Below are 109,449 nucleotides of genomic sequence, written 5' to 3' on the forward strand. Positions count from 1 at the left end.
TGGTTGTGTGTGTCTGGTTGTGTGAATGGATAGGTGAAGAGAGCGTACACATTCTAAAATACGGTAGAACCAACACAGTCTACCTATAAAGTGTTGGGACGATCCGTTGTACATAGTAGCCATGTAAGGGGTGCTGTACGACAATAATGTAGATGCCTTACTAGTATTGTAAGATGTTTATAAGTGTTGTGCAACTTTACAATGGGATGGATGAATGTGGACCCAGGGCAGTTAAAACGACAGATATCTTTTCGCTTGTCGTTACAATTTTTTTTTTTTTTTTTTTTTATAAAATTAGAGCTCCTCATGTCTGTTGAAGCTAGCAGTTTATGTAGATCGGCCAGAGATGATTTGTAAATCTGAAAATGATGTTTACTTCCATAGTCACCATGGTCGATCTGAAGTGGAAGAGAACACAGCGCATTGAAATAACAATAAAACTTGCAGCTTAAGCAATTTTAGTTCTCTGCGCATTTCTTTAAGAAACAATAATCGTGTCGAGGTGTAATCATTGCATCTGTTAAATATTCCTGTCGTTCGAAAAATTGTTCGGTACAATGGATTGACCTTCATTTCGTTATCGAACGTTTATTTTAGTATGTACGCAAGAGTATAATATTAATCACAAGTCATCGACTCCTTTGGTTAATGTAAAGCGTTTCGGTTTCTGTAAAAGTGTTGTGATTTAAGAGAAAGAAATCTTCACGATTTCATCATCGAAGCACAATATGGAAATAATCCTGGAAATAATATTTCAAACAGACGGATGAAAACAAACCGGAAATTAGTTTGTTGATTCCTTTAGGACAATCTACACAATTTTCATTCATGAGCTTTAATCTCGCACCATTTTCTAATCAATTTACAACTGTACGGATCAGTAAAACTTCATTGAATCTGTTCATGGATACAAACTCTTTCACTTCAATATTTTCATCTTCATTCCGCCATTAAAAAGCCAGAGTAGCACTGCTTCTAGCATGAACATAAGGAATATTTGGAGGCCTTGCATTTTCTCGTTAAGATGGGAGTAACTACTTCTTTGTGCGAATAAAAGCACACAGCATATACAACTGTAGACGTATACATCTTTGAAAATTTAGAGACTTTTCGACGTTGGAAAAATGCGTGTTTGTGCTAGAAGCAGTTCTATGCCAGTGCTCATTTTTGTTTAGACTATCACGGCCACTAACCACTATACTTACCGATTCATCTGTTGGTATTCTGGTTGGTGCGGCATTAACAGAAAAATCCATGATTTTCAAGTTGAGTCACTGCTCTTATTGAACATTAGTTGTGGAAAACGTTCACTGTACATCACACAACCGCACCCATGTAATGCAAAACAGGGACTAAAATTTTCTTCTCTACTTTTACAGGCTTCGAGAGGTAAATGGGGTTTCGTTTCATCCCCTCATTCATACATTTCGTACACATCTGCGCGTTTTGATGAACAAACAAGTTGATCTTGAAAAGACTTTTGATCTTTTTTTGCTACGGAGGGGAATGGATGTGTTTTGTCTGAACATTTTCAAATGAGGGATGAGAAAAAAAACTCGGAAAAGAACCGAAAACGATTAATTTCAGATTGACAAAACCATTTTGCTGTTTCTTTTATTGCAACCAATTCCATATGCCATATATCCGTCGTTCACCAGGTGTAACAAACGACAAAGAAAAGGTCGACATAATTGAATGCGACATATACGATATTGATACTATAATTGAATGAGTATACAATTCGTACAAAACACACGTACCGACTCAGGTACCTACCCAATTAAATTTCGATATTCCTACGGATGATGTCTCCTTATAAGAATTTCATACATGGATACACACACAATGCATACACTTACACACACACAGTCCGCATAACTACTACAAAATTTAATTCGAAACATCATTTTTCGACGAAATTTGGTTTTAAAATTTACTCTTGGGGCGCAATGGACCAGGGCCTACTTTTTGGAAACAAATTTCTTCAATTTCTTGAAATTTCTCGAATTTTCTCGAATTTCTTAAAATTTCTCGAATTCGAGAAATTCGAGAAACTTCAAGAAACTCGAGAAATTTGTTTCTTGAAATTTCTTGAATTTCTCGAAGTTTCCCGAATTTCTTGAATTTTCTGGAATTTCTTGAAATTTCTCGAATTCGAGAAATTCAAGAAACTTTGAGAAATTCAAGAAATATTTCTCGAAATTTCTTGAATTTCTCGAAGTTTCTTGAATTTCTCGATTTTCTCTAAAAGTTTCTAAAAAGTAGGCCCTGCAATGGACTGCAGTGATTCATTTCTAAGCCAATTTAGATTTTATACGATATGTACCGGCCGAGGTATATACTGGGCCTACTCTCGTTAGGGTTGTTCTAGGGTCAAGGCTAGAAGCTCTAACCAATGTCTATCGTATAGGGTATTATGGCCTAAATTCACATTCGTGCTCTTCTACGTTCTGCATGTAAAACCGTTGAGCGAAACCACACCCCTCTTTTGTTTTGTTTAAAGAGTAAACGGAGAACAAACGGAGCGTAAACGGAGTGGACATCAAGCATTAGAGTGACAAAATCAAATAAGATAAACCACTGAATCTAATCCCAATCCGCAAAAATCAGTTCAAGTGCAACTAAGGCCTAATAAAAAATATAGAAATTGAGAACGGATTTACAAAGATTCCATGAAATTCTAAAACATTCACAAAATTTTCTGTCATTTTTCGAGATTCATTTATCAGATATCACTTTGTTCGCCTACAATTTAGATGAGTACACAGTTCGTGAAAGAAATGCATGCTAAATGATGTTCGTACCAAGTTGCAAAATGCGTGAAAAATGTGTTTAATCACAGTCCAAAGTTAATTATTTACATTTAATTTTATACAAACTATGCGCTATTGGTACCTTTAGCGAAAATAATTACCAATAGCGCTGACTTTGGACTTTGATTAAACACATTTTCACGCATTTTGCATGCATTTTTCACCAACTGTGTATTAGCCTTTTCCTCAGAATTTTTGCTGACAACAATGTTACTTGTGCAACATTTATGCTGTCGCATTCAACACATTCCATCTATAGAAATCTTTAACACAACACCGAACGAAATGTGACATTTGCCTTAAATTCCATGTTTATATGGCCGAACGCACACGCGCAGTTCTGCGTTGATGGGATCGACAATTATGTTGCGTTTTCCATTGTTAAGCCTGTGGTGAATATAGAATTACAATGGAAAACTCAGCATAATTGTCGATTCCATCAATGCAAAATTGCTCGTGTGTTTTGAGCCTATACTTTGCACAAAACAACCAAGCTACGAAGCTTCACAAGAGAGAATCTGTACTAGATGTACGGTCGAGTACACAGCTGTTCTTGAAAAATGGTTGAAAAATGACTGAAAAAAGCAAACGGTTTACTGACTGAAAAATGTGTGGAAATACCTTCCACAGATACCAATTTATAGTCTAATGGTTGCGCTATTGGTTACTTTGGTGACCAACAGCACAATATACCATTCAAATACAAATTGGTAACTTTGGACTGTAATAGACCGTGTGCTATTTTGACAAAAAAGTTTCGAATCTCAATAAAAAACAGATTTACCATGATAATCATAAGAAAAAATAATTATATTTATTTTTAAAAAATTATTTAAAATATACATTGCCATCCCGATGCCATCCGCATGGTCATATTTTTCGTAGCAGAAACTCTAAAAAATATAAATATGGGATATTATTCCACAGCTGATAGGGATATTTTCTTTGTTATTGTTTCTATGTCAACAGATTTGATGAACGGTAAAGTGCTAGCGGAAGTTAGAATTCACATCGAACGTGTAATTGGCAGAGTTTTTAACAAAAATATAGACTATAATGCACAACAAAAAAGCACTTCTGTTTGTATTAAACAAAAAAAAAAGACGCAAATTGATGCAACATCAACAAATTTATTTCAAAATTGGAAACACAGTGCTTTCTAAACACCTTTAGCATCGCCTTTGCTGATTTATTTCAATTTCGAACAAAACGTTCCACTCAGTAGTTTTCTACTTTTTTTCCAAATTATGGACCTTTTACCCGTTAACACATAAACATTTAATAAAACATTTTGCTTTTAAGAACTCTATTGTCGACATAAGTAGTCTATCGTTTTTGTTTTTGACTGACATTTTATCAACAACGATTAAAATATCCCATTCAACGCCATTTTGGTTTTACGGTATAACTCTGGCAATTCAGAATGTGGTACTTCTTTTTAAGCGCTTAAATTTTCAAAATTTTTGTGAATCATTAATACTCAAATTAAAAATACTAACTAATATTTTTTCAGCTATTTATACATATTCGGAGTGTTTTTTCGATGTGTTCATTTGATAAAAAATAAATTAAGTCATATGAACACGGTCTATTCCACACATTTTTCAAACATTTTTCAGCTTGTGGACCGTATGCTATTTTTGAATCATTTTTCAATCATTTTTCAGGAACTGTGCACTCATCTTAACGTTTAGCTTCAAAATCAAACTCCATACAAATTGTATATGGAACATAGTTGATGTATTTCGATGTTACAATTCTTCACTTGTTCGAATTAATAATATTTTCTTGTTAACATATTTTCAATATTAGTTTATGATAAAAAGCGTGGCTTACGGCAACAATATAATAATCTGTAATTTCAATGATTAATTGTGGAGAAAAAAAATGTTTGTCCATTTCGCCAACGAGAAAAAAAGGTTACAAATAAAAACCGAAAATTCATAAATTCAAAATGTTTCTGCTTTGAGCAGATAATAGTTCATTTCATATTTTTATATAGACAAAAAAAACGATTTATCGATCAAATCTGATTAAAATGTACAAAAGAAATATTTGTTTTTTTGAAGTTAATTTCAAGTGTGAGACATAATTTGCACAATTGGGGGTAAATAAGTAATTAACAAAAAAAAAGTAAAGAAATTCATTCGTAAAAATTACTATCTATATGTATAACTTACTTGGGTGTAATTATTTATAAATCTAAGAAAGTTTTTCGTTTGGCGCAAATTATTTCCATCTTTCATTTTAACAAACATAATTTGAAATTACAATTAATTCCCAATATTCTTCATCATCATAATCATAATCATAACTTAAATTCTTTTCACAACCGACATAAATTTTTCTTCTTTTCTTTTCATTTTGTTGAGAAAAACGGATCGACATCCAACTACTTCCCCGTAATCGGACTCGATTCTTGTATTACACAATTTTTGTTGTTTCATTTCTAAACTCATGCTATTACGTACGACACTGTTGGTGTATTCGGTCAAATCGATGGTACGGCCGACATTGCATCCTTGCTGATATGCATCTCAATGTCAACGCGACAAATCGGACAGTGTTTGTTTGTGATCAACCAGCGGTCCACACAGTCCATGTGAAAGAGATGCATGCATGGCAGACGACTGTGGATATGAAGGCGTTCAATTAATCATAATGTTTTGGAGAGATTCTTTTAACAGATCATTTTACATTAACTATGGATTGGATTACAAATTTAAAAATGTGTAGCGCGGAGTGAGTTGCAGGAATTGGTAACATGGTCAACGCATTCATAAATCGTAAAACACAATAGCAATTTTGCGTTGATGGGATCGCCAATTATGCTGCGTTTTCCATTGTATTTCGATATTCATCACAGGCTAAGCGATAGAAAACGCAGTATAAAGGCGAGTACACAGTTCCTGAAAATGGCTGTAAAATAGCATACACTGGCTGAAAAATGTTTGAAAAATGTGTGGAATTTTATCATATAAAGTTACCAATTTACATTCTAATGGTATTTGTATATCCACACATTTTTCAGCCAGTGGACCGTATGCTATTGTTCAGTCAATTTTCAACCATTTTTTACGACCTGTGAACTCATCTTAATTATCGATCTCATCAACGCAAAATTACTGGTGTAAACCACTTAACAGTATAAACTGGAATTGGACCTGGAAGGTATATACTGGAAACAGTATAAAGGCGAGTACACAGTTCGTAAAAAATGACTGAAAATGACTGAAAAAATAGCATACGGTCCACTATCTGAAAAATGTTTGAAAAATTTGTGGAATTACAGTACACAGTTATCAACTTATACTTTAATGTGTTACAAATACTGCGCTATTGGTAACTTTGGTGAAATATAATTACCAATAGCATTAAATTATAAATAACTGTGGACTGTGTAATTCCACACATTTTTCAAACCCCTTTTGCAACCTGTGGACTGTAGCTATTTTTCAGTCATTTATCAACCACTTTTCAGTAACTGTGTACTAGGTGTAGCTCAATTTCACTTCAGTGTAACACTAATTGCATATTTCAGTACAATTATTGTAAGTAGCAAATAAATTCCAAAATTCATGCTGTCATATTCATCATATTCCATCAACTCTATCAAAATCGTTAGCGCTACACCAAATGAAATGAGATCATTGCACTTAAATTCAACCGAAACATGTGTTCCACATTTTCCGTATCTGAACGATAGAAGTACTAGATTTAATTTCCTTTATGCAAAATTTGAAGTGTAGAAGATTTGGGGATCCGGCCATAGTAAATGGTCTCAAAAGAATATTTTTATTGGAAATATTTGCCTTTTACTTTATTCATTCGTTATCGACAACGACGAAAAGAATATAAGACAAGCTCAAAGTACAGCAAAGTACATGTTAAAAGTAATAAAGTAAAAGATTTTGTCTTGAAAATTGTTCTTATGAAAATTCACGGGTGACACTACATTTCAAGGCTCACTTTCAAGAAAATTTTGGAGATAATCAGGAAACTTGAAAAAAATCAAGGAATTTAAGAAAATCGAGAAATTCAAGAAAATCACGAAATATTTCGTGAATTTTCTTGCTTTTCTCGAACAGGCCTTCCACATTGAATGATAATATGGCTGAAAATCCGCCAAAAATTCACCGAACATTATCGTCGCCGTGATGATTGGGTCATTTTTATGTATAAAATCATCAAATGTGGTTTGTTCTAATTGAATGGAGGTCCATGTAATAGTTTGCACTTAATACATCCTTGAAATGGTTAATTAGCCCAGAGATTTTTCAGAAATAATGCTTGGAACCGGTTCAGCTTGCCTTGATTCAGTTCTTGACCTGAGCCTGAATCTAAGGTTTTAGTTTCAACTTGATTGAACCAGAACCCGTCATTTACAATCTGTGATTGGTTAAATAAATGTCTGGCTCGAGTCAGCTGGAATTTTCATAGAAAACATCTCTAAGGTTGACCTAAACCTGATGTGAACCCGAATTGTGTTTTAACTGGACCTGATGTGATCAATTTGGGGTTCAGGTTAATTAGGTTGAATTAATCATCGAACTCGAACTTCAAAACCGTTGGATAAATGTACAGATTGAAAATGAGGACGAAGTGATGAAAGCAAGCGAGAAAATGTTGTCAGAATCAGTCTAGCCAATTTTTAAATTTTTGTGCTGCGTCGTGCAGTGGTACAACGGACTCATAAGGAAAGTGAATTTTTGGAAAAGTTTTCTTTTTCAATTAAAGGCTTGTAGAAATAGAAATGAATCGCTGGAGTAACTTAGGACTCCTAGACTGATGAGTGATGAAAGTAGCAATTCTTTAGCCTAGGAGTGAGAATCATCCAAAAGTCTTCATGGATATGATTTATGATGCCCTTCCACAAAACGCTTCAAAAATTCAACAACAACAACACTTACCGAACATCGTTCTCGATTTCGAATAGAGATAGGCAAATCGTACATTTCTCCCCTTCATCGTCGTCGATTTCGCTGGACCGTCGAACTCTTTTATACTTATGAGGCAAAGTGTTACGTTCAATCACCTCCTAAAAGTAGGAAAAAACAAAGACAACTTTAAAGTCTGAACAAATGACAAAACCCGATTTTATCTTCATTACCTGGGTGGCACCTTGTGGTGGCCGTCCATACACCAAACCGCCTTGTTCCTCGATGACGCGAACAAATTGATGCAAACGAGATAGCCGGGACACTAGATGAGTGTGCACATTCGGATTTGGTGGATGATTTTCTGGGCGAAGCTGTGAGGAAACAACAGCACTGTCAATCCGATTCAATTTCTGTCTTTACTGTTTTAGGAAACACTTACCCCAATGCTAAGATGAACGTGTGGGCCAGCATGTGATCCGTAATGGTGGTACATATGATGGTAGACGTGATGTGGTTCACTGCAATTGAATAGGAAAATGAAATTAAAATTCCGGAAAATGATTTCTTTACGGCGAAAACCTACCGTGTACGAAGTAGTGGGTCACCAACGGGATGAGAATGGACAGCGTTCTGTGAGCTAGACGGTCTATTGAAAGTAGATTTTAGAGTGAATTTCTTTTGTCAATTTTACATTGGACTTACGGAGCCATATAGTACACCGAACCATTGCCCGACGATTGTGGCTGTTGTTGAAATTCGGGTCGTCTACGACCACGTGAATTGTAATCGCACGCACTACAATGATATGTGTCTGCTATTGGATGGCCAACAATTGGGGCATCTCTACTCATCGGCGTCATGTGACGACGGTGCAATTCCTAGGAAATTGATCGTTAGGAACTGCAAAAAGCAGGAACAAATTCATGTCCTGAACATACCTGATTGGTTTGTTGTCGATGCCATAAATTCTCATGTGGAGCATAGGCTGGTCGATATAGCGATGACAGTCGTGCCGTATTGTTAGTAGTCGGTACAAGACGACTCGCTCCTAAATGGGATAAAGGATACCGCATCAAACGTACTGAACGTCTGTTCAGAAATTCTGGTAAATTATCGTGGCGCATATCTGGAACGGGAATTTGGTTAGCAAAAAAGAACAGCCAGACGATCAAACGGCACTTGCAATTTTGTGGTCTAATTGGTGTAGTTGAAACTACTTCATCATCTGGATCAATCACCTCCGGAGGAATATGCGGTTCTACTAGAGGTTGCGGTTGAACTATTGGTATGCGATCGTATTGAGGTACGTTCAAATTTGGAGTTAACATCGCGCTGGGCAAATGTGCTGGATTCGATGGTGGTCGATTTGTGACGCGATTCGTTTCCAAGCGAGATCTGGAGAGAAATTCCGCTGTTTCATAGAGAAAAGTTTAGTCGAAAATGAAAACCACAGTTACCGTTGGCTCAGCATTGGATCGTTATCGCTCATAAGTTGATGTAACACTTGCTGCTGCAGTGTTAATGGCGGCTGTGGTGGTGGTGTTTCCGGTTGAATGGGATAAAATCCGTGTGCTCGTCGACTACCTTGTCGTATATTATTGTCGAATTCTGAGTCACTGGATTCGGTGGTTAAATCGATTGCTGGCGGTGAAGGCACATAAATAACGTCGTCATTCGTTTCGGTACTATCAGATAGCCAATCTAATTGCAAATCGGGTGCGGTCAATAATTGCATCGATGTTCCGTTATTGTTGGTCGGATTGAATGATGCACTGGAACCACCATCATCACTGTCATAACTCGGTGCTAGACTCGATGTTGACGGTAGTGGTTTCTGTTCAGTCTTAATTGAGGATTTATTTTGATTGAGGCCACTAGGTCCTGGCTGTTGATTGTCACTGAAATGAAAAAAGAAAAATTGAAACAGACAGCTCATCGGTCGAATGGACCCGAGAATATTTACCGATCGTAAATGGCCTCTGGTTTAACAACTGAACTGGTGCACGGTTGTTGTGCCTGACCAGTGAAGCTACTACCACTTGCTTGATCCGCAGAACTATTACTGCTTGCATCGGACAACACCTCGTGTTTGCATTTCTTGATCTTTCGCTTTTTGTCGACTGACCGATCTGCGATGGATGGAAAGCACGAGTAGCAATTACAAGGATTCTCATAACCTGTCGGCTTATTGTCAACTGGCTCCGGCGGAATGCACAATTTTCTGAAACAATTGAAACGTATAGGTCAAAGCCGTTCAGTGCCATTACCGCCATCCATCCTCGTTCCTCACTTTATTTTGAATTTACTCAAAGGTAAATTGTCTTCATCGTCGTCCTGCTGCTCTTCTTTGACGGTATTTACATTCGACGGTTCGGCCTCACTACGATTGTTGCCCCGTCGATCGAATTGTGCTGCAAGACCATTTTGTGCGGCTTGAAACGGACTATTCGCATAGTTTGACGATGTGGGTGTTGACGAATCATGATTTCGACTGTACAACGGCTTCTTCGAACGAGCTCTCGTATTCTGTAAGCAGAAAAATGCAAAACTAGAATCTTCACGCCAACATTGAAATTGTCGTGAACGGACTACCGTCGCTGCATCGCGAAGCATTCGCTTTCTACTCAAGTTGATTGGCATTGCTTGTGAATCCTCATCGGATGAGCTGATATTGATGACATTGTGTATCGGTGACCGAGTGGACATCGATGCGTATTGTCGATAATTGTTGCGTGTAATGCGTCCCGCTCCGGTCGGCATGGACAGTGGCATGGAAAGCGGTATGGTTGGATTCATATCCCGGGAGACAACGTTTGGCATATTGTCGTTGAAGAGAACGTACGGAAAAGCGTTGCCCGCAACGACTGAACGGTGCTGCAGAATAGTAAATGGGGCAGTTTAGACAGAATTAGAAGGTGGAAAAACAACAAAATACTCACCGAATGGTTGTGATTGTAATCACGGAATCCTAATTGATTTCTGCGCCTGTTAATTTCCATTTCCGGACCATAGTATCCGCTAGTATCAGGCTCGGGACTGTCTCCATCTTTAAATTGTTCGTTCATGTTTGTTAATGTTTTCAAAATTTTGTATTTCGATGAAGAGAGTGACATAGAGAAAAGACTTACGTGGATCAGTTATTGGCACCAGATCGTCACCCTGATGTTGAAATGCTGTATCAAAAATATCCCTCAGACGAACGTGTGGATTATTATCGAAGATTACCCTTTGTGAGTTGTCCATTTTCCGTATGTATTTACTTGTCAAAGCACACACATTCACTAATTTCAAATAAAGTTTATTTTACTGCTTCGTCGATAACGAATCAATTCCACATCGGAAGTGAAATCATTTCAAATCAGGATTCCGTGGAATCACAGCGAATTTCCGTGAATTCGCTTTTTTCCCTTCTTTTTTTGTTAGATCATAAAGGGAGAACAATAAGAAGTCTTCGATAAACGTAGGAAGAAATTTGTAAAGTTTTTCGATTGATTAAAACGGCTTGTATTTACTGGACATTAATTTTAAATTTACAAAATTAAAAGTTCTGATAGGTCGTGACACTGATTTCGATTATTTTACGTACATTTTAATCAATTTCTATCAAAAAAGTATGATAAGCAATCCTACATTTCTATTTATTTGCTGTCACAATTGTTGTTTTGTCAGCCGCCAGGTGTCTCCTAAGTCGTTATTTACGTACGGCCTCTAACGACGGTAACGGGAAATTTATTCAAAAAACCTTTCACAGAGATGTTACAAAAATTTAATGATATCAAAATTCAAATCATGTTGATTTTAATTAAAAGTTGGATATCTGGTCCTTACTTTGGACCAAATATCTAACTTTTAATTTTTATATACAGTGGTTAAGGAGAGCGAAAACCAGTTAAATTTAATTGGTCTCGGGGTCAGCTGTCAAATATTCATCAATGAGACCAGTTTAAACAAAGTGGTCAAAAATCGATCTCCTTAAACACTGTATAAACACTGAAGGCGCAGTTACGCAGTTGAATTTAGTTTAGTTATGATGCATATATATTGAATTCGTTTGCGTCAAGGTGAAGGTAGTGATTAGGTGAATATGATTCCATCAGAGAAATTATAAGTTGGTACGCCTGTGGTATACAAATTCTCTCACATTATCCCATTCTCTCTCAATAACTGTCATTCCAATGTTCCTTCTATCTCGCCACAGGCGTACAAACTTATCATTTCTCTGGATTCAATACAAAATTAGTAGCAGGTGCAACAATATTAGGCACAAGAAAATACGATGATGCCAACATTACAAAATTAATTCACGTGAAAGGCCTGAAAGGTCCAAAGTATATAAAGATACTGAAGGTCATGCAAATACACAAAAACTCACTGAACCCTACTTTCGGGTGAATATAATTTTTACAATGTTGGCCACTAGTTAAAATCACTTTGTTAGGTTACATCTTTATACTTAACACAAAAAATTATATGCAGAACAACACATTTATACCAAAAACGCCAAACAGAAGCAACATAACAAGTCTTATATTCATCCGAAACTTGGGTTCCGTAAAATTTGTGATCCGCTGAGCATCTGCATTACCTACAGAATGTTTATATACTTTGGTCAGGTCAGGTTTCAGGTAATTTGAATTCAGGTCAACCTGTCACGTGTTATGTCACGTCAGGCCTGTCAGGTCAAACCTTACCACTATAATCAGGTTTCAGGTTGAGGTATTTTCAGTTCAGGATCAGGCGAACCTGACCTTTTCCGAGCCTTAAACTTAGAGGCTAAAAAATATCGACGATTATCATACACGTTCACTGAGGTAAATTCATTGTTTCAAGGACACACAGAGACCTATTCTAAAATGATCTTTGACTGTAGATACTATGGTGACATTACTTTTCTGTTTTATCAGTTAGGGTTCCCAGAATAGCAAAATTTGAGTTATAGAAGCGACATAGATTCTACCGTTCTAACAGTAAATGGGTCAAAAAGCTTAAAAAAAAAATCAAGAAGAAAAATTAGACGGGAAAGTTGAATCAATGAATTATATCGACTGGGATTTCAAACGGCTGACAGCACTGACAGTTAAAAAACTCTCGCCGATGACACTACAGGATTTTCATAAATATTTTTTTTGTTTTGTTTTGTTAATGAGACAGTAGAGACGCATTAGAAATTTTAAGTTTTTAATTTTAAAAAGCAATGGCCTGGACACATTATCAATTTGCCTTAGCCGTCACCCTAGTTGTTACTGGTTCGATCAACACTTTAAGCACAAAGTATAAATTCAGAAAATTAATATTTCTTCGTCACAGCCGCATTTCTAATGGAATTTTTCTTTTTGTGTGATTGCTAATACAGGTGGGCCGACAATCTGTCAGCCGCCGGATCCGATGGTCAAGTTCGCCAATTCGAGCATCCCTTTGTGCAGGCATGTTTTATGTTTCTGGGTGAAATGCTCTGTTTGCTTGCATTCAAGGCATTTTACTACTACTATCGGTCGAAGAGGGTGAGTAAGCTTCCAACAACAATTTTTGTTTTGTTAAATTTGTTAACGCCAATCATTCGCAAAAAATTTGCTGCAGCTGCAGAATATTTTGTGAAACATTGTTCGATCATGAATATTGTAATGTAACGAGCAACTCTATCCGTGAGTCATTCCTTGTTCAGTTAAATTAACAGATTGTTCGCTGTGTATTATAATAGCCTTGTTATCGCTGTGGTTCGTATAACGAAATGAACTGAAATTATTATCTCGAATGTAATATTGTTGCGAAGAAAGAATGTTTGCTATACCAATTGTTGAATAGATTAGCTGCTTCAAAATATCACTCGAGTTTATACGACGACACTATATAGTGCATAGTGCATTTCTGCTATTAATGAAACCAAAAGAGTTTAGGTAGGTCAATGTTGCATTGCTAAAATTGGGTATGGACATGGACATATTCGATCGATTGAGTCAATATTTCCAAAAGAAAAAAACTTGGTATGGACTCAGAGCAGGGCATATTTTCTTGAATTTTCGCGGCTATCTTGATTGTCTCGGAAATACGGTAAATACAGGAATATTTTAGTAACTTCTTCGATTTCTCACAAAACCGAGTTTAATTGAACGGATTAACCGAGTCCCTAAATAGTACAGTGGTAGTCAGTCCTTCAAGGACGCGATGGCTGTTTTGTGATCAATTAATGAATCGTAGAAGATGTCGTTTCGAATAATCATTCGATTCGAAATAATTGGTTCGCAAAAGATGGCATTGTACCTCCTGTTAAAAAAACAAAGTCCGCACTCAATACTTCCGGTTCAGATAAGTAATAGGGTGGGTCGTATTTTCATTTTGTTTTTATTTTAAAAGGCCTGGCCCCAGGCTGTAGTCAGAATTGACCAAGGAATCCGAAACAGCAAAAAAAAAATTTAAAATTCATTTTTCCCTTGCCTCTAGGCTGATTTTTGATTTTTGGGGTAGTAGCATGAAATTGCACACAATGTTGACAGATATCTCGGGCAGTTGGGAACAGAAGACATTGCTGCTAACTGTAGTGAATAGCTGAGGAGTCCAGTTATGAAATACCATAAGAACGTTGTTCTTCAGCTTCACTCGGGCAGGATAACTCTGTCAGTGTTCCCGAATAAGACTTTTCGACAAAAAATTTCAACTTTATTTGCAAATAAAATCGGCAAATCACGACATAATACATCGTGTGAGGTATGTCTGAACAGGTAATCTCATAGAGAATCCATTACAGAGAAGTTCTTTGATAACAAGTTGAAAAAACTCACAGGAGCTTTGTTTTTGAAGCCAAAAGTTGGCAATTTTTTGGTAGAATGAAAAAGTCAAATGAACAAAGATCGACGAATTTAGGTTTATTTGCTCAGAAAATTGTTATTTAGGGTGAATAGGTATAAAACTATCAATTTCACCAGATTAGAACCTTTTAATTTGCATTTTTTGTTCATTTAACTTTTTCATTCTAACAAAAAATTGCCAACTTTTGGCTTCAAAAACAAAGCTCCTATGAGTTTTTTCAACTTGTTATCAAAAAACTTCTCTGCAATGGATTCTCTATTAGATTACCTGTTCAGACATACCTCACACGATGTATTATGTCGTGATTTGTCGATTTTGTTTGCAAATAAAGTTGAAATTTTTGGTCGAAAAGTCTTAGTTGGGAACACTGACAGAGTTACCCTGCCCGATTGAAGGCGAAGAGAAACAACGTTCTTATGGTATTTCATAGCTGGACTCCTCAGCTATTCACTACAGTTAGCAGCAATGTCTTCTGTTCCCGACTGCCCGAGATATCTGTCAACATTGTGTGCAATTTCATGCTACTACCCCAAAAATCAAAAATCAGCCTGAGGCAAGGGAAAAATGAATAAAAAAAAAATTTGCTGTTTCGGATTCCTTGGTCAATTCTGAGTACAGCCTGGGGCCAGGCCTTTTAAAATAAAAACAAAATGAAAATACGACCCACCCTAATAAGTAATCTGACTCTTCCAAAATGTAATTTTTCAGGTTTTTTAATCGGTACAGCAATGCGCAGCGTAAAAATTCGGTAAATTTTTTTATTAAAAGTCGTGTTCTTGTGTGATAACTGACTTTCACTTCAGATCCAGATCCACAAACTCCACATGAAAATTATTCGTTTCCTCTAATTCTAAAGAGTTCATTTGTGTCACTCTTGACTTGACTTGACTTGAGTAACCAAAACGTGCTCCTGTGAGCGATCCCATGAGAACATTGGACGTGAGGACTTTGGCTTGATTGTCAGTCAGGCCCGAATCCCCCCCTTTTCGTTCTCCTTGATTACATTCAAAGCATACATCATTAAAGCGTCTTCACTCTCTCGGCTACCATCATGTGTGTTCTGAATGATATCAGTGTAGGGCACACCACTCTGGTCTACTATTTCTCGTGCTGATTATTCACTTATTTGGTCATGACAACGCACTTCAAGCATGAGTGATGCAGTGGTCATCCATTATTTAGCTCACTCATTTTTAGGTCTTTTTTCTTCTGTCCAGGTGTCTGTGTCACAAATCACAGATTATTATATTTAGAAATCGAAAATTTGATAGTTGGTAGTTGCACAGCTGGATTGACATTCAAAATTTCAAAGCCACTATGAGCAAATCAACACCAGGCAAATAATAATTATAGAAAATTTTGTAGTTGGTAGCTGACTACCAATATTAAAATTGACTACCAAACTTAATTTTCGGCAGAGATGTTTGCTATTCGACAACTGCTCACCAACTGACGAAATTATTTTGCCTGCTTGCCTATTTAGAGCTTGAAACTGGTAGTTGACTACCAAATTGGTAGTTGACTACCAAACTGTTAGTTGACTACCAAACTGGTAGTTGACTACCAAACTGGTAGTTGACTACCAAACTGTTAGTTGACTACCAAACTGGTAGTTGACTACCAAAGTGGTAGTTGACTATCAAACTGGTAGTTGACTATCAAACTGGTAGTTCACTATCAAACTGGTAGTTGACTACCAAACTGGATAGGAATGTGGTATATATGTTAACTGGATGAGAGCTGCACACCGACTAATGACCGATTACCTATTTATAATTCGATAATTTGGTAGTTGACTGCCAAACTGGTAGTTGAATGCTAAATTGGTAGTTGACTACCAAACTGATAGAAATTTGGTGGAGATGTTTACTGTTCAACAGCTGGAGATCAACTGATGAGACTATTTTTCGTGCTTGCCTATTTATAACTCACGTATTTGGTAGTTGGTAGCTCCAGAATTGAGAAAATTTAGAGAAAAAAAAGACATCACTAGGCTTAAAGCCAGTCTATTCTTGTTAGCATTTCACTCGATTATTGGATGAATTGGTTTGCCAAGAAGACGTAAATAACTTTTCCCTTCCAATTCTTTCTAGGATGGATCTGAGGATGTCAATCAACTGGTCAAAGGCAATAGAACATTCAACCCGTTCATTCTATTCGTTCCGGCAATGTGTGATATGATAGCTACATCGATTATGTATGTAGGACTGAATCTAACGTACGCGTCCAGTTTCCAAATGTTCAGAGGTATGAGACCGTCATGATTGCTCTAATTCAAACTCATTTTAATCAACTTTGCTTTCACAGGTTCCGTCATTATATTTGTCGGTATTTTAAGCGTAGCTTTCCTGAACCGAACCCTTGTGCCCCGTGAATGGGCCGGTATTATTTTCGTCATTATTGGATTGGGCATAGTCGGAGCAGCCGATTTTATGTCGAACGATGGTGGTACGGATCATTCGAGAAATAACATCATCACCGGTGATCTACTGATTATTTTGGCACAAATTATAACTTCGGTGCAGATGGTGTACGAAGAACGATATGTGGCCGGTATGGATATACCGGCGTTGCAAGCAGTCGGATGGGAAGGTTTCTTCGGTTTCACGACACTGGGTTTATTGCTAGTTCCAATGTACTACATCAAAGTTGGTGCGCCATTCAATCACAACGCTCACGGTTCGTTGGAAGATTTAATCGATGCGATGTATCAGCTGTCGCACAATTGGCAATTGCAAATGGCCATCTCCGGCACAGTCATTTCGATAGCGTTTTTCAATTTTGCTGGTATCAGTGTCACCAAAGAAATTTCTGCGACAACGCGTATGGTCTTGGATTCGGTTAGAACATTAGTGATTTGGGTGACAGCATTGCTGGTAGGATGGCAACAATTCCATTGGCTTCAGATTATCGGATTCAGTGGTCTTCTGTTCGGAATGTGTCTGTATAACAATGTGTTCGTTTATCAGGCGTACAGTGGCATACGTCGTGCTTATATTCGCCGAAGATACGGCGAACTTCCGAATGCCGATGTGATCAGTCGTCCAGCCGACGATCCAACTTCAGACTGATTTTTTGCTTAAACATTGTTATAGAATTGGTATGTGAGCGTAATGGGAATTTTATGTCGAAAAAGTGGAACAGATGAGCAATTGTAATAGTCCAGCTGTATCCGGGGGTGAAATTTTTAAATGTTAGTGGCTAAGACTTTAATCAATCGACACGGAAGACCTAATTTCAAAATTTTAATCGTTTGTTGCGGAAGCATCAACTTTTCTATATTTTATTTTTTATACTCATTCTTGTTTCGTCGTCGGTAGTTTGAATATTGAATTGGTTGTAACGCGTCGCCGCCGTGTAAAATGTATCAAACAACCAATCAATTTATAATATGAAATATATGGTCAAATGTCCTAGAGATACTTGTGTTTCAATTACGCTAACGGATCGGATGCACAGGTCGTTCATCCATGAAAACAAGAACGTAGGGAAAAAAGGTAAGACCTGAACTGACTGAATAAGAGTAAGTTCGGTAAATTTAAGTAAATTCGTTAAATAAATTTACAAATAATAGTCTCTGGATACACTCGCTCTCCAAATTAGTTCCATTTTCAACACAATTGTTGTTGCTGCCAGACAACGTTCGTCCCCTTTTTTTTTAAATAATACTTTAGTATAAAACCCCAACCAAACGTTTCTCGTCAGCAAAACTAACATCCAGATGGTCTCTATTGTCAGGTCACAACGATCTGCATTTATCGGCTTCGGTGCACTTTAGATGTTGCACTTGTCGAATTAATAACCGGTGTTTGTAATGACACGTTGAATAGTAAAAGTTTTTCAATTTTCAAGATTTCAATCAACCTCAAATCATAAATAAAATAAGATCGTGTAGATTACGACCCTCGCTTCGCTCTGGCCGTAAACTTCCCACTCGTATGAGCTGTCTATTATTCTGTTTGATTGTCTTTTTGTTACATCAGAGTAGATGCGAAACTTGTTTCGTGAATGTAAAACGAGGACTTTTTCACAAAATAAAAAAGTGCGATAGATGTTCTTCTCTTACACTTTTGCGTAAAAAAAGGAAGTTCCCCGGTACTTAATATACCTTCACATGGTGACATGATAATAAATGAACTTAATTAGTTTTTGGTTCATCGTTAAAAATAACTCAGTTTACTAATATTTTCGGTAAATTGGTACCACTCTATAATGGTAAAGGGATTAAAAATATTTGTAAAAGGAGAAATTTATTGGTAGACCGAGAAAAAATAATTTCTCGATTTCCCATTCACAAAACCTTTAATCATGAATAAAATGTCACGACTCGTGTGACTTCACACTCGTAAAATTTTTACAATGTTCTCTTTGATTCATTTAATTCCATGAATTTAAAAAAAATCTTCAGAAATTAATTGAGATAATTATTAATCTTATATTGCCTGCAATAGTATTTTACATGACAAGGGATAAAAAGATGAAAAGTAGAGTTTTCGTGTGATTTTTGTTGATTCGAGGCGAAGCCGAGGTCAATAAACACATGAAAACGAGACTTTTCATTTTTATCCCGAGTTATGTAATGGATTTTACATGCTGAGGGCGTCGAAAGAAGTGCTTAAAACATGAAAAGAACGGTTTTCGACGCATGTAGCATGTAAAAATTTATTACACTTTTTAATCAAAGTGTGCTAATTTGAGAACAGGCATTTTGCTGGCGTAAGATGTGGTTGTAAAGGGAGTAAAAAACTACCTACTTGATAAATGACAAACAACTTGATAGTCAACTATCAAATTTGATAGTCAACTATCAAATTTGATAGTCAACTATCAAGTTGTTAGTCAACTATCAAATTTGATAGTTAACTATCAAGTTGTTAGTCAATTATCAAATTTGATAGTCAACTATCAAGTTGTTAGTCAACTATCAAATTTGTTAGTCAACTATCAAATTTGTTAGTCAACTATCAAATTTGTTAGTCAACTATCAAATTTGTTAGTCAACTATCAAATTTGTTAGTCAACTATTAAATTTGTTAGTCAACTATCAAATTTGTTAGTCAACTATCAAATGTGATAGTCAACTATCAAATGTGATAGTCTACTATCAAGTTGTCAGTCAACTATCAAATGTGATAGTCAACTATCAAATTTGATAGTCAACTATCAAGTTGTTAGTCAACTATCAAATTTAATAGTCAACTATCAAATTTGTTAGTCAACTATCAAGTTGTTAGTCAACTATCAAGTTGTTAGTCAACTATCAAATTTGTTAGTCAACTATCAAATTTGTTAGTCAACTATCAAATTTGTTAGTCAACTATCAAATTTGTTAGTCAACTATCAAATTTGTTAGTCAATTATCAAATTTGATAGTCAACTACCAAATTTGATAGTCAACTATCAAATTTGTTAGTCAATTATCAAATTTGATAGTCAACTATCAAGTTGTTAGTCAACTATCAAATTTGTTAGTCAACTATCAAATTTGTTAGTCAACTATCAAATTTGCTAGTCAACTATCAAATTTGTTAGTCAACTATCAAATTTGTTTGTCAACTATCAAATTTGTTAGTCAACTATCAAATGTGATAGTCAACTATCAAATGTGATAGTCAACTATCAAATGTGATAGTCAACTATCAAATGTGATAGTCAACTATCAAATGTGATAGTCAACTATCAAATGTGATAGTCTACTATCAAGTTGTTAGTCAACTATCAAATGTGATAGTCAACTATCAAATGTGATAGTCAACTATCAAGTTGTTAGTCAACTATCAAATTTGATAGTCAACTATCAAGTTGTTAGTCAACTATCAAATTTAATAGTCAACTATCAAGTTGTTAGCAAGAGATGTTTACACGTTAGAAGATGGGCATCGAATGATGAAATTATTCTTCCTACTAGTTTCATGCACGTCGAAAACAAACTTATATGATTTACCCACACTACCAAACAAAATCAAATTTCATCAAAGTAATCTTTTTTAATTGATGCTATGATCAACAGTATAAAATCCCGTTTTTCCCGGATAGCTTCCAGATCCTTAGTCCTACATAGCCCATCTTCGAACTTAGCCTCGGGATTTTAATTCCACGTATTTAAAAAAAAGAATCATCCAAATTGGTTAAAAATTACTCAAGTTATCGTGCCTTCAACGATTTTTTGTTACCCACATTTAACGTTTTTCATAGCATTTCATACAATTTCAATCACAGTAAACCTTTTTGTTACCCACATTTTTCGGTATTTTCTGGTCTAAGACCCTGACTTTCAGTCAAGGGAATTAAGACAATTGAACGGAGTGAGAGATCAGTTGATTTGGAGTAATGAATTTTTTCGACCGAAAGAAAATAATTTCATCTGTTTAATTACAGCTCTTGAGTAGTAAATAACTCCGTCTCAATATAGGTAGCTGAAAGGTGATCTTCATATCAAAAGAATATTCATTTTTTGGGGGAAATAGACAAATAATTAGTGACGTTTTTCTATGAGCTTTAGCGAAGTGTTTAGCGACGCTAACGATTAGCGTCGCTACCGCAACGGTGTTGGGGAATCTCGCGCCGTGCGAAATTCCTACTCTAGAGTGGTAATTTCGCGCCCATACATTTTTCGATTTTTTGGTGTTGGTGCGAATTATGGAATTCGGTGCGAATTTGATTTATGATGGTTTTAGGCAACTGAAAGATGGAAATGGGTGCGAACTCGATTTAGAACATTTCTAAAGGAACTGAAAGTTGGAAATTGGTGCGAACTCGATTTAGAGCATTTTAAAAGGAACTGAAAGTTGGAAATGGGTGCGAACTCGATTTAGAACATTTTTAGAGGAACTGAAAGTTGGAAATTGGTGCGAACTCGATTTAAAACATTTTTAGAGGAACTGAAAGTTGAGGGAATTTTCCTTCTACAAAATGTTAACAAAGACTGAGGAGATTTTCCTTTTACGAAATGTTAACAAAGACTGAGGGAATTTTCCTTTTACTAAATGTTAACAAAGACTAAGTGAATATTCCTTATACGAAATGTTAACAAACTTTCAACTTTCAACTTTCAACTTTCAGTTCCTTTAAAAATGTTCTAAATCGAGTTCGCACCCATTTCCAACTTTCTGTTCATTTAAACATGTTCTAAATCGAGTTCGCACCCATTTCCATCTTTCAGTTCCTTTAAAAATACTCTAAATCGAGTTCGCACCCATTTCCAACTTTTACTTCCTTTAAAAATGTTCTAAGCCGAGTTCGCACCCATTTCCAACTATTACTTCATTTAAAAATGTTCTAAGCCGAGTTCGCACCCATTTCCAACTTTCAGTTCCTCTAAAAATGTTCTAAACTGAGTTCGCACCCATTTCCAACTTTTACTTCCTTTAAAAATGTTCTAAGCCGAGTTCGCACCCATTTCCAACTATTACTTCATTTAAAAATGTTCTAAGCCGAGTTCGCACCCATTTCCAACTTCAGTTCCTCTAAAAATGTTCTAAACTGAGTTCGCACCCATTTCCAACTTTTACTTTGCCTAAAACCATCATAAATCAAATTCGCACCGAATTCCATAATTCGCGCTAACACCAAAAAAAATCGAAAAATGTATGGGCGCGAAATTACCACTCTAGAGTAGGAATTTCGCGCGGCGCGAGATTCCATTTTTCACTATATAAACGTAGGAATCTCGCGCGAGATTCCTAGCAACCACCGCAACCTTGCACATGTGGAACTAATGTGGTTCAACCTCCAATTAATGTCATTGACACGTAACTGAATATTGAGACTTTTTAATTTCAATAAATATTCCAGTTATTTTTAGAATTGTTTTACCGATGTTTGCATCTAGAAATGGGAACCTTATGAACATTATTTCTACTACCTCAACACTGAAATGTTGTTTTTTCAGGTCAAGTCAATACTTAAACTAACCTTTTAACCTCATTACAGCTTCAGTATATCAGATTGATGGATATAAAAGCGTGGATCCTCATCGATTGGAAAACATTAACTTTTTTGCTGTTCAAAATAAAGCAAAGACTAGCAATAAATTCATCCTAATGAAGTCAATTATTATTATTGTTGCAATCGCAATATCTTTCGATCATTGGATTGAAGCATCACTCGCTTAGGTTCTTGAGTAACCTTAACTGTTATAAGACTAGATATTTTTATTTGCACAAGAAACCCAAAGTCTCATCAAATTACGGCAGACGGTGCCTACAGTATTCCGGTCCGACTCTTTTCAATAGCCTTCCGTCGGCTATTAGGAATTCTACAGCCTACAATCAATTTTGTCGTACACTAAAATTACTTTTGCTGACGCGTCCCGATTGAGTTAAATGAGATCCATCACGATAGAATTTTGAATTTGATGATGAATGATGATGATTGAGTATTTTAACTCGATTACACTCGTCACACACACAGCATATAAAAAGAGCAGCTCGATGAAGACAAGTCCCACCTGTTGCTAGGAAATTATTTTGAGACTTTGTTAATAAGAGATCGAAATTAACCTCTTTCAGAGACGACTATAATATCAAATTATAGTTTTACTGACCTGATTATTCACTATTGGTCAACATTTTTATTAACAAAATTCATTCATGTACAGTGCAGTTTGGAAACACTATTAATATTGAAAGAGGATTCGACTTTGTAAGAACAGACATGTATGTACAATGAGTCACTTCGTTGTCTGGAGGTTTCTTGTTTCAAAAATTATTACAATGATCATCACCAACAATGGTTATTTGTTTACCAAGGGGAGAAAATAGGAAATGTACAAAAATTCTAAAGTTGGTAATCGGTGGCGTAAAAAACCGTTTTTATCCAGGAAACAAACCGAGGGGTGACGCACTTCCATTTAATCCATTTAATCCATTAAATCCATTAAATCCATTTAATCCATTTAATCCATTTAATCCAAAAAAAAAATTTTAGTTTTACCGAAATAATTAGGCTACCGACCTGAAAAATTTGTAAAGTAATTGCGAAAAATAGATTTGCACGATCATCAGCTCGTTTAAGTACTCGTGAGGTATAGGAAAAATTTTTTTGTGAAAAATGGTATTAAATTTATTTAATCCATTTAATCCATTTAATCCACTTTACACCAAAAACTCCTAAAAGTGGATTTTTTCGCTTTTTAACATTGTAGTATGAGTTGTAGTACGTGGTTCGATCAAAATCAACAATTTTTAAGACTTTTACAGTATTTGGTAAAATGAACTTTTTTCCTATTTAATCCATTTAATCCAATTTTTATTCCATTTAATCCATTAAATCCATTTAATCCATTTAATCCATTTAATCCATTTAATCCATTTAATCCATTTAATCTAGAAGTGAGTTACCCCTCGAAACAAACACATTGACTTGTTTCACCATTTCCAAAACCAAAACATAGTTGCAAAGAAGTAAAAAACTTTTGTTCACTCCTTGGTAGAAACAAGAGGTGATAAAATAAAAAATTTCTCACGCACGGTCGAAAAAAAGTTCGATTTGACCGGAACAAAAAGATCGGTTTTTAGAAACCTGATTCCTCTGAGTGTGTCTTTATTTCTCACTGACTAAAATAGTTTTTTTTGTAAGCAATAGTTTACGTTATCAATTACAACCGATCATAAGTTAAACAGTTAAAATCTCCAAAATATCACAATATTTACAATGTAGAAATAAGTATTAAAAAAATCAAAACATTTCTGTCGGAATGCTCAGATAACCTTTATCACGAGACGACAAATGCAAAATGAGTCGACTTTATTTTTACTATCTTTATCTGCCTAGAACAATAATTTCCCAGTTATCCCTGTAGAGCATTTTCGTTTATCACGGTATGTATGATCACGGCAGATAAAAAAGTGTATTACGCACCTCTTGCCAAAATTGTTATCTTGAAGTGTGGTCATTATGGCCTTCGACCAGCAATACCCACACGTCTCGATAACAATTTTGGAAAGAGATGCATAATCTTATATTGTTGGTACTTGTTGGTGGTACTCCAGAAAAAAAATAAAAATTTCTGTCCGTTAAATATTCATTCATTCGGGACATGATGGGTGCATTTTCATATTGGATTCCCATTTCAGAAATGGCTTACGCATCCCGATTGAATTAATTGTTCCATTTGTTGACAATATCGCCCAATCTTTTACGTCATTCGTTCTGACATGTATTCCGCCATAAAGGCTAAAAATTGCTCATTTTGGACCACTGCTGTCAGTCGATAACAGATGATTCAGCCGTTTCTAAATGGAGTGGAGCATTACAGAATAGATGATCGTAATCTCTCATTATACAAATATTATTAATTAAAACAAGAAACAATTACAAGGCATAACGTAATACCCATACTACCGTCTGTTACTGTTGGCATATGCGCAGCTTACATATTAATTCATTATCGAAAATTGCTCCCTGATAACATACCAGATAAATCGTAATACGGAGCAATAATAATTTAATTTCTCTGTACCCAACTCAGTAAAAACAAGTTTTCTCAGTGAACAATTCACACAATTCAACATCTCTTTCACGTTCTCTTAATTTTACTAGATTCTCCAACAACATTCTATACACAGCTACCTGATATGTTAGTTGTATAAATCACCTGTGTAGCTCATCATCAAACCGTGTAGTTGGTTGTGTATTTTGATCTAAAATCGGTAGATGATAGAGTTTTACTGGCTAGTCTCAATTAAACGACCTGTTAACAATTTACTGAATAATTGCTATTCGAATGTGAGATAATAATTCGCTTCACGATGATGTTGTATATTGTGCTGCTCATGATCACAATTCTGTACTTTTTGTATCGATTAAAAAATGCACGAAAATATCGTTTAGCTAAACAATTCACTGGCCCAACAGAGGTTCCGATTTTAGGAAATACTTTGATATTCAAAAAAAGGACACCAAAAGGTCAGTATTATATGTGGGTGTAGAGATAAGAGTGTTTCCATTCGATTGGACCCTGACCTGGTAATTGAATTTATAATTAATTTCTCCAGAGGTGCTCACATATTTCCAAAACGCATCCGACGAATATGGTTCAATATACAGAATATGGATGGGAACACGACTGGCGTTCGTTGTTACCGATCCGAAAGTCTGTGAAATTGTTTTCAGCAACAGTACAAAGTTCCTTGAAAAGAGCAGCTTGTATGACTTTCTCGTGCCATGGCTCGGAACTGGTCTACTGTTGAGTGCTGGCCAAAAATGGCATAGTCGTCGGTAATATACTGAACATTATAGCTCCAAAATGTATGAATTTATTTGGTGAACCTTTGCCATTTACAGTAAGATAATAACGCCAGCGTTTCATTTCAAAATTTTGGAAGAATTTTGCGTTATCTTTGACGCACAAAGTGAAATATTACTAAATAATCTCAAGAAGCATGAACACGGAGACGCATTTGATGTTACGAATTATATATCATTGATGGCATTGGATGTGGTGTGCGGTAAGACTGACATAGTTTGCTTGAATAATCTCTCGTAATTTCTTATCTCAACATTTTACACGAAGAAACTGCAATGGGGATAAAACTTAATGCCCAAACGGATGCTGAATCTTCTTATGTTAAAGCTGTACACGAGTAAGTAAAATTGTTAGGTTCCAAAATACCTCGTGTCATCTGTTATCAAAAGTGATGACAAATAAGGCGATGACTTTCGGCTATGCCTTGAAAAGTATATTTCAAGCTGTTACAGACGGATATCGTCTCTTATAATTAATGACTACAGTAAATTTGATGTCTAAAAAACAAAGTAAAAGATTGGAAGTCAATCTTTTGAGAATATTGAAGTAATAGATTCGATAGTTGATGTGTTTGCTGTCTGTAAAAGTTTTAACAGATTTAAAAGACTCGATAATTATCTTGAGTAAAGTCCTATGTGCTCCTCAGTAAATACTATTTTCACTTGCCGCAGACTCACAAGAATCATCTCGACCAGACTCGCAACAATCTGGCAGCGAAACGACTTCCTCTTTAATTTATTTGCTAGGGAAATGCGAATAAAGCAGGACGCCGTTATAAAACGGCTGCATTTGTTCACGAAAAACATAATCAACCGAAGAAGGGCTCAGTTGATTCAAGAATTGGAATCAAATGAAAAATCCGATCGAATGGAACTAGGTGGTAAACAGGCACTCTTAGATATTTTATTGCAATCGACAACCGTCGACGGTAAGTCCTTGTCCAATGAAGATATTCGAGAAGAGGTGGACACTTTTACGTTTGAGGTGAGTTGATTATGCTAAATAAATGTGAGTTTTGGGGTTCATATATTATCCGACCTAAATTCAGGGACACGATACCACAACGTCTGGAATATGTTTCACGTTGTATTTGATATCAAGGCACCCGGATGTTCAGAATAAAATTTTTGCCGAAATTCAAGATGTTTTCGGTAGTAAGACCGAAAAAGCTACATACAGGTTCGACTATATACACATCAACCAAACGTTTCCATTTTGTGCTACAATACCGACATTTTCAGAAAACTTCAAGATCTAAAGTACTTAGACATGGTAATTAAGGAAGCATTGCGAATTTTCCCGCCTGTTCCCATAATTGGTCGAAAAATAGAAGAAGATTTACAATTACACGACGGCCGAATTGTACCGGCTAACTCAACATTTACGATTAACTTCTTCTTAATGTTCAGAGATCCGAAGCTGCATCCGAATCCGTTACAGTTTAATCCAGACCGGTTTATGAGTGACAATGCGATGGACAGCTTTTTCTCGTACACTCCATTCTCGGCTGGCTCGAGAAATTGCATTGTAAGAATTTTATCAAAATCAAACCGAAAAATGAATTTTTTTTACTCAGTAACCTTCCAGGGACAAAAATTTGCAATGCTGGAACTAAAGAGTTCCATATCAAAGATACTTAGATCTTATGAACTGTTGCCTGTCGGTGAAGAGCCCATTCCAGTGATGGAGTTGATTTTAAGATCGGAAAATGGAGTACAATTAGGATTGAAACCTAGATTGTATTGAACCTAGAAGTAAGTTGCAGCTGAAAGAGCATATAGTGTATTGTGTTGTAGCAAAGTAGGTGAATTTTTGTTAGTTAAAAACTTGAACCTTCAGCCAAAGATTTCTAAACTTCGATACAAACCTAAAGCCGAAAACACATGAACAATCACGCATTGCTGAGGTCGACAATTATGCTGTGTTTTCCATTGTAATCCTATTTGTAGCATTGCTTAAGCACAATGGACAATGTAGCAGAATTGTCGAGCTCAGCAATGCAACATTGCTCGTGTGTTTTCGGCCTATGTTTTGACCAAAAATACAACTAAAATTCCGGAAAGCTTGGAAAGCAAGCGTTAAAAACAATTGTGGATTTTTTGAGATTATCATTGAAAATGTACCAGTTCCAAATGAGGTTGCTCGAGGAGCATTGGTCCTTAACCTACCTATTTGAATAATGTTTTCCTGACTGGAAACCTTCGGTAAACGTTCATAAGTTGAGATGAAAAACTTAGTCGCATTTGGTTGTCGAGAATATTCCAGTGAATTCACCACACTCTTTACAGGACTAGTGCTCTGATCAGGTCCATTTAGTTCAAGTTTATCTACGTTTAGTTCTACGTTTAGTCCTGCGTTGTGGAGCGCTCGAACAGTTTTTTTTTTCAAAAGTTTCTCTATTGAAATTATCAGCAGGCATGACCCTCTGTCTGTATGACTAAATACACAATATATTTTCCAAGAATCCCCGCGGAGTTGAACATCCGAAAATCGTTATTTCAAAACTTCAACAAATGTCCGCCAACTTCCCCTGCACTCATGGGACTGATTTATTTTACCATTGCTATCAGAATTCCAATCCCTACCGATGGCAGTCCAAATCGTTTCTCCACCACCACTCATTCAGTAGTCTGCATGCAGGCCAGATGGAAGTTCAACTGAAGGGAACTGTCTTGGGAAGGGATCAATGGAAACAACTGATGATGGCTTTGCTTCATTAAATTAAATTCACATCACGTGATCCTTTGGGTAAGGGAGGGGCATCTGCTCTGTTAAGTTTTCTATTTCATTCATTTACCCTATGCTTGAAAATGGTTTTTAGTCTAATAGCCTCGCGATGTGGGTGAGTTCTAGTTTTGCATTTAGTCCGTTGCAAAAGCGTATGGTTAAAAAACCGGGCGTTGCCACTTCCATATGAGGAATATTGAATGAAATAAAGTTTTGTATCTTCGGAATATTGAATGGCTGCCACTTTCATAAGAAGGTTCCATAGGACCAAATGGTGCGGTTGAAAATCAAAAATTTTTGTGGAAAAGTTCATGGCTCTTAAAATGTGAACAGTGAATAAAACTGTGTGAGGATTGTCAAGTATAGGTCGGGTTGAAGTCAATTTCCGGTTAATCTGAAAAGTTACAGATTAACCTAGATCTGACTTCAAACCTCCTGACCTGAAATGGGTCAAAAGGCCAACCTGGTTGCGTTGGGACAGTCTGATCGACCGGCTGCGTCGGGATAGTTTCAAAAAATCCACGGATTTTAAAGTAAAGCTCACAAGCTTTTGTTACTACACCAAAATTTCACCTACGTTGATAGCATAACACTCAATGCTTTAGGAGTCAGATGAGACTCATCTGATTAGTGATTCGGGTAGCTTATTGGTAATTTAAGCGAAATGAGAAAGATGTAAAGGATCACCAACCAGATCTATACATCGTTTTCATAATCTAGTGATAGAGTACTGGTAATTAGGTTTTAAGTGAATAGAGTAGTAAGATTTTGTTTAGTGTTGTAAATTGAAGACTGTCGATCTGATATTAAAGGCGACATCGGTTGTTGGTTTGAGAAGATTAAAATAATTTGTTTTTATTAGACGTTAACTTAAGAAGGAAATCATTTAGACATACTGAACACAACTGTACATACGGTTTACATATTTTATGATTCTCATTGACATTGATATTTAGATTTTTACTACATTTTCTAACGGGAAAATTATTGCAAAGAAAAAATAATAATTTTTTTTTTCATAGAAATTTTTTTTGCTGGACTCGCTCACTTAATTTACTTTGTTAGAGTGTATATAGATCAGGTAGAGAGTACACTTTCAACATAAAAAAAAATTAATTGAAAAATATACTGCTTTCAGTTGCATTGAGGTCTTGTCGTGCGTTCGTATCTGTGCTCAGGAAATTGTACAATTGCTCTTCTCCTGCGGATTATTACCGTTCTCCTTTTCAATTAGTACTAAGAGTGAATGGAATATATCAGCTACTGACTGTGTAATTGATGGAAGAACAAAAATTTCAGAATTAGAACCGACAAATCTTATAACATCAAATTCCCCATTCCCAATTGGGTGTCACGCCACTCACCTCATTTTGCTTAGCAGACGTTTCCAGAAATGATGCCTTCCATGATTCAGCCAATCGTTTGCCCTCTTCGGTCGAAATAGCTCGTTCTTGATGCAAGTCAGTTTTATTGCCAACCAGAACCACTGGAACACTACATTTACCGTACGCATAAAATTATTACAACGACTTGTACCACTCCACACATGATTCTCTTACTTTGGTTTTCCCATTACGTCCAACAGTTTCTCGTATATGATTTGTACCACTTCGAATGATTCGCTGCTAGTTATGGAATATACTAAAACGTAGCCATGAAAATCCATACTGTACTGAGCGGGAAATATGCTGTACATATCCTGACCGGCAGTGTCAACCAATTTCACTTCATAGTCTGTTGCGTTGACACGGGTGATTTTTGTGAATGCTGTAAAAATACACAAATTAACATTTTTGTTATCCAGTTGAGTCAATGACATTGAATGCGTACACGCAAATCAGTAAACGATTCGCTAATAAAAAAGATAATCGAAGTCCAGACGTAAACAGAAATCGGATGATGAAAAAAAAATGTTTTAATTGCACAAAATGCAAGAACAATTCAATGACGATCGAATGAATCATGAAAAAAAAGTTGAATAATTTGTTGCTCGAATCACGCACTTTAAACTCGATTTAATATTGGATTGAGCCTACATTCAATTGCTGGTATGTCTGCATATTGAAGATAGTGGGCGGGCAAATGGCTCAGTTTAGCAAAGTTTTTATTGAATTTTTTTTCTTCAATTAATTACCGAAATTACAATCGTTCGACAAATGTATTAGGAAATGCTCGCAGCCAGACCAGATCATCAGGGCTGGCTAAGGGCCGGAATTTTTGTTTGTTTGGAATAATGAAAGAAAAACAGATGAAAGTTAGTCTCTTTTCGAAATCGAAGGGCGGGCTCAGCACAGCTTAGGCCATTATTAGCTACGGCCCTGTTGAAATAAAGAAACAAACTGAATTTTAATGCTGAACTAAAATACAGAAACAAGTCTCTTTGGGGTTATTAACAAATTACGTACGCGAAAACGTGACTAATCTCAGACTGTAAAATTGGATGAAGCAATGCTTTAGAAGCAAACACATTGCGAGAACTCCTCCTCCTTCTCCTGATTCCAAGGCAACTCTTGGATTAGCCTATTTTAGGTTGTTGCACCAAATTTGGACTAATCGCGAGACGTGGAAAAATACATAGAACGAAACACGTAAGTAGTAAAATCGTATAAAAATCTGTTAAGTAACGCGATCAACCAGTCCAAATCAAGATAATTACGAAGTCAAACAATAGAACAGTCTCTGAACCTCTGAATCTTTCGAGATATCCTAAAGCCAAAAATAGAAACAAAAGGCACAAAAGCTTTCATGTGATGCAAACTTCTTTTCAGTTCACTATGTCATACTTTTCGAATCAGAGTTCAAAATTAGTCGAATTACGGTTCTACCGCAGGGCCTATTTTTGATAAATATATTTGGAAAAATTTACCAAAAGTTATCTCTCTAAATGACCGTCTTTTTCTAAGTCTCTTATTTCTCCAATTTCTCCATAACGAATATAGAGAAATGAGAGAAGTAAAAGAAATAAGAAATTTTGAAAAAGGCGGTCATTTAGAGATTTTTCAACAGTAAGTTATCAAAATTTACCAAAAGGAATGTTGACGAATTTCCGTAAAGTTCAGAAAAGTTCGGTAAATTTCGAGGGGTGAACCACCATTTTCTTCGAAGGATTATTTGGATTATTTCGTGATTATTTGGTAATTATTTGGATTATTTCGTGATTATTTGGTGATTATTTGGTTATTATTTGTACCCGAATAATCACCAAAAAATATTTCAAAATTTACATAAGAAGTGATAAAAAGTCTAAAAGTCCTGTTTTCGTGTAAAGTTTGTTGATAAGAGGCAAAGCTCAGGTCAATAATGACACGAAACTTGATTTTTCAATTTTTTGACGTATTTTGACGTATATAACTTCTCGGAGCACGCTTAAAAACTTGTCATTATTCATTTGTTCGTCATATTATGGATGTGGCCTCAAAACTGGACATTTGGATGGTATTTGCTAAATGACAAGTTGATTATTTAGATTATTTGGATTATCTGATTATTTGAGAGTGGTTCACCCCTCGGTAAATTTTCCAAAGAAATTTACCAAAAATTGGCCCTGGTTCTACGGCTGACTAGCGTAGTTGGTACGAAATTAAAATGTTTTGCTTTGGAAATTTAGAGTCTGCGACGTACCGCTGCAATATTTCGTATAGAAACATAAAAGTAAGATAAGAAAGGGAAGCCATCTGGAATTTTTTTTTGGTAAATGAGTATGAGTAATACAAATTTTTGGTATTCGCTGATACAACAAGTGTAACACGTCAAAGGCATCCCAAATTGTTACACTGACTAAAAGATCTCGTAACACTAGGTAGGTAAGAGTATGCGAGGGCGACACCTGGATTTAGTGCTGGCAATATACTAAACTAACCATTGCCACATTCTCTACACGTAATTTATATCAATAAAAAAATAAAAAATTTGAATAAATAAAATCATCAGCTGATAATCAGTTCCTGAAAGAAACAAAGGTCGAGGACATGAATCTCCGTTGTAAATTTCATCGATTCATATGAACGTGCAAAGTTTGTTTATCTAAAGTGTTAGTCCAATACCTATAGGTCTTTACTCATTGTTAGGCCATTTGCGTAGTAAAACTAAAATATGAATGCAAATATGAAGGGACCAGCAATTTGTTGAGCAAAATTTTTTTTCCTAATAAGCTGCGCACGAAAACTTCAGCCATTCATTCGCAAGAAGACTATGGTTAAAGAAGATTAAAATTTTCAAAAATGACTTACTGTTCTCAATCGTCGGATCATACGAATCGACGAATTGTCCTTCAACAAATTGAATGCTGAGCGATGATTTACCTAGAAAACGTTTTGTTTTTAGTTAGTTAGTTCATTGTTCGTGTCACTCATTTTACGATTAACTCAATTGCGTTGTTCACAATTGTATACACAAAAAAGTTTTTTTTTTACATTTCGCAGAAAAGAAACTAACCCACAGATCGTGCGCCCATCATCGCCACATTTCTTTCTTTTGGTGCCATTTTATTGGTGCTGGCGATTGCCGTAATGTTTAATTGATTAAACTTTTACAAAAATATTCGATTTTTAATGAAACTAATTCAGTTTGACATGTAAGACTTTGGTGTAGAAACTGATTTTTTTTTCTTGTTGCAAAAGTCAAAGTCACAGCTCGGGAACGTTCAGAAAAAAAAAGTTTGGACAAATGGATGACTGTCACTGGTACGATGTCAACACTCTATCGGTTTAACACCCTGCCACTTACAAGATACCCGTAGTGCATACGCGTAAGGCGTAAAGAAAAATTATCAACGAAGACAAAGTGTTACACAAGGTTTGACATTTCAAACGTCAACAGATCTGATATTTCAAACATTAACTGCTGACATTTCAAACGTTAATATTCATTGACAACCGACCACAACAGACAACGTTGTTAATGAGAGAGATGTTGATGTGTCTAGGAAATTATACTAACTACCATACCAAGCAATAGTTATTTGCATCACTCGGATTGAAACCACTAAATTACAGTATACGCAAAAATTATTCTCTCGATATACGAATTCACACATATACTGTGATTGAGTGGTTTCAATCCTGTGATGCACACAATTTTACACTAATCACACCATGAAATACACAAACAACAAAACCAAATATAATACACACCGTTCAAGCTTGAACTTGAATTTATAGAAGAAACGAAACCGAAAATACGCAATATAAAGCCGAACGAGGTGATCGTTCGATGTGCATCACGCTACTCGGTGATACGGAGAGTAGGCTCCGCCTTCGTATCAAATTTCTCTCTTTGACGAATAACATAAACAAACTCCACCATTAAGTAAAACATCGCCTGGTTTCCTAGACCTGTTTGCAAGGTCTGCTGAGAGAGAACTAAAACAGTGTGGTTTCCGATAAATTTTAACGCGTGATATTCAGTGTTTTCATGATTTGCCGAGTGTAAAAGAATTTGATTCGTTTTGTTTCCAAACGATGTGTATACACTCCTCCAGATGCTAATTACTCAGCAAAATATTTTCATTCCAACGCGAGTCGTCAAACGTGATGCAAAGAGTATACTAATGATCCAGGGCCAGAAAGAACAGGAAAGAACACCTCTGAGTTAATAACGATGACAGTTGCGCCACCATGAACATTGAACATAGAAGCTTCTTTTTATATGGAATATCCACTTAACGGTTCAAATTTGGATGCCAGTTGCCTTCGTTCCTGTAGGTAATACTGGTAATACTGTAGTAAACAATTGTTGAGAGCAAGCCAACGAAAGTTTCCATATTCTTCAATGGGTAAAAAACGTACAAAAACGGTCCCAGTGCCATATTTATCGATTGATGGCAGCACTGCCACTTTCACACGTAAACAAACAAAAAACATAACCCCAAAGGAGAAAGATAAAAAAGGTTCAACATCCAAAAAAAGAAATGTCGATAAACAGACCGAAAAATGTTTGTGTTATTGTTTTGGGCGACATCGGACGAAGCCCTCGGATGCAATATCACGTGAAAAGTTTAATTCAACACAATTACAACATCGACTTGATCGGTTACGTTGAAAGTGCTCCGCTGCGAGAAATCGCACAAGATCCGAACACAAAGATCCACAATCTAACACCGTTCCCAGACCTGAATCTGCCCACTGGACTGAAATACGTTTTCAAAACATTTTGGCAAATTTTGAGTCTGCTGATTGCACTGTTTAGCATTCGACGTCCACAGTTTGTGTTGTGTCAGAATCCGCCAGCGATTCCAACACTATTCGTTTGTTACTTTTACTGTCTGTTGGTGAGAAGCAAATTTATTATCGACTGGCACAACTATACACACACCATACTAGCACTCGGATCGTCGCCAACGAGTCCAATTGTAAAATTGGCTAAATGGATTGAACGAAAATTCGGACAGAAAAGCTGGGCCAATTTGTGCGTCACCAATGCAATGAAGGTGGATTTGAAAGAGAATTGGGATATATCGTAAGCCCTGAACATCAAACAATGTTTGCATTTAGTTCATCCAACTGTTTACTCGATGTTTCAGAGCTACAGTGCTATATGATCGTCCGTCACCTGCCTTTAAACCCATCCCAGTGATAGAGAAACATGAATTGTTTAAGAAACTAGCAGAAGAGTACTCCATATTCGCATCAGTGGATGCGCATACCGATCCACCAGTGGCAGAATCAACTGTATTTACTCAAAAATTACAAACCGGTGATGTTGTGCTGCGACCAGATCGACCTGCTCTTCTGATTTCAAGCACAAGCTGGACACCGGACGAAGATTTCGGAATTCTATTGCGAGCGCTTGAGAGTAATTTGACTTTGCAATGTAAATTTCTTTGGCACATCTTAGGACACTAATCTCGTCTGTAGGGTACGATGTCACTGCAAGCAGTTCATCGCATTATCCGAAACTTGTTTGTGTCATCACGGGCAAAGGACCGCAAAAGGAGCATTACCTAGAGCTCATTTCGAAGAAATCTTGGACGAAAGTCTCCATTCTGACGCCATGGTTGGAAAGTGACGATTATCCAAAGTTGTTGGCCAGTGCCGATTTGGGTGTATGTTTGCATTGGAGCTCGAGTGGACTAGATCTACCAATGAAAGTCGTTGATATGTTTGGTTGTGGCCTACCAGTCTGTGCAATCAATTTCAAATGGTAAGTGACAGTGGAGTATGGGAAGCATGAGGCGGGGTACAATTCAACCAATTTTTATTTTTCAGTCTCGACGAACTGGTTCAGCACGAGAAGAATGGATTCGTCTTTGAAAATGAAAAGGAATTAGCCGAACAATTGGTCAGCTGGTTCCACGAATATCCCAAAAATATTTCCCTGGTGAACATCAAAGAGATTTTCCAGCAAAATTTACGCCAATTTCAAATGCTTCGATGGAATGAGAATTGGAACAAAAATGCTCTGCCTTTATTTCGGACGGAATGATTATACCAAGACTGTCGCATTATACCTAAATTCTGTTGCCTTTGTTATTTTTGCTTGAATAAATTTTTTTATATGTTCAGCAAATGCTTACAAACCAGTGAGTTATTTCATTTTCGAATTATGGATCCAAATCCGGAAGGAATTCCCTAACCGATGTAATGGATAACATACAGTACCATTGAAGTTCTTTCTTTGAGCGTCTTCAACACTAAAACCACATAGTGGCCTGACAGACACTAGATGAGTTGATGAGTTGGATGTGTTTATCGATGCCACTGGGAAAGGAGTACAGGGATTATGTGTTGATATCTGGGGATCTACCGGTAAATGTCTTGTTGATGAGCTCCGAGCTCTGTAAATAAAGGCCTGCTAGTTGTCTTGCCTTTACCCTACTAAATTGCTCTTTGAACAAAAATTTTCTACTGTGCTCAGATAGAGATAGTTTTCAGGGCACTAGAGGTATTCTCATCTCTTGAAGAAGCCGAATATATTTCACCTAAATAATACGGAAAGCGGTGCCTTACTCTACTCCGTGCCGTATACAACAGATATGACAAAGACGCCTTTAAACGGTTTAATTTGGGAGAACCCGACTCATTTGTAAAGTCAAATTTTTGAATCGGTCGGCGTTGTTTCATGAACCAGCATTTTTTTCTATTCCTCTTAAAATACGCTTTGGTTCCTCGTGTTACGTGAGTCAAATAACACACATGTACATAAGTATAACGATGTTTACATTGTAGTTTTTAGTGGAAAACACGAATACTAAGGCGAGATGGAAAAAAGTCTCATTAAACCTAGGTAACAATACCATAACATAACATTTTTGACTAAGAATAGGAATAAGAGGAAGAGAAATGAAGTTTGTTTTTTTCTTCTCTATGTGTGCATTACCATTCCAGTGCAGTGCAGCGATAGTGATGCTTTTTTTTTGAAGAAAAAGCAGAACATTCTGTCGCTATATAGTGAGATCATCGATTTTAAAAATTGATTTGCCATCGAATTAATTCGAAATCAGATTTACCCCCGAGCGTAATTCCTTTGATCAACAGCCAATGCTCTCTGAGAGAGCCTATCTCATTGAGAGCATTATAAAAACACAAAAATCCAGCGTTGTTTGTTCATGTAGTCATAGTTACCACATCTATTCTATCTTGATGTGAGTCATTTATCAAAATAACAAAAAACTGGCAAATGACCGTGCAAGTTCTTCGACATCCGATAAAATACAATGTATACACCAATAATGATCACCCCTCCTAATACGGGCCGTCTATGGCTAATGTTTTCATTCATACACCAACTTCATCACAAAAACGAACGTATATGGGCTCTTCATACTTTTACTATCCGCATAAGTTAGTTTACGTTTGTTAGTTGGTAAAGAGCGTCGTGTGTCGTGTTATTTGTATAAATGGCTAGTGAAGAAGAAGAAGTCCATTGTCTACTATCACGACATCGCATCCAAATAATTCGTGAACTAAATGAATCGAAATTGGTGCCGGTTTTGGTTAATAAAAATATTTTGAATGGAAGTGACGAGGAATTGGTGAAAAATGAATGTGATTGTGAGAAAAAGTGTTCGCTGCTAATTGATTTTGTGTCCCGCAATGGTTTTGAAAAGTTCAAAGAATTTTGTTATGCGATCGAAACGGAGTGTCCGCAGCTAATTGAGGATTTAATTAATGATCGACTGAAATATGGTAAATTTTTGTTCAATTAACATTTTTAATTTATTTAATGTGAACCGTTGTTGGGTGTACTGGACGGTCGTGCAATGGACGTATTTAATTGCTAAGTATATATTCTTAATGGGACCAGTTGTAACTCGGAACATTTTTTGTCTACTTTAAAACGATTTCCCTTTTGTTCTATTTAAATTCTTTTTCTTTATTTATTTTGAAATGACCGTACCCGATATATCTTACGAAGTCTTTGCCTGATGTTATTTAGACATATTGCTTTTTGTATAAATATACTCCAACTGTCTGACATACACACCATATATTCAACTACATTGTTCATCATAAATGATTTTTTTTCCTCCAAATTACAAACAAATACGGCCAAAATTCGTTGTTTTGTTTCGTACCCTTTTGCTGCACCAAACAATCGGCACTTGAGAAGTTCAAAATGATTTGTTCTTGTTGAAGGATTTTTGTTAGAGTGTTTCGTTATGGTACTTAAGACGGAAAGTCGCATTTGAATTAGTAATTCTGTTTCTATTTTATGTAGTTCCAATTCGAGAGCTTTGATTCGGTCATTTTGAGTTTTGCTTAGCATTAGGCGAGTTGAGAAATTTGAACCAACTAGACGTTTACGAATGGACAACATTCAGTAAAAATGGCAAAACGATATTATCATTTCATTACTCAATTGTGGAGGAAGAAGTCCTTTAAACGTTGCATTTGATGTGCCCATAAATAAATTGAAAAATCATTTCCCATCGAGATATTTTGCTAAAAAAATTCTAGCGAAAGTCGAAAGTCGAAATTAAGTTTCATTTTACGTCTGTACACAAGGCAAGGCAAGGGGAACAATTACACAAGGAAAAGATAAAGAATCATAAAACTTAGTGACACATTTCTGGCCAAGACATTCTCCAAATCGGTTTTTTACCATGAAACCATGATGGCTCATTTTTGGTCAAATGGAGAAAAATGTAGAACACAACCAGATCTACATTTTTCTCCGTTTGGCCGAAAATGAGCCATCATGGCTTCATGGTAAAAAGTCGTGGAATGTCTTGGCCAGAGATATGTCACTAAGTTCTATGATTCGTTCCTAACAAATTGTTTTAAGTACTTTATTTTGTTGTCTTGCGGATAGAACATGTGTAATTACTGTCTCGTTCAAAACCGGTTTTTCACATTTTCTGTCTTGCTGGGAAATTTTTTGTTAAGGCATTTGAGATGTATTCCTCGCCTGTGCTCGAAATACCTTCCTATATCCCTCAACAAAAAATGTCCAAGCAATGTACAGTAATGTTCTATTGTTGTCTTGCGGTCAGGAAACGACTTATTACCGTGTAAACAAAATCTCTGTTTTTCGTATTTTCTGACCGCAAGACAACAAAATACCAAACTGTCTTGCTGGGAGGTTTTGTTCATACAGCTAACTCTTTCAGAGCAAGAGCAAGTATCATCATGTTATCACTAAATCTATTACTTCTTTTGTTCAAATTTTCGTCTAGAGATTGACGCCATAACTATTAAAACTTATGTTATGCAAAGAAAGATCTCAATATCCAGATTGCTGCTGTCGACTACAGATGACAGTATGATGTCGTCTGGAGATAATTCGCAATTCACAGTAAGCTTACCATTAAATTAGCGTGATCTGGAAATCTAAAATTCCATTGTTATTTCACAATAGACATAGATTCATTTATTTAAACTAATGTTCTTAATTATGTTTGAGCATTGTTCTGTGTAGCATTGTCTTTTCACCGCGAACATCTGTTATATTGACAACAACAGCGAAAAGAAAATAAAGATGATCTTTGGCTAGTCTTCTCTTAGTGAAATACATATAATTAAACTAATGAAGTACCAGATTGGATATCTAACACAAAGCTCTATCTTAAACAAAAGAAGTAGACGATTCAATCGCATTCATTGTATAGCAATACGCCGTTTATTAAAGATCCGCAAATGACACAAAACAATCATTGACGACATTCGGTGGTAGTTCTAGTCAATTTTTCTTCCGAAAAAGATTAAAAAGATTTTGTATTTACTGTGTGCTTTACCTCTATACAAACAGTGTGGATACGTTATATACAATCAAAAATTATTAAAGTTATAGTGTTGATGTTAGTTGTTAGTTCATGACGGGTTCACGCTCAATATGTTAGAGAAATACAATTTTTTTTCGCTGACTTTGGTAATCTTTTGTTCTTTTCATTGACTTTCTTGGCGAGTAAGTAGTAACTTGACTTTGACTTCTTTTATGTATTTATGTATGATCCAGCACATGGTAAATCATATTGTTATTGCAGTAATACGTATATGGAAGTAGAGTATACTTTTTAATGTAGGTAGGTTTAAACGTTGCTGACAGCAAGATGAGCTAATGATATTGTAAAATGATATTGGACAGAAAAGAGATAGTGGAATATTGTCGATTTAAATTTGTTTACCATTAGCGTATCTCTTTTAAGTTGTAGGTTTTCTTTGTTTTTATAGTTCAAGAACCACACATTTGGTATTTGAAGGAAGAGCGCGTTTCGTGAGTAATTGCAGGAAAATATTTATTTTGTTAAAATTCCGTCAAAGTTGTTCACTTTTTACAGACGGTGAGCACATCATTAATATAATTATCGAGTCACCTACGTCTTTTGATCCGAAGTTAAAGTGATTCATGCAAAATAGTTTACTTTGTATAATGTTATATATGTCCCCTGATATGCAGGGCTACATTAGCAGGAGCACAACGCTCATATTTATGATGATGTCTATTAAACTTATCTAAAACACAGGAAAATAAATTGATGCAAAGGAATGAAGTAAAAGATTCGAGATCATTTTTTTAAAATACTTTGATAAAATAAAATACTAGATCCGATAAGAAGACTGTGCCGTCTGTGAATGAGTACATGTTGAAACCAAACGGAAAAATGACGTTTTATCAATGAATCTGTCAATTAGATCTATTACAATAAATTCACACCAATAAATTACGATTCCGGTTGATGCTACACACACACACACAGTAGATAGGAGAGTAATAACACTTCGGTATTTCCCATCGGCCATGCTTTTCCATTATTATTCAATTAACTGCTCCATAGCTCTCATTTTCTATCGAACCATACATATAATCATAATTAGAGCATACACATATATATATCGGGGATCCAGCCGTGCTGTTCGTGTTAATAAAATATTTAAATATCTCACTGTGGTTCGTGGTCACGGTTCTACAATTTTTCTCCCTCATTTTATTGGTTAAGAAAGCCAGACATATAATCGCATTACAGTGCATTATTATACATAATTTATGATGCTCTGTACAGCAGTACATTTTATGTTAAAAAAGTAGCGAACATGCAAATAACAACATACCAGCAACTGTGATACGCAATACATTGTTTACATTTCATTCCCATTTTTTGTGTGTGTTTCATATATATAAATGCTATGCAACTCAGAAGTTATATATAAACTTCTGACTTGCGAAGCATAAGTCCTTCTTTAACCAAACAACATTTCTCGAACAATTTATTGAATGAAAGCCGCATTTGTATGCATTGAATTTTTCCTTGAACCGTTTCCGCGGTAAAAAACAAAACAATGTTGATGATGATGTATGTACTCCAATCACAGAGAGAATTCTCACGCGAGTGCATAATGATAGCGGCACTAATGTTTACAAATCAAAGTTCAACCATACATTATATACCATCAAGTGACGAACCGTTTCGAAACTTCGTAGACTCCAATTTTATCATTTTCATAATTTTCGGTATATATAGTAGTGAATGATTAGTTATTTTGGGGTTTAATCAATTTCGATGTGGGATGTGAAGTAATTTCCACTGAAATATTAATGAAATTATGAAAGTGTTATGTGACATTCGGTAAACGATGGGTGATGGGTCGGAAATTGTTGTTGAAAGGCTCACATTTAAAGTAATTGCTTAAAGAGAAGCTCGTAGGCTACAAATACTACGGAGTCATATAGGATTGTTAAAGATCTATACGAAGTTCCAACTAGTAAGATGCAACAGAAACTGTGTGGCCGTGTCTTTTCTGCTGGCGCCACTTTTCATGGCAAATTTCGTAATCGGATTCGAAATGCAACGGAATTTTCAATGGTTTTTTGAACGGTTCTTATGAGTTTCAAGTTAGAAAATTGTTTCTACATACGTCTTGTCGGAACAGGTCAAGGTCAGGTCATGAAAATTAATTCAATCGCCTTGTAAAGACATTGATAATAGTGTTAGGGATCTTCACCGAAAAATATCATCAATCAATGATAAAATCTCCAAATAATCGATACAATATCAATCGTATGCTTGATCAATGATCGATAAATTTCGACTAATAATCAAATGATCAGTCAATATTCATCGAGTTATTTCGATATTTACCGATCATCGATTATCGATGAAGCATTCATTTGATTTTGATTTTTCGAATCGATTATAAGGAAATAATCGATATTTTATCAATCGAATGAATCATCGAACATGCATATACTACAAACCCAACTAAATTCGATCTACTGTCCACATAGTTTGGCGATTGAGTTAGTTTTACACGAATCAAATTTAAACTGTTCTCAGTCTTACCGTACAGTGTCAAATGGTGGGCATGAAAACAATGTTTCCTTCATTGCTTCTCGGTAACTGAATCAAAATTTCACTGTAACAAAAGCGTCAAACTGACATCCCGGCCCATGCATTTCCCGGTGGTTTGTATGGCGATGGTTTGATTTCCCGGTAACCAAATTTTTGGCGAAAATATTTCCCGGTAAGGAGGTTACCACATTTTTTCCTTGCCCGTCAAATGTATAGACTGATCCTTTCCTGAACTTGTTGCGTTGGAAGCATAATTTTTAACTACGATCATGAACTTCAATAGGAAGAAACAAAAGTGCAGCAAATATTTTGACATCGTATTTCGCAAGTAAAAGTCTCTGCGGCCAGTCAAAGTGTTTGTTTTTATAACTGCAAGAAATTGTGACTAGTCGATTAAACCAAAGCCAATCTACTTACTGAAAGACAACGTTTAAATAGAAAAGTTCCAATTTTTTTCAACTGCTTCGAACAATAACAACTGGAATCAATTACAAACTAGTTACGACAACTGTTAAATCTGACACTCATTCAAATTCAAATAGCTTATCATCTTAGAACAGTTGGTATATTGTTTTCAATGCAGTTTCCAGTTAGTTGCATTGGTTAAAATCCGTTCCGATTACAATTATTATTTTTTAAATAACTTCTTCAACACCAAGTCTATATTTACAGACAAAGTATCGAACGCCAGTTCAACGATTTTTTTTTATTATTTCTCAAATTGGAAAGACTCGGAAAACGCATATGTTTCGTTTCGTTTAATTTTATAAAATTGCATCTGATTTCGAAAGAGGTCTGTCTGGAATACACCAAACAGTGTAAAAATATCGAAGAAAAAAAAATTTATTGCTTTCAATATCTGAAAATATAAATATCCCTAAATAAAATGTGGTTTGTGTTCGATTGGTGTGTAGATAGGGTTATGCACATTTGTGTATTATATATGCAGCTAACACGTAAATATATTATTTTCATCTGTTACGTGTAGTAGGTACAGTTAAATCCAAATTATATTTCAGAAATAAGTTGTAGCAGCAGTACACAGCTAAATAAGTAATAACCGATACATATATGTTCTGTGGCTGCTTCTGGTAGATTTCAAAACCAATTTTTATTTACCGTCTCTCACCTAAAATGAAATTATTTTATTCAAAAACGTGAGATAAAGTCAACTTTACTTCACGGAGCTAATACTTTACCGACTTTACCTCAAGTTTTCGAATAAAATACCTTACTTGGAAATAAGGCAAATGATGGAAACGGATCGGCTACGCCTCGATCGGTAAATTTCACACAAGAAGTACCATTTCCAGCATTTGTCTTATTGGTAACTAATGTACTATTCCTCAACATAATTATCTGTTCATTTAGCGGTATGTAAGTTCAAAAGTTAGACTTTCATAAAATAGTAATGAGTTCCGGGAAAGTTCTGACAATAACATGGACAATGACTAATGGATCGATCCAAAAAAAAAAACGTTCTTTCCAGTATAAATAAGCCATCAAACATCTTCTAAAATTAAATGTTCACCTCCGGATGTAAGTCAATAATCACGCAGTTTTAGACGAATTCCAAACGTTAGTTAGACACATATCCTTTTCGTATGCGTAACCAAGTCACGTACATTTTGGAATCTAATTTTTCTTTTCAACAAAATTCCAAATCGTAGAATAAATGATAATGGATAATGGAGCATGGCATTCCACATCCATTGTGATTCGCAAATTCTTTTTCCATGGCAACGTATAATGATTCACATCGTCAATATTTTTCAACAGAAAACATTTTTTTCTTTTCGAAAAGATTATGCTTCCCTATGTGTACATGTTGCATTACTACATATATTGGTACGTTCACTGACGACGTATACGTGTTATTTCAAATGGAAATTATGTTTGAGTTCATTCGTTCATTGTTTAGTCAATAAATACAAATTCCAGAAAGTCTGTGCATTATATAAGTTTCAAAAACTATCTCACTACCTACACACTTTTTTCCCTTTATTCTTTCAAGACAAAACATTATAACCGAAAATTTATATGACCTCTTATGGACATTCCGTTTCTACTACACCCTTAATACGGTTATTGATTCATTGATGATATAGCGGCGGAACCGATCATTTAAACTGAGTCTTGGGGGTAATTTAAAAAAAAAAACTTGTTTTTCTGGTTATTCCGTCGAAAAAGCGACAGGTGATTTAAACATTCCTCTACCCACACGAAAACCAATTTTCCACAGTTGAGGTGTTTCTTTTATAAAAGATTGCGACATCGACGTGTCTCTTTGACTCTACAGTCTACAGGTTTAGCTCCTTGCAATAAGAATGTTTTGTAGGCAGTATTTGAGAGTTTTGAATCGAATGGCGCGAGTTGCTAGAGTATGATTGCAAAAACGTTTTGGGAAATGGGGGAAATACCACTCTATATGTGGATGAACGACAATGCAAAAGGCATTTGCTTATCGAACCGCACATATTTGCACATATTCGTTATCTTTGTTCGTGAGAATTGAATCCTAAGTGAATCTTAATCAAACCGTTCACGCTCGTTATTTATGCCTCATATTACTCACTATACCAAACCGGATATTGGCGTCAAGAGTGACGTCCCCTAATTTCGTATTTCGGAATTTATTTTTCCTTATTCTAATTCCCATTTGAGATTAAATTGATAAAGTCAATTCCACTCGCATTTCTCAGTTTTTTTATTCAGTTCAAGTTCAAGCGCTGATGAATCTTGAATTTTTGTTCGGAACCACAACGGTAACTCGTACCATTAGACATGAATATATTTTAACTCTTTGTCACGGCATTTTCTCATACAAACAATACCACCGATGTTGGTTTGTTGTAATTCTAATTCCGAGTAGGTATACACAATAAACAACAAAAACCCAACAGCTCGAAAAGAAATGAAATGAGAGGAAATCTATTAAATTCCTTTTAGTCGACAATCATCGTCTCTCAGTCTATTTTATCTAGAAAAAAAATTTTACCCGCAGGCACAGGTAGAAAACAAATTTTTGTAGAGTAAGTTTGTTGTTACATTGTCGTTGATTGCGAAGATGATGAGACTCGATAACATTTTTTTTTCTTCTTTTAAATTAATTCTACGAATGGATTGCAATGACAAAAACGGTTGCAGAAGAGGGGAAAGGTCAAGTGCCGGAAATATTTTATTTTCGCGTTCGAAGCGACAGACACATCAATTTATTTAATTTTTTGTGGAACACAAAAGAAATTAAACTTTGAATAAACGAACGTCTGTGATACTTATAGTGTAGATGCTCATTGTATTGCTTTGATCGGCCACAATATCCACCTATTGATTACGTTAACTCTGACAGCAATTTCAAAAATGCCCTGTCTGTCGGAGGTTAGAGGTAAAAAAAATCGATCGACAGTTTGTTAATGTTACAAGGAACCAATTATCATAAATTTGGAATGACGAGTATAAACTATCGAAACCTCGACCACCTATTGGATAATTTTGATACTCACTCCCATCAACTCAGGTCATATACGGAGTTCTGGTATCTGCGTTGATAACAAACTAATTCAATCAACTCTGACAGTGTTGATGATTGAATCAATGCAACAACAACTCACAGAAGTATTGAAGGTACTTAGGGGGCATTATTGTTGGGAAAATGATTGGTATACCAAAGTTGCTGCTATTTATGATTTGGTTCGTTGACAATCGTTACGGTCATCTATATGCGACATACCACAAATCAGGAAGTGCTCATTAGCAACATTGTAATTGAATGTTTGATCAATTTGGTTATTATAACGTGAAATCTGCGGCTAAAAAATGCTGAATAGAGTTATGTCGAGGCGTTGTTTGATTCTAATCTATTACTTGGTTAAAGTACTCTGGTGGATGGTTAATAATTATCATCAAATGAAATCATTAATATTCGTCAATGCAAGACCGTATGGAAAAAATTCCATTCTTTCCCATCACATCAAAATGATCTTGAATTCATAAGTTTAATAATTCGAATAATTAACAATAGGAATTTTGATTATCTATCCATCTCTGATGTGTCTATCCATTAAGGTTTGTCCATCAAATAGTCAAATATTTGAAGTTCGAAACGAGACGAAGAAAAAAAAAACTTTGTGGAGAAAAAATGTTCTGTTCCTATTTTTCAAAGTCACACACAAGTCGATCAAAGAGTAAAGGTTTCATGCATTTCATTATAACCTTTAAATAATGACTCTCATTCCACAGAAAATATTTTCATAAAATGAATAAGTTATTCAACTTGACTTGCATTGAAAACGAAATGAATAAACTCTTTGAACAAATTTTTTTATTATTAAAAATAATGACTGACGGTCTGTGATACGGTGTATACGATTTATTCTATTGGTATAGGTCGGTCGCCACACATTTCTTCTTCTCTTTTTTTCTCCATTGTATGTTATGCACGGTGCATAGTCTTTAAAAAAATATCTGAACGAGATTAGAGCGACTTAACCGACTTAACTTACAATTAAGTATTTCCTGCGTACATCGTTGATCACATTATGATTCTCCGCAGCAATACGATCAAAATAAAGCCGAACGGAATGAGAAAGAATCCTGTTCTGTTTTCAGAATAAGTAAAATTTTTGTTTTCTTTTCCAGATATCGACAGTATTAAGGATGTTGACGATCCGAAAAAAGAAGAGCTGAATAATCATGTCGAAAGCGAAAGGTAAGTGAGATACGATTGTATTTCCGTTGTAGACGGATGATGAATATTTTTGATGGTCGTAAATCAATAATGTGGGGTGTTACTGCTCGTATTTTGAATTGAAATATCGATTGAAAAACATTCAACCCTCATATTATACACTCTGAATGCAGATGTTATAGCTGTTATTGACTAACAGCCCTCATGTAATATGCGAAATTGCAACACATTGATATGCAATACGATACGAACTAACTTTGGATTTTTTTTTATTTAAAATAGAATTTCAGGCACGATAGAGAAACCATCTCAGAAATGAATTGTTTATCATTGAAACCATCCATCCCTTCAGAAACGAAAATTCTAAATGTTATTAAATTGTCTTACTCACTCGATTGTTGTTGTTGAATACGTTGAAAAACTTTTTAGAATAGATGTGAGCTTAACTTTTATCCCCTAACCTATCACAGACGGCAAGCTATCCACTGTTTTATTATAGGATCTATTACTTCATTTCATTTTTTTTTTTCAAAATATTGACTTCAAATCTTTTACTTCATTTTTTGTTATATAAAAAAGCATAGTCAGAACTTGTCATTTATTATAGAAGTCGTTGTCTATAACATATGACAGCCGACCGTCAGGTCAATCAGAAACACCATTTTATAATAACCATGTTTCTACCATTTAAAAAATGTCTTTAAACATGGTTATTGCAAAATGCTGCTGATCTGTTAAACAGGGCCCGCAAAAATATACCCAAAATATACAGATACCTATTGTTCGTGTGAAGTGGCGGTGCTGGTTTGTGATAGCAAGTTTTTTTGTTCCAGCTGAATTCAACAGTTGATACAGGGGGATTCTTTTGAAAAACAGCCTACCGAAATCGGACGCATTTTCCAGAGGACTTTTTTGTATGTGCCAGTGCTTAGAAAGGTATTCGACCCTAGAAGCAAAAAACACTTAAAAAAAAAATTCTTTGAAGTTTGTGTGCCTGGTGAAAGGTGATCAAAAACCGAAAACTTGCACTTTTCTTACAAAAATTTCTCCAGTTACGCGAGCCGTACAGGTTCGTGTGGGATATCATTAGAAAGGTAATCACACGTACTATTGAGCCGAATAGGGACTTATTGTGTTTCAAATTCATCGACACTGAAATATGTGCAGTTGAAGTTTTCAACCGAAGACTTACACTGTTTTTACTGAAATTTCTCGAGGTACACAAAACGTACATGGTCGTGTAGGTTGTCATTTGACAGGTAATTTCAGTGTCGATGAATTTTAAACCTAATAAGTACCTATTCGGCTCAATAGTACATGTGATTACCTTTCTAATGACACCCCACACGATCCTGTACGGCTCGCGTAACTGGAGAAATTTTTGTAAGAAAAGTGTAAGACTGGAAAATGCGTCCGATTTCGGTAGGCGGTTTTTCAAAAGAATCCCTCACACAAACATCAAGTACTCTTTGTATACTAAAGGATTCAAATCTTTTATACGTCGACGTAATAGTAGATTATGCACCTTTGTATCAAATGTTTATTTTGACGATTTGGAAGTTATGTACCGAGCCAAAGGCGTAGTACATAATACAAATCGGCAAAATAAACATTTAGGACAGATACGCTATTTTATCTGCCGAGAACAGATATATCGAGATAAACCAATTTGCCTTAGAGGGATAACATCGAGATTATCGTTCTAGGCGGATAAAAAAATTATTAGGGTCGTAAGGAGTAAGGACACGGTTTATCTTGTGTTTTGTGTGTTTTTCAATATACAAAGTGTTTGTTGTTATGAATCAGCTGATGCTGAATGTATCTGTAGCAAAACACTGTACATGTTCAAATTGTGTTCACTACTGTATGTTAACTGGTTTTATTAAATATTCTACCCACTCCCACGACAAGTTTCAAACTACACTTTCAACTGGGGATATGGGTCATTTATTGGTTTATTTTTGGCAACAAAATGCATCCGATGACGACTACATTAAAGTTGGCTTTAATTTCGCTACTCATCTTCTCATTTCATTACAAATCGTACCATTAATGTTGTAGCCTTTTCATGAATGGCCAATGACCGATTATAATGCGAACCGTGCTATTATTGGATTGAATTGAAGCGTTGTATTATTTGAGCTCGGTTGTTGTCAATTGACGTATTAAACGTTATCAAAGAAATTCGAATTTATGCGTAAAACACATAAATTACCCGCATTGAAGCGGTATACGCCGAGAAGAGTTTAACGTTATACCACCGTACAATTTCTAACAACATACATTGATTGTAGTGCTGACTTCTCGGTAAATTGTTTATTATATGATTCCATTGAAATCTCAGCCTTACCCCTATGGTATTATTAAAATGTTTGAACTTCTATGAACTGATTTAATGATAATTTCGTCTGTGAACATACGGAATACGCACTCATTGATTGGAACACACATAGGCTGAAGTCGAATTGATTTTCGTTTGTTATTACAGCGTGTTAATTTAATGATAAACGTATTACGATGAGCTGTGGCAGTAGTGTAAGGTCTAAATTGACAGAGTTCGTTTGGTAATTTAAATGTAGAATTGAATGGTATCGAAATACAAGGGATTGCGTCTGAATCAAATAAATTAGGAATGAGATGGGCTTTTGTCTTTAGGGAATACTGTATTTATGCAAAATATAATATTGAAAGAATACTCAGAAAGAACTCTATACAGTCAGAGGCAGTGAAATTTCAGCATGAATTTGCTTCAACTGTTCCACACATACAATCAGAACTGTGTCTACTTGTTTTTTACGGTTGAATCACGTGCGTGGTAGTGGTAAAGCCGTATAAATAGTTTCATCAGCTGAAAGACAGCTGACGAAAATTCACAATTGTGTTCTGGAGAGAAATTCATGAAATTGTTGGACAAAAGGTTCAGGTTACAACTTTGCCAATTAAAGTGTTTTCGATGAATTGAGTAGATTTCCTGGAGATTGACCAGCAAAACATTCGCATTAACAGTGGAGTAGAAGAACAGATTTGGAGATAATGCACAAGAAAATGCAGTGGAAGTTGTGATTTCAAAATTTAAAAATTACGAGTGTTTGATACTAGGTTATAAAGCTTTTCAGAAATGTAGCTGGTGTGTACATACTACATCTGATAAATCTTCGTCACCTCACTCTTTTCTGTTAATAATTTCCACAAGATCTGCTCTTCGAACTTGGTTTACTTACTTAGAACGTGTGCATGAAACGATAATTCCAAGAAAAGAGGTCGATTTAAAAAATGTCACTCACTTCTCTTTACCATTGCGTTTCGATGTAATTTTTTGTCAAACTGGGTCTCAGGCCAAGCTCACGCAGTTAATTTTATCATATCAGTCAAAAATTTGCAACTGAAAGGCTAATGTATATAGTCTTTACTGCAGAAAATTGAATTCTTCCAACTTTCAAGCGATATTGCACATACGTACGTACGTGTACACACACGATCTTCAACTATTTTAATTCTAAATTTGCTACTTGAATCACAAAAAAAGACCATGAAGAATCGCGTTAAAATTATCTAATAGACAAATTTCTCATCTTTGGCAAAATGAGGTAGCTTTGTGTCGAAACAGTCACGTTTGGACATCATCGCATGTAATACACGTCGTCGGCTGTTTGAAGTCTTGTATTTATATTTATGCCATATTAATGGTACTCGGCAAACAAATATAGAATTGCACAGAAAGGTTTCGATCGTAGAGTGTGTGTTAATGTAAAGTGAAAACAAAAATAATTAGCAACGCATACAGGTGTTAATCAGATCCTTACATATGCGGAAAGTGACTATATGTTCGTTTTTTAGATTTTTTTTTCTGTTTTGTTTGTTTTGTATAGTTTGGGACAGTAATAATAGAATCACAGTCTTTTTTATGAATGAATGCAAATCAGTCGATCAAATTGTACATCTCTACCTAAACACACAAAATGTTTAAAAATAATCACAAGACATGTTTTAAATTCAATGCACATGCGTGTCGACAGCAAACGCGGTTATAATATAAGATCGTATCAATAGCTGCTGGTGAGACACGTTTATTTTGATACCGAACCGACTTTTTTTTTGTCTTAAAATAATTTTTTTTTTCACTTGGACATCACATATGTGAGTAGAACTATCGAGACATTACACACTGTTTGTGACAAAATAAAAAATTAATTTTAAAAATGACTGAGACATCTTCAGATAGTAAAAAGTTATCATCTTAAAGACAGTAAACATGAGTGAACTTTTAAATACACAGAATTAAAGTGCACTTCATTGAGTCATTAACAACCAAAAAAATCGAGCGCATCCAACTAAACGAACCGAACAAACACTTAAATGTTCAATTGAATTCAATTAATTACTAAAAAAAATGGATTTGCATATTGGTGGGAAACAACATTGTTACACTGTGCCCGAGTGTTCGATTGACGATGAGAATTGTGATTCATCATCGACTACCAGTGATTGCGATGAAACGGCACCGGCGACCCCATTCGGACTACCATCGACGATTGGCGCATTTCACACCGGCGACGGACGTCCACCACAATTGGGATATTTTGTGCCATTGTCGATGTACTACTCGAAACCGCAATCGCAATGGAATGTGATGTAAATATCGTTTTAAGTGGATTTTTTTTTACCTTTTAATAATAGAACGATTTAGATCTGTTAAAGTCTAAGTACGGTCTTATTCTGATGGCTAATATATCGGAACAGATTCAATTGTGTGGTTCAGGTCGTGAGTCTACAGTGAGCTAAGCTTATATGCTATAAAAATGTCAACGTAAATTTGTACGGACGATGATCGTCCGTGTACAAGAATTAAAACAAAAGTTCCATCGTATAGTACAGAAATCCTTCATCTAAACAAAATTTAAAAAAGCTTTCAAATACGTTCGTATCTTCCCCATCAACAGATGGCTCTCAACTCAAATCATATTTCCAAACCACTTTGACTATACAATACGTAACGCTACGTTTCATTCTTACAGAAAACCCATAGACGCACACCATCAACGAGCGAGTAGTTACAGTGGTTCTCAACATACACCATCGGTAGCAACCACAGTCAGACCGCAATCACCGCAAATACCAATTCAATCACCTGTATATTCACCGCTGTACGTGAACAAGAACGTTTTAAATGGAAACGACAATGAAACGCCGTTGCTGTACGACGATGCAAATAGTTTGAATAATTATTCGTTGCTGTGTCATGGTGTTACTCCCGGTGCAAATAATACGGTGAAAAAGAGGGATAAATTGAGGCATCGGTTCAGCGATGTGGGCAGTTGGGGTCGTAAGCGGAAAAACAAGAAGGGAATTCGACAGTTTCATTCGATGAATGAAACGATTGAAGTGCTTGCCGATCCGGTCATTGAGGATGATATTTTTGTGAGTAGAATTTTTTTGGTTTCCTTTTTTTGGCTTTAAGAATTGAATAAAATTCTCACACCCGAAACTAAACGATAAGAGACTGGCAAATGTAGGTCTAACCCAGTCGCTTGAAGTGTTCGGAACATTTCTATCCTCATCGCTCATATTTTAGAACGAATTAATCTGAAAAGGTGAACTACAACTAGTCGACTAGTTAGTCAGTTTACGGTTTGAGCTTAATGATAAATCCCATTTCTAAACCTCGAAGACTTGAAAAAAGAGCCGAGGAACGAGGTCTGACATAAATTAAAGCTATACGACATATTTGGTCGCAATTCTTTTTTTTTTTTGGTTGCAATACCAAAATTAATACACGTGCAGCCGAGTCAGCTAGCAACTTACCATATATTTCTACGTCACTAGATTATACAAATAATGCGCTTTATCGTAGCATTTTAGTGCTATGGCTTTATTCATTTGGTATGTAAGCCAAAGTGATTATACGTTCCTAGGCAATTCGCTGCGAGATTAATTAAATTCCTCACTTATTCGGCTTCATATTTTTTTTTTTTATTAAGCGTAAAATGATTGTGCTAAGTACAACGTACTTGTATCAGATTTATGTGGAATACGCCCTCGATTTTTGTAAATCATAATCTCTGTTCATTATGTACTCCAATATTTGGTTATGTGTGCATCGTCTCCAAGCTGAAAAAAAAAACATGAGGAAAATTTAGCCAACATTTTTATAGCATCATATCGATTGAATGGAATTTTCGATAAGGATAAAATGACTAAAAATGACTATGACGACGTTTTGTGGATGTTTCTCATTTTATTGAAAGTTTCTGGTTCATCCAGCAAATCTTATACGAAAATGTGGAAAAAATCGATGCCAATTGAGTTTTCTGTGGTTGCGAGTCGCAACCGTTGCGACTGAAATTCATAAAAGTACGAACACATCAATAATTCCACAACGAGGTCAACGTTTCTTTTCTAGATATTTTAAAGTCACCGTTGTGGATTGAGTATCCCTGAGCCGCCCTGAGCCTTTATCCGATTTTTTTTTTTGTATTTACAATGGTATAAGGGAGATACCAAACCTCTCTTGAAACATAAAAGAGTTGAAAATCTCTCCTGGTTTGAGTAACTTTGTCTCCACAGCTGTAGCGTTCACACGAAAAATACAACTGTTGCAGTCATTGTAGATTCCTTGGAGACAAAGTTACACAAAACAGGTGAGAATTTCAACTCTTTTCGTCAGTATACAAATCCACTGAACCCAGAAACAAAATTTTAAAATTTTCATAGTAACTTCCGTCACTAACTGGCGATTGTATCCGTTTAACCGATAACTTTCTATTGTTCAATTTTTCCGATACGTTTGGCTCAATTAAAAATTTCCATACTGACACAGACATTAGATATACGTTGACCGCGGACGTGAAAGCTTTAAAGAACAATTTCGAACTCGTCATTATGCACACCCATTGTCATACCATTTGACTAGAGAAATTATACCGTGTATCATACGCCGTTTTTAATATCTTCACAAAGTATTATGTTCATCGGATTTGCGAGTTGACTTTTATTTATAGAATATTGTTGGTCACCGGTGGTGTGTCGTATATATAATCTATTTTATATCGTATGCCAAAGGGTGTTCTAAAGTGTTATTTTTATAAGAGGCTTACCCGTTTTGCCGTTGGTTTCTCATTATAAAATTTGAACCAGAAGTTCAGACGCATATAGTGTGTTTTGTACATAAAATGAAAATGAAATTTCTTCACTGTGTTACGTCGGGCAGTACGAAACGGAATTCGCGTAAACATCATCAGAGTTCGCGGAGAAGGCGTCGCAGTTCACGAAATTCATACCTGTCGCCGTCGTCCACTGGAAAGCGGCGATATTCCCATCAAACGGACAATTTGTCGGGAATTCGAATGAATAACAATCGACACACATTTCATCAGTCGGTTAACGATCACAATGCAATTGATATCAATCCAACGAACTATGTCGAAATGGGCGTTCCACCAACAATATTTGAACATCAAGTGTATTCGAATAGTCAGAAATTGCATTATAATTTGAATCCGTTGCTTCGAATGAATGCTAAGGTGTATCCAAGCACTAGTAGTGGATATCAAGGCTATGTGAATCAAAATAATGTTCCGAGAGTAAACGCTTTTAACGCTGGGGTTGAGAAGAAACGTCGCAGAAGGGTAAGTCAATTTTGAAAGCAATTGGTCGAGTGAAGTAATGACACATTGCTCTGTGACGAAATTTCTGGACTAGGCAAAACTAAGAACAAAAAAGACCGGCCTGTCCTTCAATTATAAATTTTTTCGGATGAAAATTGTCATAATTACTGAATCTGTTACTTGATTATAGTATCGTCGATGTTCGGTACAAAATCTTGTCCTTCATTAGATTTAAAAGAAATTTTTCAATTTAAAAAGAAAGAAACCAGAGATCATCGCAAATTTTTGTTGTTGTCGCCGATAACAGAAGACCAACCGCTTCTAAATGGTACGTTCGTTGAATCCAATAATATCAAAATCAAAGAATAAAAACTTTGAGCTGAAAATTTCAATCAATTCTACATAGCGACAAAGTACGAAATTACACAAAACTTAGCCATTGCAAGAGTCTCATACATTCCACTTCTTCAAACATAGACCGTGACACAAAAGATTCTTAGTTACTGACTGAAAGAAATGCTGTAGTTTGGAGCCATTTACTTATTTCATAGTAAGACAACTTGCAAGACAGTCGGTGGTGCAACATTTACTAACTTTCCGATCAGCTAATATAACCTGTTCCTATTCCTACCGAAAAGTGCGTTTCATCAATTACATGCTTAACGTACATAGGTACACACACAGCATTTATATACACAACGATTTCAACAGACATTTTATGTATTGGTGGTAACTGATGTCTTTGAATGGTTAAAGTTAAAGTGTAAAGGTAAAAGTTATGTTGCTTGATGGTAGTCGGTTTTTTTTTATTCTGCTTATTTTTACTTCAGCCTACACATTCAGCCGAATAACTATGAAGAGAATATTCTTTTCTTATACTTCTTGTTCTGGTCGTTTCGGATTTTTATTGAGCAGAAATCTGTGCTGTTTCACTGTGTATGTTACTTTCGAAAAAGTGGATAGGTTGGTTTTGGATTCATATTAAAATTGTTTAACCGACTGGAGTATTATATGTGTGATGATGGGGATATTCAAAATGTTTGATGGTTGTTGATCGAAGTGGAAGTTTATTTCGATTATCATCGTTCATTGGAAGTGGGGTTCGATCCACACATTCAGAATTTTCTAAAAAACAAGTTTAATGTAGGGAACCGACTTAACGTCTTTAGAGATACTTTACTGACGCAGATACTCTTCTGTTGTCAAAATATTCTTTTCTCTAAATGGACCTGTTACACAATATGCCCACCGTACCCTAGAAGCCACGATGGATCAATGAGATATATTCGACAAACAGAATCTATATACCGAAACAACCATCCAACATGTATACATATATTGCGAGTGACCGCTTCGCTGCAATTTTTCTGTGAATGTCCCCATATCGGTGTTTAACCATTTCCAACCTCACCTTTGATTTTCTTGTACAGCGTCCATTTTAGTTGTGATTGAGATTCAAAAGTGTTCGCAGCATAACGTTTTACCATCGGTCTCGCATAAATGTGGAATGTTATTTGTGTCTTTCTTAATAAAGTGAAATGATTTAAGGTCTTTAGCTTTGTGGAAAATAAGACTTCGTTATATGGTGTTAACCGTGTTCACGTTGTATTGACTGTTGTCGATGCACTTGGTAATAACGTTAATATATTGCACAAAATAGAAAACTATTTTTTTTACCTGTCGTCGTGTGATTCAATTTATTGGAAGAAAAAAATATTTTTGCGTGCTAAACAGAACATTTCTTCGCCAGTTTATGCTCGCATATATATCGATGTATATCGTGCCAAACTGGATGGTAGTTTATATCGTTTGGTAAATTAATCGTGCTCACAATAAAAGTGCGAAAAATGCAAGAGTGAAATGCTAGTAAAAGTGAATATATAAAAAACCGATTCGTATAAAAGGCAGCACGAGAGATATGAATTTTTTTTGCATGACTGAAATCACGATCTGTTTCAATAAAATATAAATTCGAAAAGAAAGAGTAACAAAATAACTTCAAGGTTTTCGTATCTCAAAAAGCTCCATTTCTAGTTTCTCGAGCTGTTCGAAACACTCTGCCAGCACACAGAAGAATTGGATAAAATAACACACACTCAATACCCTATACGTGTGCTTCCATTTTTTTTTATTATTCTTCAATAATATTTGTTTTCATTCGACGAAAGAAACAGACAACAACGTGTGTGTTGAATGCTTTTTTCGTGGTCTTGTTCCATACACTTATCAATAAATAAAATGAAATCCATTTGAGCATTGAACAAGTTATTTTTTTCTTAATTCCTTGGCTCGTTAGTCGATTTAAAATTTAAATTTTTCCGTCCATCGACGTTCTCGAAGACTAAACATTTCTGTTGTGGTTGTTATAATAATATATAAAGCTTTGCAGTTATTTAGTTCTCCGATTCAAATGTAAAATTGTAAGAAAATCTTTAAAAGTGCTCAGGTCGTTTAGCTGGAAGACGTTGTCATTCGAAATTCGTGTTTTATTGAGGTGTTTTTTGTTGGTGAAGCTACGGATTTAATCATTAAGAAATTTTTTTTATCGGTTATAAGAGAGCGTGTGCCCATTGATTAAATCTATTACATTGTGCTCCATTGATTTGCATTATTTAAATTATAAAACCGAACGAAAAAAATGTGAACAAAAATTCTTTAACACATAAAATTTAACTTTTTTAACATAGTGACAAAACGGCTGAATTCAAATTAAATTCGAACAACAAAAAATTATGCTAAACGGAACTTTGTGAAACGCGGTGTGTTTTCAACAGAAATTTGTAAAAATTTATTCGAATTTTTAAGTGAAAAAAAAAACGAAATAAATTCTGAACAAAAATATTTACCGTTGCTAAAAGTATGCTCTCACACAAACGAAGGATTAGCTGCATTTCAATAACAGAATGGATTCATTAAGCCCGATGAATGGGCCACAATTACCTAACAATCATTTTCGCAACGACATACAGGTATTGTAATGAAATACTTTTATGGTTTTAGTTTACATCGTCTTCCATCGGTACCCTTACAATTCTTGTAATAAATTGCGAATTAAGAGTACGGAACTGAGTCGTCCCTCTTGAAGTTGATATATTTTTCCTCAAAACGCATTACCCTATAGTCAATTCCGTTTAAACAATTTTTTTGTTTCCTGCAATTTTCTTCGCGTTTTTTCTTGTTTCTAACAATGTTAACCCATTCGTATCAAATTAACTTTTTTCGCATTACAGACCGAGCTAAGTTTTTCATTAAATTAATCAAATTAATTCAACTTCGTGTTGCTTTTTTGTAAAGACAAAATTTCTGCTCTGTGCTCAAATTCTAGCTTTGTAAAAATAACATTACACAGAGACGTGGTGGACATAGAGCCACGGTTTAAAACCTGTGCCATATTGTTCCTTCATCCGATACTAACAACTTTGTTCAACTGTTGACCAAATGTAGGCATTGGTTCCAAATGAAGATTGCAGTTTGTGCATATCGTGTCAGACAAGTTGAATACTTGAAAGTTTGACTTGTTTGACCCGACAGACTTTTCAATAAAAATTTTGTCTTACTGCATCTGGTACCGAAGTCTTCATTTAGATTGGATACAAACTCGAATTGTCTACAATATTACATAGATTTCAAACCTTATGAGGAACTGATATACATGCATATTATGCAGTATATGCAACATATATGTCCACAGGTTCTCCGAGCATCACGGTCCGCCTGAACTAAAATAAAGTTTAGCTTTAAATTACCCAAAAAGTGACTTCCGAAACTAATAGAGGGATTCGATATTGGAGTCATTCACAGCGTGCAGTAAAATTTCACCAGATGTTGTCCCATACAAAAATTTGTATTTAATAAAAAGTAACACTGTGAAAGACCTCTCTTCAAAAATTCAACAAATTGAGATAAAAAAAACTCGAAACTGGAGTGCATCTTGACGTATGATATCACATCTTTCACACACGGTACATTCCATTTTGAGAAGAATTTGTATTTGGACTTGCCAATAGAAGTTATGTCATTTGTTGGTCGACTTGACTGCCATTGGATAGTCCAAAAATATGTTCTTGTCAAACGGAATGTATCACATCATAGGAAAACTATGATGACATACATCAAGGCAGAGTTCAGTATCGCGCCATATATTTCAATTTGTTGAATTGTAGAGGAGAAATGTCTCTTGGGGTTGGATAAATTTTATTAAACAAACGTTTTTGGTGGAATAATAGCTGGTGCGATTGAACTGAACTAATAACGACTCCCTTCGAGTCCTTCTCATTTCTGGAGTCACATTTTGGGTACATTGAAGCTAATCTTTATTTTAGCTCAAGCGCACCGTGCTTTGTAAAGGAATTTTCATTAAAGTGTCGTAGAACGTTGCTAAAAGTCATTAGTTAGCAGTTGACGGTTTTCTTGTATCCCATAATCCTAAGGAAAAAATTCTTACAAAATACAAAGTTTACACTAAAACGACGCGACAGCAGTATCATTTTGTTTTCAAGCAATTTATGGTGTGCTTAACATCGAAACTGTAATAGTCGAAACAATGAAACTAAATTCTGAAGTAAGTTTTCCAAAAGCCAATAAATTATCGACGACATTATAAACGGCGTTGAATGTTTTCTGTAAGTGGATAGTAATTAACGTATCTGTCGATGTAGCACATCAATAACATTTTTCCAATAATTTGATGTTTATTCATGTTGTTGTTGTTGTTATCATCAACTGTTCTTGTGCTAATCGCAGTGCTAATGGTTTATCGTAGAAATTAAAAAGTAAAATAAAATTCTGTCAGTATATGGAAGGTAAATAGCAAATTAAAATTTGTCGAAACGAACAGGTATAGAATCGACTCCACAAAAAGCCTCGATGTGATGTGAGACCTGAAGATATTTTATTACCTGAAAATAGTTTTAGGTTTCGACATTCCACCTTGATACATCATAATTTTCATCATTAGTTGCATAATATATGATATCCGAAATATTCGATCTCAATAAATCCTTGAACTCAACGGAATTGATGCGAAGAACATGTTACAATTTTTACGTACAACATTCCTATTTCTTATGACGAGAACCCTGCTCTTGAATGTGTATTTGCCATCTGAAAATTATCATTTTATGATAATATCCATTTTCGGCATAACTAATAAGCAACGTGAAATATTGTTCTGGTTTTTTCTTCTTCTAAGTTTCTGGGTGTTGACACGATAAAAAGGTGTTGAAAATATTTATTTTAAAATAAATATTTTCTCGTATAATGCTCAAGGTTAACCGTCTCTGACATATTACAATAAAATGTTAACATTTTGGTACATAATACCAATTCAACTTTATTTACATTTTACGCTTATAATACACAGCCGAATCATTTTTCGGCTGATAACATATTTCGTTTGAATAGAAGCGTTTCCACCTCAATATAATCGTTTATCATAACACACTTAGCCAACACGTCACGGAATTTTTTTAATACTAAATACGCGCATACATATCCTCTATGCATTTAATGCCAACATCGCTTCACATGTACAACCATCCAGTAATAAGGAAACGTTTACAAGATTTGAAATTATTATCTACTTCGAATGCATATCTAAAAATAAGTGGAATATCGGAGTAATTCGAAAATATGTCGTCTAAGTTCAAAAAATGCGAACCGTAGAGCAGCTCTCTCTCTAGAGAACACATGATTTACATTTTTAAAAATAACAACAAGACAACACGTGCATTTAATATCTACATAATTTTGAAGCAGCAAACAAACACACCTTACATGAAGGGAATGCTGGTTGTCTTATTAATAAAATTATCAGAAATTGTGTTTTTAGTTCTACGTACAGTGGAACACGTTAAACGTTTGGTATTTAACTCGCAATAATATGTAATTATAATGTTGGACACCATTAGTATAACCTAAATATCTATTTGCTACAATGTAAGACAAACATTCTATATGCCCAGTAATATTATGTATATCTCCATTACACTCAATATTACATTATCTCTCTGGTCACAATCGTTTCAATATCAAAACAACAAAAGCAAAATGCAGGCTAATAATGCCGCAGGTAAAAATTTCTCAAATTTATGATGCAAGATGTAACCGCTTTGCTATTTGCGTTTTGTACTTTCAATTTTTGTTTTACATTTCAGTTTTGACGATTTAGGCACTTAGTATTATTGGCAGGCAAACTGTGTGTGTATTACGAAGTGGTAGCGCATTATTAACAAATTCTGTACGAGTTATAACGTGTGTAACACCTGTAAAACGAGCATTAATATTGAAATTAATATTTAACGAGGAATGATTCGTAATTACTGTAACGTTTCATTACAACAGATCTATTAATTGGTTATCGAGTGTCTGTCTATTTCGACATTTCCCGTTGAGGTAGGAGACCGCATGTAATGAATATGGAGTGATCTAACTTTTTGGAGAGTCACAAAAGAACCTTGTCCTTTTCTCGCCAAAAAAAAAAATTTAAAAAAAATTAAAAACGAGATGGCGAAAAAACTGGCGGCTACTTCAGTCTAATGCTGAAGTAGTCGCCGATTTTGTTACCAATTTTCAAATGGGGTGATCCTAAAGTCACGTGTTGGTTAGGCGAAAAATTTAGCGGGTTATATTTCCGTGAAATTGATTTTTGAAAATTCTTGAAAATTTTGGAGTTAAAAATTTAAAAAAAAATGTTCAAAATTCAAAAAATCATGAATTCTTCTTGGAATTTTCACTAATTTTCAAGAATTTAAATTCCTGAAACTCTTAAAAATTCTCGAAAAAAATAAATTCTTGAAAATAGTGCTTGCCTTTTCCTAAAGGATCCACAACAAACTTCACACTCGGAAAACGGAAAATTGAAAGCTAGAGCTATCGACTCATAATCGACCAAACGTTGGGCAAGATGATTTTTCCTTCATTTCGCAACGTTAAAAATATCGAATGTCCTATTGGAATTTCGTCTCGTCAAGCGAGTCGCCAACCAAAGGTGAGCAGTGGGTTCAGATTTTTTGTTTTTACAAGTTCGAACATATGCATTGGTACATTATACCCCTGAAAACCTGTGTTTCCACCTAAGTTACGCGGTTTCATCATCCTTTTAAGAACATCACACCCATAGATTACTATAGTCAAGAAGTTTCAGTCTGAATAGCAAACGGTTTAATAGACCCAACAATATTTTTTTCAAAGTACATAGCCAGTCTAGACCACTCTTCATAATAGTATCGAATCGTAAGTAGTACAACAATACCCAGCACAACCATTGTTAATTTCCCTGTAACATTGCTCTTACACATTAAAATGTGTTGCTCCGCACAAAAAAAAATTGTAATGAAATGCTTTCAAGGATGACGTCAGAAACCCTGGTGTTGGCTATTGGAATGTTATGTGGTACCCGTGAACCAGCTCTTTTGAATTTTAAAGAACTTGATTTAAACATAAGAAGCAGTAAAGTAAAAAAAATATTGTTTGGTTGCATGTTTTGACTCTTAAACAGGCTCTCAAGATATTTCATTTGTTCATGCACCACCATGAGGTTTATGTTAGTTATTAACAAGTATGGGTTTTTTAACGTTACACAAAAATATGGGTGTATTTCTTGATTATTGGGTAGACTATGTACACGGTTGATTATAAACACCGAGGTAGAAGAACGAATCAAGAATTAAATAAAAAAAATTTACTCAATTTGAGTCATAAGGTTATATTTCGTGTATAGTGATAGATGTGATATAGTTGTACACATATATATCTGCTCTGAACGGTTACATACCCACCTTTAAAATTCGACTCTTTTTTAATTGAACGAAACAAAGGATCTGTGGTTGGTGCAACGGAAAAAAAAGTCAACAAGCTGATTCATTATTTGGTATGTCATAGAATGGGATTTGGTAATTTGTTTATTCGAATCTCTGTTTTTTTTTGTTGTTCTTCGTTGTCTTTTGTTCAACCTGTATCATTCAATCGGAAATGTAAAATATTTCATTGTCGTCCAATTGGAAACGGGCAAAAAGTATATTGCAACCGAGAAACGTGTTTTTTCAACAATCAAATATTTTAATCTGTACGAGGCATGCAAGATTAAAACATAAAATGACGACCAGTCATAATGTCATTTCAAGGATATTGTCTTCACTAATAACGAAAAATTATTGCAAACGACGATGGACTGGACATGTATAAGATTAATGGAGTACTAATGTCATTCGATGTATGTTTAGGAGTGGAACTAATGTGGTCTGTGGAATTTTCTTGGAAACGGTTGTATGTTAGATACGAAGATTGTTCAATTCTTTGTTGACATAACTCATTAATTTAGTGTTGAACATTTTGGAAACGACAGACTAATAACGTATTAACCATAAAATCTGCTACTTCTTTTGTTCAAATTATTGCTTAGTGTTTTATACACAATCTGTTACCTCGTTTGTTTTAACATATAAGAACATCAGCTAGAAACCTTCATTTATTGTTACCGTCCATTTAAAGTCAAGAGTTGACCTGAGAATATCATCGAATTGTACCCATCATTTTTGTTGTCTTTAAATAATGTTCAATACACTTTCGTTGAATCGTAAAGTCATGTGTGTATAATTAAGAGAGACTGCTTTTGGATAACCTTTCACAGATGGCAAGCATATCAGCAGCTTTTCTAATGGATCTATTACTTCATTGTCGGTTTAAGTATTTTCCAAAGAGATTGATTTCGATTATTCTACTTCAGTTCCTCAAATGGCTACGGTTTGAAAGCTATGCCATAATTTTTACACTACCCGATGAGATAACGATTTGTTCTGTGAATTTTAAGATTTATAACTTGTTAGGGCTCTACGAGGGACCATATATCAGGCGTCACACATAGGAAAACATTCGAATGGGTGTGAAGAAGAAGCCATCAAACGAATGTTCATCTCTAGATCTATCTAGCTTTACACGGATATGTAATACCTATTAGGTATGTTTGTTGCTAGTTCTAAAGACTGCAAATATACTACGATTGAATCTATTACTTCTCTTGTTCAATCTACTTTAATAACTTCTTGATGCAAAATTCTTTTGACCAATAAATAGGACAGAACTCGTCGCTTATTTATTTGTTGTCATTGTCTGTAACAGATGATTAGCCGGCCGTTCACAAGACGGAGATTTTTATCAGTTTTGATACCGTGATTTTAGACTTACCACTATGCGATGCTAGTTCTGCTGACTAGCTCTTCATAATAAAGCTAATTACTCTCTAATCCATTGCAGACATTTGTAATCTAAAAACATTCTCGTTTCTGCACACGACATTTGCAAATATCAATGCAGCATTAATAAAAGATAAGAAGACATTCTTCTCAGTAAAGTAATATTATCGCGATGACTAAGATGGCACTCTCAGATTCGAATGAATTGAAACTGATTTATTTATTTTTCTAAACTAAATTTTCTCAGCACCTCCTTTTTACTACAGTAGAAGCAAATGGGCAAAATGCACAAATTATATTCTTCTCTTGAAATTTATTCACTCTCAAATAAAAAATAAATAAAATAAAAAAAAAGAAAAAGTTCACACAGAGACCCCTCTGTTTATTACAAGTACACCGATATAATTTCCTTGCCTATAATGGCATACATTTAAAACTACAAAACAGCCATACACTTAAAAACTTAATCTTCAGACGAACATGGCAATATGTAAAATAAGAAAACAATGAAATATTCGAAAAACTGTTGGTACTACCAATTAAACGGTGCGACGAAAATGATGATTAAATCATAACCTCTTAATATGTTAGCGATTCGATTGTCGCTCCAATTTTATTACACGTTTTCGCAACAAGTGACGAAAAGTAGGACTTTCCGTTGCCTTTATTGCGAAAAACCAATTGACTTTCTGAACTTTCTGAAATTTACCCAAATTTACTGATATTTACTGAATTTACCGAAAATCAAATGTTCGGTAAATGAATTTACCAATAATGGACTGACTCGAACAAAGTACTGTAGTGCGTGGTTTCGAAAAAATTATGAACGATCGTCAGGGCCTATTTTTGACCAATTTCTTTTTGTTACAATTTACCAAAATAATTTTTCGGTAAATTTGGTAGATTTCGCTAAATTTTTCAGAATAAAAAATTCTCAAAAATAGGCCCTGTGGTTACGTGTAACAAACGTAAAAGCATCCTGTTGCCTATATAATCTCTCTGATTTAACAGGGGAAAAAGTAGAACTTTTTCCAACCAAAATTTGTATCAACCCACCGAAGGTATAAACTTTTCAACATTCAAACATGGTACAACACAACTATTCATTCAAATATTTAGAGGTCTGTGCATGCAAGAATATGTTGTGTGTGTTTTTTTTCTTCTTTCATATTTTTATTTTCACAAAAAGACTTACTAAGAAAACGAAAAACCAAACAGTATACGGTTATCATCAAACACAGAGAGTCACATAGTGTGTTTGTTGCGCGCGGAGTCGGAAGAAAACCGAAGAAGAGGGAAAAAAACGTTTTCTTTTTATTAAAATTCATTTTTTTCTATTTGTTTTATTTATCAAAATGGTGTAATTCGTTTGTGATTGCTGTTCAGTTTTAATTGTGATGTTAGTCGGTCTGTCTGTTTGCTGTTAACCATCATTTGTTTGTTCGTTCCATTAAAATGATGTATCGGAAGTGATTTGGAGTGGCCACACCAAGATATGAAATGGATTTAACGGACACATTCAATCGATTTGTTAAATTAACAGTTGGTGTCATATAGTGGAATATATTTAGGTGCTGTGGAATAAACGAAAATAGTCATGAGGTTTTATGATGCGATACCGAACAACACCGTCTTGGTAAATTTCTTTTCGTTTTAAAACAGAAAAACAGATTTTTTTTGTCAGTTCAGTTCATTAGTAAAGTTAATGAATTGCCATACAGTTTCATTAGAAAAAGATCTGAATTTCTTTCCATAAATTCTGGAGGTAATATTAAGTTTCCGTGTGACAGCACAATAAATCATTGAACTTTAAAATTATGTTTCTGATTTATAGAATCGACTACTAATACAACAAAGTCTTTATCTATTTCGAAATGGATATAGGAGAGGTATACGAACAAATAGATGTGTACCTGAGATATTGCTTAATTTTCTAACAAAACGAAAAAAGAAAGAAGAAAAAAAAATGACATCGATATGAAAGTCGAGGAGGAAGTCGGTTGAGTTGTTTTTACATTTCTGATAATTTTTTCTTGGAATATCAGACCATGTTTTAGGATCAATTTCGATGTAAAAATGATCGTTGTGTCATTACTGAGATCCTTCCAAATCGATTTCTTTTAAAAGCACCAAAAATATGACTGAAATTCTCTCATTTTTGACAGAGAATTGTCCACCCGGATGTCTTTAAATTTGTCGCTCATGTCAACCCATTCTAATCGATAAAAATTTTGAAACAAAACTCGAACTAATACTCCGACAATGTTTTTAATCACTCGAAGATTTATCTGTTGCTTACAATACATTATAAATCAAATTATACCAAAATATCCACATAATGGAAAGAGATCGTTTGAATCGATTCCAGTTTTGATATGGGATCGTCAATTCAATACACAAAGACATAAATTTTAGCATCTCTTAACAAACTCTCAGTTCAATATATTCGTCCACCCACACGAACTGTTTTACAAATTCACATGTTTAAAATTAACATTTAACGAACGTTAAAATTTATCGAAAAGGTAATGAAGGTAACACAAGAAGAAAAAAATCATTTTTTAAGACGAAAGCTGATTCAGATTTCTAGTGGCTCATTATGTGGTTTACGATTAAGTAGCTTTATCAATGGGTTTCGTATTTAAATATTTAAATCAACCAATGGAAACCCATATGGGAACTTAATTATGCTACCAAATAAACCCATGCCGAAGACATAATGAAACGATGTAACTCAATCCGCATTAAAATGCGAGCTTCTTTCCTATTAAATTGATAACGAGATTCTATTTGTTTTAAGCAATTTAACGATGTTGTTGTCGTAGCTGATGTGTTTAAGGAACGTTACTCATTTGAATATATTGGCAAAATATTGATAGTAAATCGCCCAAAAAGATTTTTATTCAAATTTAGTCATCTAATGACTTAAGTGAACAAATTCCTTTGAGTCCACGTGACACCCGATTGTTTTCCTAATAAGACAGCTCCATTAAATTTCTCTATTTATTTTTTTCAGGGAGACAGAACTTCATTCGAATATCACACCGTACCGGTGACTCGCGTTCCCGGCTATGGATTTGGAATTGCTGTTTCCGGTGGCCGAGACAATCCACATTTTGCGAATGGTGATCCATCAATAGCTGTCAGCGATGTTCTCAAAGGCGGGCCAGCTGAAGAACGATTACAGTAATACGAAATTTCTACGTTAAACTCACTGTGTGTTTGTCTAACAACAGTTCTTTGTGTTGTCAATGTTTAGGGTCAACGACCGAATCATATCAGTGAATGGAGTTTCTTTGGAAAATGTTGAATACGCTACAGCCGTTCAAGTGCTGCGTGACAGTGGAAACACTGTAACGTTGGTAGTGAAGCGACGTGTGTCCAATTTGAATATGATTGCATCGCCCAATCATTCCCATCAGCATTCGCACAGTTTGGTCAGTTCTACTGGTCTCGGTGGAGCTGGTCCCGCTCAACAAACTATCAAACTAGTGCTGAACAAATCTAGTAAAAAGGACGATTTTGGGTTGGTGCTCGGTTGCAGATTATTCGTCAAAGTAGGTCCAATGTTGCTTTAGCTCTCCGATAATGGTAGTCTGACAGAATCGTCTCTTTCCTTTTAGGAAATTTCATCCAAAGCTCGGGATCAATTAGCAATAAACGGATATTCGCTTCAAGAGGGTGATATCGTGACCAGGATTCACAATACAAATACCAATGATTCAATGAGCTTGAAAGAAGCGAAAAAGATAATTGATGGCTGTAAGGAAAGATTGAATCTATGTGTCATTCGAGACACAGCCAGCAATGCCATCAGTTCGGGAATGCAAAGTCCTGTGTATTCTCACACAGCACAAGTATCGAATTGCAGCAACAACGACGACAGTTTTTTGGCTGGAGGAAACAATTCGTATTCAGCTCAAAATTTATACGTCCAACCACCGACACGACCGGCGATGAGTACGCTTCTCGATGATAAGAGTAATTTGACTCCACGTGGTAGATCGCGCAATCCTCTGACGGACGTATCTTTGTTACAATTAGATCGACCGAGTACACCGCAAGGAGCACATTTAGGACATTCACGCAGTCGCAGTGGCATAGAGGAGCCGCCAAGACCACCGCCACCAACTGAAGATTTTTACAGTTCGCGACGACAATTATACGAAGATGATCCGTTACAACGGTCGAAACAATCGGCGGAACCGAGATATATTTCGTTCCAAAAGGAGGGAAGTGTTGGCATTCGATTGACCGGTGGAAATGAAGCTGGTATATTCGTGACGGCCGTTCAACCTGGTAATTATTTCCATAAAACATTTACGCAGACCATTGTCATCCATTTTCACTGTTCTGGAAGCTTTGTCATTCCATCATCTTTATCCAATGTAAATTTTGCAACGTTTGTTAACTCGGATCTTTCTTTCGTTTCTCAGGGAGTCCAGCTAGCCTGCAAGGTCTGACGCCTGGCGATAAAATACTCAAAGTGAATGACATGGACATGAACGGTGTCACAAGAGAGGAAGCCGTGCTGTTTCTGCTTAGCTTACAAGATCGTATCGATTTAATTGTGCAGCATTGCAAGGAGGAGTACGATGCCGTGGTGGAAAATCAACGTGGAGACTCGTTTCATATTAAAACTCATTTTCATTGTGATAATCCGACAAAAGGCGAGATGACATTCAAGGCTGGTGATATATTCCGTGTTGTGGACACGCTGTATATGGGCATCGTCGGTTCATGGCAAGTGTTACGAATCGGTCGTGGACATCAGGAAATGCAACGCGGTGTTATACCGAATAAATCCCGTGCAGAAGAACTAGCCACAGCTCAATTCAATGCAACCAAAAAGGAAATGAATGCTTCCGAATCTAGAACGAGTTTCTTCCGGCGGCGACGTTCATCGTCACATCGTCGATCGAAAAGTTTGTCGCGCGAAAATTGGGACGACGTTGTGTTCTCCGATTCGATATCCAAATTTCCAGCCTACGAACGTGTTGTGTTACGTCATCCTGGTTTTGTCAGACCAGTGGTTCTGTTCGGTCCAGTGTCGGATTTGGCGAGGGAACGACTGACCAAAGATTTTCCCGACAAATTTACGGCTCCTTTGCAGGATAGTGACAAGAGTAATAAATGTGCCATCGTAAGATTGTCCAACATTCGTGATATAATGGATCGGGGCAAGCATGCACTGTTGGATATTACACCGAATGCAGTCGACCGGTTGAATTATGCACAATTCTATCCGATTGTAATATTCCTGAAAGCCGACACAAAGCACAACATCAAACAACTGCGACAGGGAATACCGAAGTCAGCGCATAAAAGTTCTAAGAAATTGTTCGAGCAATGCCAAAAATTGGATCGCGTCTGGTCGCATATCTTCAGCAGTACAATCGTTCTGAGTGACGTGGAAACGTGGTACCGGAAATTGCGAGATAGCATCGATCAGTTACAGAGCGGAGCCGTTTGGATGTCCGAGACGAAGGTTAGTAATCTTTTTTGCTGCTTCCATTATTGTTTTAAATTGGTGGTGGTTGTAATGGGACACTAGGAGCTTTGATACACATTTTTGGCTAGGGCATGGTTTTAATTCGTAACTCGTACGTGGACACTGTTAAATAAATAAAAAAAAAATTGTAAATAACACAACACTCAACAGTTGTCGGCTGTGTCATCTGTAATTAGATTGGAGGTATGCTTCTCGGTTAAGGATGACAAATAATATCAATAGTCGTATAGTCGTGTTAACCCTTGAACAAGCCACAACTAGAAAAAAAAAATTCATAAAAGTCGACTTAAGGCCTGAAGCCTAGCATGCTGAATTTGTACGCAAATTTCAAGTTGCCCGACAGGTTTAAATGAAGGCAGGTTCAGGTCATTTTTTTTTCTAATTACCTGATCTGACTTATCCACTATTTTAACGTCGTTGCCCATGGTTCACTTGTTTTGAGATTTACTTCTTATGTAAGATAGCACAGCGGGATAGGGATAGACGCACCAAATATTACAAATGCACCAACTCCGATAAAATCCATAAGATTCCAGAAAGGGACGATCGGGTAAAAATGGATTCCTCAATTTGTCAAAAGGAACAATCTCACTCCTTAAACTCTATTGTATTTGAGGAGTGAGAAGGCTCAATTTGACAAATTGATGATTTTTCACTGGGCAGTGAGTCAAAACGCACTTGAGAATGTATGCGTTTCTATTGGTGCGGTGTCTTTCCATACGATGCGTTTTTATGCAGTGCGAGTTTCTATCCGTTTTCAAAGGCGTTGCGCAACCTCTAAACGTTTCTTTTCTCTTTTTGAGGATCTGGAGTATTGTTTAGTATTTAGAGAAGAAACGGAATCAACACAGGGCTGATGGAAACATCGTCATTAGGATATCATTTTGCAAAATCATTTTTTTTGTATTTGCGAAATTGTCAGTCAATCGCCTCACCATAGAAGTGACCAAGTGAAATGTTTGAGGAGTATTTCATAAGCAATTGATTAATTTGAATAGAAATTTGCAAATTTATTGGTTTCAAAGACCAACTACTCTCTGTCGAATGGTTTGAGTCTGTTACTTTATTCTCTTCCACTTCAACAACATACTTATTCAAATTGAATCGTTGAAATTGATCCAAGAACATGTTTTCCACAAAAACAAAACTCTTTTTATCGCCTCATTACTCAAAGTAATCATTTCTTATCGCGCGCTATAACCCTTTACAACGAATAAACGTGAAGGAATAGAGAAAGAGAAAACAAAAACAGAATTTGCATATCTTCGTAGATTCGAATTTATTTAAAAGTTATGGTCAGTGACTCATTATATTTAAAGCGAATTGTTTCAATGGCGAGATCATTAGCATTTCGTTTCGATGGTATGACGGTGCGCGCGATTCAGTACGAGTAAAGTGGTCTATCATTATATTATACTCGAAAACAGTTGTCGACTTTTCATGTCGGTCAATGTTTAGCTTTTTTTGTTTATTTACAAACGAATTCAGTAGACCGGAAATAGGTTATGATGATGATGATACGAGTCTCAATTGTTTTCTTTCTTTTTTTACATTTCATTTCTCATTTTAAGTATAGTGATCGTTCGTAATGCCATTTATTAATTTAAGTGCATTATAATAGACGATTTACTGTGTGAGAATAAAATACGAACGCGGCTTTGTTTCTTCTTTGAACCATCAAGTAAAAAACCAAATTAATCCCAAGTCTTTCGGTCATTGAGTTCACGACAACAAAAACACGAATTCTTGAAATTTATTTCTTTTAAAAATTGAACTTCTTCAAACTGTTTGCGTGTAGCACATCGAACTCTCATCAGATGTTTACCTACCATTCTTAACTCCTCCGTGCTTATGCCCAACACCAACAACATACCACCCAAACACCATTTCCCGTTATTCCACACCAACAACGTATCCATCATCTCCACAATATCAAATCATACCCATCAAAAGCCAGTCAATCTATTCGAATTCAATGCCCGGCTTGTACAGTAAAAGTTCCCAAAGTTTGCATACGTTCGGTAAAATGTCGAGTCCAAGCATCGACGAAATGATGTCATTCAATAACAATGCCGAAACCGATGCCAATTTGAATGTAATCGATCCGATTGTCGATCGCCGAAAACCGTTGTACTATTACGGCGACATATCGACGGACTCAATATTCGATTCGAGGACTCTGGATATTGGATTCGTCGATGATGATAACGAACAGGACGGAGATCATGCCGGGCATTATTCAAATCGTAACGTTGTTGTGTGTCCGACTAATGTTGACAATGTTTGTGGTAATGTGCTCATTAACATGACTGAAAGCTTTGATAATGTCGTTTGAAATCAACTCTAAATCTCAAGTGCACTGTTAAAATGCATGATTCATGTGCCTTTGATGTGTCCGCCTTTCTGTGTGTTCTGTACTGTTATTTTGGTCTTCGATTCCACTGTCTTCCATTTCAACTTGCGTGTGCGAGTTCACCTTTTACGTAGTTTTAAAGTGCGTTCTTTTGGCACCGCCAGATTCCCCGATACCTTTTATCTCATCAATTTCGAGGAATTTCATTCCAAGTTCTTTCGCATTATAGAGACTTGAACTCTCTGCCAAATTCACCTAGAAGTCTAGACTATCTCTTCTTCTGTGTGAGTCACTTCAACAAATTCTTTTGTTTCGTCTTTTCACCATGGAAAACTTCTCTTCCAATTTTCGTGGTCATTGTGCATTCAAACGATGCAACTGTGCTGGGCACGCAAAGTGATAAAGAGAAGAATTCTAGCATCGCGTAGATGTCTTCAATGGATCAGTCATTAACTAAATTGATCATTGTTACGCTTTTCGTGCCCAAACAGTATTCTCATACCAGAGTTGTCCATGTCCTGTCCACATAGTAAAAATACGCATGCCAGCTTTGTAGTTTAATGTGTTTTAAGTCGAATTAACAACATCCTGCTGTTTATATTTTAGTCGTGTAAGTTTTACCTATTTTTGTATCCAATATTGAATAACTAACGTGATTTTTTATTTTTCTTTTTTCTTTCATTCCTGGCTTTCTATTTATTAAAATATCAAAAAACCATACCACCCATGGCATTCATCATTCATCAACATATTCACCATTTGTTTGTCCACACCCCTCCAAACAAAACACATAACCATCGTCACAACTAAATAAACCATCAGCCTGTCGAATCACTATCCGACGACTTCCTATTCCCAATGACAACATCCCGACTATCCTATGCCTCCAGTCCCGAATCGGATCTGGAACTAAGTCCCGGACCATCATCGTCACTGTCATTGGGCAATTTACCGCAATTAGTTAAATCAAGCTCGGATCCGTCGATCGCTACTAACCAGGATAATTTGGAACGGGATAGAGAGCTGGGTGACGGACTGCCACCGTACACGGTAAGCAAATTGTTCCATCATTTCGTTCATTAATTTAATTTTCGAATTCATTGCGAATAAAAAAAGAATCGATTTCGGTGCTCGGCGGTTGGTTATCAATTTCACTTTGAGATATTACATAAAACATCGAAAGAATTTCTTAGCAAACTTGACCATTGACAGCACTAAATGTGGATTGAATTCTCTCTTTTTTTTTTGCGCAGAATCCATATGAACACATGAATGCAAATGGTCATCCACGGCGACCAACCATAGACAACAAATATGGATTTTCTACCGATAATCCAAATCCGGAATTTAATAAATCAAGAGCACCCACTTCACCGAATGGCCAAGGACAACAATTTTACGGCACTGTACCAGAACTGCCGCCACGCATTGACCGAGCATCTAAACCGCCTGGTGGCATGCCAACGTCTCAGAGTACTCCAACGACCCCGTCGAGTAAAAACCATTCTCTTGGTCGATCGGCACAGGAGAGACTTTTCGGAAATGCGAAAAATAGCACTGATCATACCGACGGTCAAGATGAATATGCCACACGAAATAGTCTGCTTAATTCGGTTGAGAAACGTGCCAACGGTAGCTCTTTAGATCGAAAACAGAGTTCATTGGATCGTAGTTCGCGGTCAGCGACGACCAAAAATAACGGCTCGTACGACAGTGTGTCCAGCTACGATTCGTGCAATACTACACAGATTTCAATGCAAAACTTACGATTGGGACCAAATGCACCGGATGATTTGAAGTCAGTACCAAATGCAAAGTAAGTTTGTCCGAAGATATCCAGGAGCCGAGCTCCTATTTTAATTCTCCTGTTTTTTCTCTACTATCACAGTGGTCGAGCTCCCATTGGAATAAACGATTCATTGCCAACACATCCACCACACAATTCTGCTCCACTTGGAGACGTGGCTTTGAACCGAAATTCGTTACACGATCATTCAAGGAACTTGGCTGCAATGAATGGAAAAGGAGTTCATAATAGTCCCGGCCGACCAGGGTATACTGGCGAGATGCACAATCGAAATTCGGGTAAGATTCATTGATTTTTTTGTTTTGTTCGGACTCATCAATGCAATTCGTACCAAACAGGTATTGACCATCGCCATTCAAATCCACCAATGGGACTACATATACAACAGCGACCGTCCCATTTAGGTCTGGATGCCACTCCACCTCGAAAGCAGAGTTCAGTTGAAACGAAAACGGATTACGGCAAATACAGGTACTTTGTTCATACTTCAAGACCACTGGCACATCGTTACTGAACAAACAACTCTTCTACATCCCTTTTAAATGTAGTAACAGGTCTAACCGTTCAATGTTTCATTTTCGTAGTCAATCCCACCAAGATTTGTTCAATGCTTTCCAAGAATTCAATTCGATTTGTAGTCAAAAAAGTGTGTCATCCTTCGTCTCCGACTATGATACACTTGTCTAAGTCCAACTTACATTTTGTTGTTACTTTGCTAATCATCGTCGCTCTTCACTACACCTCCGAAATTCATTTGTGCTTTTTGTTTTACATTCATTTATCGTTTTGTTCCATCGCTTCCATCTTGTTCGCTAGTCGTAACAATTCAGTCACCCAAGCCGATTACACACGATCACCGAAAAGCCCATCGAATGGTCCGCCAAATGTTCCATTCAAGCCAGTACCGCCACCGAAGCCGAAAAACTATCGTCCACCGATGCAAAGTGGCCAGATGCATTCGGGTAATTGGGAGAATGGCGTAAGTGAATCGAAAAAAAAATGTTTTTTTTCCTGGAGCAGACTTTTAATACATTACTGTACAGGAACCGACAACACCACGTTCACCGAACGGATTTTTCTATCCGCCAACGCCATCTCATTATCACCATTCAAATCCACAAGCGGCACCACCGCCTCCGAATCCCATGAACAATCATGGCCAACACATGTCCAATTACAGTCAGTATAGCAGTGGCAATGGTAATCATTATCCGCCGAATCCACCGTATGGCATGAATGGAAACCATTCGTACGGTGGACCGTATCATCATCGTTCACCGCCGGTGTTAGGTAAGCTGTCGTGGAAATGAAAGTGGATTTGGAACGGGACTGATGGGAAAAATGATTTAAATTCCGACAGGAAATTTACCACAACATCATCCATCCGAGAGACATGCACTAGATTTGGCCGGAAGTCGGGAACAAAGGGGATCAGCATTCGAGTTGTATCGTAAGCCACAAATTGGAAATAACGGGCACCATCACAATATGAGGTAAGATTTTCGATTCATTCTTTTTCTTCGTTTTGTTCAATTAACAACAATTGATCCGGGTGTTCAATCGAAATAATTTTTTTGTTTAACCAAAAAACATTCATTTAAATTAACACTGTACCGAAGAGCAATCCAGCATCTCGTTTGTTACTGCGACAGAAAGAAATTTTCATTTTGTAATTAAATCCATATAAACTTAAGCTTAAGAACTGGTGCAGCGGGAAGAGTGTTAATTTATGCGCTAAAAATGGTTTTATGAATTTAAACGAAATGTTCTTACCGAAATTATTGATTTAAAGTCCATCATGTGCATGCTTCTTTTGACCAATTTTTTTTTTATTTGTATAAGAGGCTCGAAACAGTCGTGCACTAATTTTATATTTTGTTTCCATTTTTTTTTTGTTGAAATTTTGAATTAGCGCACAACACTCCATTTTGCTTATTCACTAACAAACCAAAAATCGATAAAATGTAATACGTTGAGAGCATAAAGATTTCCCTTTCTGCAAAAATTTGACGACCAAAAAATGCAAATTTTTTAGTTCTCTTTTCCGACAATCAGTTTGGGTTGCTTAACATCATTAGGGAACGTCAGAGTGTTCGAACAGACGGAATGTCCAACACAAACCGAAACCGAAACGATTTTTCTTTGCCAAAGCTACATTGTCCCAAAGTGAAATTGTTGGTGCTTCCGTTTGTGTTGGACATTCCGTTTTTGTTCGAACAATCTGACGTTCCCAATTGTTTTGTGTCATAGTTCAATTTCCACTCTTCTTTAAGCAATTTAAATTTGTATTGAGTCAGGACGAACTAGAACGTCCTCAGGGGTGCACGCCTCTCTTAAACTTTTAGTTTAGTCCTGAAAGAAAACCCTTTTCGACTGACACACAAAATGATAAGCCACCCAAACCAGATGTCCTGTTGAATGTTATAGCTAACACATTAAATTTAGCTGGTGATTGGGCAATGAGTGAGTGTGAGTGCGTGATGAATATTGTTAGATGTAAGTTAGTGCATGCCTGTTTCTGAGTTTAACCCAAATACAACAAAAATCTCGCAAAAAATTTCTTGCATCAGAAAAGACCGAACAAAAAAACATTTATTTTCCGTAAACATAATTAGCAACATGGAGCCACATTACACATCCGCAATGCTATCCAACGAGTTCAACGAACGGCAACAGTATTACGGTAATACACCACCGCCTCTGCCGCCACCGAAACCGAAAAAGACGTTCCTCAAATCGCCGTTGGTCGCTCTAAAGCGAGCTTTCCTAAAATCAACCAAACCGCTTCGACGACAGAACAGTTTAGTCGATCCGGCACATAAACCGCGACCGATATTACGTAGACAGCATTCGATGCTGGAGAATCGTAGCCATGCCGCGCTAATGACACCGGAAATGTCTCATCGTCAGTATAACGATTACAATGAGAATATGCAACGGTATTTGGCTCGGCATGAGCCATTCTATCCGAGGGATTCGAATAGCACGTACCAGAATATGGAAACGGAGGCAATTTACGGAAATTGCGGAAACGAAAATTACTACGAACAAGACAATTTGTACGCTAATCGAGCGTTGATTGAATTGGAAAGACGTGCTATGTCACAGCCGCCATCATCATCAAGTGGTGGTAGAATTGTGCGAAGACATAGTATGGCTGATCGATCAGTTGGCATTCAGGATCGAAGTAGAATGGTGAGTCGTCGAACTGTGGAACAAGATCCACCCGAAAATATTTATCAGACCCGAAGCGGTGCTTACATGATGCAAGATACCAATATGTCGAATATGGCCTACCGCAAAGGTCGTGAAGACGAGGCTATATATCAAAGTCGAAAGGAGATGCATCGCGACCATCTGTATCAGAGCAAAAAAGAAATGCAACAAAGGATTCATCAAGGTCGACTCGAAGCGGAACGAGCAGCATCTGAATCACCTGTCTATGTGACTCGAAGGGAAATGATGTCCAGTGAAAGTAGTGAAGCTACTAGAGACCCCATATACCAGAGTAGACGAGAGTTGAAAGAAAAGGGTTTCCGAACAAGAACACAGCTCAGAGACCACATCTACCAAAGTCGTATCGATGCAATGCAATCGATGGCTGAACCGGTTTATGTATCAAAACGAGAAATTAAACATGAACCGATTTACGAGTCTCGTGAGCCAGAGACTACGCAAGCTCAATGTGGTGCCGAACTCTGTTCTCCTTCTGTTAATGATGCAACCATGGAATCTCTAGTAATGAACAAAGAAAGTGGAGAGGAAGTGATAGAAGATGAGGACACTTTAACGAATACAAATCAATCGGATTCCCAGAAATCGGTAACTTCAACAACAACGGACCGAACTGTTATCGAAGCACCACAAATTTCCGAAACCCCTCTCAGTCCTAGAGCGAATCGGGCTCACATATCAAACATAATCAAACGAACTGCTCCTCCGCCTGTGGATGACGGTCCAGTCGGAATCAGTAGAACGTCGATCGAAACTCAATACACATCTCAAGCAAGTCTTCCGATCGGTCCACCGAATGCCACTTCAACACCGTACGGCAGTTCGTTAGGACTGCCACCACTGCGTGAACCGTCGACAACACGAGGAGTTTTCGATGCAAACGGTGGCACGTTGTGTGACAATGTTTGGAACGTATCGATTACCATTCCGCAAGGAGCAATACCGCCAAATGTTCAACAAGAGGTGTACTTCACCGTAACCGATCCACGTTTGAGTCAAACTGTCGGAGGACCACCGCTGGATATGGAAAATGGTTTGTGTTGTCAATTGTATATTACATTTTTCGGTGTGAATTCGTGTGAGTGTTTTTATTGGGTTTGTTGGTAGATTTTATTCGGTAATGGGGAGGTAGAGATTGGATATAATCATATGCGCTGATGCAAGTGAGTGCAGTATATGATGAGCTATTATTTGAATTAAATGTTGCTTATGTAGCTTCTCATTCAATCATTACATTTTTGTTGGTGCATGGTTGTTGTAAGATGATTAATTTGGTTTCGCTTTTGACGGAGGAAATGATCCATTGCATGCGTAGCCGTATTTTTTGGTGTTTCAGTACAACATTGAATAGGAAATTGATTTTAAGAAAATCTTCTTCGCATTCGGATTTGAAAAATCACTTGCTTCCTGTACACCTAGGTCTGGGTCCCAAACTCGTGCCTTAATTTCATAAAGTATGCGGACTGAAGGCGTCTCGACATAAACTTTTCTTGGCCAATCTCCAAAAGGACCAGAAACTTCCTTCTTAATGCATTGCCACGGCAGCCATGACTGCACTTGTTGACCTTGAAAGACTGTTAATGAGGTCCCTACACAAATCAAATCAGAGACTGTTAGAAAAAGGCTTTCAATATTCGACAATATTTTTCAGTGGCTTTTCGGCCATCAACATACACAATGATTGGGAGATTCGTTTCCTGATCACTTGATCTAGTTATTCTTCAAATGTCTGTGCCTAATTGACTCTAAAATCATAGACACATGCACATGCAATAAAATTATTTGGAAGCTGAAGTGGCATATTCGCACCTAAGAGAAATATATGCATTTTTCACTGTTGTTCACGACTTGTACTTGCATTGCATGCAACCTTTTACTGACGGCTGTATCATGTGTTAACGACAATGACGACAAAAGAAAAAGATTTCAATCTATTGAAAATGCTTAGATCAAATCAAGAAATAGTTTCGGTAGTGATATGCTTGCCGTTTGTAAAAGGTTAAGTAAAAAACTTCGTAAACAACGTAGTACTCGAAAGTAAACCAAAAGTTTTCTTTTTGCTGTTGGTATATTGCACACCAGTTTTTTTTTGTCAATCAACACTCCCGATTCTTCGGAACCCGTCTCGACACGAACGGGTCATTTAAAAAAGAATCATTTTTACATTAAATCTAATCTTTCTCCTTTTAAAACATCAGGTGAAACAATGCTGTCGCCACTGGTGATGTGCGGTCCACAAGGTTTGGAATTTCTGGTACCAGTTACGCTAAACATTCCCCATTGCGCCGGCCGAACAACATCGTTGGGTTTGGCGCTGAAGGCCACCGATAGTGAAAAGAATTTGCAAACCAATTGGGACAACATCGATCTGCCAAGTAATGCAGCTGCGCATACCGTTTCAGTGAAGGTTGATCATTTTTAGGTGATATTATAAGTTGCTCTTAAGTGTTTATGTAAATTTTTTGAATTTTGCACTTTATTTTGTCTTCTTCTCTCGTTGTGGTCATCTTTTCGTTGTTTAGTTTAGAAATAATGTTTAATTATAGTTTGTACGAATACAAAGTGCCTTGTCCAATTTTTATTTCCATTGTCTTTGCAATGTTATTGTTAATCATTGAACCTTCGACACCTTATAAAAGAATTTGAGAATTTTTGGTTACAGTTACAGTTACGGAGCAAAGCCATTTTACTAAGTTTACCGAAAATTGCAGTTCATTTTTTATGTAAAATTTTATGTTTGTTCTGAATTTTGAATTATTTTCTTTTTATTTCTATTTTATACTCGGATATCTGAGACTATATGTTTGTTAACTTGCTAAGCGTAAGTTCGAATTAATTTTTAAGTACGACAAATAAATATCTCCTGAAGAAAACTTTTACGTAGATTTTGGTATAAATATTATTATATTTGAATACAGATAATTTAAAGGTAAAATAAAAATGAAAATGAAAAAATAAACTGAAAAATTACAACAGAATATTTCCAAGATTTGTTATATTTCATAACCAAAGTTTTGTAAATAAATCATCTTATCGCAAAATAATTTGTTTTTCTACCATTGGTTTTAGGTGTCAGTTTCTAAAAGTAAGCGATGTCTTCACGGTCCACTGTCTGACGATTTATCCGGTTCACTTATACTTTTCTTTCTTAAAAACTGACCTGCTGTTATCTTAACCATCGATATAATTCAGAAGGAAACCAGAAAAATGGTCTGAATTCCATGCACTTCAATAGTTCTACAATATGGAATTTATGGAAACTGACCTATGACGACTTCAAACGTGTCCAAATGTTAGCCGAAAAAATTGACAAAAATGCAGGAAATATCTAGTGTCTAGAATAAGGAAGTAGTAGGAACGTCAGGTTTCAATAGTATTTTGGATGAGTTAATCCATAAACAGTAACAAAAATAATTTCATCGAGGAACGGGACCAATAAAATAGTTGTGCCACACGAAAAAGCTTTCGTAAAAGTAAATTACAATTTTAATGTAGAAAATCGTCAAAAACATCCCGAAAATGGAACTTTCCATGATCCTTGAAAAGAAATCAAGTAGAGGGCAAGCAGTGATGAAATGTTTGTGCGAGAAACACTAGAACTAGTATCCCAAATTACAGCTACGAATCTTTTTGGTCTAGAAAAATGTAAAAAATTCTTATTATTCCATACATGGCTTTCCCAGGCCATATCTCTGGCTCCTGAACATGGATGCTACTTGAATGTAGTTTTTGAATAAAAAATGCATTAGAAATTACCAGGAAAGATGGCTTCAAAGTTGACGAATTTTCCGGGACATTTTTTGATGGAACCCTTATACCAACATACCAACAACATGGAACAAAGAAAAATCTTAAAGAACTTAAAGAGCATGTGGCCATTTTTTTTTTTGACAAAGGACCTGGACTAAAGAGGAGATAACATTGAATCGTCTTTGCGAAAAGCGAATCTACAAAAGTGGTCCGGATCCGGTAAGACCTTAAATAATAAACATTATGAATCGCTCAGCAAAGTTTTGATTTTAAATTCTCTAAAACGTTCATTTCGACCTATTACTTCTTTCTCTTCATCTGTTGAGCCGCGGCGCAACTGAGTAAAAAAATAAGTGTCTGCTGTTGTTACTGAGCTTTGAAGGGATATCGCGAATACACTCCTAAGATGTTTGAAAGTAAGCTAGTAATATTATATCAGCATTACACTCGGCCCTAAGACAATATAATGGTAAGGTAAGGTTTAAGAGTAGTACAATATCGTGACATCAAGTCAATCACCTGATATATTATAAAAACGGCAAGTGTATCGAGGTGTATAATCGTTACAATAACTTACGTAATTGTTTGAAACTTTGTATTTTGCCTTGTGTAGCTGCATCTCTCGCCTACGGCTCGAACTGTAAACGACTTAGCAAAATAGAAATTAGATGTTCGTAATCGTTTATTTTTGTCGCTGCAATCGGTTACACAAGCTGTCACTGTACGATTTTTTTGCTTCAAATTTTCTAAACAATTGGTGTGATCTTGGTTACAGCCATGCCATATTCTGGAAATTCTGAGAAACTAATGTGACGTGTGACAGAACTTTTTTTTTCTATAACTGATTGAACAATAATTATAAGATACTAAACTCCTTAAAATAGACCTTGCGAATATTCTCACGAAAAATATTTAAATCTCATCAAAAAACCAGACCTGACAATAAGGATAATTCCACGGCTTTTTGTGAACAAGGAAAAAAATCCCAATTTTTCTTGACATTTATGCATTTTATGAACAATTGTTGTTACAGTATCATAACTTGACATAAATGTAGCCGTAGTTTTCTACCGTTGAGAATGAGACAGTTTTCTTATTTAAATCATTATGCTAAAACTTAAAAACATAAAAGATTGCATAAGCTCTAATCAACTTAGAAGATTGAAATTGCAACTTTGTCCACGCCCGATGACATTTCAAATAAACATTTAGCGTCGAGAACAAATGGAATTAGACATATATAAAAAAAACCACACCGCAGAATTTAACAGTGACAGTGTTAAATGTCTAAATTATATGTAAATTTCCATTGTAACGCTACACAATAGCTCAATTCGCTTTCGTGCTGATACATTTAACAGTCGAAAGAAAAATAGTCCCAAGGCTATTAGAAAAACCGGATGAATATTACGGACAGCTTCAACAACAATCTAACGAAAGACAACTTTTAAGGAGGATATATGGAGGATAATTTAAAAAAAATGTTAACATGTAGAGTACTTTATTCTTGTTGTCGATAACAGACTCAATTTTTTCAGTAAAGTACATTCCCTTTTCACTGTTATAAATTATAGATAGCCAGTCTTCAAACTATTGTTTCCACTTTTGTTATTAATAAAATCAGTCTCTTGAAAATAACTAGATCAACAAATGAAGTAGTAGATCCGATGGTCGTACTGCTGATATCCTTGCCATCTGTAAGAGGTCAAATCGAAACAAGATAGCTTGCAAGGCAATTGGGGAGGCAATAAAAGAAAAATTAAATGAAAAGTAAAGTATTTGAGCAGAAAACAATCGACCTGAGTTACTAATTTTCAACACAGCAAGACAATGCTCTGGTATGACGTATACGTGCCGTGTGGGAAATTGTAAACCCGAGTTGATTGTTTTCTAGTCACAGACTTTATTTTTCCTTTAATTTTTCGTAAAAACAAAACTTTTCTAAACTCCTCTCCACATCAAATTTTTATTGTGCATGCAGTCCAACGGTGAGTTAAAATCGAAAAACATCAACACTGTAACGAACCTTTTAAAGAATTCCACACGCGACGAGACTTGTTTTGACGAAGATTTTGTAAAGCCAACAGAGTTTTGTTGATACAAAGAAATGATCTCTGTTACAATAATTGAATGGACCATGACCATATCGTCTCTACAAACTCCGAAATACGAATATGTGAGATGTTGATACCGCACGTACTTGGATCTAAGTCTACGTTTTAATTGATTCGATGAAATAATAATGTTTTGTTTGATTAATAATTGAATGTAGCAACACAGTACACATCCGAAGTGTATTGAATGTTAGCATTTAGCCGTTAAAAGTTATTTCGATTTTACGAAACTATTCTCGGTTCACACTATTTTTTTACGTCATTTATTGAAACACAATATTTACTTACCATCAGGTGCTAATTATTTCATAAATTTGCATTGGATGAAGAGTATAAGCAATTTTATTTCAAGATGATCTTCATTCGTAGTATCAATTTGTCGTTTGAGTCCAACGCATCTCTTTGGATATTGCAATCAGCACAGTTGCGTTTGCGTCTAAATTTGTCTAATTGAATTATTGATTTAAAGTGATCAGCAGAGGTACTTATTCAAAATGATTATCGCCTTAACGTTTCTGGCAACGATCCTTTTCGTGTTGATAAAGATCGCCGTTACTAAGCATCGTAAAATGAAATACGTTCGACATCTTCCCGCACCCTCCGAATATCCAATTATCGGAAGTAGTATATCGTTTGTGGGGAAAAATAATCAACGTAAGTGTGAGAAGCGGCGGGAAAAAGTAATAACAAAGGAATCTCTTTCGAATAAATACAATCTTTAAGGGGATGCACATTCTTATTTGATTAACTAGAGATCAATGTGATTAATCAGGAATTAATTTGGTGATTAACCAGTGGTAAAGATTGTGTGAAAATTGTATTTTCCACACTCAAAAGAATAATAATTGTTCAATAAAATAACGTCATGCCTACCGTGGAAAACTACTGTTCAAAAGTATTCGATCATTGAGTGTTTTCAGTGTAAATTGACAAACTTTGAGAGGGCGCCAAAAGTCGAAATGGTACCGGATTGGATAGCTTGATCCTTAATCTTTAAAGGAAAAATATAAAAAATGTTTACACCAAAACGTAAATACTGCGATTTAAATCAAAATACGATCGAAGATTGATGCCTGGTAATTTTTTATGAAATTTATTTTATTCGCTACAGCCCTCGGGTAATTGAGTCATTACTTCATTGGCACGACAGTAAAAACTAATTTACTACCTGCCCCATGCGAAAGTTAACCATTATAGCCATTTGTCGTCTGCGGAAAATGATCCATTACATGTGGACTATTTTCGGTTATTTCCGCATGGGGCAGGTATTAAACTGCGTAGTTCATTACTTCGATAACAACTTTGTCAAACTCAGGTGGGTTTTTTTGAGCAACTCGCTTCTGTTTTTCGACAAATATAGTAGTCGCCTTCGGCTTGGATATGCAAACTTTACAATTGTCGAAAAAACAGTTACCGAAGATTTTGCTCATGAGTTTGGTTTTATCGCAAAATTGTAATGAATTGACTACTATTCCCGAGGGCCTAGTGAGTAAATACTAAGCATTAAGTTCCAAACACTATTGTGATCAAAAAGCCAAATTGAACGTTCATTTCGTTCACACAGAGGTGCGAATGAATACATGACTGAATGATGGATTTTCAGTGAAATAAGGATTTTTTCGCGCGCAGTTAATTTTTGTTACTTTTCCCGCATCTTCACCAGTGAATTTGTGATTATTCAAAATGATTTTGATTCCAGAAATTTTGGAAGACACTTTGAAAATGTGTGCCGATTTATCAATGCCGTTTCGACTGTGGTTCGGTCAATATCTTGTACTATTTGTGGACAAACCGGAAGATTGTCAAACCATTTTGAATGCAGAGACGTGCTTAGACAAATCATTCGTTTATCGATTTCTGCAAAAAGATGTGGCACTGTTCACAGCACCAGGTGATTGAAATAAGTGAGGGTGTGGAAAAGGTTTTAATGGCGAAAAAAATAATTCTTTTAGCTAACGTGTGGAGACCTCACCGGAAAATGTTGAATTCAACGTTCAATTTCAACATACTGAACTCGTTTCTACCAATTTTTAATGATAAAGGTAGGTCAATATTCTAATCCTGTTCTAAACTTGCGTCTTAATTGGAATTTTGCACATTCGATGTCGTGTCAACCTCGGCCTCGCCTCGAATACTCATCTATTGAGCAAAATTTCCGTTCACGTAATATGTTATGAAAAAAGCTATTTCGTTTACAATTTCAATTAAGCCAAATTAATGGTCACGAACATGGAAAAAGAGCTTGGTAAAGACCAATTTGATGTATCAACATATCTGTTTGCTTGTACGTTGGACATGGTTTGTGGTAAGTTATTGTCTACGCTACGAATTGACCGACAATTTAATTCCATTCCATTAAATGCCGTCAAGGTACAACATTGGGTTACAATGTCGGTGTGCAAAGTGGTCAAAATCAGGATTATTTGGAGGGAATCGAGAAGTATATTAATTGTGCAGTTTTAGCGATGAAAAGAATTTGATTTTAAAAGTGTGGATTTCGGGTCAGGTCATTAACTATGATAGCACAACGAATTGTCAACGTGTTCCATCATTTTGATTTTATCTACAAGCTAACAAACACATATAAGACTGAAAGGAAATATTTGGACATTGCTGAATCCCTTCCGGACAGGGTACGTGTGAATTTATTTTCGAAGAGATCATCCTTGCTTCATGATGTGACTTTTTACAGATCATTAAATCGAAGAAGGAAGAATTTTTTGCAACGCCCGAGAAAGACCAGGATAAAGAGTCGGACGAGAATGAAAACTTTAAGACGCCGCAAATTTTCATTCAGCAACTGTTCAAGTTGTACAAAAAGAAATTGGTTGACGATACAATGATCAAAGATCAAGTGAATCTGTTAATTTTCGGGGTAATTTCTCAATCTTTTTTCCGTTTGCTCCTTTAATTTAACCTATTAACTCAAAAAAGGGAAACGACACATCTGCTCTGGCGACATCACATGCCATTTTATTGTTGGCAATGCATCCAGAAGTTCAAAAGAGGGCTGTCAAAGAATTGGAAGAAGTTTACGACGATGAGAACACTGACAGTGATTTCGAAAAATTGTCAAGGCTTCCCTATCTGGAAATGATCGTCAAAGAAGCTAGTGGGTGACAACTATCGGTCCGGTAATTGCGTCATTCTAATGAATTTTAACGTTCCAGTGAGACTGTATCCTGTAGCACCATTTTTATCACGAAAGTGCTCTGGAGACACGCAGATAAGTAAGCTGAATCAACAATTTTAAACTTTTCTTTATTGATTTCCTTATCAAATTCAGCTGACTGTGTCATCCCCGAAGACACTGTCATAATTCTATCCGTCTACCATCTACATAGGAACAAAGAGATTTGGGGTCCGAATGCTGACTCTTTTGATCCGGAAAATTTCCTTCCCGAAAGAATGGCCAAGCGACACTCTTGTTGCTATCTCCCGTTTTCATCCGGTCCCCGAAATTGTCTAGGTCAGTAGTTTCGATCAACAGAGTTCTCTCTGATTCCCAGGAGTACACCACTCAAATGAGAGTGCTTATAAATTCCATTTACAGGCATGAAATACGCCTATCTGTCGATGAAAACAATGCTGTCCGCGCTACTGCGTCACTACAAATTCAGCACCAGCCTGAAAATGGAGGATTTGCAGTGGAAATTCGAAATAACAATGAAATTGGTGAACACACATTTGGTTCGAGTAGAAAAGAGAAATTTCAAGCAATCGAGTGATAAAATCTAACCGCGCGTGCACCGGAAAATCCTTCAGTTAATTTTACTCTATGTGAATGTGTGCTGCATGTATATGATGAGGTATGTGTATAATATATGTAACTAAAGTCAACTAAACAGCCAACACAGTGGGTCATACATTTCATACGAACAGTATTGGTCAGTTTGTAATTTATTTGCGCAAGGTTCAAACGCTTAAACGAGAGTAAACAAAAATTTCAATTTCATTTTCAATTTTAAGCAAATAAATGGCTCTGATTCAACACGACAACCGACGGAAGATGATTTTTATTATTTCTTTTGTTTGTTTTAAATTTACCAAAATGACTGCGCAATTATACTGAAACAACACCTGTTAATTCGATTAAGGTCGGTCCATTTACGTTAACACATAAGTCGTCATTGAATAAATTGATAACACTCATCATTTCAAGAAATGATCTGCGTACATTCTTCTCGAAACATTGATAGTACTTAGCACCTTTTACATTACATAAGGAAACCAGCAATGCTTTGCGTACAGTGATATGAATAAACAGTTAATAGTCGATTATTATCACGATTATGATCGTAAATAGATCATAAATAAGTACTGCAAGAGTATTATTAGTATAGGGGTGTAACCTTTGACAGACGACACGCATCGCATTGGACCTATTGCTTCATTTGATCTAATTATTCTGAAGAGATTGATTTCAAATCTTTTACTTCATTTGGCTTTTTGCTATATAATACCAAATTAGTCAGACCTTGTCATTTGTTCCTCAAGCCATTCAGTCGATCTGCAGCTCGCACATAAGGAATAATAGCCTGTTCTCCCTGCCGAATTTATTGATTTTGACCTGCAGCACTTCATTTTAAGGCCATAAGAGGCTTTACAGTAATATTGTTAATATTGACATAGAACTCTAGCTTCAAGCACCATTGGTACTGCACTAACATAAAGAAAAATTGGAGTGGTTGGAGCTATGATTTTGATCTTGTTGTCGTTTTATGAATGTCCTCATGTTATTCATAAATTGTAATATTAAGCATATCAGCAGTTTTAGCGTCGGGTTAACTTAACGCACTTCAAGCTTGAGTGGTACTCTAAATAGAGTACTGAAGCTGGACAGTGTATCATACACTGTAAAAAAAAGTGGAACAAAATTTCATACAAAATTGTCCTCTATTTGGCAGCTGTTACTACGATCACTCTTGCTTGCAGTACGTTGATCAACTACTTCAATTGATCTTAATAGTTTCAAAATTGAATTTGAAATCTGATACTTCATTTTTGTAACAGTCAGAGGCGGTGAAATTTCAGCAAAAATTTGTTTCAGCTATTTTTAAGCTGATTCACACAAACAATCGAAACTGTTTATGCTTGTTAATACGGTTAAAGCTGCTCCACGCACCCGCGTGTTAGTGGTAAAACAGTATAAAGACGTATAAACAGTGTTAATTGTTTATGTAAATCATCTGCAAAATAGCTGAAGCGAATTCCTGCTGAAATTTCACTGCCTCCAACTGTATAGTAACGACCGCATTATAGTCATAGCTTGTCTCATAATGATCCTTAAGGCACACAAAAAAACGTCGTTCGTATCTCGTGATAAAAGCGGAGTTTTTCAGGACTAGTCGTGAGCTTCTCCTAATGAGGCGAAGTCGAAACGAAAACTCGTTTTAAAAAATACTTCATACAACCAAAAAGGTGCAGAATTTCCGTATCGTTCATTGTCAGTTCTAAATTGAAAATTTTCCTGCTCTGGTCTCGACTCTTGCTAGCTTATTTAGATAATATCCACAGAATAAAGAACTATTGTCGAAGTTACTATAGACCCCAAGATATGACATAAACTAATTTGCCAGCCTTCCTGAGTCAACCTTTCCTATGGTATTTTTTGGCAGAATTTTACTCCGTTTCTATTGCACCAAAGCACTGCAAAGCACTCTTCAAGATTTATCAGATTTATTGAAATTTATTGGGATTTATAGGGATTTACTTTGGGATTTACTTTTGTATTTACTCGGATATGGTAGATTTTTGATTCCCTAGGGAACAGTGTCCTCCATTTTAGGCTTCGACTAAACCATAAATCCCAAAAAATCGCAAAATTTTGCTACTTCGAAAACTAGTCGGTGACCCGAAGCACGTTTCATTCGAAATAAAGGGCAAATTGACCGTTAAAAAATATGTTTCTGGATTCCCAGTCAGTAAGCAAAACTCGAGGCAAAAATTCCTTCGTTTTATTACTTCGAGGGAACACTTCTTAAAGGCAGGACTGAATTTAAAAGCCGAATCGGTTGCAATAGAGCAAAAAATAATCTTTAATAATGTCATCATAATATCTGCTTGGTAGCAGAAAGAACATCGAATATGTAAGCTTATAACTATAGTTAGAGATTTCATGTGGATTAACAAAAAAAAACTTTAACAACAAAAAGAAGAAGAAAACAGTATAAGCTTCGTCATTATATGAATTTTACGTATAACATCTTGTTACATAACCAAAAATATTGAGCAAATTTTTTGTAGAAAATTTCACAAATTAAATGGACAAAAAGAAACGGCTGAGCAGTAACGGTAGATTTCTTTACGAAACCATAGAACTACCTCAACATTGAATTTTACAATTTGGAAATTTCGACCCGCAAAATTTCATCAATTTTTGCCCGCACGACCAACTTTTGAACCGCATCCAGTTTTTCGAGGTAGGGAAGCAAGCTCTTTAAATAATACCGATCGCTGTCTTTGATCAAAATTTGAGATTCATTATTGTCGGTCCAATTCAAAGTGGCCGAACTTGCACTTTTCGTTAGCGCAGCGGCATTGTCGTCATCGAGAATATCGCTTGAATCCGACCGTCGAACGTTCGATGAGTCCGCATATTCGTTTCGTTTCTTCTTTGACTGTTGACCGGTTTCTTCCAACGAATCGGCGTTGTGTCTTTTCCGGTTCACATTTCGTGGGAATACAAAAGTTTGAGAGTAACCGAGAACTGAATCCGATAGTTCTATGTTCGATGTCTCAGTATCTTCGAACGTATCGGCGCTGGGTCTGTTTCGGTCGACATTTTGCGGAACTGATTTCATCTGTTGATCCTCAATCTTCACATTAATGTTGTTGTAATCGAGACCATCGAGACTATAGACTAAATTCGATCGTGCAATGTTCGATGACGCAGCATCTTCGTTTGGCTTATTCATTTCAGCACTTTTGATCGTATCGGTGTTGGGTCTGTTTTGGTAGACATTTTGCGGAAAAGATTCGATTGGACGGTTCTCAATCTTAGCTGGAATCAATTGGTTCTGATTTCCCAATCGAACTCGGTCAACTGTAAAGATTTTGTATCGTTAATAGGATATCTGGGGACAACAACGGCCTTATTATAGAAAACTCATCACAGACTATGAAGCATTGCTTTATCAAACGAAATTGTGAGATCTATCCTTGCAACGCATTTCGAGCAAGAGTGGTACTCTCAATAGGGTAGTGAAAATTGACAGTGTGTCACACACTGTAAAACCAATTTCATACAAAATTGAACCCTATTTGGCGGATGTCGGATGATCACTTTTGCTTGAAGTGCGTTGATCCTTGTCATAGGTGAAGACATTTTTTCAACATAATCGAGCAATCGAACGGATCGAAATACTCGATATGAGTATGATCTAACACGATTTACAGTTTAGGCATTAGTTAGGAACAATATTTGTGCACCTGACAACTGAAATACGACATGTTTTGCCATGATTTATTGTAATAAAATGTCAGGTTTTCCCGAACGATACATCGGGAAAAAACTCACTTCTTTACGATTTATCGTGTGAGAACGGTTTTGAATGAATTTTTCCATGATTTGATATGGTGAATGTAAAGTTTCAATTTTTCCAAATAAATTCGTTGTGTTTTGCCTATTTCAGCTGTCCTGTGCACAAAACGTTGTTCGTACCTAGACAGGAAATAGATTTTTTCAGCACACGTCCTAAGTTTTCCTTACGAGCGAAGCGAGGTGGTGCTAAAAACATCGTCATTTACTGTCTTGGTACGAAAAATACCAAGCCCAAGCGTTACTTTTACGCACTTGTCCGAAAACATCTGCAAATCCATTATGAACGACTGCTGTGCTGTATATATAAAATTGCATTCTGCCCGAACAAACAAAAAAGTTAACTAAAATAATCGAAAACTTACCCAAGAACAACATCGATTGATAATACGGCCATGCAGATGGCATATCACGTGGATCCATCAAGTAAAGATTGTTGACAGTTCTCGGAATTTTCTTCAATTGTCTCCGGAATGAGCGACGTAAATTCTCCCATCGTTTTTTTAGCATATCGACTGTTTAAATGAAACTCGATTTTAATAATCGACACCGGATAACCGAATGCTTATAGATTGAAAATTACCGGGCAAAAAATTGTGGTTGGCCGAAATGTCATGCCAAAGAAAATCCTTATTGCCAAATGATCCATCCCAAATTGGTGGTCGAATGAAAATGTCGTGAATAAACGTGTCGACATTGATGGTATCGACAGACATTTTGTTCGACCCTGTAAAAATATGAGCGAAAATTTCAATATTTGTGTTGTCTCTGCTCTTAAAATGTTCAACAGATCTTCGACATCCTACTTATTACATTTGGTTGGATCAAAATTATTACCTGTAATGTTTAAATTCACTGGAAAAACACAGGAAGAGGACCGATACGTGTTACGAACGAAGATTTTATTCGACTGATATGTGTATCATCAGAATGTCAATTTACATTGTTTATTGGACACACAATGTACAGGACCAATTCGGTACTACTTTTCACACCGAAATGATGAAATCGTTAGGGTGTGTCGTATTTTAACTTACATTTTTTTGCACGCACCTCACCCAAGGTTGAACGTGAAAAGGATGAACGTATGTTGATGATCAACCTTGTAGTTTACGCCTTTTGAGGTGAAGAACCACTCAAAATATCATCCTCAATCTTTGGTGCATGGATACAGCATTGATACGTTCAATACATACATCTACCAATACTGAATTAGAAAACGCTCAAGCCTGTACTTCTGTACACCATGGTGGAATGAAGAACCAAAAAGGAATGTGCGACGGTCCTGTGCATCTTTTTTCCCACTGTAACACTTACTTTGTTATTTGTATGTTAAATTAAGCAGTGCCGTAAATATATGACATCAAATCTATTACTTCATTCATGAAATCATTAGATTCTGCTCCGTAGTTACATAGAAATCATTAAGTGATACAAACTCTTTCAGGACCATCGTCAAAAGGTGCAAATCTCACGAAGTCGTGGGTCTCATTTATAGTAACATTACTGAAAGGTCAATTTTATGATAAAGAAAAGAACTTTGGTAATCGTATAGATTAGTGAGCCGAAACGGTTGAGTGAATTAGCGATTATTAGGTTAGTGGATGAATGAAAAAAATTTCCAAGGTATCTATAGTTGGGGAGTTATGCAATCCTTGTGTTTTTGGAACAGATCAGGCCAACCCTAATTTTACCTTTATGGATTTATGAGCTATGAAAAACCACTATGCAGTCTCGTAAAAGATGTTGATTTTGGACTGAGTGTTGACGCAAATGTATTGAGAACTTTAATAGATACCGTTAGAAGGTTTGGCACTCAACTTCAAACATTACAAAAGAGTTTGTTTTGCTTAAATAGTCGAGACATTTTATTAAACTCACGACCAGTAAAACCAACACTTAAAATCGTTAGTGCCATTTTATTTGTCTCCGCATATCCACGCATGTAAGCCTCATTTTTGCTCTTCTCCTGAACTTTCTGCATAACAACCTCTGACAGTCCAGTCCAATCTTCATACAGCTGACACCAATTTAGTCCAAGTACCGCCGAATCAAGCACAGATGATCCCACAAAATATGTGTGACCTGGACTGAGAAATATACCAAACGCCGCTGAACTAATAGCCGTTTGTAGCAGGTATGGATTTATCGGTGTGCTACGTATTTGAAGAAGAACCAAGAACCAATAACTGGTTATATTCCCATAACATGGTGTCACATAAATTTAATTTAAATTAAAAAATGTCGCTCGTCACACCACTTAATAACAGATTGAAGTCGATGGAACAGTATGGCTGAATTAAATGCAAAATCATTTACAAACAAAAACCTTTTATTTGTTCACCTAGATTATGCCACTACATACAATCATTAATACTTTTCTCGCCTTTCAACGGTCACCATATGACAATTATCTATTTTCAACGTTACCTCAAATTTTGTGACGATGTCCTCAAGCTTAAGATGTGTGGAAAATTTGTATTGTCTCATAATCGCAGCCAGCATGATCTTCATCGATAACCAGGCGTATTTGATTCCGATGCAATTTCTTCCACCACCTGAAACGGACCCAATTTATTGGTATTCTGAATAATAATGAAAGGTGAGTGTTGAGGAGAACGATTATGGCTTACGCTAGTCATTTGTAATAGTCTTTGAGCTTACATGTAAATAAGTCCCTCATTGTTCATTGTTACACTACCAAAGTTCTGACGGTTTTGTTTTTGAGCGTTAGGACGAGCAATAAAACTCAGCATGGAGAAGCTTACGGTCTGTCGTAAGGAAGAATTCAAATTTTCGAATTTTTAACTCGTCTGTCGTCTAGCACTACAGACTTTTCAATAACGATTTTCTCTGTTCAGTTAAAAGTGAAAACGAGCAAACTTAGATATAAGGGCACTCCAGGGGGCACTCCTATCGCTCAATAAAGTTAGAACGTTTTTCGTGCTTTGTGTAACAAATGATCCTACCAGCGACATATTGTGAGAGACTTTTTCTCAAAGAGATTGTGAGGGGTATAGTGGGTAAATGCATTCATGTGAAAGGCTAATAATATCAAAAGGATCTCTGAAATGACTAAAAATCTTACCTGAAAACGGTAGGTACGAGTATGCGTGTCTCGAAGCGACCTTCTCCGGTAGAAAATTATCCGGATCAAACTTGTCAGCATTTGGTCCCCACACTTCTTTATTGCGATGTAAGTAATGACATGACAATACTAGCATTGTACCCTTCGGAATTGTGCAATTGCTCAGCTGGATATCCTCCATATTCTGACGGCCCAAAAATGGTGCAACTGGAAACAGTCTCATTGCTTCTTTGATGCACATTTCAAGGTAATCCAATTTTGCCAAAATTTCAGCATCAGATGGAGACGTTTGAGTCTCGTGACAATCTTTAATCTCCTGGAAAGCTTTTTCCTGTACTTCCGGATGCATGGCCAACATTAACATAATGTTTGACATGGAGAGAGCTGACGTTTCATTGCCACCAACTAATACGGTCACAATTTGATCGTCAAGCGTTTGCTCGTCAATCAGATTTTTTTGGTGCAATTTCAACAGTTCGTTGATAAATATTTGCGGCGTTGAATAGAATTCGTCTTCTTTCAGCTCTTTGTGGTTCTTGAAATAATTCTCGTCGAATTCCAGTAGCTTACGTTTTCTTATCTGAAATCGGAAAGGAAACATTCGTGGTCAACGCAGAAATCAATGGGATATCATCGGAAGCGTACGGCTTTTGGAATGTCGTAGACAATGGCAGTACCATGTCGATAGCTCTTGTAATCATCAGTCCATTTGTAAAACCAATCCGGATGTAACCAGAATTTTGTCATTCGATTTGCAATTAGCGAAGATTGACTGTAAAGACGAGAAGTCGCTTGGAAAATCATCACTTAAATTCATTGAAAACTTACGATTCCATTGCATCCAGCAATTCCACATTTTTGCTGCCTTGAAAGTCAAAATCGTAACCAATAGTTGTTGCTGCAATAAATGTAAGTTAATTCATTCTGATCGCTTCATCGTCAACATCATAACAAGAACTCACCACAAACCATTTCCAACGTACAAGCAAGGAACTGTTTGCTAATATCAAACGCCTTTTCGCCCACCCTTTTCCCTAATGTTTCAACCAAAACTTGTGATCTTTCGTTGAAAATGGGAATGAACGACAGCAAAATTTTATTATTAAACGTCGGATTCAAAAGCTTCCGCTGTGGTTTCCATACATGTACTGAAATGGAGCAAAGTTTTAATGGGACTCAAATGCGAACATCTATACCATAACCGACTGGGTGCAGTAAATAATCCTAGATTGACATCCATAAAGCGATAAATGTAGGGCTTTTCCAGACATTTCGGCGATAGCAGTACAGTTTGAACATCTTCTGGTTTGCCCAGAAAAACAGCCAAAAAAGGACCGAGCCAAAATCTGCATGGTGTGTCCAGCAGTTCGGTGGTAATGCAAAGCGTATCCATGATCTCTGAAAACAATTTTTGGGATTTCGTTTTACAAAAGGATACCTCTGAGTCTGAACAAGAAGACGTAAACTAATTCTTTTCTTTTATTAAGGGTTAGTAATATACGAAAAATGTACCACCCATTTATCTTTCTCCTACTGCCTACAGTGACAATCTACACATCTAGTGCCTAAAAGAGTATTTTTATCACTCGGTAGCATAAATAATTATTTGTTAACCTAGGGAAGAAAAGTTGATAATTACATTTCGAGTGTGTTATTTGTGGCCAGAGCCAAGCGAGATCAACACAACGTTTTTAACTAAAAAGGCTTCTGAAGTTTTAGCAGAAATGAGAAAATGCTTTGGTTTTCTCTAGGGTCGAAACTGGCTTATTACACACGTAGGGAAAACAAAAAAATTTGTTTAGGTTTCAAAAGCATGCAAAATCTTAATATAACTCGGGATTATGAAAAGTCTCGTTTCCGTGTGTTTATTGACCTCGGCTTCGCCTCGGATCAACACACGCAAATTCACACGAAAACTTTAGTTGTTGTTATGTAAATAACTATTTCTCACCTGCGTTGTGAAAACAACTATTTATCGCCTCTTGTTTTGACAAAAAAAGAAATAAAAAGTTTCTGCCCCTAACCTTTGTTTTTGTCACCTTTGTTTTTGTTTTGAAAAATTGTGTAACAAATTGATAATTGTTTAGTGAAGGAAAACGGTTAATCACTCCTTGCACATACGAAAAACGTTGTGCTTACCGAGGAAATTGTATTTTCAACTCGAGCAATTCACGGCCCTCACTGCGCTCTGGAGGCAAAGCTTCGCTTCTTGCTGTAATCTTCTATTTTCTTCCGTCGGTAAACAAATGACTATAGCTGTTTATGAGATCTAATATCGAATAACCTTTATCAAGCTGTGTCAACTTTGGTGAATAATTTTGGATGACCGAAGTAGATGATTTCGGCTAAACAAGAAATTCAAAAAAATCGGAGATAAATAAACAAAATACTTAATTTATAAACGGAAAAACGAATGCACCTATAAGGCGTTTAAATCTCCATAATTTTTAACTGACTTTTTTTTATAACGTTTTGCCTTTTTTAATTTTATGTTTCACGTTTCCATCTGAATTATTGATTTTTTTTAAGTATTTGTATTGGTGGTTGTGTAATGTCGGAGATTTTTGGTGTAATTGGTTTTCATGCGTTGCTTAACTCTTTATTGAAATGTGAATATGAAATGTTCATTAATTGACCAGAATGGGGTTGAATATCCGAACCGAGATTTATTTGTTTTATTCACTATGTTAAATTTCGAATATTTTGAATAACTTTTATGATCTTTGTGCTGCTTAAAACTGCTTCTTATAGTTATTATGAACGAATACGTCTTACAAACATCAAAAATTCAGGCTTGCTGAACTCGACTCTCATCGTCAAAAGAAAATAATAATATAAAACCGATGACCTGCCTGACCTTTGTATTTAAATAAAAGCTTTTAGCAATTTGGCAATAGATTCGTATATAAATCCAACTAACTTTAAAGCTTATTATGTTAAGAAAACATAAAACAAGAATATAACCAACTAAAACGAATACTGGCTAACACGATCTTGCCGAGGGTGATACCACTATTTTGTGATTAACATGGTTAATCAATTAATCTGTTAATCAGAAACATAAGTTTTGTGAAATTCACTGAATCCAAACGGTTAGTCGGTGATTAACATTGATTAACCGCTATATTTCACGTTTATTTGTAGTTTTGCGACGATTCCCCCGGTCAAATGTTGGTAAATCACCAATTCGTCATCATGTTAATCATGTTAATCACAATAATAAAAAAGAGTGGTTCGGATCTTGCACAGTAAAATATTTGTTTATAAAATGAAGTAATAGATTTTCGATCAATTTCTTTTAATCTGCTACACATAGAGCGAAAACATTGAGCGATTTGATAACTAATATACTGTTGATTGACAAACAGCAGCGTCGTAAATCCTCACCGATTGTATTTTTCCCAATAAAATAAAGACCAGATCCAACTATTGGTATTTCCGGCAGAGCAGGCAAATGTCCAACGTATTTCATCATTCTTCGTTTATACAGATAAAATTTCATGAACAATATCGCAGCAACTGCACTTATCAGATAAAGGACAATCATTTTCGCTTTATTTGCTTCACACCCACCACAATCCAATTTTCTGATATTAACACAAAATTTGGTTATTATTAACAATGCACAAATAAAACAACACGCCACGCAGGTTAACTCATCGAATATCGAACCGCATTTAATCAGTCACATTAATGAACTGACTGAATGAAATTCATGGTACATCGGCGGAACGTTTAAATCCAATAAAATCGAAAAACTTTTTTCCAATATTATGTGGTCACAGATATAGTCGCGTAGGTTTGATGAAGAAAGGCATAGTCGTCGAGATGAATTAGCGAAGTTTTTGAGTGAAATCAACACACCATACATCGCAGCGTCTGTAAAGAATTGAAAGACTATATGTGCGTGTATATCAGCAAGACACAAACTGAAGTGAGAAATCGCTTCAATTGCACGAGCATGCATACACTTTTTGTCATTTGTTACAAACTTGTTTTCTGTTTTATTGATGTATCTATCACATACAGCATTGTTGGATATCTCGAGTATTGTCCTGATCTTAGGTCAAATCATACCTACTAAACGTGTAATACAAATGTTCAAACTGACGTAAAGTCTTGGTTTTCATGTTTCCATTCAGGGTACAAGACAAGAAAAATATTGAAGCATCTCTTCGTTGATGAAAACATTAGTATGTCTACCTACTTACTATACATTATCTCATGTCATCAACTTAAACCACTTGAAGAGATTCGGTAATTAAAAATTTGGTCGGAGGTTTAGAAGAAAAAACGTTTTTTGCAGGCGTTTAAAACATTCATTTTTGACCGTTTGTTGGCTTTCTTCATTTTTATTTACATCAGTAATAATAAGACGAATTGATGAAAAATTTCGTTATTTAAACCTAGTTCGAGTAAACACACAATTACCAGTCTTTTATGTCGGAGTATTGTAGTGTATTTTTTGCTGCTTTAATAGAATCGAAATCGCTCAATGCGTAGCCTTGAGATGATATTTTATTATCATTTGGTACGTGATCGTATTTAGTCATTTTCAACTCAATTTTACGATAAATTAATTTCGACTTCCATTCATAGAAGTGATATAAGATACGAGTTTATGCTAATTTACCTTTTCAGATGAGTTGGTGCCATCAAAACATCTTTAAAAGGAGTTAATAAAAGAAAAAACGCTAATGTTCTTCTTAATTTTAAATTTCTTCACATTTAGATGGTTATACGGTTGGGATCGTTTCTAATTCAATTCAATTCGTTCAAATTTGCTGAAATCCATCGAAATTTACTGAAAATTTACCGAATTTACGGAAATTCCGATTCAATAAATTTTAGGTAAAGTCGGTAGATCATAATACCAATAATAAGGCCTTTAAACTTACAACTTAACAATTACGTGGCCACTAGTCGCTCACTTTATGCACTAAGAAATGCTGAATACTCATTATGCGCTGAAAGGCATCAATAAGATTCTTTCAGATCGGCTTTACTCAATTAGGCTTAGTGAGTAATCACCAATACTAAATTACTTCAACGAACACTTACAACACAGCACTACACCAATGAATACTAGGCCCCAACTTTTGGGCGGGTCGGGTCCTTTGACTGACAATTTTATAAATATATTTTTATATTTGAAAAAATTCATTTTATTTTTCGTTGTCAAACTTCCGAAGCATCACAAATCACCGAAGCATCACAAAAACCTTCGGCCGAGTCAAAATTCTTTGGAAAAGTACTTTTTGTATTCTCAATTTCGATCAACCATAATAAGGCTTACTATCGGGTCAGGTCAACCTGAACATTTCAGGTCAGGTTAATTAAAATCATGACCTGAAATGACCTGAAACCTGAATTTGACCTGATAACTTGACCTGAATATTATCAGGTTGACCTGAAATTTTTCTAGTTTTTTCTAAATTAGTTTTGTTAATATGAAATCGAAAAAGCAATTGATTCCTGATAAGGCCTATTATTAGGCTTTTATTGTCGCAGAGCGGACATGTCTTTGTAAACAAACCCAAAGGTACGGAAAGTCGTACAATCTTCACTAGGATCATTAGCTTCACTTCGAACATTTTACATTTTTTTATGGGCTCAGGAAGTAACTTCTAGGACTGAAAGCTCCTATCAGCTAACCTGATAAGGTTTAATGACTCGTTGATGCCTATAAAAATTTAAAATGTTCAAAGTGTCGATACCTAATAAAGATTGTGCGACTTTTATGGATGATTTGCGTTCCTATTCAGAGGCTTAATTCGCGAAACAAATTATTTTTTCGTTTCTTAAGTTCACTTTGATATTACAGAGAAATTGGTTAGAGAACTACCCTGGAAAGGTGAATATTGTGGGCTCAGGAACCACCTATGCGCCAGCTTATTATGTAAAGTACATGACCAATATCAGGGTACATTTCAGAACTTGCATTCTAATCACTTAACTCTAATCTGTTGGTCTGTTGGTAAATTATAACGTCAAAAACCACAGACAATAATCAAAAGTCTCTACATTACAATGGCAATTATGTGAGTACGAATGAAGGATGTTTCGTAAACATAGTAAAGCTTGAATGATTTCTGGCTCGATGGAACATCTCGTCAGCGTTAGAATATCAGCTCCAGCCACAGGAACTGATGTGAGGACAAGAAAACACGAGTCATGCGACTGAGGCAGTTGAAAATGGAATTAAATACGAAAATGTATTTCGGATTAACGACTTTTATTGAAGACTTTGATTTTTTCTAAAATTCAACTTCAGGTCATCAGGTCATTTCGGGTTATTTCAGTTCATGACCTGAAAACTCAGGTCAGGTCAGGTCAAAGTCAATTTCTATTTCAGGTCAACCTGACCTGACCTGTGGTAAGCCTTAAACCATAAATCATAAATTAAATACAACGATGAGTGTTTATTATTTTGTTTCATCTTCTTATTGTTAACGTTAATTAGAAGTAAGTGATGCGAATGTAGAACGATTTTAGAAAACTCTTTCACTTTGGTACAAAATAAAAAAGTACGATGGCTATCTATATGATGTTCTTCTCTTATACATATGTACCAAAAGGAAGTCCCTCGATACTTACTACAATCATGAAAAAAATATCACGACTTGTGGGAATTATGGCCCTCACTTCGCTCTGGTCGCAAACTTCACACTCGTGCGAGCCTTAAAATTTTCTGTTTGATTGCTTTTTAGTGTCATTCCATACGAATAACGATTCAGAAATTGGTTTTTCATCAAAGCAATCTTTTTCAATTGATTGAATTTCCAACCGTGTAAAATACTGTTTTTCTTGAATACCTTCCAGACCCTTCATCCCATATAGCCCATCTTCTAACTTCGATAACATCAGTAATTGGATTCTGCGTCGATTAAAAAAAAAATTAGTAATTGGTTGATGATTACTCACGTTGTTATCGTGTTTACGAGCAAAATATTGGGACAAACAATTCCGTTTCTCATCACATTTCATACAACCTTTGGGACAAACATTTTAGGGTATTTTCCGACATAAGACCCTGACTTACAGTCAAGGGAATAAACTACCAGGTATGTAGAACATATCGATTTAAAAAACGGATTCAAACGCGCTCATTTTCATATTATTTTGACATGAGTAATGAATACGATCTACCTATCGGCCATACCTACTGTGGACGTACATTCATTGCTAACCACAGCATTAACACTTGTACATGTCAAAGCCTGTGACTCCTGCCTGTACGAAAGAAGTGGAAAGCCTATTCTGATAACTTCAGCGTCCAAATATTTTTTACGTTAATGCAGTCTATGATCAGTCTAGATGATCTGTGGTTACGAATAAAAGAGCTTTTTGAAAAGTGTTAAGACGGATCAACACAACGCTAAATTGTAGCCTAAATCTGTGCGAAAAAATAATATATTTTGGATGATAACTTCGTATTTTATTTTGCTTTTAACGAGTAGGAATACCGCCCTCCTCTTTAGGTGAATTATTGGATGAATTTTTCCATGAAAAATTTGACATTAGACCATACCTATAGAGTATACTTTCATTGAGATTTTCCGTTGTGTCCGTCCGTCGATGCAGTACACATTACATTCGGAGAACTAATGGTTGATGTAACTAAATGCAAAATTATTTAAAAAAAAAAACATTTTATTTTTACACTTAAATTATGCCACACCACAATCATCAATATTTTTCGCGTCTTTCAATGGTCACCATATGACGATTCTCGATTTTCAATAATATTTCGAATTTTGTGACGATGTCCTCAAGCCTAAGATGTGTGGAAAATTTGTACTGTCTCATAATGGCAGACAGGAAGATCTTCATCGACATCCAGGCGTATTTAATTCCGATGCAATTTCTTGCACCACCTGAAACGAATCGAATTAATTCGCAAATAAGTTGACGTGTAAAATGGATTTAATGTATCAAAGGGGCAAGGATAAAGGAGGGTGATATATTTAGATGATGGAGTCTACCGAAGAGATGCAAAACTTGTACGCCATCGTCTTCCCATATCTTCCACTAATAAAGAAATGGTAGAGGCTAAAATTATCGAAAGTATCTCTTAAAATTTTACCTGAAAAAGGTAGATACGAGTATGCGTGTCTCGAAGCGACTTTCTCGGGTAGAAAATTATCCGGATCGAACAAGTCCGCATTTGGTCCCCACACTTCCTTATTGCGATGTAAATGATGGCATGACAATATTAGCATCGTTCCCTTCGGAACTATACAATTGCTTAATTGCACATCATCTGTCGTCTGTCGACCCATAAACGGACCAACCGGGAATAGTCTCATTGATTCTTTGACACACATTTCAAGGTAAACCAATTTTGCCAAAATTTCGGCATCAGATAGAGACGTTTGAGTCTCGTGACAATCTTTAATCTCCTGGAAAGCTTTTTCCTGTACTTCCGGATGCATAGCCAACATCAAGATAATGTGTGACATTGTAAGCGCTGTTGTGTCGTTGCCAGCCACTAACATGCTAATTATTTGATCATCAAGCAATTTATCGTCAATGAGCTTTTTGTGATGCAATTTGAACAGTTCATTGACAAATATTTGTGGAGTGGAAAAGAATTCGTCTTCCTTGAGCTCGTCATTATTTTCGAAATATTTTTTCTCGTAAAATTCCTTTTCTTTGAGTTTTCGTATCTGAAAAAAGTCGAAAACAAATCGTAGGTTGTTGAGTCGTATATCAATCAAAGAAAACAAAATTGGTCTAAAGCGTACAGATTGTGGAATTTCGTAAACATGAGGCGCTTCCCGTCTGAAGATCTTGTAATCATTGGTCCACTTATAAATCCATTGTGGGTGTAACCAGAATTTTAACATCCTATTTGCAACTAGTGTAGTTTGACTGAAAGGACATAAATCTTTTAAAATCAATCTTCTCTATGTTAAGGATCGACATGACTGATGGCTATAAAATCAAACGTACGATTCCATTGTTTCCAACATTTTCACATTTTTATTGCTTTGAAAATCCAAATCGACACCGATAGTTGTTGCTGCAAAACGTTTTTTTCATGATAAAGTCCACGATACCTCAACCTTATAATTACAGAACGGTAAGAAGAACTTACAACAAACCGTTTCCAAAGTGCAAGCATAAAATTGTTTGCTGATATCGAATGCTTCCTCGCCCACCTTTTTGCCTAACACTTCCGCTAAAATTCGAGCTTTATCATTGAAAATGGGAATGAAAGACAGCAAAATTTTATTATTAAACGTTGGATTCAAAAGCTTCCGCTGGGGTTTCCATATATGTACTGAAATAAAGCAAAATTATAATTCGATTCAGACCTATATTAGCATTCATAACCGACATGGTGCTGTAAATAATCCGATATTGTCATCCATAAAGCTATACAAATAGGGTTTGGCAAGACACTTCGGCGATAGCAGTACTGTTTGAACATCTTCTGGTCTGCCCAGAAAAACAGCCAAAAAAGGACCAAGCCAAAATCTGCATGGTGTCTCAAACATTTCGGTGGTCATGCATAGCATATCCATGATCTCTGAAAGCAATAATTGTAAAGTCGTTTATTCAATATTTCTGTGTTGTTCTGAAATTATGAGAATGGAGGTTAACGACACTGGCTACGAGCTAGTTATGCTAGTTATGGGCTCTGAAAGAGAACGATGAATGGTACAACTCTGTGGGTTGGAGAGACAAAACCAGCAAAGCAGGAAGATTTCGTTAGAATTTCTTCTGTTCTCTGTCTACCGAAACACTAAAGTTACATTTAAGTGAAAATGACAAACGATACGCAAAACTACAACGTGGCTTTCTTCACAAGTTCTTAATACAAAGTCAACGAAAATAAAAGTGTCTGATCTAGCACACAGTTGTTGCAAAAGTTAATACCGAATCACTTAAATGGAAATATTGAACAATAAGTGAAGAGTTGTTATGGTTGTTATTAAAGTAGATCGGCAGATTCGATACATTAAATCATCATTTCTGGTATGTCATTAAAACTTTTGTCAGTGGTCCAATGCCACCGTTAATAAAACGACCATTGAATGACACATACTTCCAATTCAATGACTAACGATTACATCATAAGAACAGCAAATGTCAGTGAAATTTCGACGTGCATTTGCTTCACCTGGTCATGTCATACAATCAATGTAAAAACCGTGTAAGTGCTTTTGATTGTATTAGCTGAAATACGGCTGAAGCAAATTCAGGTCTAAATTGAACTGACGTCCACTGTAATTTCTAATCTACCACCTCCTTTGACCTACATATTTGCACCGATTGAATTGGTATTAAGTACGACCATAAATAAGCTGCAAACTCTTCGCGTGAATGACTTTGTTGTTGAAAATGGAACATCAGATCAAAGTGTAACACACAGATAAGAGATTTTTTAAGAGATTTGTCGACATCGATCATACATTCGCGTGATATATTATTAATGATAGTTAACCTGTTACAGACGGCAATCATATGACCAGTATTATTATCAGGTCTATTCATAGAGTTACACTTGAGAGGTGCCAAGGTGGCGCTGTCAGTATTTAAACATGTCTGGTTTCCCATATAATTTTGTGGTTACCTTTGATCGACAGCGCCATCATGAACACGTCTGGTTTTCCATATAATTTTGTGGTTTCCTTTGATTGACAGCGCCACCATGCCACCTCTCGAGTGTAACTCTATGGGTCTATTACTTCCATCAAAGTATTTTTAATCTGTTGATTTCAAATCTTGTACTTCAATTTTTTTAACATGCATTTTACTATATAAACGACCATATTACCCAGAGCCTGTCATTATTTTTGTCGTCGTTATCGATAACAGATGAATAGCCGTATGTGACAGGTTAAATCTTATCGTCGATTGGAGGTATTTATTTGGTGAACATGCCTGGATACGAAATCTTTAACATCATTAGGTTTGACATTTATTGTGCACAATGCTGTTTAAGAATCCATGTTCTCTTGTGTTAACACAAGCTAAAGCTCGCTTATTTTTGCCTATCGTTGTCTCTTCGATAAGAGATTGTATAGTTGTCTCTAAAAATGTACATATGTTACAGTGACTACGTGTTCTGACCGTTCGGTTCGCATTCGAAAGTATAATATACTTGGTGCTAATATCCAAAGATTTTTCTTTCTGAGTTTCTTAGATATTATTTAGAAAATGTAAGAACGAGTAGCGTATTACTGACATTAGCTGCTTTGTTCGTGGTTCTTTTATAAAAAAAATTTTACGGTCAATTTGAAAAATAATTAAATTAAAAATTCTGTTAAAGAAATAAGACGAAGAAAAATTGCTGTCAATTACTTGTCAATAGTTTGTTTAAACTAACAATAGATGGCCATCAACTTGTTCGTTAATAACGTTTCAGAAACGGCTAGTCATCGGCAATCGACTACAACGACGTAAAATAAGCGATTAGTTTGGGATAGTCGAACTAAACAAGAACAAGATTTGGTAATCTATCACTAAGCGATAGTTAAAACAAAAGAATTAAACAGATTAAATCGCTTGCCGTTCACAAAGACGAGTACCCAGTTCGTGAAAAATGGTTGAAAACTAGCATACAGTCCACAAGGTTAAAAGTGTGTAATTACAGTCCATATAATTGTTTTAATGAAATACAAAATTATGCTGCTTTTCAGTCGTTTTTCAGCCCTCTTAGAAATTTAACACTAACTGCTGGTTAGTTAACGGAATAGTTCTTTTACTTTACTATCCCACTCCATATGAAATACAATGCTTTATTGCATGCGAGAAAACGAGACAACAACATTAGCGTGAATGACAGCTAACGAGTAATTTCTGATTTAGAGCTCTAGGTAAGTAATTTTTCTGTCACAACATCACTCGAATGCAATAAAAGTATGTACCTCGGGCTACGGTACAATGGTCGATGCGGTACAATGGTCGATGCGGTACAATGGTCTATGGTCGAGTCGATAGTCAATGGTCGAGTCGATGGTGAAATAAAGACAATGGTCCACATTACGAATTCAGTGGGAGCCGACAACATGAAAGTTAAGTGGGAGTATTGGATTCATGTACGAGTTATATGAATTGAGTGGGAGTGTTGGAGCTATACAATTAATATAACTCGTTCAAGTCGAACACTAGAATAGTAGCCTAATGAAATGGATATCAACGTAGTAGGCTTAGAATTAGGTATAAATACGATGCTTTGTTCATAGAACAAGTCACTCTCTAATAAACGTTCAAAGTGTGAACATCTTAGTTTTATTAGAAGTCCGGATTGGAATCCGTGAAATTCCAACAGGTTATGGGGCCCAGACATATTGAACTGAGGCAATTAATCTGCAGCGCCAGTTTGCACTGGAAGGGGTGTCAATAACACTCGCTGTACGATTGAATTGTGGTTGGTATGTGATCTGTGGAAAGTTGTGGCACCGTTAAGTGCAAGCGAATGTAGCTACGCTACAAGACCGGTGGCGGAGTAAAATTCCAAGTATGGCGGTTAGTATGTCGTTTCGTCTGAGGAGGCAGTCGCAGTGTGGTGGCAGTAAACTCCAAGTATGGCGGTTAATATGGCATCGTTTCGTCTGAGGAGATGGTCACTGGCAAACTGGGTGAGCAGTCAAATCTCACATGGTTGCATGAGGTCAATGATGGGTTGCTGATGGGTAGCAACAGAGAATTCATTGGTAGCAACAGCGAATGACTGAGTGGGCAGTATATCCCTCAGTAGCGGTAAATTCCAAGTATGACGTGGATTTCGTCTGCGGAGCTAGTCACAACTGGGTGAGTGGTCCAATCTCACAAGGAGCTGAGTGGTCAGCCAAGACTGGGTGAGCACTTCGATCTCACAAGCAATACAATGGTCGATGCGGCACAATGGTCGATGCGGTACAATGGTCGATGAGGTAAAATGGTCGATTCAGTACAAATGGTCGATGCGGTACAATGGTCGATGCGGTACAATGGTCGATGCGGTACAATAGTCTATGGTCGAGTCGATAGTCAATGGTCGAGTCGATGGTGAAATAAAGACAATGGTCCACATTACGAATTCAGTGGGAGCCGACAACATGAAAGTTAAGTGGGAGTGTTGGATTCATGTACGAGTTATATGAATTGAGTGGGAGTGTTGGAGTTATACAATTAATATAACTCGTTCAAGTCGAACACTAGAATAGTAGCCTAATGAAATGGATATCAACGTAGTAGGCTTAGAATTAGGTATAAATACGATGCTTTGTTCATAGAACAAGTCACTCTCTAATAAACGTTCAAAGTGTGAACATCTTAGTTTTATTAGAAGTCCGGATTGGAATCCGTGAAATTCCAACAGGATTGACCTAAAAATTGGATATCAAATTACTTCATTTGTATAGCAATGTACCATTGTTTTGAGCTCCTTTAGCATTGACATAAATAGTCAAGCTTGCATTTATTTGAAATCGTGAATAAAAATCGGAAAAAATGGTAAAATTGAGCTAAACCGTGATTTCCCGCACCCTCTTGCTAAATTTTCCTTGAAATTTTATCGATTGAAGTGTAAAAGTTTTTAAAAAAATATTTTGATGTCAGCTCTTTTCGCATTATTGTTACAAAATATTAAACTTGCATTTGCTACCCATTTTCTTTGATTGGTTCAAAACAATAATAGGACAATTCCCGACCCGAGTTTAAACTTTTATACTCGAGTCGGGAATTGCCTTAATAGTATTTGACATACTTTTGTTTTCCCTAAAGTATAAAGTGACGAATTACATTGCTAGGGAAAACAAGAGAATTGGTTTGGGAGTTCACGACATGTAACAGTTATTTACATGACAAGGGATAAAAAGTTGAAATGTAGAGTTTAGTGTGAATTTTGTTGATTCGAGGCGAAGCCGAGATCAATAAACACACGAAAACTAGACTTTTCAACTCTTATCCCGATTTATGTAATGGATTTTACATGTTGTTTTACCTAGGTGTTTAATAAGCAACTTTCGACCCTAGAGAAAACAAAAGCATGCATATGAATTTTTCGTCAACTTTACATTGTAACGTAAATCAAGTATACCATTAATTTTCGGTTATAATTATTGACCTATCGCGTATTTACTTTACGAATGCAAAAAAGACAGATATTGATTGGAATAGTTGTAAACAAAAATACTGTCCGTCATATAACGAAAAAAATATTCCTCAACGCGAACAACACATAAAAAATACCACAACAATGTCGATTGAGTAACACCCAAAACGTTTTTTATAATCAGAACTTGCCTCTTGTCCATGTCTATATATGCAGACACATATCATTTTATAATTCCACGTTATACTGACTAGTAAACAATAATCCGTTTTTATGATTGGTTTTTTTTTCTTAATTTTTTTTATGTTGAAACATTAAAAAAAACTTTTACTATTTATACATATATATGTAGGTAGGCAGTACCTTCCTAATAGCGAACCTATCGATTATGTTACAATAATATGTTTAAATACGTGTAATGTTTTAGACAAAAGAAAGCTGACACAGATCAACAATGAAATTTTCGAAGGGATTTGAAAGTATTTCTATTAATTTAGACCTTCAACATTTCATGTACAGTTGGACGATGTACATACGGTTACCACAATAACTATTAAAATCTAAAGACTACAAAGTAACTATGCACAAGCATATGCAGTATTTTTACTAAAGGATCTACTACTTCATTTGATAAAAATATTTCCATTAAATCGACTTCAAATCTTTTACTTCATTTTTTAAACACACGTTTTGTGGTATAAAGCCGCATTAATTAGAGTTTGTCGGTTATTCAGTAGTTGTTACAGATAACAGACGATAACCGTCCTGTAAAGGATAACACGGTTTTATTCCAACGGTGAAAAAAAACTCGAAAAAGATACGGTTTTATTGTTAAACATAAAGTCAAACTGCAAACAGTACGTTGAAGAACCGTAATCTTCTTAATTCAAAAATTTGATTGAAAATCTAGCTTGTCACAAACACCAAAAGTAGTAAATTCTTACCAACTGTATTCTTCCCTATAAAATAAAGACCAGATCCAACGATTGGTATTTCTGGGGGAGCAGGCAAATGTCCAACGTATTTCATAATTCTTCGCTTGTACAGATAAAATTTCATAAACAATATCGCAGCAACTGCACTTATCAGATAAATGAATATCATTTTCGCTTTATTTGCTTTCCACCAAACACAAAATACGATTAGTGCTTAACACAAAACATCAACACGTAACGCAAGTTACTTAACGAAATTCGAACCGCATTTAATCAGTCACATTAACCAACTGATCTAATGAATATTTGGCACATTAGTGGCAAGTAAATCGAATATGAATCGAATATCATTTCTTTTTTCATGTGTGTTAAGCTACGGCACTGCAGCGTGGGCATGACGAAGAAAGGCATAGTCATCGAAATGAATTTATTGACGCTTTTGAATAAAATTTATTTGAAATGAAAAAGAAGTGGTTTGATTATTTAATTGCGGATGGCTATGCATCTGTTACCGACAACGATGACGAGAATAAACGACGAGCTCTGACTAGTGTGATTCTTATATTAGATCATTTCGCGTGGTTTTTTTTTTTACAAGAAACTGTAACTTGACGAAAATTCTCGAAGTACCCTAGAGCGCTACGCTACAGCCAAATAAATGTTAAACGTTATGAAGTAAACGATTACAAATAAACTGTCTCGAAAATTGTTGGATCAAAATGACCCAATAATTCTACTATCCTAATATGCTTCTTAGTCCGAAAACACACGATCATTTTTGTGTTGCTGAATCGACAATTATGCTGCGATTTCAAATTGTTTAGCACATTGTGAAAATCCAATACCCTCCCTAGCAACCTAACTATATTTATTAAGGTGAAAAAAATGCAGCCTTTGCATTTTACATGTAAACTCAGAAATTAGTCAACAGTGTAGGATTCTACAAACAAAAAGGAATAAGATAGTATTTTGACAGTGTCAAAATGAAGTTTGTTTGCTAGAGAGGGTATTGGAAAATCAGGTCATAATGGAAAACTGAATTATGCTCAATTATGAGAATTCAAAATGAAAACTAACAAGGGCTACCTTGAATTTGTCTAGTTCACGATATTATCATAAAAAAAAATTCAATTGATTTGTTCATCTACTGATTCGTCCACAATTTAAATTTCGAAGTGGATCTACGGCGTGAATTGCTGATCTCAGTTCCGCAAAATTGATCATGTGTTTTCCGTCTATCAAATAATAATTTCAGAAATTCTCTGACTCAATTCTCAATTATTTGTGTGGGGCAATACATGCAGCACAAATGTATAAAACGACTGAAAGTCCTCCTTTTTATACTTCTGTTTTGAGTACATAAACAAGAAATGGTAAAACATCTCT

At 35.9% G+C, this 109,449-nt stretch overlaps 10 protein-coding genes and 2 long non-coding RNA genes across 29 annotated transcripts; 5 read left to right on the plus strand and 7 right to left on the minus strand.

The window, feature by feature from the left end:
• Nucleotides 1–260: 260 nt before the first annotated feature.
• LOC119078032 lies at nt 261–1,357 on the minus strand. Its single transcript, XR_005087927.1, has 2 exons — nt 1,206–1,357; nt 261–398 (listed from the first exon to the last, which is right to left on the minus strand). It is a non-coding gene; the product is annotated as an uncharacterized LOC119078032 (long non-coding RNA).
• A 3,179-nt stretch (nt 1,358–4,536) lies between these two features.
• Nucleotides 4,537–11,377, minus strand: LOC119078023. 3 transcript variants are annotated; one of them, XM_037185428.1, is made up of 14 exons: nt 10,822–11,377; nt 10,633–10,739; nt 10,283–10,567; nt 9,984–10,219; nt 9,657–9,914; nt 9,151–9,591; nt 8,877–9,088; nt 8,632–8,819; nt 8,396–8,571; nt 8,277–8,339; nt 8,133–8,211; nt 7,924–8,064; nt 7,724–7,851; nt 4,537–5,443 (listed from the first exon to the last, which is right to left on the minus strand). In XM_037185428.1, exons 1-14 carry the CDS (start codon nt 10,934–10,936, stop codon nt 5,305–5,307), a joined length of 2,568 nt encoding a protein of 855 aa, XP_037041323.1. In that variant the 5' UTR covers nt 10,937–11,377; the 3' UTR covers nt 4,537–5,304. The 3 variants fall into 3 exon arrangements, with proteins under 3 accessions (XP_037041323.1, XP_037041325.1, XP_037041322.1); XM_037185430.1 differs by having other exon boundaries at nt 10,286–10,567; nt 10,822–11,347; XM_037185427.1 differs by having other exon boundaries at nt 8,632–9,088.
• A 1,357-nt stretch (nt 11,378–12,734) lies between these two features.
• LOC119078030 (solute carrier family 35 member F6) lies at nt 12,735–17,917 on the plus strand. The gene is made up of 4 exons (XM_037185443.1): nt 12,735–12,964; nt 13,047–13,194; nt 16,591–16,744; nt 16,805–17,917. Exons 1-4 carry the CDS (start codon nt 12,888–12,890, stop codon nt 17,566–17,568), a joined length of 1,143 nt encoding a protein of 380 aa, XP_037041338.1. The 5' UTR covers nt 12,735–12,887; the 3' UTR covers nt 17,569–17,917.
• A 7,051-nt stretch (nt 17,918–24,968) lies between these two features.
• On the plus strand, nt 24,969–27,977 carry LOC119078025 (cytochrome P450 4d2-like). The gene is made up of 8 exons (XM_037185435.1): nt 24,969–25,405; nt 25,495–25,717; nt 25,784–25,947; nt 26,013–26,082; nt 26,417–26,729; nt 26,794–26,924; nt 26,987–27,272; nt 27,333–27,977. Exons 1-8 carry the CDS (start codon nt 25,249–25,251, stop codon nt 27,489–27,491), a joined length of 1,503 nt encoding a protein of 500 aa, XP_037041330.1. The 5' UTR covers nt 24,969–25,248; the 3' UTR covers nt 27,492–27,977.
• A 1,320-nt stretch (nt 27,978–29,297) lies between these two features.
• Nucleotides 29,298–33,137, minus strand: LOC119078031 (GTP-binding protein Rheb homolog). The gene is made up of 5 exons (XM_037185444.1): nt 32,907–33,137; nt 32,702–32,773; nt 30,032–30,239; nt 29,837–29,966; nt 29,298–29,739 (listed from the first exon to the last, which is right to left on the minus strand). The coding sequence occupies exons 1-5, from the start codon at nt 32,953–32,955 to the stop codon at nt 29,647–29,649; spliced, it is 552 nt and encodes a 183-aa protein (XP_037041339.1). The 5' UTR covers nt 32,956–33,137; the 3' UTR covers nt 29,298–29,646.
• Nucleotides 33,138–34,275: 1,138 nt separating this feature from the next.
• Nucleotides 34,276–35,978, plus strand: LOC119078029 (chitobiosyldiphosphodolichol beta-mannosyltransferase). Its single transcript, XM_037185441.1, has 4 exons — nt 34,276–34,928; nt 34,993–35,264; nt 35,327–35,612; nt 35,678–35,978. Exons 1-4 carry the CDS (start codon nt 34,381–34,383, stop codon nt 35,892–35,894), a joined length of 1,323 nt encoding a protein of 440 aa, XP_037041336.1. The 5' UTR covers nt 34,276–34,380; the 3' UTR covers nt 35,895–35,978.
• Nucleotides 35,979–37,257: 1,279 nt separating this feature from the next.
• Nucleotides 37,258–79,181, plus strand: LOC119078021 (tight junction protein ZO-1). Of its 13 annotated transcripts, XM_037185415.1 has the most exons (17): nt 37,259–37,597; nt 46,837–46,906; nt 51,901–52,303; nt 66,697–66,866; nt 66,940–67,237; nt 67,304–67,661; nt 67,725–67,979; nt 68,117–69,168; nt 72,368–72,595; nt 72,799–73,361; nt 73,434–73,630; nt 73,691–73,823; nt 74,169–74,331; nt 74,396–74,642; nt 74,713–74,845; nt 75,968–77,619; nt 78,785–79,181. In XM_037185415.1, the coding sequence occupies exons 1-17, from the start codon at nt 37,309–37,311 to the stop codon at nt 79,006–79,008; spliced, it is 6,435 nt and encodes a 2,144-aa protein (XP_037041310.1). In that variant the 5' UTR covers nt 37,259–37,308; the 3' UTR covers nt 79,009–79,181. The 13 variants fall into 13 exon arrangements, with proteins under 13 accessions (XP_037041308.1, XP_037041309.1, XP_037041312.1 ...); XM_037185413.1 differs by having other exon boundaries at nt 37,258–37,597; nt 67,304–67,979; XM_037185414.1 differs by having other exon boundaries at nt 37,258–37,597; nt 67,304–67,979; nt 72,799–73,343.
• On the plus strand, nt 73,890–86,469 carry LOC119078024 (cytochrome P450 4C1-like). 4 transcript variants are annotated; one of them, XM_037185432.1, is made up of 12 exons: nt 73,890–73,899; nt 82,870–83,104; nt 84,150–84,341; nt 84,403–84,492; nt 84,660–84,755; nt 84,821–84,890; nt 84,957–85,083; nt 85,143–85,325; nt 85,385–85,562; nt 85,621–85,680; nt 85,737–85,919; nt 86,004–86,469. In XM_037185432.1, the coding sequence occupies exons 2-12, from the start codon at nt 82,945–82,947 to the stop codon at nt 86,186–86,188; spliced, it is 1,524 nt and encodes a 507-aa protein (XP_037041327.1). In that variant the 5' UTR covers nt 73,890–73,899; nt 82,870–82,944; the 3' UTR covers nt 86,189–86,469. The 4 variants fall into 4 exon arrangements, with proteins under 4 accessions (XP_037041327.1, XP_037041328.1, XP_037041326.1 ...); XM_037185433.1 differs by lacking the exon at nt 73,890–73,899 and having other exon boundaries at nt 82,816–83,104; nt 86,004–86,230; nt 86,287–86,469; XM_037185431.1 differs by lacking the exon at nt 73,890–73,899 and having other exon boundaries at nt 82,816–83,104.
• On the minus strand, nt 79,130–79,408 carry LOC119078033. Its single transcript, XR_005087928.1, has 2 exons — nt 79,216–79,408; nt 79,130–79,177 (listed from the first exon to the last, which is right to left on the minus strand). It is a non-coding gene; the product is annotated as an uncharacterized LOC119078033 (long non-coding RNA).
• Nucleotides 86,470–88,660: 2,191 nt separating the features above from the next.
• LOC119078034 lies at nt 88,661–90,972 on the minus strand. Its single transcript, XM_037185445.1, has 4 exons — nt 90,828–90,972; nt 90,574–90,717; nt 90,356–90,505; nt 88,661–89,495 (listed from the first exon to the last, which is right to left on the minus strand). The coding sequence occupies exons 2-4, from the start codon at nt 90,704–90,706 to the stop codon at nt 88,789–88,791; spliced, it is 990 nt and encodes a 329-aa protein (XP_037041340.1). The 5' UTR covers nt 90,707–90,717; nt 90,828–90,972; the 3' UTR covers nt 88,661–88,788.
• Nucleotides 90,973–92,325: 1,353 nt separating this feature from the next.
• On the minus strand, nt 92,326–96,810 carry LOC119078036 (cytochrome P450 4C1-like). Its single transcript, XM_037185447.1, has 7 exons — nt 96,466–96,810; nt 94,285–94,476; nt 94,041–94,226; nt 93,907–93,976; nt 93,724–93,850; nt 93,079–93,658; nt 92,326–92,548 (listed from the first exon to the last, which is right to left on the minus strand). Exons 1-7 carry the CDS (start codon nt 96,623–96,625, stop codon nt 92,361–92,363), a joined length of 1,503 nt encoding a protein of 500 aa, XP_037041342.1. The 5' UTR covers nt 96,626–96,810; the 3' UTR covers nt 92,326–92,360.
• A 3,909-nt stretch (nt 96,811–100,719) lies between these two features.
• On the minus strand, nt 100,720–108,355 carry LOC119078035 (cytochrome P450 4C1-like). The gene is made up of 7 exons (XM_037185446.1): nt 108,073–108,355; nt 102,422–102,613; nt 102,179–102,364; nt 102,034–102,103; nt 101,826–101,952; nt 101,165–101,747; nt 100,720–100,955 (listed from the first exon to the last, which is right to left on the minus strand). The coding sequence occupies exons 1-7, from the start codon at nt 108,230–108,232 to the stop codon at nt 100,768–100,770; spliced, it is 1,506 nt and encodes a 501-aa protein (XP_037041341.1). The 5' UTR covers nt 108,233–108,355; the 3' UTR covers nt 100,720–100,767.
• Between the last annotated feature and the right edge of the window lie 1,094 nt (nt 108,356–109,449).

The sequence above is a fragment of the Bradysia coprophila genome, unplaced genomic scaffold (genome assembly GCF_014529535.1).
Source record: "Bradysia coprophila strain Holo2 unplaced genomic scaffold, BU_Bcop_v1 contig_24, whole genome shotgun sequence".
NCBI lineage: Eukaryota > Metazoa > Arthropoda > Insecta > Diptera > Sciaridae > Bradysia > Bradysia coprophila.

Coding starts and splice junctions, on each gene's coding strand:
- LOC119078025 (XM_037185435.1), top strand. CDS start 25,249: ATGATGTTGTATATTGTGCTGCTCATGATCACAATTCTGTACTTTTTG. Junction 26,083..26,416: donor TATGTTAAAGCTGTACACGA/GTAAGTAAAATT, acceptor CACTTGCCGCAG/ACTCACAAGAATCATCTCGA. Junction 26,730..26,793: donor TGGACACTTTTACGTTTGAG/GTGAGTTGATTA, acceptor ACCTAAATTCAG/GGACACGATACCACAACGTC.
- LOC119078035 (XM_037185446.1), bottom strand. CDS start 108,232: ATGATATTCATTTATCTGATAAGTGCAGTTGCTGCGATATTGTTTATG. Junction 101,748..101,825: donor TTTACGAAATTCCACAATCT/GTACGCTTTAGA, acceptor GACTTTTTTCAG/ATACGAAAACTCAAAGAAAA. Junction 100,956..101,164: donor CTCGTATCTACCTTTTTCAG/GTAAAATTTTAA, acceptor GATTCGTTTCAG/GTGGTGCAAGAAATTGCATC.
- LOC119078023 (XM_037185427.1), bottom strand. CDS start 10,936: ATGGACAACTCACAAAGGGTAATCTTCGATAATAATCCACACGTTCGT. Junction 10,568..10,632: donor ATTACAATCACAACCATTCG/GTGAGTATTTTG, acceptor ACTATTCTGCAG/CACCGTTCAGTCGTTGCGGG. Junction 8,212..8,276: donor GACCCACTACTTCGTACACG/GTAGGTTTTCGC, acceptor ATTCAATTGCAG/TGAACCACATCACGTCTACC.
- LOC119078024 (XM_037185432.1), top strand. CDS start 82,945: ATGATTATCGCCTTAACGTTTCTGGCAACGATCCTTTTCGTGTTGATA. Junction 84,342..84,402: donor GGCACTGTTCACAGCACCAG/GTGATTGAAATA, acceptor TAATTCTTTTAG/CTAACGTGTGGAGACCTCAC. Junction 85,563..85,620: donor AATGATCGTCAAAGAAGCTA/GTGGGTGACAAC, acceptor TTAACGTTCCAG/TGAGACTGTATCCTGTAGCA.
- LOC119078036 (XM_037185447.1), bottom strand. CDS start 96,625: ATGATTGTCCTTTATCTGATAAGTGCAGTTGCTGCGATATTGTTCATG. Junction 94,227..94,284: donor AGGATTATTTACTGCACCCA/GTCGGTTATGGT, acceptor GCTCCATTTCAG/TACATGTATGGAAACCACAG. Junction 92,549..93,078: donor CTCGTACCTACCGTTTTCAG/GTAAGATTTTTA, acceptor GGTCCGTTTCAG/GTGGTGGAAGAAATTGCATC.
- LOC119078029 (XM_037185441.1), top strand. CDS start 34,381: ATGTCGATAAACAGACCGAAAAATGTTTGTGTTATTGTTTTGGGCGAC. Junction 34,929..34,992: donor AAAGAGAATTGGGATATATC/GTAAGCCCTGAA, acceptor TCGATGTTTCAG/AGCTACAGTGCTATATGATC. Junction 35,265..35,326: donor TCTATTGCGAGCGCTTGAGA/GTAATTTGACTT, acceptor TCTCGTCTGTAG/GGTACGATGTCACTGCAAGC.
- LOC119078021 (XM_037185413.1), top strand. CDS start 37,309: ATGGCTAGTGAAGAAGAAGAAGTCCATTGTCTACTATCACGACATCGC. Junction 52,304..66,696: donor TCATTGAGGATGATATTTTT/GTGAGTAGAATT, acceptor TATTTTTTTCAG/GGAGACAGAACTTCATTCGA. Junction 74,332..74,395: donor CGGGTAATTGGGAGAATGGC/GTAAGTGAATCG, acceptor ATTACTGTACAG/GAACCGACAACACCACGTTC.
- LOC119078034 (XM_037185445.1), bottom strand. CDS start 90,706: ATGTCTGTCGATACCATCAATGTCGACACGTTTATTCACGACATTTTC. Junction 90,506..90,573: donor CAACCACAATTTTTTGCCCG/GTAATTTTCAAT, acceptor TCATTTAAACAG/TCGATATGCTAAAAAAACGA. Junction 89,496..90,355: donor TCAATCGATGTTGTTCTTGG/GTAAGTTTTCGA, acceptor AAATCTTTACAG/TTGACCGAGTTCGATTGGGA.
- LOC119078031 (XM_037185444.1), bottom strand. CDS start 32,955: ATGGCACCAAAAGAAAGAAATGTGGCGATGATGGGCGCACGATCTGTG. Junction 30,240..32,701: donor TGATCCGACGATTGAGAACA/GTAAGTCATTTT, acceptor GTATTTTTACAG/CATTCACAAAAATCACCCGT. Junction 29,967..30,031: donor GACGTAATGGGAAAACCAAA/GTAAGAGAATCA, acceptor CGGTAAATGTAG/TGTTCCAGTGGTTCTGGTTG.
- LOC119078030 (XM_037185443.1), top strand. CDS start 12,888: ATGGCCTGGACACATTATCAATTTGCCTTAGCCGTCACCCTAGTTGTT. Junction 13,195..16,590: donor ACTACTATCGGTCGAAGAGG/GTGAGTAAGCTT, acceptor AATTCTTTCTAG/GATGGATCTGAGGATGTCAA. Junction 16,745..16,804: donor CAGTTTCCAAATGTTCAGAG/GTATGAGACCGT, acceptor TTGCTTTCACAG/GTTCCGTCATTATATTTGTC.